The sequence below is a fragment of the Chionomys nivalis genome, chromosome 8 (genome assembly GCF_950005125.1).
Source record: "Chionomys nivalis chromosome 8, mChiNiv1.1, whole genome shotgun sequence".
Taxonomy (NCBI): domain Eukaryota; kingdom Metazoa; phylum Chordata; class Mammalia; order Rodentia; family Cricetidae; genus Chionomys; species Chionomys nivalis.
In genome coordinates this window covers 41,720,915-41,865,093 of record NC_080093.1, presented here as the reverse complement: position 1 = coordinate 41,865,093, position 144,179 = coordinate 41,720,915, and the positions used below count along the sequence as shown (strand labels likewise).

The 144,179-nt window shown below is 44.2% G+C and overlaps 2 protein-coding genes, 1 non-coding gene and 1 pseudogene across 4 annotated transcripts; 2 read left to right on the top strand and 2 right to left on the bottom strand.

Annotated features, from left to right (window-relative positions):
- Positions 1-15,305: 15,305 nt before the first annotated feature.
- LOC130879505 (glyceraldehyde-3-phosphate dehydrogenase-like) lies at positions 15,306-16,443 on the top strand (annotated as a pseudogene).
- A 35,363-nt stretch (positions 16,444-51,806) lies between these two features.
- Positions 51,807-75,856, bottom strand: Psat1 (phosphoserine aminotransferase 1). The gene is made up of 9 exons (XM_057779498.1): positions 75,561-75,856; positions 71,573-71,633; positions 70,723-70,792; positions 68,818-69,023; positions 67,644-67,816; positions 63,276-63,445; positions 58,307-58,435; positions 55,526-55,663; positions 51,807-54,740 (listed from the first exon to the last, which is right to left on the bottom strand). Exons 1-9 carry the CDS (start codon positions 75,618-75,620, stop codon positions 54,635-54,637), a joined length of 1,113 nt encoding a protein of 370 aa, XP_057635481.1. The 5' UTR covers positions 75,621-75,856; the 3' UTR covers positions 51,807-54,634.
- Positions 66,603-66,666, top strand: LOC130880893 (U7 small nuclear RNA). Its single transcript, XR_009057683.1, has one exon. It is a non-coding gene; the product is annotated as a U7 small nuclear RNA (small nuclear RNA).
- Positions 75,857-100,242: 24,386 nt separating the features above from the next.
- Cep78 (centrosomal protein 78) lies at positions 100,243-136,237 on the bottom strand. 2 transcript variants are annotated; one of them, XM_057778893.1, is made up of 16 exons: positions 135,874-136,237; positions 133,166-133,338; positions 133,002-133,074; positions 131,827-131,930; positions 127,107-127,281; positions 124,817-124,930; positions 122,352-122,416; positions 121,921-122,032; positions 117,455-117,590; positions 117,067-117,112; positions 115,648-115,776; positions 109,006-109,083; positions 103,748-103,914; positions 102,081-102,249; positions 101,597-101,650; positions 100,243-100,815 (listed from the first exon to the last, which is right to left on the bottom strand). In XM_057778893.1, the coding sequence occupies exons 1-16, from the start codon at positions 136,124-136,126 to the stop codon at positions 100,264-100,266; spliced, it is 2,400 nt and encodes a 799-aa protein (XP_057634876.1). In that variant the 5' UTR covers positions 136,127-136,237; the 3' UTR covers positions 100,243-100,263. The 2 variants fall into 2 exon arrangements, with proteins under 2 accessions (XP_057634876.1, XP_057634877.1); XM_057778894.1 differs by lacking the exon at positions 101,597-101,650.
- Positions 136,238-144,179: the final 7,942 nt, after the last annotated feature.

Sequence of the window (144,179 nt, the reverse complement as noted above, 5' to 3'; positions counted from 1 at the left end):
TTACTGGAATACGAGGGACCCTTTCTAGTCACTGTGGACCGTCAGTATGGAGAATGAATTCCTTACTGCAACAGGAGGGACCCTTTCTAGGCATGGGAAAGAGACACATTTTAGACTAGTTTCAAATCTTTATCAGATCACCTCACCTCCTGTAAGTACCCCACTCACCCTTCACTTTTGTGACCACTGGCTCCTCGCTAGAGGAAGTTCTTCGTTGGCAATGACATCCACGAAGCTTTAGAGGAGTCTTTACCATGGAGCTAACAAGTCTCTTCCCCTGATCTACCTTTCTTTGAAACCGAGGAAGTACCATTAAGAATCGAGTTATCTCCCCCAAGTCGCTGCACAGAATGTTCACTGCACATAATGAAATAGTATGTAGCTTACTGTAGAAGGTTAGTCAGTATCTGTTGCTGAGACAGAAAAAAAAAAAGACCTGGAAAGAGCGACTTAGAAGAGGAAAGGTTTATGTTAGTTCATAATCCTGGGTTACAGTCCATCGCTGGCCACAGGCCAACCCAATCTAAACAATCCCTGTTTCTAAAATTCCTTCGCTGCAAGAGATATGAAATACACCCATCCCTCTAACCCCCTTCCAAGGCTTAACAGACCAGAGTTCACACTGAGAAATCAACGACTTTATTAGGCTTGCTTATAAAGCACGGATTCGGGGTTACCGACAGGAGTGTAGATGACTTCAAAGCAGCCACTCTGGAAAGCCATCACCGAACTTCCCCTTAGCTGCACAGATAGAGGTCCCTTCTCCTCATCTTCCCCATCCCATACACTACTGGAGGACAACTGTAATTAGGACAGAATTACACACAAATGTCAGAGAAGTGACTGAACCCTTGGATGAGGGGGGTCAATGACCTCCCTACCCATTCCTTCAGGGAGAGAATGCCAACAGACAACAGGTTCTGCTGTGGTCTTTTTCTCATCCAATGAAGACAGTAGCAGTTTAGCTCAGGGGACATCACCTATGACAACCCCTTATTGAGGTCCCCTTCCCAGGTGATTTTTCCGTTGTGTCAAGATGACAATTAAAGCTAACCATCCCAGTAACGCGTAAAATTTCAATTTAATACATTACAAATATTTGCCCCATTTCACACCAGGGTCTCTAGATGTTGATTTTACTACAGTAAGATTGGGACTTTACGTGGAAGATTAGGAAGCAGACCACCGAGGTAACTCACTGGGAAAGGGTTAGCTGTGCAAGCATGAGGACCCGAATTTGATCCCCACACCCATGTAAAAGTCTGCACATGGAGCCAGGCGGTGGTGGCGCACGCCTTTAATTCCAGCACTCAGGAGGCAGAGGCAGGCAGATCTCTGTGAGTTCAAAGCCAGCCTGATCTACAAGAGCTAGTTCCAGGACAAGTTCCAAAGCTATAGAGAAACCCTGTCTCAAAAAAAAAAAAAGTTTGCACATGGTAGCATGTGCTTGTGATCCTAGTTCTGGGAATGCAGAGACAGGAGGACCACTGTCACTAGGACTTACTAACCTGCTACCTCAGCCAAATCCAAAAATCCCAGGTCCCCATGAGAAACTGTCTCAAAAACCAAGGTGGATGGATCCTGGAGAATGACACCCAATGTTGATCTCTAGTCCTGCACACATGCACACAATAACAGAAAGCATTATACTTCTTGGGCCTCTGGATTTTGTGGTATTAACTCTTAGTGTCTTCTCCAGCACTGTGTCTGCCTGTGTGCTCTTGTGCCTCCTGCCATTCTGGTAATGGACTAAACCTCTGAAACTGTAAGCTAGCCCCAATTAAACGCTTTCTTTTAAGAGAGTTGTCATGACCATGGTGTCTCTTCACAGCAATAGAACATTGAATAAGACACACTTCTTGATGCTTGGAGCTTTCAAGCTCCCCTTTACAATTCTTCACAAATAGAAAACAGGTTACAGTGAGGTCTCCTCACACACTGGACTGTGGACCTTAGAACCTGTTCTTCGGCTTAAGAAAATACCTGCATAACAGAGGTCAGGAATGTAGCTCTAGACTTCAACCTGAGGCCAGTGCTGGCTCGGACAATTTTTACTGATATGACCATATGGTAGTTACTAACACTCTGAATTTGTTTTCTTGGTGGAAACTGGGTTATTAATACTTAAGTCCTAAAGTGTTGAGAAAAAAATTGTGGTCTCCTGAGCAGCCTTATCACAGTGTCAGACAAGGCACACAGACATGGACCACTTTCCAAACTGGCCCAAAAGCACCCTCAACACATGAGTTAAGTCACTCACTAAAGAGCACTCGGGTTCCTATTATGTTTCCAGAAACATCTTGAATTTAGGAGCTAGTGTGTGACAAAAAGAAAATCTGTGCCTTGACAAAGTTCGTTCTGACCAACGAGATACAGATAACCAACCAGCCAGCTAACAACAACAAGTGTATCCCAACTCAGATGGCAATATGAACTATTACACATCAAAGAAAACTGATTTGGGGCACAATGCAACTCAACGAGTCAGAATCATGATGCTAAATCCTCACAACTTTGCCAACTCCCAGCAAATCAAAGACAGGAAGTAGGAAAACCTGTATTTAGACACACGTTCTTGGTGCTTGCCATAGAGAAAGCAACCAGCATGATGCAATGACTGGGCAGGAAAATGGATGGTGGGGGCATGGAACTGGAAAAGGCACAGCCAACAAGAGAAGCCAGTCAACTAGCATAACAGTTTCCATTTTATTCTGCTGCACCCCTAAGGCCCTCAGAGTTCTCACTGCTGGTGCTATTTAAGCAAGTCATGCTTAGTTAGAGCCTAGAGACGTCTAAGTAATCATCACTGCTCTCAGAGCTGAGATCTATGGGTACTTTCCTGATTGATGAAGATGTCAGGGCAACAAGAGTCTGGATGGCATCCTACCCTACTGCCTCTGCATTTCCAGGGGCACAGGAGTGTTCTCCTCTATCTTTCCATGCCCTAATGTCCTGCCAGTTCCGCCCATTTGCAGAACGTGTGTAGAAGCTATCTGGCAAGAGGATTTCAGAATGTTGTTTGTAGACTTCTACACACTCCCTTCCCAGGAATATACAGAAGGGCATTGCTGAAGCCAAGAGCCAAGTAAAACACTCTTCCCCTCAAATTTCTACTGTTATAAATCTTAGGAAACCAAAATAAACAATAGATTCCTAGATGTGTTCTCAAAAATGTTTGGGGCTAAAGGGGTGGGGCAGAATTAAAACATCCCAGAAATGATGGGGGACAACATGAGTACCTCTTTTGCACCCCATTTCTTTCTAATATCAAGGACAAGAACTCATCCAACCTCATTCACTCTAAATTGTAAATGACTGATAATAGTTTCACAAACATCCAGTATGGTATAAACAAGAGTAATTAAGGAGTAATAAATATCAACTAAAGTTTTCAAGTAACTGATTCTTAAGATGCTGTACAGTCAGGACAGAAAAGCCTGCCCTCTGGTTCAAACAATATAAGCAAATCAATACAGTCAAAATCAAAAACATGCAGAAGAAAATAAAAAGAAGAACCCCCCCCCAAAAAATATATATAATAGCATGGAAACTAATAGAAAGCAGAGTGTCGAAGCTCAGCACTTGGGTCCTCCAGCCTCACGTAGAAGAGGATTGTTACTGTGCTCTGTAGGATGTGCCATGCTTGGCAGCATCCTTAAGCAGGAGCTCCCCAACCTAAAATAAACAAAACATCCTCCAGACATTGCCAAATATCTCCCAGGAAGCTATCTGTAACTTGAGCTGAGTTGACATGAATAAAAGAGCTGCCTAATGGAAGCAGAGAGAGAGATTAATCTCAGTAGATAAATCATGTGCAAAGACCTAAAGGTGCAAAGCAGCAGAAAATGTGGCAAAGAGAATGGAGGGGTGTGAATCTAGGCAGCAGAAAGTAGTTCACGTGCCGAACTGAAGGTTTGACATAACTAGGAAGTGGAAGGCCGCTGCCGGATGTTGAGTAGGCCAGTGGCTTATCTCTGTTTGCATTTTGGCCGCATTTCTCTGGTGACTGGATGGATAATGGGATAAAAGCAGAGGAGGTTAGAAGTGAAAACAGCTTTCCTGCGTGGTTGCCATGTTCTGACCAGATAACAAACAACATGAAGGCAAAAAAGACATTCTGAAGGAGTGGAACCCAACAGGATGTTTGTGTGATGACAGATGATGAAGAGAGATGAAGGAACCTGCAGGATAAAGGCGTGAAGCAAGGGATGGATAAAGAAGGTGAAAACTGGGTCCTTCTCAAACATGCAAAGGTGAATTGTACATGAGTCAAGGATGTCAAGATGTCCTGTGAGCAACCATAAGTGCATATGGTATAAGTGTGCCTTCTGTATGCACATGTATACTTGTTACTCAAGAACCGTTTGTGCTGGGTGTCTGGGTTTCCACAAGAAACCACAGCCACTGTGGAAGGAGAATAGGAAAGTCCTCATGGCAGACTTCAGAGGACACTTAATCTTGAGGGAAGAGAAGGTCAAGAAAGAAGGAAAATTTTTAAATGATTCTGGAAAGAGCCAGTAGAAATAAGTTGCCATGATCTGAATGCTTGTGTTCTCCCTAAATTCACAGCCCAAGGCCTTTTTGAAAGGCCTTATGGGAACTTGGTTGCCCCTCCTGGGTAATATCAGTTGGTCCAAGAATCCAGCCACAATGGCAAGGGAGCAGACAGACAGGGAGACCACAGACTCCTTGAGTGTAGACAGGGTTTTTAAAAATCGGTCCCAAAGTTGGGTATAGTGGTCCACACATTTAATTCCAGGACTCAGGAGGCAGAGGCAAATGGATCTCTGTGAGAATGGGGCCAACCTGATCTACATAGTGAGTTCCAGGCCAGCCAGGGTTGCATAGTGAGACCCTATCTCAGGAGGAAAAAAAAAATTGCAGCACTATTATGTTTGCATTGAGACCAAGCAGGTTTATAGACTGGGAGGAGAATGGGTCCAGAGGTGGCACAATCAGAAGGGACCAGTTCTTGAGAACAGTGGAAATGAAGGATGCAGCTGAAAGAAGGCATGAAGTCCAGTTCTCTGCGGGAGCAGCACTGGTCTCTTAACTGTCCAGCCATCTCTTCAGACTCACACTCCCACCTACATCCCTCCACCTGTCACAGAGAGGCACCCTCCACCCCCATCACCTCGTCAGTCTTTGTGACAGACAGCACTGTCTCAAATGTGATGAAAATGAGATCTCCCGCATGCATCCACGGCCACAGGCAATTTCTACCTCCAGCCTTCAGAATTCTTGATGCTCCCAAGTAAGCTCCCGCATCCTACCAGCAAGGCTGCACACAGAGAGGGACCTGGAAGTCCAGCCGGACCATCAAAGTACCAGGCATTTGAGCAGAACCACTTCGAACCTTCGTGACCAGCCAAGCATCAGAGCCTAGTCTATAACATACTGGGCAACTGAGTTGCCCAAAATACAAGCCCACAAGATTTGGGGAGGGGGAGGTCATCTGACATTGTGTCACACCAGCCGAGAATTTAAAAGCAAGGTTTTCTGAGGTTTGAGGTGGCCCAGATCTATCACCCAGGAATGGGCTGCCAAGACTGAAGAATGAAAAGCCTCACAGGGCTAAGAACGTGTGGGAGAAAAATGACTATCGAGGGCTGGGGTGACCTACTATGTCTGTTGAAATGATCGCTAATCACTTGCTGTTTTTACTCTGAAAAAAAAAAGAATGGGGGAGAGCTACACATTATTCACTAGTGAGTCACCTCAGCTGCCACCGTGATGCCTGGTGACACATAATTAGAAAACAAATGACAGATTAGTTTAATAATATTCATTAGCAACTAATGAAACTGACAGTGTTTCCTATTGAAAGCAGGTTGGGCTGTTAGTTGATTTTAAGCAAATTATGCTCCTCCCTGTCCATGCTCCCTCTCCACCTCCCTCCTCCCTCAACACCTCCCTCCTCCCTCCTCCCCATCTGCCTTTCAGCTAAAGGAGAGGCTGGAGGTAAAGAGGGAGAGAGGATTGTAAGTGGGTCATAAAATAGGGCATAAAGGGTGAGGTGGTTGAGGGGAACAAAAGGAGGCAAGATCAGAAAGAGAGGGTAGGGGCTGGGCTTGGGGTTGGTGGGAGGGGGGTATCCAGAGAGTAGGGGAAGAGGAGAGAACCCTGCTTTCCCAGTGGTCTTCAGACAAGCAGCTGCTGTCAAAAAACAAACTTCCATTTGCCACAGCTAGGAAATGGTTAACAGAAAAATCAATGCTTCCTTTCAGGCATTGTTGTTCCTTTTCCCTTAAAAAAAAAAAATCTCCCCAGTAAGAATTTTAACGATATGCAGAAATCATAGCTGTCTTGCTGAATTGGTGTAGGACTGACCCCCCTTGACAGTTCTTAAATTATTCAGCTATCAAGGGCCTGCTAAACATTAAATTAAGCATCCTCTCTCCCCTGTCCTAAACCATTAAGTTATGCAAATGCACAGATAATGGGGCATATGACAGCTGGAGGCATTAATCACGCAGCTCTGTCTCTGGGCCGTTGTTATGTGGAAACTGCATCTGCCAACAGACGGAACAGCCACAATTAGATCTCTTAATGGAACAGGGAGCCACTACCTGGTCCTCCACGCAGCTCAGGTTGTAGACCCGGGAGTGAATGAGGCACTTGGGAGAGCTTGTGCGCTCATCTTTGCTCTGCCCCTCCCCCCTCCTTAATACCTGCTCCTCCAATTGAAATGAAAAATTACCTGTAATTGTTATCATTTGCAAACAAAACCTGTCAGAAGATGAACCTGCTGTTTACAGCGGATGTTTTTGTTGCTCCCTGGGAAGGTTCTTTGGGGAATTTCCTTCATTTGTTTTTTTGTTTTTTTTTTTAAACAAGTCTCTGTCTTTGAAGACAAAGATCTCATGCTGCCCAGTGCGAGTGCTAAGTAACCACTTTCCCCAGAGAGCTTCCAAAGGGCCCCCATCAAAACCAGGACAGACTACCCCGAAGATTGCCTGAAATACATCCCCACACACACCTATCTGCAGCTGCATGTCAAAGACGGCCCAAGGGCTCTACCAGGCCCCCCACAGGAAGTCATGAATGAGGAGATAAAGGAGACAACTCATTATCTGCCATGGAACTTTCACCTCCTTTGAGATTTATGACTTAACACACTCAATTTACAGCTGGTGGGGGTGGTAAGTCCAGGTTGTTAAGCAGGTAGGTAGGAGCCAGCCCATTGTTTTGTCTTCTATCTTTTGCTACCTTACAGGAGCAGAAGTTTGTGAGACCTTCCTGAGCAGCTGACCCTTGTCATGCACACAGGACTTCAGTTGGCCCAGCATCACTTCCCTAATGACCTCCTCAGAAGAGGACCTGGATTCCTCAGGGTATATTTACACTGGAAGCTAAGTTCGGAGGCCACACAAGTCGATCATCCTCCCCGCACCTCTCCACAGATTCACATCCTGACACCTTTGTTGTGGTGGTTGTTGTTATGAAGTCACCTTTCCCGAAACAGTTGTGGAAACTAATAGACTCTTCCCGCGGAGCCCCTGGCAACACAGCTGTTTCGTCTCCCATCTGCCCTCCGATTCTTAAAATCGGGAGCAACTGAAGAGCTAACAACCAACCGAACCATGTTTTCTCCTTCGCTTGAAAGTACTCCAGCCCTTTCGGAAAGTCTGCTTATATTTATGAGCAAGAAACCAGGCCTGCCAAGGAGGCTGTGACGGTAGCCAATAGCAGAAGCCGGCCGTCTTCCTTCCCCCAGTGCTTGTGCTAACCACCCTTTCAGGACAATTACCTCGAAGCTGGGTCAGCACTGCTCCAGTGATGGCCTCACCTCTGATCTTGAAAATGCCTGTCTTGTGCAGAGAGGGAGGAAGTAGGCCAGCTCTTGGGAATCCTTGACTGTCGCTGAGGAGGGAACTCACCCACAGAGTTACCTGGGCAGCCTTGTCAGCTTCAGCATCTACAGGACAGTGTTCCTCTGCTAGGCCTTCCTGCCTGGCATGCTTCCTTCTCCCAATTTTCCAGGCAACTCTTCTTAAGAACCTTCTGGAAACTGGGGGGAAAAAAATGTAATCACAAACAGGGCTGAGTTCCAGATTCTCATCCCATGAGGAATGAGGACCCAGTGACTACAGGACTGACTCCGGAGTTCTGTTTCAGTCTCCTAAACAAAATAGGAATGACCCAAATCAAGTGTGTATAGCATTTCTGCACTTGACAGCTGTCAGACCAATGAGCCTCACGGGTACGAAGCTATGGACACACTATCAAAGTTTAACCTGGCAACGGCACACAGAAGTCCACTGATGTGTATACTTTAGATATGCGTTCTCTGTATTCTGACACCCTGAGAATGGCAGTTCATATAGAAGGAACCTTGGCCAGGTGTCAGTGGTACAGACCTTTAATCCCAGCACTGGGGAGGCAGAAGTAGGTGGAACTCTGAGTTCAAGGTCAGCCTGACCTATAGAGCAAGTTTCAGGACAGTCAGGCCTGCTTGTCTTGGCGGGGAGGGGAGGATAGAGAGATATGAGTAGCAGTTTTTATGTAACATCTTCAAAAAGAATGGTAATTTTTAAAAAGAGATAAGGTTTTTAAAAAAGACATCAAGTCTCATGGTGAACTTGGAAAGACGTGAGTGCTATATGAAGAGTAATTAGTTAAATTTGCTAAAAGAAGCTCCTCTGGCATCTTCTCCATGCCAGTGAGGGTCTAGAGCTCTCTTCAGTGGCTAGCCTGTGTTCTCCCTGGAAGAGATGGAGACAGGAAACCTTTGCTCTTTGCAAGTCCGGCTTGCAAAAGTGCAGAGAAGGCAGAGTTCTTCTGCGCTGCTTCTCAATTGCCTCTGGCCCCACAATCTTCCCCTTTGAGGGAGGCATCGTCTGACAACCCACATCTTGCCCAGTAATCTATGACCTAATTCCACAGGGCAGCTTGTTTGTTTGTTCTTCTTTGCTTGTTTTGACAATCTCATGTAGCCCAGGCTAGCCTCTGCCTCAAATTCCTCACCCTTCTACCTCCACCTCCTTAGTGCTGGGATTAAAGACATAGGCCCCCACGTCCAGTCTTCTGTGGTGCTTGGCATCAAGCCCAAGGATTCAGAGTGCTAGGTCAGCACTCTGCCGGCTGAACTACATCCCCTTGTTTTGTTTGTTTGTTGGTTTGGTTTGGTTTTCCGAGATAGGGTTTTTCTGTAGCTTTGGAGCCTGTCCTGGAACTAGCTCTTGTAGACCATGCTGGCCTTGAAGTCACAGAGATCAGCCTGCCTTTGCCTCCCGAGTGACCACTACCACCCGACAAAAGACCTTGTTTAAAAAGCAGGATGCTTCAACACATGTGGAGTAGGGCCTTGAGAGTCTTCCAACACTGGGTTCCAGAGAGGGAGCCAATAACCACACTTCAGGTGCTAGGCCATGACCAACACTGTGATTGTTGTTTTGGGTTTTGGAAATAAGACCTTGCTATGTAGCCCAGGCTGGCTCGCAATTCACAGTCTTGTTTCCACCTCCCAAGTGCTGAGACCATAAGGATACGTCAATACAGTCTGTTTCTGAACAACCTTTGAACAGGGCCTGTCCATCACATTGGTGCTTGGTCCCCATTTCCCCTGCTCCCAATCCACAGTTGACTGCCTGGCTGCTAAGACTGTTATAATTCCTGTGTTCCAGAACCCAACAACGGGGCCTTTTGTCATGAGAAACACCAGGTGAACTCATGGAAAAGTTTTACCCAGCATTGTGCTCTTCCAACATACAACATGTTCTGTACTCATTCCCCATTTGAAGTCATTCTGTTCATGCATGACATCCCGCACTTGCATAACACCCTCAATTGTTTGTTCCTCTTTCCATTAGAAACCAAAGTCCACAAATGTGTTTCTGTCTCGTGGTCCATCCCCTCATCAGTGCAGAGCCAGAGAGCCTTACGCAAGGATCAATGGGTCCCTGCAACTTCCAATGGCCCTACACTATGCAAAAGCCATGCAACCACTCTTGTCCTTTTCCTATCAGAACACTGACTAACTCAAATAACCAAAATGATGGAAAACACTGAGATTCTGCACCACAGCAACCATGATTGGTAAGGCAAACATCCCTGCTACTTTTTTTTTAATATTTATTTATTATGTATACAATATTCTGTCTGTGTGTATTCCTGCAGGCCAGAAGAGGGCACCAGGCCCCATTACAGATGGTTGTGAGCCACCACGTGGTTGCTGGGAATTGAACTCAGGACCTTTGGAAGAGCAGGCAATGCTCTTAACCTCTGAGCCATCTCTCCAGCCCCCCATCCCTGCTACTTTTAACACCTCAATGCCTTCTAAAACAGTGGAGTCTTCTGGAAATGATGGTTTGAAAACAAACAAATACCCTTTTGCGATCATCTTTGTGTTTTTGAGATCTTAGTACCTGTGTTAATCCCACCACGAAATCAGACCACTACCACAGTTTAAAGCCAAATTTGAAGTGAGTTTTAATTAAATATTGACTACGTTGATGAGCTCTGGCCAGGTCCATCTCTGGTTTCCCAGGGGGAAAAAACTAGCCCTGAATCAAGTTTTGTAGCTGCTTAAGTATTTCCCATCAGGTCCAATCAGGGGCAAGCGTGCATCCTGACCTATTTCCTGCCTGTGAATCTCCCGCCCTCATGTGATCAAGTGCAGATGGGTGTAGATGGGTCAAACAAACTTGTTTAGGGGAGTGAAAACATGTGGCTTCTTATCTCCCATAATCAACAGCTTTCAGCATTTCAGGAACTCTCTGTCCTTGGGCAAGGGGCTTGCCGATCCGCGGCATTTTTGTTTCATGGATCTCGACGGCATAGTAATTAAAACTTAAAATGTAACTTTGGTTCTCACACCTGCTGGACTGGTAGCATATGTTTTGAGGCTAAAGCTTCCCACTTTTGTCACTAGACATTGGTGTAAGATCAAAATATATTGTTTGAAAAAAATTAAATACAAGGAAAAAAATGACTTGTGTAAAACTATATGCAGTTTCTGCATTGTGATGTCCTTCACAGAGCACTCTCGGGTTTTCTGTTTGCAGTTTCTGCACTATGATATCCTTCACAGAGCACTCTCGGGTTTTCTGATGCACAATAAATTCTGATATAAACCTGAAGAAAGCTGGAACAGCATTTCATGGAAGCACGGAGAACTTTAGAGCAACCCTTACTAGCAGCCCATGTGGTTCGCATTTCCTAGCCGGAAAGGCTAAGGCTAGATTAACAGGCCAAAGGCAGTCACACCATTTTCCTTAAAACACATGACTCATGGGGTAAAGGGGGGGGAGGGCCTGCTGACCCTCCCCTCTACATTTCTAGCTCTTTTTGTTCAGAAATAGCATAGGAGTGGCTGGCCAAGTTTGATACTACCTTTGGTGGAAATGAAAGGAACTGCTTGGCTCATAACCGATAGCCCAGAAACAGCACATCAAATATGGGGTTGTTAGAATTAAGTTTAGGGGACACACACACAAAAAAAAGCCATCGCTCCAATGAAAGTGTCTCAACAAGGCAAGGTTTTACTTTTGATCAAGAGGGCCTGCTCCAAGGGGCAAGCGATCAGAGACAGGAAGCTTACTGGGTTTTCATTCCAACACACATACTGTCTTGTCCCCACTGCCTTTTGAGACTGGTTAGATTTAAAAGACTCAGCACAAAGAAAATGAAGAAGGAAGTTGTAGGAGGGGTCACTGCTTCTGGACATCAATGGGGCCTTTGTGTGAACAAAGGGTTTTAGTGTGGGGGGGGGTGTGAATCTTAAAATATTTGATAAAAGTCTTACAAGGCAGGAGATAAAAAGACTTTAATTCCTTGTCATGAACACAAGTTTTATAGTGTCTGCTAGAAGAGAATCGTATTTAATGTTTCTTAAAGTAAAATCTGGGTTCTCTACAGAGGCCAGACATTTCGAGACTCCGAATTTTCAAACGTTTCACTGTGGACAGTGTTATGCAAAGTGCAGCAAGCTCCTACCGGCAAATGTGTCCTGGTCCACCTTTACGTTCCTCCCGCTGCTGTCCCATGTGTTTCCCTGAACTCTGGATAAACCAGACAACTCAGCGATTATCCAGGGGCTCCACACGCCCCTCAGAGGTCACGTGGATCTCATCTTTAAGGCACTGCAGGGGATTTAAATCTAGTTAGGAGTCTAGAAGCAGGGAGGTAGAGAGGGTCTTGAGAATCTGCGCTTTCCTGAAGATCACCTGCCGTTCTTTTTGAATAAAGGAAAGAAATAAAAGGAGGACGTGACCGCTCCTAAGGGGTTGAGATTTTTATTATAGATACGAGGAATGTGCACAGGCAGAGGCTGCTGGAATATTCCAGACTAAACATGACTGGCAGACTGGACTGAGCCTCGTGAGGAGAGGTGGAAAGAGGAGGAGTGAGCCAGGAGCCCAGGAGACCAAGAGATTCATTCAGTATAGCCAAAATGGCTGTGTTATACAGAAGAGAAAGGGTGGAAGAAGGAAAAGCCCAAGTGAGTCCTTGCACTGGAGAGTTCAGGGTAGGGAGCGGGGCATGCCAGGCACTAGATGTTAAGAGATTGGTGGACAGCATCCATGCTGATATGTTAATGGGCACCTTAGCCATTTGTTTAAGATTTGAGACCTAAGAGCTTTTCCAGGTAAACAGGTTGATCCCACAAGGTGATCACAGGTAAGAAGTGGCTGCTGGGAAGGTCACTGTCTCCCAGTGGCTGCTGGGAAGGACACTATGCCCCACTTTCATCCGTGTCTCCCTGAAGCCATCCCACCTACAGGATCCTATGACCTCGCATAGCATAACATGCTGTAACAGAAAGCGCTGCTAGTCCAGGTCTTCCCTGCGTGTTACTGGGGTTCACTCACGGGGTGAGATCCTGGGTGGGATTTTCCACGGATTCCATCCTGCCGCTCAGGCAAACGAGGCCCTCCCTTGGAGCACACTCACTCTCAGACCACTTGCTTGGCACCGAGCTGGGAATTAATTCTTGGACATGTTCTTTCCTTATATCACCGTGCCCAGAACTGTAGGAGCCACTGACAGATGTCACTACACTCTGCATGGAACTCTACACCAGCACTTTCCAAAGACCACCAGTGCCCCAGCTGGCTGGGAGTACCAACTGATGTGACAGGACTGTGTCCTGGGCAGAACTGCTAAGACCTCTGTTCCTTTATGCCATGCCAGCTCACAGGTAGGTTTTCTGAAAGCAGGCACCCCAGCACCCCAGCACCCCAGCCAGAAAGTAGAAGTTTTGGTCACATGCCTGAACTAGAACCAATCTTCTGAAGGGTTGTACCAGGCCCACTTGCTCTACCCGAGAATCAAGTTTTACACACACACACACACACACACACACACAAATCATCTGGTATCCAAGCAAAGCAAAGGGCACGCAAAGACAACAGCTGTCTGCATATCTTCCCCAAGCCCTAAATGTAATGTGACATATCATACAATGCATTACTAAGCCACGGAAAGTGAAATGCTGATGATACCGAAACACCAATAAATGCCAATTCGTTGCATTAAATGAAGAAACCAAGCAGACAAATCCAGAAACAAACATGAAAGGGACTGGTGGTTGCCAACATGGCAAGGTAAAGGGAATAGGAAGGATTTTAAGTGTGAGGCTTCTCTGGGGATGAAAAAATGCTCTGCTCTAGCATGAATGTACTTGAGGTCACTAGCATGTACTGTAGAGGGATGAATATTATAGTCTGTGAATTAGAAATTATAGCAATATTTTTCAAGACAGCAAATGACCTTCTAGATCAGTGGCTCTCAACCTGGGGGTCGAGACTTCTTTGGGGATCGAATGGTCCTTTTACAGGGTCTCATATCAGATATATTGTATATCAGATATTTATATTATGATTCATAACAGTAGCAAAATTATAGTCATGAAGTAGCCGCTACAGTAATTTTATAGTTGGGGGGTCATCACAATGTGAGGAACTGTATTAAAGGGTTGCAGCATTAGGAAGGTTGAGAAGCTCTGTTCCAGATGGAATCAGGTCTCCAATGAGTTTATCTGCCAACTGAGCCCATGGAAGTTCAAGCTCCATGAATGTTTGTTAAGAGGTAGGTCACCCCAATTCCTCAAGTTTTGTTCTTTAGCCAGTATTCTGTTGCTTTCCAGTCCTCAGGGAATTTGAAAACTTCTAGCAGGATCAAGAGACGGGCAGAAAACTTTCTGTAGAATTCAGAGGTCTCAGGCCACAGAGTTGTGAATTACTAAGAAAAAATAGAAGACTAACTTCTCAAGTTATCAACTTGGTATCAACTACAGTTATACCAGTGTGTCTGAGTGTTCAACAAACTGTCAACTGAAATCATGACAAGTGCACGACATGTGTGCATTATGATGTTTGTATTGCACTGGGTATTATAAGAAGGCTACAGGTGAAATGACATATATAGGCTGATAGACATAGGTCTATGTCATCTTATATAAGCCATTTGAGCATTTTGCATATAGAAAGGACTCTAGAACCAACCCTTCTATAGACATGGAGAGAACTATGCATCCAGTCTCCCATCCCTTCAAACAATGCCTTCTAGAATGTGGAAAGTAGTTGAAAGCTCACAGCTCTTCATTTCTGTGGATTCTGCGAGATCTATCAGAATAAACAAGTCTCACCACACTTGACTCTTCTCCTCTGTCACGTACTCAAGGATTTGACGGCTAGTTCTGCCTTCTGTTGGCTGAGGAACCAACAGCGAGTTCCTCTGAAGTTCAGTATCCGTCTCTCAAATAGAGGCAGCTGGACGAATGAGAAGACTCAATGATACCACGTGAAATGCCAAGCACACTGCTTGGTACACAGCTGGTGCTTCACAACTAAACATTCTGTTGTTACCAAATATATTCAAAACAATCACAGACAGGTAGGTAAACGTCTTTCTGGTTGGCAAAATGTTGGTGTGGTACCATAGCAATCAGGGACTTTCAATATTTGAAAAATGTATAACTGAATGAATGTCCCCTTTTCTTTTTTTTTTTTTTTTTTTTTTTTTGATTTTTCGAGACAGGGTTTCTCCATGCCTTTTGGTTCCTGTCCTGGAACTAGCTCTTGTAGACCAGGCTGGCCTCGAACTCACAGAGATCCGCCTGCCTCTGCCTCCCGAGTGCTGGGATTAAAGGCGTGCGCCACCACCGCCCGGCTGAATGTCCCCTTTAACTCCCATTTCAGCCACACAAATATTGGGTGAACAGTCCGTGACAACGTAATGAGCAGAAATGACCACTAATAGAAGACTTTCCACAAAAACCCCATGAACTGGCTCTCTGCTCCTCGCTGCTCTAGAGACAGCCGCTTCTTTTCGTGCAGTGCCAGACTCATTCCAGAGACACGATGGTGAAGGTCGGAGTGAACGCATTTGGCCGTATTGGACGCCTGGTTACCAGGGCTGCCTTCACTTCTGGCAAAGTGGACGTTGTTGCCATCAATGACCCTTTCATCGACCTCAACTACATGGTCTACATGTTCCAGTATGACTCCACCCATGAAAGTTCAAAGGCACAGTTAAGGCTGAGAATGGGAAGCTTGTCATCAACGGGAAGGCCATCACCATCTTCCAGGAACAAGATCCCGCCAACATCAAATGGGGGGATGCCGGCACCAAGTATGTTGTGGAGTCAACTGGTGTCTTCACCACCATGGAGAAGGCTGGGGCCCACTTGAAGGGTGGGGCCAAAAGGGTCATCATCTCCGCCCCTTCTGCCGATGCCCCCATGTTTGTGATGGGTGTGAATCATGACAAGTATGACAATTCCCTCAAGATTGTCAGCAACACTTCCTGCACCACCAACTGCTTAGCCCCCTTGGCCAAGGTCATCCATGACAACTTTGGCATCGTGGTAGCACTCATGACCACAGTCCATGCCATCACGGCCACCCAGAAGACTGTGGATGGCCCCTCTGGGAAGCTGTGGTGAGACGGCCGTGGCGCTGCCCAGAACATCATCCCTGCGTCCACTGGCGCTGCCAAGGCTGTGGGCAAAGTCATCCCAGAGCTGAACGGGAAGCTCACGGGCATGGCCTTCTGTGTTCCTACCCCCAATGTGTCCGTTGTCGATCTGACATGCCGCCTGGAGAAAGCTGCCAAGTATGACGACATCAAGAAGGTGGTGAAGCAGGCATCCGAGGGCCCACTAAAGGGCATCCTGGGCTACACTGAGGACCAGGTTGTCTCCTGTGACTTTAACAGTGACTCCCATTCTTCCACCTTCGATGCTGGGGCTGGCATTGCTCTCAATGACAACTTTGTAAAGCTCATTTCCTGGTATGACAATGAATTTGGCTACAGCAACAGAGTGGTGGACCTCATGGCCTACATGGCCTCCAAGGAGTAAGAAGCCCGCCCTGGACCACCCATCCCAGCAAGGACACAGCAAGAGAGAGGCCCTCGGCTGCTGAGCAGTCCCTGTCCTAACTAACCCTTGACACTGAGCATCTCCCTCACAGTTTCCATCCCAGACCTCCAGAATAGCGGGAGGGGCTTAGGGAGCCCTACTCTCTTGAATACCATCAATAAAGTTCATTGCACCCCAAAAAAAAAAAAAAAAAAAAAAAAAACAACCATGAACTGAAAATCATTGCGGTTATAAAATGCCTTACTTTTTTCTTTTCATTTTGAAACACACAGCCCAGGCTGGCCCTCAAACTCACTATGTAGCCAAGGATGACTGTGAATTCATGATCCTCCTTCTCCCTCCAAAATCCTTGGATTAAGGAATGTGCTATTGTACCTACTTTGTTTAAAATATCAAATTCAGGGCTTGGTGGTTGAGAGGCAAGTACTCACCAACTGAGCTACATCCCAGTCTAATCCTTGCAATCCTTGCTTTTAAAGAACTACATGTTCCAAATCTTTGCTTTGGGACACTGATGACAAGATGTTTTTTTAATGCAAGCAGATGGATGATCATCACATAGAAAACATTAAAGCAGAGAGAACAATCAGGTTAGAGGCCAGAAAACAGCCTGGAGTAAAGAAAGACAATTCTCAGGAAGCATACTAGTTAGGAGTTGGGACTGTGGGAGCAGATGCCCTGGGTTTGACACAAACTCAGTGGAGTATGATCTAGAGCAGGCACTTAACCTCCTTGGGCCTCGCTTTCCACGTATTCATAATGTAGCAAGGATTAGAGTTAATAAATAAGAAATGTTCCAAGCAATGCTTAGATCTTAAGTTCTAATAAATACTATTACTCCATTTATACTGATTATTATTATAATTCTCATGATTTTTCAGACCCGTTTAGCCCTTCTCTTATTTAACAGTCCTCTAAAGTATCATGTAAAATGGGAGATGAGGGGAAAATAATCCAAGAAACTTAAGCAATACAGGAAAGAATTACTGAGGATGCTTGATTCACAGAACAAGTATGAAAGTCTCTTTCTGTTGGTATAAAAAGGGAATTTCGAGGCCCCGAGGCCAGTTCTTTATTCCTCTAAGGAGGCAGTTACTATAATGATGTTCTCTGAGCCATGTGGCTAGTTAGCACCTTCCCTCGCCATTAAAGCCATGAAATTTATTATGTTCCCCTCAGAGGGCAGTTTAAGGAGAAATTGATACATTTGTACAGAACATATTGGCCATGCTGGAAAGATTTTTCCCACATCTACACAATGATGAGAAAATTGGACACGACTAAAGACTGGGCAACCCAGTTCTTGCGACAAAACCTAGCAACAGGTGTGACGATACTCTGAAAATGCCTGATGTGTGGCAGGACACCAGTGTTGGCCCTTAAGTCACGTTCCGAGGTAAGGGACTTTGTGGTGTTTCTGATCATCAGTTTAGGTGTTTTAATAGATGACTCCTTTCTTAAGATCTTACATGACACCTAAATATATCAAGAAAATAATGCTGAGCCACACTGAGTTTTAAAGTAAAATGGGGGAGAGGGGAGGAGACAGTGATTTCATCTTCCTGCAGTGGCTCCAGAGTATTTCCAAGAAATCTGTATATGCCATGATGTTATATAAGGTCTTCAGATCCCCTCCAGCCACAAGCTCAGGCATCAAGATGCTACGACGGAAGATCATGAGATTACTGCTTGAAGAACGGTTACTCTCTAGATGGTAGTTCTCAACCTTCCTACTGCTGGGACCCTCTAATACAGTTCCTCATAGTGTGGTAACTACCAACCATAAAATTATTTTTGTTTCTACTTCATAACTGTAAGTTTGTGACTGTTCTGAATCTTAAGATAAATATCTAATATGCAGAATGTCTGATACGTGGCCCTGTGAAAGGGCTATTTGTGGGGACCAAAGGGAGGTGACCCACAGGTTGAGAACCACTGATCTAAAGGGACATTTTATAATCACTAGCACAACCAAGTTCTAAACTACACTAAACTAAATATTGCTTTTTCTCTGCTAGCTAGTAAATGGGGTTTCTTATGGAATATCCACTGAGACCCAGGCACAGTAATGAAACTGCATTTTTCTCACTATATTGTATTGTCATTTAAGTCAGCTGGCCACCTCATATGCTTCTAAGGTCTTTCTCCTCACCATGGGAAACAACAAGGTTGCTCTGAACCCCATAAATAGCAAAGCAACACCTCTACAATGGTATGCAGGTAACAAACCCCACACTGTACCAGGTGCCAAATGCCCTTTGATGAGCCAGGTAATCATCTGAGAAGCATGTTCCATACTGGTCCCTTTCCATAAATGGCAGAGAAATCTAAGCTACACATCTAACCAGAGACCTCCTATGCTGAAGTATTTCACTCTTTCATTCATTCAGTCATATGATCAACATTTGTGAGAACTTCCCCAGACTTCACAGGGCTCCTAGGACCCAAGGTCTTGATGACGAGACTCAGCTCAGCACTGTGACCATTTGTATCCCTCTTAGATATTAGGTTGTGAAGGAGGAGGGTTATCTGTCTATGTGTTACTCTCATTGGTTAATAAAGAAACTGCCTTGGCTTTTTGATGGGGCAGATTTAGATAGGTGGAGTAGACAGAACAGAATGCTAGGAGGAAGAAGGCAGTGAGGCAGACGCAATGATTCTCCGCCTCGAGATGGACATAGGCTAGGATCCTTCCAGGTAAGCCACCACCCCATGGTGCTATACAGATTATTAGAAATGGGTTAAGCAAGATGTGAGAATTAGCCAGTAAGGGGCTAGAGCTAATGGGCCAGGTAGTGTTCAAATGAATACAATTTGTGTGTTGTTATTTCGAGTGTAAAGCTAGCCGTGCAGGAGCTGGGCAGGATGAAAAGCAGGCCTGCTCGCCTCATCACTACAAGGTTGTTCGTGTCACTGGGACTTGCCTTGCTTAGCCCTTCCATCAACTCTACTTAGGAATGCTCCCTCTCCCTCTTACCCTCCCCTTCCATGTGTGTGCATGTGTCATTTGTGTGTCTATTTGTCTGACTGCGTGTGTGTGTGTGTGTGTGTGTGAGAGAGAGAGAGAGAGAGAGAGAGAGAGAGAGAGAGAGAGAGTGTGGGAACCTTTTATTAACTACTCAAAGATCTGTCCATGTGCTAAGTCCTAATGACCAGTTTGAGCTCGCTTTCTGTGTCTGTGTTGTTTTGAATTCACGATAGCATGGATCGCTATAGTGGAGGTTATTCTCTCCCTAGTAGTTAGAGAGAAGAGAAACATCCCAAAGGCACTGTTCCAGTAACCTAACTCCTTCCTAATAAGCCACACATCTCCAAGATTCTCTCATTCCCAAAAACATCACAGGCTAGAAACCTAGTCCTTGGTGCATTGGCCTTCTGGGGACCCTCCAGATTTTAAAAACTACAGCACAATTAATAATCAAAACAGGCTTGCCTTGTCAAGTCGGCTGCCACTGTGTGTAATCAGACACCCTGCTTGCTACATCTTCACCGTGCTTCAATTATAGATTTACTCATCTGCCTCTCCCAAAAGATTCAAATCCCTTCTGTGCCCATCATGTCTGTTTAATAATAAATTTCGTAGGCTAATATTTTCCTGTACTTATTTGAATTCAAAATGCTGAGGGCTATAATGATAGCATTAAAAGTCACTGGGGAGATAATAAAATCATAAGGCACAAAAAAAATCCATGGAGAAAACATTAAAATGTATATATTATTCTTGGCAAAGACAGCAAAATGACAGTAGGTTGGGTTAGAGAAATGAGCAATCAACTAATTTTGGTTCTTCTGGCTTTAAGATTTCTGGGAAAATATAACTGGTGTTGAAGCTCATTTTGAGCCGTCTCTTCAAAACTTAGTACGAGCCAAAAGCTACATATTAGGGTAAGTCTCTCCTGGCTTCTCTAAATTTGCGTCCAGACAAATTGCAGCCATCACACTATCCAGTGGTCACTGTGAGCTGGCCTTGAACAGGCTGATTGATTTTTATAATGTCCCAGGCAATTTCGAGTTGTCAGTAAGAACTAATTCTGTCTCGTTAGTGCCTTCACTCTTGGCAGCTCCGTGACCACTTATTGGCTTTTGTCTTTGTGTTCATTTTCTTCTGCTAATTCTAAAGCTTTTTCCCCCGATCTCCAGCCACATTCAAAGGTCTGAAGCTATAATCAGAGGTGCCCTACCTCCAGCCCAATTACAGGTAAAAATATCAGCTCTTTTCACGGGCTCCAAAGTTGAACCCTAAAGTCCCATGGCCTATGAAACCTTCCTCCCGACCAAACCCCATTAGAGCCTGTAATGCTGTATTACTTAATCAATCCCGCAACTCTGTATCTGAAGTCCTCACTGAAGTTGATATTAAACCAACTTGTCAATCTGTAATTGCCGAGTGCCACACTCCACTCCTCATGCTGTGCAGCTGGAAAACTGAAGCTGGCACTGACTCAGCCTCTCCAGATGTATCTCCACATCATCCAAACTTAGAAGATGGTGAACCTCTGCTCAACAGCTCAGGGGCAGGTGAGCCTTGGTCCTGTGAGATGCCAACTTGTACCTTATTTGTGGAACCTATTCCTTGAACTTACACGCTCAGAATTAAATCCTTGTTGTTCAACAGACAAAAACAGTTACCCCATTTGTATATCACACATGCTTCTCAGACAGTAGACACTGCTGTGAGACGCATGCTCCGTATAAAGACTAATATATATATCTTGCTAAATTGGATAAGTAAAATGTTCTTTTTTCCCCTCACTGAGATCTGTGTTGTAGGAGGCCGGAATGGCAGATCAGCTGAATTACCAAGGTTGTACAGGGGACCCACCCCCCACATGATCACAAGCAGCCGGGTGTTACTCTTCAGATGAACTGCAGAGGTGAGTATGATGTGCTCCTGCCCATGAGGAACTGAGAGATCAACCGAGGTTATAAAATCTGAGACAGTGACATAAAAGAAACTTGATCTCGAAGAGTTCACAGAAGAGGCATCCACAGATTCTCCTGGAGGTCACTGTCAGGGTCCCACAGAGGAGACAGGAAAGAGCTGAGGAGAGAGGCATTCCCAGATAGCGGAGGAGCCTGAAGGGTCAGCTGGAAAAAGGGAAGCACTAGGAACGCATGCTGCAGCACCCTCGCAAGCAGCATCACACAGCCAGTGGTGGACCTGGGGTCGGGGGAGGGGGAGAAGGCAGGCAGAGAAAGGAGTCTATTGTTATGTTGGTATCTGTGTTGATTTTCTCATCTCTGGCAGGAAGCAGCTTAAAGGGACTGATCCATTTGGGCACCAGTGTGAGAGGATCCAGTCCATCGTGGCAGAAAAGACACGTTTCCTGCAGCTCCATGGTAGGGAATATATGCAGTTTGCTTGCATCCAGCTTGGCAGAGAACCAAGACAGGACCAAGGCTGGGCACATCTCCTGATCCCCAGTAACTCACCTCCTGAAGCCAGGCCCCACTTCCTAGGGGTTACACAAGCCATGCCACCAGCTGGGGACCAAACATTGAAATCCATGAGTATGCAAAGAGACATTCCCTGTTCAAGCCACAGCATTGCTTTCAGAACTTAATCAAGATGGCCAGCACATTGTATCCTGCTGGACTCAACTCTGAACAAGCTTCTTTCCACCTGGCCTCCTGATCTTGCTTCATTTTTAGAGAATTTGCTCAAGCAAAGTTCTTTCCCATCCCATTAAATTGTGCCTACCCCAGAGACACTTGCTCAAACACGTCCATTGCTCAAACATGTTCTCCTGGGATGGAGGTAGCTCTCCTAGTGAGCAGCCTGCAAGGATTCTATGGTTCCCAGGCTACTGGAGTCAGCTCTGCCGTGGCCCCTGGTGATAAAACTCACAGACATCAACACAGATCACAGCTGTCGTAGGATCACGGACCAAGACATGGCCCTCTGCTGCAACTCAAGCCCAGATATCATTATGGCCTTGGGTAGCAGTGCAGGCCACTCAGTATGGCCCTCAGTATTGCTCTATGCATACTAGCCCGAAACTGGAAACAACCTAGTTTCTGTCAATGGATGAATGCATAAAGAATAGGTGGTACATTTATACTCTAAATTAAAGCCGTTAACAATAAAATCACCTCAGAGAAACCCTGCCCCGAAATAAAAAAAAAAAAAAAAAAAAAAAACACCTGAGGCTATTTTGATGTCTGAGGCTTATGCTGCTGCTGGGGACATACTAATTTGAGTGGCTGCCACCTGAGGCCACAGTGATGTCTGAAACCAAGTTGCAACCAAGGGCCGTGTCTGGATCCATGGTCCAACTGCAGCGGAGGTCTGTGATGATGTCCTTGGCCTGTGTTACCACCAAACGCTGTGCAGATGGCTTTTTTTGTTCCACTCCAACTTCTGCCCCCACCACTCTACAAAAACGGCTTCCAAACCGCATAAATGATCTCCCAATAGCAAACTCGGAGAGTCTATTTTAACAGGCCCCCAGACCTTACCACATCCACACCATGCTAAAACCTATCAAATCGGCACCAAAACCTGCCAAAACAGAAACAAAGGCTTAGTCAATACTTACAGGAAAGTCCATAAGTGACTAACCTTGTTGTTGTTGTTGTTGTATGTGGGTTTTTTGTTTGTTTGTTTGTTTTTGTAGTTCTGCTTCATACTAACTGAAGTGTGCCAACCAGGATATGGTTTGGTTTTTTGGTTTTGCTTTGTTTTGTCTTGTTTCCATAAAAGGCAAAGAGTTGCAAGGCTTGGGGCTGCCTGATTTGGGCTAGTTCCCCATGCACTTGTGACTGGCAATAAAGCCTTTTCTTTCATGCTAAGACTATCTGGATGGTAGTCTCTGGCTGGCTTATCTCACAACCCTGTCTTTGCCCTCCTGTTCATGCAATCTGAAACACACAGCATGGTAAGATGTTCTGTCTTCCTGGGAAACCTTCACCAGCTAGTGCTTCTTATCCTTCCTCTAACTTTGAGCTACTCCCTCCCTCCCAGGTTCTCCTCCTTCCTGACCTGTAGGCTTGAGGGCATCTCAGAACTCAGTCCTCACCCTTCTCTCCTCCCCACCCATCTGCACCAAGCATGTTGTATCTGGTGACTATCTGTGTTTCAACCTCATTATGGCCAAGCCAAGGCTCAGGCTAACATTGCCACAGAACACATACGATTGTTCAACACACTTCAGCTTTCACAGTTAACAGGCAATGTGATGAAGACACCTACAGGAATTCTTAGAGTAGGTAGTTTTGTTTTGGTGACAACCGATTTTCTTTTTTAAACTCAAGGCTATACACTAACGGCTCTCATCATAGACAGCCTACTGCCTCAGCACTGAAGGGAGGGTAAGCAGGAAAGCTTTCTCATGTGATTCTGTCTTATCTGGGAATTTCTTTTAAATCTTACCTAGAAATTATCAAACTGCATAGAGCTGTAAGAAAGGTTTGAAAGGATAGCAGGGTGGTTGTTAAAATTGGCCCAGGCCTTCACAATCCATTTTCAAGGGCCAGAGCCTCTGATTCGCTCAGATTAAGTGCTTTCTACATGCACCTGAACAAAATAAGGGTCTCATTATAAGAGGCAGGAATAATGGTAGACAGTGTTAGCAACAATCATTTGGCTACAGACTCCCAGCGCCTTTAAAGGCCATCAAAGTTCAGGATGGCACATGAGGTTCAGATCATCTGTCAGCCGTGGCTTGCTGGCTATGGTATCCACAAGCGCCATGCTAGGGACTGTCTATGAGTAATGAGCTTGTTGGGTCCAATGAAAGAAGGGCTATGCTTTATAGCGATGGCTGCAACACATGACATGGAGAGGGAGGAGACGGCACCAGAGCCCTGACTTAGATTCTTTTCTCACTTTCACAATCCTTGTGATGGTAAATCTTGTTCATTTGGATTGGAATCACCTAGGTTATTAGAAAAGCACAGCCTGCATCAATGAAGGCATTTTCTGCAAGGAAAATCACCCGATTGTAAGTGGTACCATCCAGTAGTCTGGGACCCTGGAAAACAGTATCAGGAGGAGGAAGTCGGCAGTGCAGACCTTCTCTGTCCTTCCTGGATACCCTTCAGAGAGCTGCTATGACTGCTATGCCCTCCCCACCGCGATTACCAGAAACAAAAAACTAACTTCCACCTTCCCCACCTCTTGTTTTGCTCAGATGTTTCATCAGAACAGTGAAAACCTAACCCCAACCTGTGAGGGGTGTGCTTCTGTGCATCTGAGTCTAACGGTGCATCCCATTTTCTTCCCCGACAAAACCATCCCCACGCCATTATAGACACCTTGTCGTGTCTACATGTCACCTGCTCATACTGAACAGGAATAGAAAGTCCAAGGCAAGTGGCGGCAGGTGAGATCCCACCTTCCTCCAGACGTCTGACTGAAGCTTGCGTAAAAAAGCTTTGCACCATCCTCAGCAAGCTCTGAGCGCATGTGCCAAATGCAAGCTCCTTCAATAAGAACCGGAGATAACTTTTCAGATACCGAGTCTCAAGATATATTTATTCTACCTGAGAACACCAATATTTCCACACCATTTTTAGCAACTATCTTTATAACCCATTTTTCAAAGGTACTGCCAATATTAAGTCTAGAGTGTTCCATTTCCAAACCTGAGCACTTTTTAGGAAAACTTTGCATCCTCCCGGGCTGTACCGAGGCCAATAAATAAAAAAAAATCATTAGGTCTCCTTGCCAAGGCGTGTGCTGCTACAACACAGGCTCCCCGGCAGCAGGACCCTGGCTTGATTGTCACTCATCATACAGCACGTCCTCATAGAAATGGCCCGTCCTTGGTGACTCAGTGTCGCAGGCACCTGGCCTTCATGTGTTACATAACACACACTGTAATCCATTTTCCCCTTGAGCAGCAAGGTCTCGAAACATCTCCAGAACAGTGGCATGCCCCAGGTGAGGAAGATCAGTAAGAAGACAGCCCAAGTTAAAGTCACCTATTTGGTCTTATGTGAGAAACCCCTACGGGTCCAGCAGTAGGGCGCTGGGTGCAGGCAGACAGGGGAAATTTCCCTTTAGGGAGCTGGCTCTTTGTAAGGGTTAACAGTGACAGCAGTGGGGATTATGTAAGTGGTAACCCTGTTCAAGCTATTTATCCATCCGACCTCACACAGTCCTTACAAGGTCATAACCCAGAAGATCTTAATACCTGATCCCCATCACGGGCAAGGAAACTGAGGCCCTGAATTAAACCAGTGCCTCATACCGCACTGCAAGCCCAGCACCTCGCTTGTGTGTGTGTAGACTACCACACTACTTTGCTTTCCAGCACCTCGGTCCCCAGTGTGTCACAGTGGGGGTGGTGAGGGAAGGTGACAGCCATCTTGGTGGTAAGCCTATATCCCCCCTCAAAATAAGTCTTTCTGAACAGCGGGAATTATCGAGTGGTTGGGCACGGGCAAAGGGTAGAAAGGGATGGGAAGTCAATATGCTTAGGTCTTAGCCTGTTTCCCACACGAAGTGAACATGCTTTATGGAACTACACGATTCAAATTACTAAGATGGTAGGGTTTACATCTTTTGATTTTTACAAGAAAGAGGAGATCTTACGTAGCAGCTCTCCAAGTAAATACTCCAGTTGGGGCCACCTGGCTCAGCAGGAGTTGGCCCAAAATTCCAGACCCTTCCATGCCCACCCTCTCCCCAGCAGCTGACAAGGGCTTTCCCTTAACGCCTGACCTCCAGAGTCTAGAATGACTCTGGGAAAAGCTTCGACACAAGTCACACTCTCAAATCTCCCTCAGAAGGCATATGGCCTATCTCTGTCATCAAGTCAAATGCCTGGCCATGGTTCCGCTTGCAGCCCATGTACCAGAGAGCTGCAGAAAGAAAGTAAATTGGAGTCACTTTCACCCTTCACTACTAATCCCTCACTAGGACAGAGCCATGAGTGTCTTGGCCTGTGAGGCTGCTCACATCTCCTCGGCTCCTCAAGTGATCTGCTCCCAGCTATCACACAGATGTTCCACCCACACCAGTACTGCCCATCACTCACTTCGGTACCCCTGACCCAGTTCACATGAAGTTGGTGGAAAGAAGGTAGAATAGGTAAATAAGGCATTTGAAAGGGAAAGCCAGACTTCCTAGCTTAGATCTGTATCAGCTCCTCTGCCGACAACAGGAAATTATTTGGCTACCCAAACAGAGAAGCCCGTTTCTCTTCCTTGGGAACACGGTGATTATACACACGAGAGGGAGTAAATAAGATAAAAGACATAATGCTCGGTGGATTTTTCACTGGGTGAGCAGAATGAAAATCATTTGAACGTATTCCTGTGGAAAAAATAATCAATTTTTCATAGACTTGTTATAGGTTTCATAAAATATATTGCACACATATTTTTAAAGTAAGAAAATGGCTTTTTAATGATACTTAAAATATATGGCATGGCAAAAATTATCTAAAATGTGTTTCTGAGGCCTGAAGTTTGGCACTGCCTGCTGAAATATAGATGATTTGGGTAAGCCTGTCTTCTTGGGATAAATGTGGAACCCAGCACATCTTATTATAAAGCTAATATGAAGAACTCGGTACTCAGGCAGTTAAGTAATTGGCATAAATCCTCCCAAGATATTAAATCCCCTAAACTTCTACTATTTACCAGTTGCCCAGTGGCCTGTATACTTTAAATAACTGCTTTTAACCCAGAGGCCAGGGGGGAAACAAAGTTCACGTAGAAAAAGCCAGCCCAACACAGAACGCAAGTACAGGCACCATCAAGAGAAGTCAGCTAACAGACATTCCAGGACAAGCCCCAGAGCTAAAAACACAGGACTACACCATCAGCAAGACCTGGGCCTCTACCCCTGCTGCAGACACACTAGCTTGGTCATCTGAGCAACTGGCTTGATTTCCATATTGGTTAGTAGGCTTCTAGAAGGAATGCTATTCATTATTAGGAAAATCCCGCTCCAAATCCTTGTCTACCTCCTGTAAACACTGAATGGTGGTCCATAGGGTGCATGCAGAAACAGAGAGGGCAAACTCTGGGGACAAGAGTACAGAGAACAAACACAATCCAGCATCTTTAAAGCCATCGCCAGCAAACATGAGGGTCATTTCTCCAGAGAATGGGCTTATTTGTCACTGCCTAAAAACTAAAGTTTTTCTTCCCTTTGCCAAGTAGGAATGTGCATGGCACATAGCAAGTATATCATACACAGCCATCCTTTGCTACCCAAAGGATTGATTTCAGGACGCACAAGGGAGAGCAAAATCTAAAGGGTGTTTACATCCCTTATTAAAAAGTTGTAGTGTCAAAAAAAAAAAAAAAAAGTTGTAGTGTCTGCATAGACCTCCCAAACACTCTCCCATCTACCTTATCCTTCTAGATGATATGTAATGTCCAGCCGCATGCAAATGCTATGCAAATAGCCCCTGAATTGTTCTATTTAAGAATATGGACAAGAAAAGACTGTATATATTTAATTCAGGCATTTTTCAGATCACTTTAAACCATAGTTTGTGGATAGACGTGAGAACCAAATATATAGGGATGATTGAGCTGATAGATAAGAGAACCTTTGAAATTACTTGTAGAATATCCAGTATATGAAAGTTACTACCACCACCCCTGGCCATGCATACATAACTAAGCTGCCCCTCTCTTTATTTTTCCTATTATGCAGCCAGTATTATGTGGTTACACTGCAGCTCATCTGGCACCTTTCTCTAAGAAGTTCTAAGCATGACCCATGTCAGAAAATTTAGGTTTTACCTTAGAAGACAGTAACAAACCCAAAACAAGGAACTGGACAACTTTGTGACCCCAAGAGGCAGATGCCAAAAGTCTACAGAAGGAAAGGTCACCTTGGGCGCCTCCAGTTGGCTGAAAGGACTCTGGGAGCTTGCGGAAGGGCACAGAAATAGGAACAGATGCTGAATTTCCTAGAGATGAGAAAACAGACAGAGATTTAGAGGCAGAAATAAGCATAGTGTTTGCTGCTAGGGATGAGAGCGCCTGTTGGACACAGGGCTCATTACAGGGTGGGACTTCCTGGGGATCAGGGGTAATAAGCGGTCTGAGAAGTCCATCTTTTATATAGAGGAGTCATTCTGGCTCATGAGTGGGAATGGCAGAAGTGTCTTCAGTGTGGCAAGAATTCACCCCAGGATTCTGTTAAAGAGCACGCTCTCCCTGACATTGAGTTAATGATTTCATTTGCACTCAGCTTTCCAATATCCCATCTCAGTGGTTCCCAACTTATGGACCACAGAGTTATGGCAGAGGTCCCCAAAGTCATATAAGCACTGCCTAGAGAACAGCGAATGGCTTGCTCCCAGTATATTGCCACTATTTTGTCCTAATATGTGGAGGTGCTATAAGACATAAAATGCAAATTCGTTCGAAAGTTTAACAGTAACCTGAGTCGCCCCAGGCATCAGCCTGCGGCGACAGGCAGAGTCACTTTAACAATAACCGAAATGTCACTGACTCGGATTTCCCCTGCACAGGGATTCTGCCTACAGTGAACTGCCCCCTCCAGGATTCCTGGAGATTTTGCAGTCCTTCCTGGAAACAAATCCATCCTCCCTAGAGAGCCACTGGGTGGCGCTATACCCGCATAGTCCTGACATCACCGTGGTGTGATCGCTCAGGAGCAGAAAAAAAAATGCCTGTTGGTTACATGGCATAGTGAGGGGCAGACACCTCATTATTCCCCAAACAGAAATGCTTCTGCTGTTATGTCTGCTGAAGATTGTTTTCTAAATAGCTTTTCCAGTTTTTACTTCACAGCTCTTAAACTTTAAGTGGGCAAAGTAGTATTCATACATTGGTGGTTCAAGAATAGCAGAGACGTATTTCCTCCTACCCGGTACCCAAAATTCCCTCTCACGCACGATTCTGTTTGACCAGCAATTAAGCTTTTAAGTACATGAAGAAATCATGCAAAGTGTAGAGAGACGAGACCTGTAGATGCTTTGCAAGAGCAAATGGAGAAAAGACTAGTGAAGAAATAGCCCATCACGCCATTCATTACAGACGATAGGCAGACATTAAAAGCAGTGAGGTTAGCATCCAGATTTTGTTACTGGAGCTCCCTGGGGCACACTGGTAAGTCAAATTCGCCAGTTAACATACATCAGCTATATCGTGCTCCCTTCTTAGAAGTAGAAGGCGTGAGTTAACCATATGGGTATGCATATATTCAAAGTGAAGCCCCCTGGGGTGGTGATAGCCTCCCTCTCCCATCCCTAATGAAGACAGCTTTCTCACCACCACTCAGTCTTTTCACGGAACTAACTAGAGGTAGGTGTGCATGCTTGCTGTGCCCCGCCCCCAGTCCCCACCCCGTGCCAGGGATGGGACCCGGAGTACTGTGCACACCAGACAAGCACTCTGCTCCTTAGCTACACACCAGCCCTGCACTGGGAGATCCTAAGAGAGGGGGTTAGTGTCCAAACTGCCTTACTAAATGAAACAAGAAATCGTAGATAAACACGGACAGGCAGAAATGGGAAAAATCAAAACTCTAGTTTTTAAAAGAAACGGAGTTTGCAACAAATGCCTCCAGGCTTGGACCATGGGAGAGAAGGCTGGCAAAGCAGGGGCAGCCTGCTCCTGTGCCTCAGCCACCCCGCCTGCTTCACTCCAGTCCTGGCCTGCCTTGGTTCTTCCTGTCTCAGTCAAAATGCATTTCAACTCACGTGCAGACACTATTTGCCGCATACATGGTTTAGAGTTCTTGGCCATTTCAAAAATATATTTCACTGGGTGCTCATAACAGTCTCTGGGGAAACATAAGCATTACACCCCATTCTGTAGAGAATGGGGAAGGTCAGAAATCTTGTCCAAGGTCAGTGGCAGGCAAGCTCCACCCAGTTCAGTCACCCAGCGGCTGCTCCAAAAACATTGGCGTTGCATCTTCCATCTGTAGGTTCCGTGTCTCTTCCTTTGCCCCCACCTCAAATCCACACAGTATAGACCAGCTAGAGTCTAGCCAAGGCCGCTGGCTACTTAGAATAAATGCCTCTAAATTCTCCACTCTCTGCAACTTTCCACAAAGGCCACAAGTTTTAGTCCTTAGTCCTCTACTTCCAGCTGTGAGGATGGGCAGTTAGGGAAGACACTTGCCCAGAAGGTCTTGGAGTCAGTCCCAGCTAGGATCCATGCTGCCTCTAGCTTTCAGTGTCTCTGGCCTTTCTCTTAATGAAGAGGAAAAAATACCATCAGGTGTGGGGCCATTGCCTGGAGCTCAGTCAAGGGGGATGAAAGTCTGATTTGGGTGTTAATTCAACCAGGTGATGACACACCCGGTATACCTAAGGTACCACCAAAACCCCAACAACAAATTTCATCAAAATGAAAATCCTCCCCCGTAGCCTGTACACATTTCTTTTTCTTGGTTCTCAACTGGTACATTTAATGAACTCATTTTCAAATTGTGATTTTGTGTTTGTGCATGTGTACGTGTGTGCGTGCGTGTGTGTGTGCGCACAGATCTATATCGCACTTGTCGGAATTTATTCCATTATCAGAGGCCCTTCCGACGGCCTAGGCATTATTAGATAAAGCTTTGCCTCCCTCTGCTGTTGAGAAGAAGAATTGTGGCAAAAACAAAATTTACATTGGAGAAAACATTCCAAGGAAACGCTACCTAAGAACATTTGTATAAGTTGTGTAAAGTGGCGGTAGAGAGGGTTAGTATTACAGCACTGTCCATAGAACACTTGAACTGATACTTCTCAGAAGAATTCACCTTCAAACCCGGTAACATCAGATCGGGATAGATGGCATGCTCACCTGTGTAGCGGAACAAAATCAATCAAGTGATTCTTTGGTCACTGGACTGAAAGATTCAAGATTGATTTTTTTCCCCTTTTAGTAAAATATGAAACTCCCTGGAAACTGTAAGCATTACTGGGGTCCTGTACCTTATGAGGATTTATGTGTCAAAGGCATAGCCATTTGTCTGAAAACTTGCCTTCGACAGCTGTACAGATGGTTGAATTTGCATGAGCTCATCAGGCAATGATTTTTAAAAGCATTAACCTCAGAAATGGGGGGGGGATAGAGGTTTGCTGCTAAGTACCAGGGTTCTCAATCATAAAATTAAATATTCCCTTGCAAACTTGGCTGTATGATAATCAGCTATGACCTCTTGCGATAGTTGGTGATCTGCGGGAAATTCTGGATTTCTAAGAGCTGGATTTTGTCCTCAATGCCACAGAATGGAAATCTGTTTACAGGAAGTCTCTCCTCCAGAGGAAGACGCCTGCGTACTACAGACAGCAGCAAAGCCCTACCAGGCCCATCTCACTGAACAGCTGAGTCCCTAGCGTACATGAGGGCCCCTCTTCAATGCGTGTTCCCACACGAGCATGCAGCTGTCCTAAGAGGGCTCCGTATCTAGATAGCCTCAACCAAGGTCAAAGAAACAAATGGGGGAGGGGGGAGCGGTGGGATGTTTTAAGAGTAAGGTCCATGCCTGACAGCCAAGGCTCCCTTAGGGACTCCCCCTTTGGCCTGTGGAGGAAGGCACACCTGAGAGCCGAGCTTCTGTGGAACTGAAAAGAGCCCGGAAAGCTTCTCTACACAGCCGGACTCCCCTCCCCAGAATTCGGACTTAGGCCAGACCAGAAGTTGTCTTTCTTTTTATTTGGGTAAGGGGGTGCAGGTATGAGGGGGGCGGAGGCATGAATATGCCACAATACACACATGGGGAGGTCAGAGGATGAAAACTGGCCCTCTCCTTCCGCTCTGCGAGTAAAGGGATAGAAATCAGGATGTTAGACTTGCCTGTGGGAGGTTTTACCTGCTGAACCATCTTGCTAGCCCCAGACGTTGTTTTTTAAACAAATGACTCAAGTAATTTTTTTCCCCCAGTTTGAGGGATTGACCTTAGGGCAGCATGCTAACTTTGCCACTGATCTACAACCCCAGCCCTCCAGGCGATTCTATCACCTGAGGAGAAAAGCATTAGCCCGGTGACAGCAGGGTGGAGAGACAGATGGCACTTTGGGCTGTTGACCAAAAGGTCACCGTCCTGATGATTCACGTGCAGCCAAGCCATCTTGCAGGCAAGTGAGAGAAACTGCCATCCCATGCTTTAGTCATAAAGAGGTGTGACTGGCCATCATCTGGGGTTTCCTACCTGAACATGAGAATGCCATTTGAAAAAGACACAGCTGCTTGCTGCCACCCTGTGGAGGTGGTGTCTGTCAGGCAGCTGACCTACAGGAGATTCTCCCAAACACCATGAAGCCTCCCTCCCAGCAGGAAACAAAGTCAGTGTTATACTTTTCCCTCCTCTCCACAGGAAGCAGCACCTCCAAAGCCAGATCCAGGTTTGTAGCATCCCCTGACTACAGCACCGAACGATAGAGAGGAGGACACCAGAAGGTCAAGCACAGACAGAAGCGAAGCTTCAAGCCGAGCACATTGACTGTGGCAGCAGAATTCCAAGATGGCTCTAAGACTGTCCTCTCCAGTGTCACACCCTCTTCCCAATCATCCAGTCACATAGGTCTGATTCGATGAGATGGGCTCTTTCAATCTGGTCTAGAAGTCAGAGACAGGCCAATGAGAGAGAATCTCAGTATAAGAAAGATGACATGGGAGTAACCGGGCTAGCAGGAATGAAGGTATCCCGCATAGACACTTGGACCTCTGTATTGGCCGGTCAAACTCTTAAAACAGTGATCCCCAACAACTTGGACTATTATCTCATGGAATCTCACATTGGGAGAAGGAAAAGGCTGGAGCTTAGTGCCAACCAGAGGAGGGGTTTGTCTCCCAGGAAGTTTCCACACAGTCCTGACGGTTCATCAGATCGTCTCCTGGGAGAGACTGGAGCTGCGCTGGTGACAATCAGTGACGGGCAGGACCACACCTTGACCAGGACTGCTCCACCATACGCACTCCTCTCTCCTTCTAGTCAAGCCTATGCTTCATGCCAGGGCCCTGAAGATGGGGCTGGGGAATCCCTTCTCAGAGTTGCTGTAGCGAATAAATCCCCTTGCTCTGCTTTTCAATATGACTTGTTTAACTGTTCGTTCGAGGACAGACAGCCAAGCCTCGCTAATCGAAGCTTCCAGGGTGCTCAAGCTCTGACCCTAATAACTCCAGTAACTGGAAGAATCCATGACTGGTTTTAAAGCAAAGAGGCCATGAGATACAGAATTTGAAAGGACTCAGAGCTGAGCACTCTCAGGGGACATTGTCAAGGTAAGGGGCCCTTTCCCTGCATCCATCGGGAATGGGTTCTGCCAGCAGTGAGTGTCTGTGTGTGACTGAGTGTGTGAATGACTGTATGACTGAGTGAATGAGTGTGAGTGAGTATGAGTGTGTGACTGAGTGAGTGAATGAATGAGTGTGAGTGTGTGTGACGAGTGAGTGAGTATATTAGTTAGAAGACACAGCTTCCATTGAGAGCCACAGCCTTGGCCAACACCACACATGCACAGCAAGGACCATACCCATATCTATGATATGCCCAGTTTTTACCCACAGTGCCATAGAGATAATAAATTAACATCTGATCAACTGCTAAGTATGTGATGACCCGGGACATGGAAGTAGAAAATGATGCAGAGAAGTCTCGGGCTCTGATGTCTGACTCACTACTGGGAAGGGTGGAATCCAACAATATCTTGTTTTAAACGCAAACAGATTAGAGTCACGGACACTCACTCTACCTGGATTCGCTCAGGAAAGATAAATAAGAGTGCCCGTCATGAGAGACCAACATTTGAAACCCAGTCATGGAGCAAGAGCTCTAAGAAGACCGCACCAAGGGCTTGGAAAGCAGAGCAACTGACTCTGCATCAAGAAAGGATGGAACCGCACGTGAAGGACAGAGGATAAGCCAGGAACAGAAGCACATTGCTTAGAACTAGAAGAGCCTTCCAGTGGCAAGGGCTGCTGAGGGTGTACTGGGCTTCGGGCTGTGGTCTCTATCCTACGACACCCCTGGAGAATCCGATACATCCTGTAGGACCTTCCTGCATCCTGGGAAATCATAGCTCACACTGCCAAGCTCGCTGTTGGGGTGGCTGTGCTCATTCATTCTTTGTGCCCTGCTTGAAGACAGTGCTATTCATTTGCACCCAGAGTGGTGCATGAATTGTGTGCTGTCCCTAACACTGGCCTTGCCAACTGCATGCAGGCACCACCATCAAGTGCCATAGAGTCACAGATTGGAGAGCCACCATTACCTTTCAGTGCTTAGGCTACCCGGAGTCCCTTAAAATCTTCCTCAGAGTGAGGGATGGACAAGAGGAGGCAGAGGGAACACCAGCACAAGGGTAGAACTTACTGGAATTCTGATTGGCCCCACTCCCAAACAGCCTTTTAACAGAGATGTCTAATTGATCTTTATTGAGCAGAACCTTCCCTTCTGCTTACAAACGAAATGACCGTTCTCCCCTCTGGTTCTGTCTAGAGAAGTTAATAGTCTCGGTTTTCTCTTACAGCAGAGCAACTTAATGACCGGAGACTATCATAAATAGAGTTTATTGTCCAAAATACAAGCCACAGTCTCATCGGCCTGCCCCATTGAGAATGCCTTGTTCATATATGTTGATTTTTACATCTCTCCCAGCCAACATGCTCACTGCTCCTATGGACGAGGGTCTGCAGGCTGCTTAACAAAAAAAAAAAAAATGGCCTCAACAATCTGCAGTTTTTATTTTTTTCCCACAGCTGCTGTACTAAGCACCAGTGTGAACCTCTCTAGCACCATGGGTTGCACTCACACAGTCTGCGTGTACAGGGCATCGTTCCTTGCTTCCAAGACTCATGCCCACCACTGCCCGTGAGACCCAAAGAGTGGCTGAGCGGAAGAAGGGTTCCAAGCGCCCTGAACACATTTATAGAGGACTTTATTGAATTTAGCGTTACTTCCTGCAAGAGTCTTCAAACATGACCGGGGTGGGGGGGAGCAAAAGTTCCATGGTAGTGCTAGGAAACTCGGGGTTCATACCTTGACTGACACACTGTAGGGGGTGGGTATTCCTGACATCTAGAGGATGGTACTTGAGCAATCCCTGCCTAGGGATGTGTCCTTGTCATGGATGAGGCTCCTGCTTCTACTTGTTGATCTTGCCCCTACCTGCTTCTCCAGTTTACCATGTTAAGAATGGTAGGCACAATAGCTATAATTAGTAGAAGTTAGTATAAGCCAACACTGGAACCTGTGTGTGGTGGAACACACCTTTAATTCCAGCACTTGAGAGGCAAAGGCAGGTGAATCTACATGAGTTCAAGGCCAGTCTGATCTACAGAATGAGTTCCAGTACAGCCAGGGTTACATAGAGAAACCCTGTCTCGAAACACACACACACAGACAAAGATTTAAGTGTTCTCAAACAAGACAAATTTTTGATATCAGGGTTGTCCAGAAAAAAACAAAAACCAAACACTAGTATATGATCACACCACATGTAGTTCTAACAAATCCCCAACTGGCCAACAAAAGACTGAGGGAGGGTCAAACCTGGTGTGTGCTGCAAAATACAGTTGAGACAGGTGTAAGGTGTGGCCGGAGGCTGGAGGGCTTACCTGGGATGGGGCTTTCCTTCTATTTCTCATCACAGATAAACCCTTAGAACTATGTTCTTAGCAGGTCCTTGTCAGGTATATGGACTGAACGTCATCCCCTAAAATAATCTATGTGGAAACCATAACCCCTGGGGCCTCAGAATGGAACTGAATGGAAATGGGACTTTTGATGAATTTTTGGTTGAGGTAAAAAGAGGCCATTAGGATCCTCCTCGGCCAATCTGATTGGTGTCCTTAGAGGAAGAGATGCCAAAAATTCATGGCCACAGTGGACAGACCATACGTAAATTCCTGAAGAGGGCATCATCTGCCGGCCTCAGAGACCCTGTGAGAGGGCCCCACCCACCTGGGTCCTAGCTTCCAACCTCCAGAAGTCCAGAAAGCATCAGGTAATGGATGCGCTAGGAGTGGACAGGTGTATGTATAACGGCAAGGAACACTTCCCAAGGATAGGCAGTGCTGTCTCCAGGTAGAAGTTTCTATGACCTTGAATACCTTTTGGCTTTTCCAGAGGGTATTTGAGGTGCTACACTCCAAAGCATCAGGTCATTGGTCAGCCCAGATGCAAACCTTCGGCCTGTTGCCTACTAGCTTCTTTTCAACTGCCACGGCACCACCCTGACAATGTAAAGCTTCCCTTGAGGTCAGAAACAAGTCCGGGACACCCAGTCTCTTCACTGCTCTTAACACATTACTTAGCTAACACAGCACTCAGTTAGCGGAGTACTCAGCAAGGTACTCGGTTAACAGAGTACTCAGTTAACACAGCGCTCACTCAGTTAACACAGCGCTCACTCAGTTAACACAGCGCTCACTCGGTTAACACAGCGCTCACTCGGTTAACCCAGTACTCCCTCAGTTAACCCAATACTCACTCAGTTAACACAGTAGTCAAAGCCCTAGACAGAGCAGTTGGACCTGACAAAGCTTTAAGGAGCTTTCCCACCTCCATCCAATCCCTGTAAAACCACAACCAAAGTTGTACTTGACAGGGCCAGTGCTACGGTCCCAGTTTCTTAGGGAGAGTCGCTTGATCCCACGAGTTCAACATGTAGTCCCCCCGCCCAGCCTGTGCAACATAACATTACAAAACACATTTGCAAACATCTCAAATGAACATTCCAGAGAAGACAAACAGACAAACAGTGTATGGAAAGGTGCCCAGTGCCGTCCATAGCCAGGGAAATTCAAATCAATAGCACAGTTCCGAGAGGACGGGGTAAAACTGGAATACTCGTGCACAAGCAGTGAAATGTAAAACTGCCCTGTAGGCTCCATGAAAAAACAAAATGGTGCGCTCGAGAGAATAAAAACAGTCTTACCATCGGATCTACTGTTCTAGCTCGTTTTCTGTGACTTGGATAAACGTGGCCAAAAGCAACGTAGGGAAGGATTTCTCTGACTTCCACTTCCAGGTCACGCTCCCTCGGGAAGAGGAAGACTGTCTGCCAACTTACTTCCAGACTCACCATGAGATAGATTCCTTACACAACCCAGACCTACCTGCTGTGGACGGCACTGCCTACAGTGGGCTGGGCCTTCATGCATCAGTTACCAATTAAGACAACGAAACACAGATGCTGGGTAAGTCAAGGAAACATCCACGTGATTAGCCGCCATCTCCACAAACCCACATCCAATTCAGAAGAACTGGAAGCAGTCTCAAAGAGGCATGCTGATAGCCACTCTGTTCTCAGGTAGATTTGACCAGACATCTGTGGATGAATGAAAGGATCCACACATGGAATATGGGCTACGCATACAGTGCAATATTGCTCACCCTTTAAAAACATATGCCACATGCTAAAACATGGGCGGGTCTTAAGGACACCATGGTAAATGAAAGGAGTCAGTCACACAGTAACCAAGTCTGTGTGACTCCGCTTATCTGAAGCCACTAAACTCAGACAGGAAGAGAGTGAGAAGGTGGCAGACCGTGAGTTTAACAACATGGAAAAGTACTGTGATCTCTGAGCAGCCGTGCACGTCCAGCCAGCCCTCTGCCCTGTATGCCTTAAAACAGTTAACCGATTAAAAAAACAAAACCATGAAAGAAAAACACCAGGCAAATGGGAGAAGTTAACTCATGTTTTGAAGTTTTGGACTTTCGTGATTGAGAGGGAAAATTCTGTTTTTCTGGGCTGGTGAAAGCACAGCACTCCCAGGAGGAGGCGGACTGGAGAGAGGGCGTCTCAAGGTCCCTTCCAGACTCAGGATTTAATGCCTGTTTATTGAGAACCTCTTGGTGCGCGCATTCTCTGTACTACATCGGAATGGAGTTTCCTGCGCGCCCTAAAAGCTTATGAGCTAAGGAGGCCAGAGAACAGGCAAGACATAAAAGCCTGTCAGAACACTGCGACAGCCTTAATCAGACTGTCTTTGCTTTTCTCTGCTTATAAGTCACTGGCTTTAAATTTAATATAGTGTCACGTCTTTATTTTTCTTAAAGTTTTCTTAAAAGATCATATAAAGATTTTCTTCCATGGTAAGACTTTTATATTATATTTTTCTTAAAATGGAGTATGGTACATTTACCCTCCATCAGACAAGTGCGTATAACTCACCTTGCTTTATTAACAACACTGCTCGAGGCTTCTATGCCCCTAGCAATAAAAATGTGTTTTCAGACCCATCAAACCAATGAAATCTGAGTCTTCAGAGCACAAGATAATGAAAATCTCTAGGCCGGTGTCTTTTACTACTTTTAATCTGTTAACAGACCCCGAGTGACTCAGACGAAAGGCATTCTGGCGTGAATCCCTGTCGTTAATAGCATTCCATACAGGTAAGTCTTGATTATTCCAATTTCTCACAAATTTGGACACTTTTACTGCCTGTAACATCTCTAGGGGAGAAAAAGGAAAGAGACCCATGCAATTGATTTCTCCAAACATACACAGAAATGTAGTATGCGGACGAGCAAGTCGATCTTACAAATGCTGGATGTGGAATCTGGGGTTTCCAGCCACGATGTCCTCTAACCTAGAGGACAAGCTATCACCAAAGCCCTCTCCAAATGGACTGAGTGATATAGAGGCCACCAGACTGAAGACAGGACTGTAGAGGCGCTTTTTAAAGATGCAGCTGCACGAAGAGCATTCTAGGGCTGGAGCACAACTGGGTCACAGAGCCCGGCATCTGCAAGGCCTTGGGTCCATCCGTAGCACTTGAAAAGCACCAAACAAAAATAAATGTCATCCCATCTTTCCCCTTCTTCCTCAAAAGAGAAGGCTACAGTACCCATGTGGAAGATGTCTGCCCTAGGAAAGGGAAAAGAAACACTCTTTTATGGTCTCCACAGACGAGAGATTGTACACAAACAGATCCTGAGTCCCCACCTTCTTCCTTTAGCCTCCCATATAACCCAGTTATCCTTTCTGTCTCTCTGTTTGGCCTAACACAAATACCTTTGGGCTTTGCCATCCCTTTGTTCTTCATCCTCCTTCCTTCCTTTTCTTGTGAGCTGTCCCCTTGTCACACACTGCTGAGAGGTGCTTTTCTCTTGCTAACCTGTCTTCTGTACATTGACTTCTCAGACCCAGTCAACATCCTCCCCTCCCCTGGAAGAATAACATCCTTCTTAAGGACAAGTCAATTCCTTATTGCTTTTCAAGAAAGTTAGTCACCTTGCATTATGATATGCATGTGAAATGTCTCCCACAGGCTGCTGTGTTGAAGGTTGGTACCTAGCTGTTTGGGGCTCTTTGGGAATTATAGGACCTAGGTCCTAGCAAGAGTAAGGGAGCCACTGGAAATATACAGTTGGTTTTGGCTCACAGTCTGATGAGACAGTCCGTTGTCATGGAGAACTCACGGCAGAAGGAGTGGCTGATCACATACTGCATTCACAATCAGGAAGCTCTCTTCCCTTTTTATTCAGTTCAGGACTCCAGCACATGGATAATGTTGCCCACCTTCAAGGTGAAGTCTCCCCTCCTTAGCTAAAGTTTTTCTTAAAACATACTCATCGTCACCCAAGGTGCCATACAATGACACTAAATGTAGTCAAGTTTACCATTAGGGTTAATCATCACAGGAGCATGTCCTTAAAGGTGCTACCTGGCCTTCATCCCTGTCTCCTTTCTCTGCTTCCTCCGGGAGGCGAACAAACTCCTCTGTCATCTGCTCCTGCCCTTGCTCAAGCATCCAGAGAGGGCCACTCACCCATGAGCTAAAACACAGCATTCCTCTGTTAGTGTACCCTCTCAATTTTGATAAAATTGACAAGAAAGCCAACTAACATGCCAGCTTTTTGAGAAACAGCATGTAGCTACCAAAAAGGGTATGAACTAGGGACTTGTTTGAGAAAACCCAACATCGTGAATGGGTTTTTGTGGCCTGATGTACCAAGAACTTGACCTGCACAAGGCTTGGGTGCACAGGAGGTGTGAGGGAAAGGGGGAAATCTCCAGGAGGTCAGGGTGTACGGTTAGAAATGAATATTGTCTAGCTAGCAGGATGCTAGGGGATATAGGAGCCCAGGATGCCCCTCCCCCTGCCTTCTCTTGCTGGAGCTCCCTCTGTAAACTCCACCAATGTTCAGCCAATCAAAAGCACCATCAAAAGGTTGGACGTCGGGAGGAAAAGAGAAGCCAGGGTGTTTCTCTGTCTTCAGGGTGGTCTCTCTGGGGAGCAGGTAGGCACATGGGCTGTTGTGGAGCTATGTTTACTTCCTTGTTTGCTCCTCCTGCCAGTGGGTGGCTGCTGTGACTTCCCAGCTGTCTCACCATCCTGGGGCCTTCTAGCTTCTTCAACACCAGATGAAACTGGCCTGAGGGGGACATTTCATATTCAAGCCATAACAGGTTGTTTCCCTATATGTACATGAGGGGATGTAGAGGAGGGGATGGTGCAGAGAGATGGTTAGGGACATATGGGTTGGGCATGCATATGCAAACTGATCGGTTTCCCTTTCTTTGTCTAGATTATCCAACCCTCTACAATGGCAGAAGAAAAGGCAAACTCATTCCACCTCCAAACGTGTAAGTCTTGTCTCTGCCAGACAGACTTGGATGCACTCTTGGGTCCCCTCTCTGTGGAGTCTGTCTCTTTGTGCTTTGTCATGTGCACCTCTACTTTCACAGAAACTTGGCTGCTGCATACCTAGGTCTTGTTTTTCCTGCCTTTTTGGTCTTTACATCAACATAGAAAAATGGTCCATTCTTTCAATACTGGATAACCTCACCATGGCAGCATCAATATTGCATTGCTAATTTAAGATAAAAATAAAAAGAGAATGTGCCTGGTCTGCCAAATAATATTACTATTTTGCGAGCACATAATTGTAACACTGCACTATTTCTTATGGAGGTATTATTGTGAAATACAGAGACTGTTTCCAGACAATCAATATGAATGTAAGTCAGGACGGCCATTAGATGTGATTATATAATAATCCTAGATCTACAAACCCATGATGAGAAACCAGAACATCAACCCATGGATTCTACCTATTCATGTTTAAATTTTTTCAATTTTATCATTATTATTATTATTATATTTATTGTATATGTATGAGCAAGATCACATGCTGTGGTGTGCATGTGGAGGTCAGAGAATAACTTACCGGTGTTGGGCCCCTCCTTCCAATAAGTAGGTCCTTGAACCAAGCTCAGGTCATTCTTACATGACAGTAAGAACCTTTTACTAGGGGGCTGGAGAGATGGCTCAGTGGTTAAGAGCACTGACTGCTCTTCCAGAGGTCCTGAGTTCAATTCCCAGCAACCACATGATGGCTCACAACCATCCATAATGAGATCTGGTGCCCTCTTCTGGCCTGCAGGCATACATGTAGACAGAACACTGTATACTAAATAAATAAATAAACTTTAAAAAAAAAAAAGAAAAAAGAACCTTTTACTGACTGAGCCATCTCTCTGGTTCTCAAGACACATCTGACTCTAAGCCTTAAAATCTTCTCGCTCGAGCTTAGCTCCTGTTGTGGTAAACACCATGACCAAAGGCAACTTGGAGAAGAAAGGGTTTACTTTAGACTACAGGTTTCCAGCATCGAGGGAAGCCAAGGCAGAAGCAGAGAGCACGGAACACCGCTCTTTACTCAAGCGCTTATGGGCTCGCATTCAGCTACCTTTCTTACACAGCCCAGATCCACCTGCCCAGGAACGGCACAACCCACAACAGGCTGGGTCCGCCTACATAGATTAGCAAACAAGAAAATGTCCCCACTGACTTCTGCACAAGCCTAGCCGCTAGAGGGACTTCCTCCACTGAGGTTCACTCTTCCCAGGTGTGTCAAGACGACAGTCAAGACTAGGCATCTGTAGAGTGTGTACACCTCATTCACACAGAGGGCTCTGGACACTGAACTTCCGGCAGGGAAGAGGTCTCCCCAGGAGCAGCGCACTTCTACTTAATATGGAGAGTAGCATGGCATGTGAGCTGTACCAGATCCGGCAGCTCTGCCATATCTCCTGCGTGGGCACACACAAGCTAGACACTCAGCCTCTGCACTATAGGCCCAGCCTTTGTGCCCACGTTTTGTTGGTTTTTATTTTTAAGACAAGATGTCATATTTCTAAGGCTTGCCTGGAACTTGCTAGGCAGTTGAAGATGATCTGAAACTTCTGATATTTCTGTCTTCACTTTTCCAGTGCTGGGATTTCAGGCATGTACCGTCACTCCCAGTTTTTAAAAGTACCTTGACTAAGACAGACTATTAGTAAAATGGCAATTTGTCACCTAATTGAGCCTCATACACATCTAGCGAGAAGCAGGCACCAATGGTGTATGGAAAGCAGCAGTTTCTATAAGTGCAAGAAGCTATTAAAGCCCTTCAAGTCAGGAAGCAGCTGAAAGATGGTTCCCTTGTGGAGACAAAAGAACTCAGTGACCAGCCTGCCCTACTCAGAATTTTAGACAAGGAGGAGAAACAGAAAACTCACCTCCATTGTAAGACATACCATGGAAAAAAGTGAAGCCAAAAAAAAAAAAAAGATTCCAGAAATATCCAATGTTCTCATAAATTGTGGCCAACTGAGAATCAGAACCTGGTGAAATGGAGGCGAAGATGGCTGACAACACAGTTGGAGAAGACAAAGGCACTGAAACAATGGCACAAGGGTTTCTGCCATGCAATCTGCAAAGCCCACGTAGAATGCAGGACTCTAATGAGCCCACTGTTGGCTTTCTTGCCTGTACTGTCAAGCTGAAAGGAAAGACAGGTTAGTGATGCATGCCTCTGACCCCATAAGCAAACAGGAACACAGGATATCCCCCTCCGCTGAGAGTTCCATGTGTGAAATATACAATAAAGCCTTCCTTCTTTGAGCAAGTGCATGGAGATGATGCCTAAATCATTATGTCAGGAAGAAGCAAAGAACTGGGGGAGAAGTTTGTATGTATTCGTATTGAGGGAAAGTCAGACCAGCCTAGAAATTTTGAAGAGCACCTGCGGAAAACTTTTGAATGTTCAAATTGTCCTGAATTTACTAGAAATAGCACTCTCAAATGTCACCTCACTACATGCCAAACTAGAGTGGGGGCCAAAGAAAAAGGGAAGAAGCTTTATATGTGCCACATCTGTAAGAGTGTCCTTAAGAGCCGAGGCCAGTCCAAAGACCACTTGGTAATAATACACATTAGAGATACCCAACCATTGTTCTCGATGACTTGTGGTTTATGCAAGGAATTGAATTAAGGAGGTATCTTAGTGATGCTCACCATATTTCAGAGGGTCTGATAACTACTAAAGAAGTCCTTTCAGTAGAAACATGTGTACAGACTGAACCATGACATCAATAACTATTTCAGAACAAGAGGGAAAGTGCATGTATTACTGTTACATCCAGTTCGTGAGCCAAGAGGAGAGAGAGCGCGCCTTAGCCAGGCCAACACTGCTGTGGCTGCCACAGAAATCAGGAAGATAGTGAGTGTCTAGAGATCAAGTCATGAGTGTGTTCCCAAGCTGGAAAGCCCGAGAAGGACAGAACAGCTGTGCCAGTATCAGGATGAAATAACAAGTGTTCTTGAATTTACATGTGGGGTAAACTGTAGACAGTGTCCTTAAGCTAGCAGATAGGTGGACCAAAGTTAAATTATTTCCTGTTGCACTGAACTGTTTCTATGGAAACAAACCAATGCCTGTCCTCCCAGACAATGCCACAGAATGGAGATATTTCTCCTAAGTGGCAGCTTTGAGGTGTATATTTCTGGTAACTTTAATAGATTATATTCTGATGTGGTAAAATCCTTTTGTACACTGTGAAAATGTGCTGCTCTCACTGGTTTAATAAAAAAGCTGAATGGCCAATGGTGAGGCAAGAAGAGGTTAGGTAGGAAAGACAAACTAAAAGAATTCTGGGAAGAAGGAGGGCAGAGCCACCAAGAGATGTGGAGAAAAGGAAGATGAAAATGCCGTGTTGAAGAAAGGTACAGGGCCATGTGGTAACCCATAAGAAATATGGGTTATTTAACTTGTAAGAGCTAACTAGTAACAAATCTAAGCTATCAGACAAGTATTTCAAATTAATAATAAGTCTCTATGTGGTTATTTGGGAACTGGCTGGCAGAACAAAAAGTCAGCCTGCAGTATTCTGATTGCATAATTGGGTACACATGTATCTACTTTCATCATTTCGATGAGAGTCTCCTTTTTATTTTTTCTAAGTCATATCCTTTATCAAATTCTTTGCATACTATAAAGATATGCATAAAATTATTAGTGGCAGGCATGGTGGCATATGCCTTTAATCCCAGCGCTCAGGAGGCAGAAGCAGGTGAATCTCCATGAGTTCCAGGCCAGCCTGGTCTACACAGGGAGTTCCAGGACAGCCAGCACTAGTAGACAGACCTTACCTCAAAGTGCAAACAATAAAAAAAAAGCATTAAAATACATACTTATGTATTGTAATGCGTATGAGAGACACGAGTGTTTAGGAAACACAAGGCTGCATGAAGACGTGCAGTGCTACTGTGTGGCTAACGTTTGGGGTCTGGCTGACTTGTTTTGGGACACTATTCTCATCTATACAGTGGTTACTGATGCTGTCTCTTCAGGATGGTGGCAGCAAACTTCTTAAAATGTTTAAAAAATAAAAACAAACAAAGAAAAAGTCCTATGCTTGTTCCTTTTGCATACCAACTAAGCCTTTTTAAAGAATTTCTGGTTCTTTCAAAGTTTTTGTTTTTAGGAACAATGTAGACTGTGTTCGTAGTTGCTGTTTTTACTTACAAGTACCAATTCTTTTCCATTTAAGTTGAATTTTTTTTTCTTTTAACAGCAACTGACTGGCCATTTTTAATTGGAAAATTGACACATGTGGCAAACTTTATTTTGAAGAGATGTTGCCCTAGTCTTTTTTTATCACAGATGAAAAAAAAAATAGACAAACATTTTTAAATTAACAAATTTAAAGTAAAGCACAGAGAAGTAGATGTATATAAATATATCAGACTTTGTTTTGGTTAGTATCTTTTTTCCCCAGTCATGTTTGCACTAAGTAGAATTGGCTGATCTTGTGTAAACCAGGCTGCCTCTGCCTCCTGAGTGTCAGGATTAAAGGTGAGCACAACCATGCCTGGCACCAATCCTTAATGTAAAAAAACATTGTGCTATAGCTTTCAAAGAAATACAAATAAAAATGATAATTTGTGGACTTAAAATAGGTATGTAGGGTGCTGGAGAGATGGCTCACAGGTTAAGAGCACTGGCTGCTATTCCAGAGGACCCTGGTTTGATGATAGCTCACAACTGTCTATAACTCTGGGTCCAGGGGATCTGATGCCCAATTCTGACCTCTGTTGGTACCAGAGTGCACAGGCATACATATAAGCAAACTTTCATACACATAAAAATAAAAAATTGTCAGAAGCCATGGTAATATACAGCAAGTGTCAACTAGTATTCAAATGTCAATCCACCAGAGAAATGATTCTATGATGGATGAGAATCCCAACCAGGAAGGGCCTATGGGGCCACCGACTCTGGAAACTGTAGCTCCTGTCTGTAATTTCACATTTGCTAAACCAGCTGTGTGTAAATGGGGTTTTTTTTGTCCCTCCTGGTCCTGTAGCTGCTTTTAAAATAAACACTCAGAGGTTTAATATTAATTATAAATGTTTAGCCAATAGCTCAGGCTTATTACTAGCTAGCTCTTACATTTAAATTAACCCATTTCTATTCATCTGTGTATGGCCACATACATGGCCTGTGACTTACCTGTGTTCTGGTATCTTGCTCCTTTGGAAGCTTCTGGTTCCTTTCCCACCATGCCCTTCTTTTCATGTCTCTCTACTTGGATTTCCTACCTGACTCTATCCTGCCTTGACACAGACCAAAGAAACTTTATTCATCAACCAATAAACACAACACATATTCAGAGTACAGAAGGACACCCACATCAGCTATGGTGTCTCCCAACACCTGCACTGTAGTATATAATTTCATATTAATTACATATGTATATGTAATCTCATGATTGCATCTCAATCTTATGGCCACATATACATATGGGTGATCAGGAAGATGACTTCTCATTAAATTTTATCATTTTAACATATAGAAAATATTCTAGGATATGCTTTATACCTAGATATATCATTCCATGAGAACTGGAACACTCAAAAGCCTGCTTTGTTGCTTTTCAAACTATATAACAATTAGCTCCTTTCTACCTCAAAGCAAGTTTAAATTAGACTAAATGTTTCTGTAAATGGATCATAAGTAAAAACTCTACAGTTATACACAAGATCAGAGTCACAGATGCCTAACCAAGGTTACTAACACAAAGCATCCTAAAATGTCATGCCAATTTTTCTAACCAAACTTGACCAGCAGCCACTCCTTACTAAATTCCTTAGCAATTAACACTCTATATAAACTTCTTCTGATCTCAGTTTATGATACCAAACTCAAGCTAACTAACTGTTTATTGTTAAGTTTTTCCGAATAAAAATTAATCAATTAACCAAGCCCAGAGAAAACAGTGTCCAGTTACTGTGGGTAAAGTTTCACAATTAGCCAGGGCTGTAGAGGATGGTCTGGCCTTGCAGTCTAATTTACAAGGAGTTTCCCCCATCCCCTTTTTGTGTTCTACCATCTCAAACGGGGTAAGAGAATATATTTTTAGAACTGGAGTGTTTTCAGTGCGACTGCCCAGGAAAGTGCCAAGCACCATGTCCCTGCCTATGCTTTGCCGTAGTAAATGGCTCAGCTCCTTATCACTTCCCAATGAGATGTAACTCTTGTAACTTTTTTTCTTATTGCCTCAAGCCTCCTGTAAAAATATATTTCAGCTAGGTGAACAAAGAAGCAGGAGAGAATTGAAACAAAGGAGAGCTAGAAAGAATTGGAGCTTAGAAGAAAATTAGAGGACAGAAAAATAAAGAACATGACCCAAACAGCACATGTGTGATTTATTCTGAACACCTCAGACAGGGAAGCATTAAGTGCGCTTTCACCATGCTGTGGAGATTTTCTTAGAACCCCGGATGTAGCCTTGAGAACTGGTCTCTAAGTCTACTAATAATAAATCTTTTTTTAAAGTAGGCACATAGGTATTTTTTTTAATCAGTATTATTTATAAAATAAAATGTAGTAACTACATGTTTAAAATCAGAATTTGTTGTTTTTGCTTGAGACAGGATCTCACTATGTATTCCAGGCTGGCATCCAACTTGAGCTCTTTCTGCCGCAACCTCTAGAGTGCTGGGATTAAAGTTATGCACCACCACATCTGACTCAAACTACCAGGTTTTCATAAGGCTTAGTCGTTGTCTTACTTTGGGTTTTACTGCTATGAGGAGACATCATGACCATGGCAATGCTTATAGAGGAAAACATTCAACTGGGGCTGGCTTACAGTTCAGAGGTTTAGTCCCTTATCATCACAGCCGGAAGCTGGCAGTGTGCAGACAGACATGGTGCTGGAGAAGGAGCTGAGGGGTCTACATCTGGATCCACGGGCAGCAGGAAGTAAAAGTGACACACTTGCCAGGCTTGAGCTTCTGAGACCTCAAAACCCATCCCCTAGCGACATACATTCTCCAGCAAAGCTACACCTACTCCAATAAGGCCACAGCTCCAAACAGTGCCCCTCCCTATGGGGGCCATTTTTATTCAGACTACCACAGCTGAGGTTGGCCTTGCTCTTCAGCTCAACAGAAGCTAGACTTGATGTAGCCAATTGGCTGATGATTTCCTCTAGTTGGCTCAGGGTGAGACCTAGCTAAGACAGCCCAGTTGGAATGTACATCAGGAAAGGCCAAAGTGGCCATGTCCTCACTCAAGCATCCTTCAATGACAATGTCTAAACTGCTGCTGCCATGTGGGGATCAGGAAGCAGTGTGAGTCAGGAAGGCAGGCTCCCAGGGAAGGCTGGTGTCCTTGCCTGTAGCCTTTCCAGCTTCCTTACCTATTTGTTTTATAGCTTAATGTTTTATCCAATTTGTATTCAATATTCTATTTATTGTAACTAACAAAATCTTAACTGGTTCAAAACCTGGACCTTGCTCTCACAACTGACTATACCCACAAGAATCTTGTTCACGGACAGCACTGCCTTCCGTTCCTTGAATGGCTGCCACATGAGGGGCTGCTGGGGAAATTGAGAGGAGGCGGTGTTGAATGGGTAAGAGCTGAAGCTTCTATTTGAACCCACTTTCTTGAAAATGTAATTTGTTCTAGATTGAAATGTATTCCAAATGCAAAAGTATTTCTCCCCGGCACATTTTAGAGCAGGTTTGTTATTTGGGGTGTTACCAACTATCCGTGGGTCACATTTCACTTCCCAATAACTCCTGAAAATTTCTGCTTCCATTAAAGACTTTCACCCTCAAGAAACTATGTTTTTCACTCAAAGAAGCAGCAGCAGAAAAGAATGATTCCTCTTCCGGCTGCCTTTTATATCCTAGACAAAACAGCTTTCATTCCTGATCAACTATACCTTTCTTTTGAGTCTCATATAGTACAGACTGGCTCAAACTCACTACATAGCTAAGGATGACACAGAACTTTGGTTTCCCTTGTCTCTCCCTCGCACAGGTTTGTGTGGTGCTGGGAATCGAACCCAGAGCCTTGGGCACAGCACCGTACCCACTGAGTTATATCCCCAGCCTTACCTTTACATTTCTTATACTTGAACTGAGCTTCATTTCTCAGGCATTTACAATGTCTTCAACCTTTTACCTGGCTCGATGGAGGCCAAGGTCTTATCCTCCTCATGGGGACAATTCCACTGAGCAACTGTTATTGGCATTGACTTTAACTTTGGGTTATTATATGACATCTTTCAAAGCTGAGGAAGGCTGCGTGGCTCATAATCTGGCTATTAGATTAGAGCCCCATATTGCTGGAGGGCTGCACTTCTAAAAATAGTGAAACCTAATAAGCTTGACTAGATAAAAGGAAAGTCGAATCCTCAATCTCGAGCAGAGAATTCTTTTCCTGGTTCAACAAAAGCACACTTGCCCCGAGTAGTTCATCACTGTGACAGCACTTCTTAGAGGGTCTTCTGGCTCTGGTGCTCGGGGCCCTTGGTTTCAGAGTTTGTAGTCTGTGGTCACTTTAGCGCCATTGTTTCTATGCTCGTGGTGAAGCAGATGTGTGGAGAAGAAACCTACTCACCTCACGTGGAAACAATGTGAGAGGCAGAGGACAGGCCGTGGAGACAGTGGTCCATGCAATCTATCCAGACGCGGGCCACCCACTGATGGGATAACAGTCCTCATGACACAGACACTTCCCAGAGTCCCATCTTCCACCACACTGAAAATGAGACGGGGCTACCTTCCCAAGCTAAGCAAGAACACACATGCTTCATTGCCTTCTCAAGTTTATTTTCAGGGCCTATGCAATAGAAATCTCCTAATTGCTGGTACGGGCTTCCAAAATGTACTTTTACATACCTCAACTTACATTCTTGAGTGTTGTAACAGAAAGGAGGTAAACACTGACAGTATATCACTTTGCCTCCTTAGATTTTATTTCCTTTCTGTGGAACCTGTCACTTATTCAGTGAAGAAAAGGAAATTTATTCGTAACGTATTTCTCTATAAATAACTTGCTTGTCCCAAAGGGCCAAGTAGTAAGCTGACATCAGGGAAGTCTGGGACCCCGGCATCACGAGTCTGCCAAGCAGGATGGCAAGCACCTTTTGTCACTGACCCATTTCGCCAAACTATAAATTTCATATTCTTCCCCAAGTCAGGTCCAAGACTAGTTAACAAACAGGGCTAATCTCTGTTAGAGAACTTCTCTGTGTGTAAACTTTCTCTGATATGCTTAGTTCCCTATATTCTTAGGATGTCTGACTTTTATCTCTAGGATTTTAAATACACATCAAATTAATTTGTCCTTTAGCTTTAAAATGTTTGCAGCAAATCTTTGCCTACTGTCAGTCCCCCCTCCCCTCAACATCTCTTTGATCTAGATTGTCTATCCACTCTGGAATAATCCAGGGATAATTAGAATTTCTTACCTGTTCTGTCCAAAAGGAGACAATTTATCACAAACTGTCAGGGATCCCAGTTTTAAATTACCAGGAGCCCAATAAGAGAGCTAAGGAATCTTCTTTCCAATTAAAGTGATTGATTTCTCAGCAGCTGAGTAGCATAGCTCTTTTTAATTATGTTCACTCCGATCAAATGTGAGAAACTTCATTTTATTTTCCTTCCCAGGAACAAGATACGACAGCTATTAACCCCAGTGGTAAGAGGCCAGACCCTGCAGTGCCTGTGGCAGAAGCGGCCATAGCACCTGTCAGTGGGGCTTGTCTGCTTTTATGGTCTCGGTGGCTGTTTCAGCACTAAAGAGGGGAAGAAAAATCACTCCCTCAGATAGCTCACCCAAGGACATGCCAAGTCTTCCAGACCCGGGGGCCACGACTGTGACAAGATGCTGGGAATGTCTCCCAGTGAACAGGTGTGGGAGTCCCCTCTGTGTGCTGTGATTATTAGTGAATAAAGAACCTGCCTTGGCCTGTTGATAGGGCAGAACTTAGGTAGGCGGGGAGGACTGGACTGAATGCTGGGAGAAAGAAGGGTAGAGTCAGGGGGATGTCATGAAGCCACCGCAGGAGATAGATGTGCTAAAACTCTGCTGGTGGCCACGACCTCGTGGTAATATACAGATTAATAGAAATGGGTTAAATTAAGATGTAAGAGTTAGTCAATAAGAAACTAGAGCTAATGGGCCAAGCAGTGTTTTAATTAATATAGTTTCTGGGTGGTTATTTTGGTTCTGGGCAGGTGAGACAAAGAAGCAGCCTCTCCTCCTACAGACAGGAATCTAACAGGGGAATGAAGAGTTGGGAACAGATCTCAATTCTTTCTTGTGCAAAGAACAGAGCCACAGTATTGGAGACAACCCAGTGTGTAGGGTATACAGGTGTCTAAAAGTTTGGGGTCACAAAGACAGAGACCACCACTCCAATTGAAGTAGCTGGATCAAGCATAAGGTGACACCTACCAAGAGGGTGTATGCAAAGGGCAAGCACACAGAGAATGTGCCCTTGGTCTTTACTTTTTAACTCTTTCCTAAAGATGTATTTTTATTTTATGTGCATTGGTGTTTTGCCCGCATGTATATGAGCTGCCATGTGGGTGCTGGAAATTGACCCAGATCCTCTAGAAGAGCAGTCAGTGCTCTTACGGGTTGAGCCAGCTCTCCAACCTGGTTTGATTTATACTCAGGCAGTGACTGTGTCTTTTCCTCATTGACTAGAGTTGAACCTCATTCAGCATTATTCAGTTGGCCAGTCCCTAAAGAATGGGTAGAGAAGTGGAAGAGGAGGGGCCAGCCACTTTAAGCTGAGAATATAGCTGGGCTTTTGTGTAAACAAAGGTTTGGGGGCTGGAGAGATGGCTCAGTGGTTAAGAGCATTGCCTGCTCTTCCAAAGGTCCTGAGTTCAATTCCCAGCAACCACATGGTGGCTCACAACCATCTGTAATGAGGTCTGGTGCCCTCTTCTGGCCTGCAGGCAAACAAGCAGACAGAATATTGTATACATAATAAATAAATATTAAAAGATGTTTTTAAAAAAAGCCTTTACTGGGTTGCAGTGGGTGAATGAAACATTTGCATAAAAGTCTTCTGAGGTGGGGGACATGAAAAGATTTTAATTTCTTGTCATTGTCACAGATTTTATAGCACTTAACAGAAAAGACTCATTTAATGTTGCTTAAATGGAATACACGAAGGTTCTTCCCCACAGGGATGACATCAGGACACGTCATGTGTCATAAAGAACTTTGAGAGAAAAAAAAAATAAGCTTCAGAAGCAATTTAGAAAATGCCACAAGCCAGGCAGTGGTGGCACGCGCCTTTAACCCCAGCACTTGGGAGAAAGAGGCAGGTGGATCTCTGTGAGTTCGAGGCCAGCCTGGTCTACAAGAGCTGGTTCCAGGACAGGCACCAAAACCTACAGAGAAACCCTGTCTCAAAAATCAAAAGAAAGAAAGAGAGAGAGAGAGAGAGAGAGAGAGAGAGAGAGAGAGAGAGAAAGAAAGAAAGAAAGAACACGAGTCAGTCTTTCAGCAAGGCTCATGGGGGCCCCTAAGGCTCCCCTGTTGTCATGTTCCTAACCTTCAGTGACAGGCCAGCGGGTTCTCATCCCAAAGTCCCAGAGATGTTGCACCCCCAGTATCTCCTTCCACCCTCCATGTGATCAGTAGACTGGCATCAGCTCATGTCTCGTGGCATACAAAGGTCACATTTTATGCTCTGGCTATTTTCTATGATCTGTCCTCCAAAGTCTACCATGGCCAGACAACTGGCTTTCTCCAAAAGCTTTCAAATAGTAAAGATAATTCTAGAAACTTCTCAAAGTTTTAAACTCCCCCACTCTACCATAGGATCCTAGTCAAACCGTTAATAGAAAATGAACACTAAGCTTTTGATATTTTATAAAATCCATGGGCTGAGATGGCATTTTGCCTGTACTACCCCAAGCTGTTTGCAATACACCACGCACTATGCTCTGCGTTCGTTAGGCAGTCTAAACATCTACATGCAAGACAGACAAGCAGCCACCTCATCATCACAAAGAGGAGAAGTAAAATGTCACCTCCATGACAACAAAGAAAATAACAGGAAGTAAAGAAGCACCAGAAGTCATAAAGAGAGTCTGATCTTACTGAGTTGGGCAGAACTCTGAGCTTAGCGTGGCATGGGCAAACCTGTAATAGAAACACGCTAAGAACCATTAGCACAGGAGACAGGAAGCAGGCAGATGTTAGGAAGCTCTGACTGCCACACTACAAAGCCCTGATCATTCATGCATCCATACACACAGAGCACAGTCTGTCCGAGTGGCTGCACTGGGAGGGGTGGATGAAGCAGAGATGGGTGCTGAAATAATCCAAGGGTTGTCACAGCAGGGTTGGCTGGGACATGAAGGGTTGAAGAGGAGGAGACAATTGGGGCTCACAAACACATGGAAAACGGGGGTTGTCTCTGAGTTGTTTGTGGACCCTTAAGTTGACTCCACAGACAGGCTCTTGGTGTTTACAGAATGCTGTGGCGGTTTGTCACATTCCTAAACAAGACCTTGTTTTCAATACAAGCATCCTGCAAGGCTGGGCATTAATTCCATCCCTCGCAAATGAGAAGCTGACACCCGACCAAGAGAACCAGTTAATCAGTGTCTTCTCCTTGTCCAACCAAATGAATCAGGAAGCACTGTTCTGCTGGCTTTTTCTGGGCTAACAGGGACAGAGTTCACAAAAGTGCACTCTGGGAGCTGTGCTGGAAGGACTCTGCTGACTGTGTCTGCTCCAAAAGTAAAAGGCAAACAACCACACTGAGTTGCATAAGCGCTAAGCCTGACAACTGACTAAACTGCTCTATCACAAGCTACTTTTAGACCCTGGGCTTCCTATCGGAACGTCTAAAAGGCAAGCAGAAGAATTCACAGGCAATGGTTTAGATACTTCAGGACTTTAATGTTCTTCACATAGTCAACAGAAAACACTAACAACATATGAACGATGGGGAAAGACCTCAGCAAAGATCTGGAATGTACGGTATTGCCCTGGTCAAACTACAAAACAGCTATGTGAACACAATTCATGGGGATGGGAGGGTAACTGAGTTTTGTTTAACAGCCTAACCAGAAAGCAAACAAGCAACCATTTCTTCTACTTGTGGCCAGGATAAGAAGAGTGAATCGTGGAACTTCTAGATCTTTCTTAGAAAGCGGCTTTAGAAGGGAGTCGGTAAGAGGGTGCAACTGCCCACAGCAGGAAAGAGTCATGCACAAAGTCATGGGCTGAACACACTAAAAGCATCGACAGAACTGTCTCATTAGATATATAAAGGCATAGATATAAATCGTACGGTATTAAAATCAGACCCACTATATAAGCACTCATAGCGTATGTCACTTTTATCTTGTTACGAGAATAGCAGTATACAGATTCAAAATGCTCACTGTTGACTTTAACCAAGAGTTGCAGAACCCAGAAAACTCACTGCTGTCAGATCCAGCACATGCACTCCAACCTCCTTGGGGTATGCTCCTGTGAACCCAAAAATAACTAATCAATTCTGCAGAACAAAGTCCGAGGCTAGGACTGCGATCTGCCTAGGGAATGAAGCAGCAGAGGTGCCAGGCTGCATTCATTAGAAAAACAACAGGAAAGCTTTGAAAGTGCCTCCAGGTCAAGTCAAAATGAAGGTGGCCATCAGCTGGGAGTCCCATCAGCTCTGCAGAGCCCTGGATGGTTAGGTGTTATTCTTTGAAGAAGAGTCTGTGTTAAGCATGTATTGGGGGAAATCCACATCTGTTAAGTTACTGTAGCCTATCTGAAGGTACTCTGAACGCCGCATGGTGCTCACAGACAGCATGGAGCCAGTCATGTCACAGCTGATGCATCTCCAAGAAGTTCTTCATGAAGGCAGCCAGCTTCTCAACATCTTCAATGGTGACAGCATTATACAGAGAGGCACGGATGCCTCCTACTGACCTACAACAACAGACCCAACCATGAAGACCGAGAAAATCAGGAGAAGACATACCAGTGTCAAAGCCCTTGCCTACCATACATAAGGTTCAAGTTTGAACCACAACGACACAGAAAAAAAGTATACTTTAAAAGGCATTTATTTCAGCATAACCCAACTTTCACTAACTACCCTGCCTGAGTTGCAACTCTGAGCCCAGAACTCAACTCCCTGCCTGTAAACCATCCCCCGCAGGGAGCATGAAGCTTCTGAGCCATTAAGGAAACCCCCTGTACAGTAAAGGTCATCCACCATGCTCACACTGGATTTTCTCAAACTAGTCACATTTTTAGAGTAATTATCAACATTATTTGGACAAGTGAATGGGTTTAGCTCTGACATTTCCATACATGCATACACTGGACTTTTATCATACCCATACTATTCACCTTTGATAAAGAAAAACTAAAGGAGGGGAGAAAAAAGCCCGATGACGGTGGATTTGGGGTCACATCACTTGCTAGACTTTGCAACAGTTCCAAGAAGATAGACTGAGCAAGCACTCTAGGGTCTCCTGAGTGAGGACAGTTACTGCGCAGGATGTCTGATGTGCAGCTGAGCCCAGTGATGGTCAAACTCCAGAGTAGAGCAGGCAGGCCCTACCCGAGGCACTTTCAGTGCCGACGCAATCCTAGGCAGGATGCACCACAACCCAGTCGGCAGGTCTGTCACCACGACTCCAGGCTTTGCAAAGTCCTGGATTTGTTTCAGTCTGCCTCTGACACACCTGGGCATGAGGAAGGCTTACCTGTGCCCCTTCAAGGAGATCATGTTGAGTTCCACTGCCTTATCAAGAAACCGCTTCTCTAAAGCTTCATCTCCTTTGGCATTGCCAATGCGAAATGGAATATTCATCCTGCTTCTATTCTGGCGCTCCACTGGACATCTGAAAGGCATGTTTATTATTCCAGCTACATTTCTAACAGGTGTAATGTCATAAACAAATCCACAGGTTTTTAAACAGTATCGGGGCTGGAGCTGGCATTCAGTAGACAGAATGCTTAACGTGTAGAAGGTTCTAGGTTCTGGTGGTACAAGCCTATAATCACTTTAGGGGAAATGGAATGGCTGCACGCTTTATTAGCCTTGTTTTCCAAGAATGCACTCACACCCTTCACCACACAAATTCAGCAAGTCTTGGGTAAAAACTGCAATTTTAAGTAAGGATTGCAGCATGCTGCTTTTCTATTCCATGTGGCCCACAAAATACTCAAAGGGAGAGCAAGTTACTGTTAGGCAGATATATCTATTACAAAAGACTAAGCCTCATGACCATTAAAAATGGAGGCCCTGGCTTGTGAATATAAACGTTATGTATATATGTGGAATTGGATATATAACAACACATTCACATACCAGATGACATATGGCCAGTGGACATCTGTGCCCACCTTGAGGGCTAGGGAAGATCAAATACCATTACTATCCATGATGTTTCTAAGTCCCAGGCACTACCTTAGGGGTATCTACTATTATGGCGAGAAGCTTGTTATGGCAGGTTGGATAGTGGACACATGTCCATCTCACCACCCAGAACCCATGAATATGACCTATTTGGAAAATTTGTCTTTTGCAGACAAAGTGATGACAATGATCTTGACATTAGGCTACCATGCACAGGTGAGTGTATCGGCCCATGCCTACAAGCACAGCCTTTGGGGGTGGGGGAGAGAAAGCAGGACAAATCCAAGGCCAGTGTGAGTTACATAGAAAGTTCAAGGCCAGGCTGGGATACATAATGCAAACCTGTCTCAAAATAAAATCATCCTGAAGTATTGGGGATACCTAAATCCAATGGTTCACTCTCATGAAACAAAAACAGGAAAGGAATATAGTTGAGCATATACTTTTGTTGTATGATAGGGCATCTCTTGGGTATATTCCCAAGAGAGGTATTGCTGGGTCCAGGGGTAGGTTGATCCCGAATTTCCTGAGAAACCACCACACTGCTTTCCAAAGTGGTTGCACAAGTTTGTATTCCCACCAGCAATGGATGAGTGTACCCCTTACTCCACAACCTCTCCAGCAAAGGCTATCATTGGTGTTATTTATTTTAGCCATTCTGACAGGTGTTAAGATGGTATCTTAAAGTTGTCTTAATTTGCATTTCCCTGATCGCTAAGGAAGTTGAGCATGACCTTAAGTGTCTTTTGGCCATCTGAACTTCTTCTGTTGAGAATTCTCTGTTCAGCTCAGAAGTCAAGAACAGTGGCACTGGGTTTTGATCCTACTGCACGTACTGGCTTTGTGGGAGCCTAGGCTGTTTGGATGCTCAGACCTGGAAGGAGGTGGGAGGTCCTTAGACTTCCCACAGGGCAGGGAACCCTGACTGCTCTTCGGGCTGCTGAGGGAGGGGGAGTTGATTGGAGGAGGGGGAGGGAAATGGGAGGTGGTGGCGGGGGGGAGGCAGAAATCTTTAATAAATAAATAAATAAATACATAAATAAATAAACAGGAAAGGAAAAGGCCACTAAAGACAAGAGACTATGACAATGCAGCTGAAGTCAGGGACAATCTGGAGAAGAAAAGATCCTTCCCTAAAGTCCTGGAGGGAGCCAACCCAAGAATACCTTGATCTTGAATTCTGAGCTTCTGAAATTGACAATTTCTGTTGTTTTAAGCTCCCAAGTTTATGGGTGGTTTATTACAGCAGCCCCAGGAGACATTTTCACGATCAATGCATCATCTGTAGACCTCACAAATGCAGCCAGTGATCAACACATGATCCCCCATCCCTTTGTCATGAAAGTATGTAACTAGATACAAGTCAACCCTGCCATAGCCAATATCATTCAGACTGCAGGCCAGGAATGGGGACACCTGTCCTAGAATAAGGGAGGCAGTGAACTCTGAGAAAAGGGGGAAGGAGGTAAGGGAGTTGGCCAAGTGGGAAAACTGTTTATAGTGGATGAGGACCTGAGTTCAGATTCCCAGAGCCCACATAAAGCCTGATGGGGCAGAATGCACCTGCAATCCTAGAATGCACCTGTAATCCCAGAATACACCTGCAATCCCAGAATGCACCTGTAATCCCAGTGCTTCTAATGTAAAATAGGATGAGGACCCCTGAAGTTCAAGGGATTGTTAGCCTGGCAAAGGAAAAACAAAGAAACCCTGTTTCAAAGAAGATGGAAAGTGAGGACTGATAAGGAGGCTCTCCTCTGAGCTACACAAGCAAAATGTCCATGTATGTCTGCACACAAGCCCATGGGGGAGGGGGGTCAGGAGGAGGGGTTTACAGCACAAGGGACTAACAGAAAGATTTCAGCAAAGCTGACAGCCTACTACAACTGCTTTCCAGTGTCCCAGAGAGGGAGAAGAGAGGGGGTCCTACCCCAGCATGTCACTCTTCCCTGATCAGAGTATTTGGTGACATGACCCAAAAGACTGGGATTTACCAAGAGCAAAGAATTTCACCACCTCCAATCCCAGCTCGTGAGGCATGGGAGCAGCATGCCAGTGTCCTGGGAAAATATAAGTTCCAAGGAATATAGTTCCAATTCACAAGAGATACAGTGCATTGACTTACACATAAAATCCTTGAGAATTGTCAATTATCTCATAAATCATTTGGGATTTGATGGAGCTGAGTTTCTCCATGGCTGTGGCTCCACCATTGTTCTTGATCCATTCCAGGACCATGCCCATGACGTAGATGCTAAAGCAGGGATAAAAGACAACACCATTAAGATCAACTCTGCAAAAGTCAAAACAACATGTAAACAAACTGGTATTGGGAGTCAGTGACACTTTCAGCATCATTACAAATGAACAGGTCGCTTGAAGAGTACAGCAGGGACTAGGCCAAAGCAACTGTAGCCCATGAAGCATTCTAAAGAGGCGACATAGTGCACCTTAGTAATGCCACACCAGCCCTCTAGGCTCTGCTGCAAATGCTCCACAACACCCAGATCACACATCCCCAGCTCTTTAGACCTGTGGGTCACGACCCCTGGGGTGTTAAACGAACCTTTCACAGAGGTTATCTAAGACCATCAGAAAACACAGATAGTAACACTATGATTTATAACAGAAGAAAAATTACAGGTACGAAGTATCATTGAAATAACTTTAGGTGTTGGGGTCACCACATGAGGAGCTGTATTAAAGGGTTGCAGCCTCAGGAAGGTTGAGAGCCACTGCTTTAAGCTGTCTCTCCAACCCCACCCTAAGCTCATGCTTCACCTCCTGAATCCTGAGTCCCTTGCTCATATGATCCATATAAAGTTGTAGGGGTTGGTTTGGCTTGGCTTCCCACTCGCTCCTTTATTTTAAACTTCTGTGAGTATATCTATGCCTTAGATCCTAATGCTAGAAGGCTAGAAGCCCACACTGTTATTCTTTTCTATCCTAGGGTCCCAAGTCAGCACCTCCTAGCTGACAGAGGTGATGTGGCCGTGGCAGACACCACAGGTTCCACACAGGGCTGGTCGCCATGAAAATGTGAGCCTTGCCGGGCGGTGGTGGCACACGCCTTTAATCCCAGCACTCGGGAGGCAGAGACAGGCGGATCTCTGTGAGTTCGAGACCAGCCTGGTCTACAAGAGCTAGTTCCAGGACAGGCTCCAAAACCACAGAGAAACCCTGTCTCAAAAAACCAAAAAAAAAAAAATGTAAGCCTTGTCTTTACCACTGAGAACAAGGAGTCATTACTACCTGAGGTAGACACCTCTCCTGCTCTTCTTAACTCAACCCCCATACCAACATACAGATCCAGCAGCAAGATTTGCTTCCTTGTCTCAAGAGGTGGGCATGAGACTTAACTAGAACAATCAGCAATCCCTGGGATGTTCTCAGCTGGCAGTAGGGAAAGGCGGACCTGGACAGCTCATTCCAAGAAGAAGGGAAGTCCTAGCAGATCTCGTTTCTACCTAAACAGAGAAGCCAACATCCTGGCTAGAGAAGCAAGGATCAGAAACGGAGAACTACCGACCTGTAAACCTCAGAGCATGGGAGACCAAGGCAGGAAGATGGTTTAGCCTGGGCTACATAGAGAATTCCAGGCCAACCTGAACTACATAGCAAGGCCCTGTTCTCAAAAAAAAAACCAAAAAAGAAGTGGAGAAGAGATGGTACAAGATTTGTGTTCCTGGTTCTCGGAGGACCAGCCACAACACAGCATCATTCCTTTCCGAGCCAGTGTCCAAACTTCTCTTCCACAAGATCCACATTAGCACAGGGCCTGGCAAGAGCAGCCCACACAAACAGTAGCTGGTGGGTACCCAAACGAAACTGAAGTTACAGGGAATTTGAGGATGGCAGGTGGTTTCCCCATCAGTCTTCTCACTGCCTTTAAGAAGGTCCCATGCATCCCTAACTGAAAGCCCACAGAGCAGAAGCAGGTCTTCCATCCTCCATGAGCTTGGAGTCCACAGGTGGTCAGCTCCCAGCTCCAGTCTCCTCGGAGTGTGGCTGTGCCCAGGTGTGGGATAAAGGGGATCTACGGGAACTGCAAAAGGTCTGATGGGAAAAGAGGCTGAGCCAAAACCTGGGATAGGGATGCCCCAGCTAGGCTGCTTCCTGTTCCGGAACACGTTACCCTACGCCAGGATAGAAGATCACCAGGTGTGCAGAGCTCTGACAGGCAAAGGGCTGTCACTCAGAAACCCCTAACACTGACCAGTTGTTCAGTTCACTGTCTCAACCAGGTGAGCCAAGAATGCAGGAGTTTCTTCCCAGAAGACAAGAAAAGGCAACACCAGACACACAGGCTCTTTACAAAAAGTCAGCAGTATGCAAAAGCACACTAGAACCTCTCCAGAGGCTTCCTTGGCCTAGTACTCCAGGCTGGTGACGGAGGAAGGGAGGAGATGCAGAAAACAGCCTTGACTAGTTAGACAGAGGAAGCAGGGGAGAGGGACGAGCGGGGAAGAAAAGGGAATGAGTCTTACAGAAGTCTACAGTGCCTCAGCCTACTGTTACAGATCACAGTAGCCTGATTCAGGGGCTCCACTCTCCCATTTTACAGATAGGAAAGCAGACTCAGCTTCACTTAGCTAAAGCCATCCATCCCCAGTAGCTTCTAAAAGCTAAGATTCTACCCCAATGTCTGCCTGACTTCAAAGCCAAGGTGCTTTTCCCTTATGCCAGGGCTATCCGTTCTGTCTGAGACTGTAGGCCTTAAGCACCAGCTTACCTGTGGGACAGAAGGAGTGCCACCTAACCTGTCGGAAAGGCCACCTGTGCGTGTGTCATGTATGTATGTGCCTGTGTGAAAAGATGCTCTCAAAATCTATGCAACCCCGAACCGCTCCTCCCCGCATCCACGTCTGCTCGCCCAGGCTCATCCCATCAGATTATCAGAGCCAAGGGGAGTCCTGACAGTTCCAGGAAACCACGCTCACTTTCACCTGGTGCTTCGTAATCCCTGCGTTTCAAAACTGCGGATTCTCTAAGAAATCTAATGCAACAAAAGCCCGTGCCTCAGCGACACCTCAGGAACAACACCGTGTTCAGGCTTGCTACCAATATTCTCTGGCTGCCTTGGGATCTGAGCAGGTCAAAGCAGCAGAAAGCCAACACACTTCCATAGGCCAGCCCCCTTAGTCTGGGTCTCCAATGCCTCAGCAAGCAGCAAGTAGATCTGAAGAAAGCAGACTGCCCAGAAAGCAGAAAGGCGACCCTGGGGAGAGAAAGCCCTGCCTGCTTTTCCACCCAGCTCCCAGGTATGCACTGATGCTGGGCCCCTGTGATCGACCTCTGCCCTCTAAAGCTCTTAAAGCTGTCGGAGCCTTGCAATGCTATGCGGATTCACAACTTGGGCTCCATTCTTTCCCTCATTAGTACACACTTTTACCTAACTGATGCTTTCGGTATGAAACTGGCTACCTACAAACACCAAATAGGCTTGCCATCTAAGCCTGCCTAACTTTATTAAACCACAGAAAGCCTGTTCCTGGAATAGCTGTTCATAATGAAAAGCGGTGGGCATTTAAGCTAACATGATAGAAGGCCCATGGTACACTGCTGGGTTGAAAGGGGACTCCCACAGGTCTGAACAGCACTGTGCACAGCTCAGACACAGAGCAATGTATGAGAGTATACAGCTGATCCCCCAATTCATGAGTTTGGCAGCCATGGATTCTGTCAACCTTGTACAGACCAAGTTTCAAAATCAGTGTCTGGAAGGAATATAAACAAATCTTTTCTTTGTCATTACTTCTTACCCAATACAGCACAGAAATTATATTCTTTATTAGGTACTATAAATAATCTAGAGATGACTTAAAGCATACAGAGGAATGTGTATAGTTATATACTTTGCCATTTTTAAAAAGAGATTTGACCACCTAAGAATTCTGGCCTCCTTGGGGCCCTGGAATGAGGCTTTGAGGATTAGGCAGGCACAGTGTTTCCCTGATCACGGTTCACACAGAAACTTTGGCTCAGAGCGGGTGTTATTTTTATATAATTTTTAAAACAATATCAATTATACCCTGCATGTCAGAGTTCAGAAAAGGTCACCAGAAGTCTCCAGGCTGCAGATGAGCTCCCGGGCTAGGGATGAGGTGTCATGACTCTTTCAGAAGCTTGTGCAAGCCTACAAGTAGTTAGCCTTCCCTGACGTCAACTTCCCCACCCCCTGGGGGTTCCAGCTTCGCCCAGCCCCTCAAGGGCCTTTGTACAGGCCATATGCTACCCCTGCAATTGCTAAGTAGCCGAAAGATGACATTCTGTCTCCTAAGTCCTGAGACTACAGGTATATGTCACCATGCCTCTATCTTATCCTTTCTCCAACTGAAATAAGGTAATTGGATAAAAGACATTTTTCCTCACAACTGAAGATAAAAACAATCTACACTTAGCAGCTCGATATGCACAAATAGGAAATGTTTCGTGAAGTTATAAGGATTATTTAGTGTCTTCTCCTCTACCCGCTAATCGGGTTGAACGTTACTAATGGGCTAAAAAGAAGGTTACCAAAGCCCTTCATTCCAGCCCAGTTCCTGCCTAAGGCTACTGAGCAACAATCCAAGGCCCAGTTTATCCAGAAGAGTCAAACAGTTCTCAGGGCCCACAACCTTTTGGCTCTGACCAAACAAAACAAAGACCATCATCAGGACATGCTTGCATCCTTATCTGCCTACAGGACTTTCAACCTAATTTGAAGTCCAGACTCTTCCCTTTCTGTGCGTGGGAGGCGTCTTCTGCAGGAGGGAAAGACAGACGAGAACCCTGGCACCCTTGCCCCTAGCCTGACCCTGCTCCTCTGGAAAGCCGCTCTGTTTGTCTGAGACACAAACCAGGGCACTTTATCCACAGAGAGCTTGTGGGTTAATGGTCAACAGTCGGCGCCTGGATTATCAAGATCGAGCAAAAGCTAAGACTGTCATCCCCACAGAAAGGGCAACAAGAAAAACTGACCAAACAGTACCTGGGGGTCAGGAGGCGAGCTATACAGGGAATGCTGAGTGTGCTTGGGGCTCCGGGGTCACTGGCTAACGAAGCGTGTTCTGCTCTACCTCCACTCTGCCAGAAGACTACAGCACCCCAGTTACCTGAAACACGGAGGTGTGTTATACAAAGAGTTGTTGCCAGCCTGCACTTTGTATTCAAGGACTGAAGGACACTCTCTGAGGGCGAACCCCAGCAGGTCATCACGGACGATCACCACCGTCACCCCAGCAGAGCCAACATTCTTTTGAGCACCAGCAAAAATCACACCAAACTTTAAAAAAAAAGAGAGAGAAAGAAACATGGGCTATTTTTGAGGGAATTTGTGGCCACCACTGAGTGATATAATGGTGATATCTAGCTCCCCTCAGCACACTTCTTTAAAGCAAGAACTGTTTAACTCTGGCCTAGAAGCACTCCACTATAAGAATCTCTACCCAAAGTAAGTCAGCACTTGGAGTGGGGAGACCCACGGCCTGGCCTTTGCCAGGAAGAGACTTCCCACACCCAGCACTGTGAAGTCCCGGAACGTTCATGCTCTCACAACCCTTGTTTACTTCAGTACTTAGGACAGGCCCTCTCGGGACTGGGATGGCTCAGTAGTTAACAGCACTTGCTGCTCTTACAGAGGACCCGGGTTTGTTTTCTTACACCCAGATGTGGCTCACAACCATCTGCAACTCCAGTTCCAGGGGATCTGACACCTGATTCTGACCTCTGAGGGTTCCAATCGTACACAAAAAAATATATATGAAGGAAAAATACTAATACACATATAATAAAAAATAAATAAATCTTAAAAATTTGTATTAACACTGGGCAGTGGCAGCACACGCCTTTAATCCCAGCACTCAGGAAGCAGAGACAGGGGGATCTCTGTGAGTTCGAGGCCAGCCTGGTCTACAAAGCAAGTTCCAGGACAGGCTCCAAAGAGCTTCCTGTCTCGAAGGAAAAAAAAAATTGTTTTAACTAAATATCCAGGCTTGGTGGTACACACCTGTAATCCTAGCAGTTGGGAGACGGAAGCAGAAGGTTCGGGAGTTCAAAGTCACCCTTGCCTTCACAGTGAGTTAAAATCTAGCCTGGAATGCAGGCCCTCTGGACCGAGGTAAGTGCACTAGACAGCAGGCTCGCCATGCATCAAGCCTGGGCTTCATACTCAACACCGCAAAACAATAAAAAGAAAATGGGGCCTCCAACTCTTTGGTAACCCAAATGAAATTCTATCATTTAATCTAGAAAATGTATTTGTACAACTGTTAAAATTTCATAATTAAATGACAAAGATTTTAGTTAAATATTTTTAATTAAAAATTGAAATGGTTAAAATATAAATTTTTTTAATCAATGGGCTATAGAGATGGCTCAGTGGTTTAGAGTGCTTATTGCTTTTGCAGAGGACCAGGGTTCAGTTCCTGGGACTCACATTGTGTTTGACAACCATCTCTACCTCTGGTTTCAGGAGAGCCAATGCCCACTTCTGACATATCTGGTGCACACATTTGCACATAGGTCAAACATTCATACATGTAAAATAAAATTACTAAATCTAAAGATAAATTAAGTCAATAGTAATTAATACAAATTTCCACTTAGACACAGCTGGAAGCTGCCATGAAGGGGGGCTGCCGCAACCCAGCCTGGGTGGGTGAGACACCTGAGGGAGAATTTTAAAACACATCAATAGCTAATGGTTCTTGAGGTCATTTCATTGTACAAGCTACAGGTTCTATGTCACCCCAGAAAATCAAGTGCAATTGTATTACAAGGGAGAGTGACAGGAGGATTTCAAGTTCAAGGTCAGGCTGGGTTGAGCTATTCAGTGAGGCCCTTCTTTAAAAACATAAAGTGTGGTTATAAACCAAATACTGTAGATCTATATAACAGAACAGTCGTCTAAAACTGAACTTCTGATATATGCACCAGCATGAACCTCGAAGACATTAGGGAATTAAGCCTAGCACTAAAGAATAAATATGATCCCATTTACAGAAGGTCCCTTGAGTACAAATTCATGAAGTTGGATAGTGGTTGGTAAAGATCGGGGTGTGGCCTTTAACCAGTTTCAGTACAAAATCTGAGGGTTCTTGGGGTTGGACAGAGGTGAGGGCTACACAGCAAAGTTAATGTGCTTAATGCCCCTGAGTTATGCACCTAAAAGTGGTTAAAATGGGGCCAGTAAAGTGGTCCAGCAGGTGAGGAACCTGCCAAGCGCATGCACACCACGGCAAGTGTGCATCCATACACATACGATAATAATAGGTAATTATATGTGTGTATGTACATGTAATGTATATATGTACAATACGATAATAATAGGTAATTATATGTATGTACATGTAATGTGTATATGTACACATACGATAATAACAGGTAATTATATGTGTGTATGTACATGTAATGTGTAAGTGTACACATACGATAATAATAGGTAATTATATGTGTGTATGTACATGTAATGTATATATGTACAATACGATAATAATAGGTAATTATATGTATGTACATGTAATGTGTATATGTACACATACGATAATAACAGGTAATTATATGTGTGTATGTACATGTAATGTGTAAGTGTACACATACGATAATAATAGGTAATTATATGTGTGTATGTACATGTAATGTGTAAGTGTACACATACGATAATAATAGGTAATTATATGTGTGTATGTACATGTAATGTGTATATGTACAATACGATAATAATAGGTAATTATATGTGTGTATGTACATGTAATGTGTATATGTACAATACGATAATAATAGGTAATTATATGTGTGTATGTACATGTAATGTGTATATGTACGTGTACCACACACACTTAAAAAACTAACAAATATAACGACAACAAAAACACAGGGTCTCACTATATACCTTTGGCTGGTCTGGAATTCAAAATGTAAACCAGGTTACCATTAAATTCAGGAATTCACCTGCCTCTGCCTCCTGAATGCCAGGATTAAAGGTTTGTGCCACCACACTTAGACTTAATTTTGTTGTTGTTGTTTCAAGACAGGGTTTCTCTGTGTAGCACTGGCTTTCCTAGAACTCACTATGTAGATCAGGTTAACCTTGAACTCAGAGATCCACCTGCCTCAGTCTCCTGAGAGCTGGGATTAAAGGCATGTGCCACCACCATCACCTGACTAGCTTAAATTTTTAAAAAAAAAAAAACATGACTAAAATAATAAATTTATATTTTATCACATTAAAAAAGAGGCATAGTTGGGCATGGTGGCCCACCATAGGAAAGAGGATCTCTAAATTCAAGCTCTAAGTTCAAGGCCATCTTGGTCTACACAATGAGTTCCAGGAAAACCAGGGCTATATAGAGGCCCAGGTCTCAAAAACAAAATAAAACAAAACAATAACAAAAAAAAAAGCCCCCAAACAAACAAATAATAAAAAAAAAAAATGAGGGCAGAACTGTTATGGCTCTTTTTAGAATTTGTCCAGCAGGATTTCTGACCTTCATCTGAAACACCATCACCACCACCACCACCACCACAAAAAAAGGGGCGGAGGGGCAAGAAGATGGCTCAGTTGGTAAAGGTACTTCCTACACAAACCTGGCAACCTGAATGCCATATCTGGAACCACATACAGGTGGACCAAGAGCACTGACTCCATAAAGTTGCCCTCTGACCTCTGTACATGCATCCGTCTCCCTTCACTCAGGCTCACACATACACAAACTTGTGCATATGTGCACACACACACACACATGTGCACCCCAAATAATAAATTTTTAAACATTATTTTAAAGGCAGACTACCATTTGGCTAGCTTGGATGCTGTTTTTAAATTCTTTACAGATTGCTCTTACGACACGTTCCTGGTACAATGCCCCTCACCCCTCCGCTGCCCACCCTTGGCAGATCACTCATGTCTGAGTGTGCTGTTGGTGTACTTTCGGAGTTAGGGCTGACAAAAGGCACAGGATGTTCTTCACCGTCCCCAGGGCGTGGTGGTATCTTGCTCTTGACTTTGGAGTGAGCATGCCATTCCCAGCATCCTTGCCAACAAGTTTGCAAGAACCACTGCCACCCCCCCAGCCTCCCAGTTTTTTCAGTCAGGGTTTCTCTGTGTTACAGCCCTAGCTGGAACTCACTTTGTAGACCGGGCTAGCCTCGAACTCAGAGACTCACCTGCCTCTGCCTCCTGAGTGCTGGGATTAAAGGCGTGCATGAGCCACCATGCCAAGCTCCAGAGACACTCTTAAAAAGGCAGGCAAGTTCCTCAAGGCCTGACTTGTAGGTCGTGAGCAACCATTCCCACAGTCTTGGATATTCAGACAGTCAGTGATGGAACAAACAGTTGTCACCCCGCTCACCAATGTCTATCTACCCTGGCTTCAGGGGCTCTGCCAGTCCCAGACTCCGCAGGGTCTTTTCTATGGGCATACATATCAAAACACTTCAGAGAAACATTTACTGGTTCCCTGACCCAACCTCCCATACTCTACCTTGGAAACATCCACTGGCCTGGATAAGAAGTTTGAGGACATGTCACAGACCATCACGGCTCCCTTGACATCAGGTATGAAGTCAAACTCCACCCCGTGCACAGTCTCGTTTGCACAGAAGTACACGTAGGAGGCGTCCGGGTTGAGGTTCCAGGTGCTTGGGTCTGGAATTTCTGACATAGAGGACAAAATTGGAGGCTCTGCATACTTCCTTCCGTTCTCCATAAGTAGATGACACCCCCCACCCCGGGGACTGGTTACTTTCCGGAGGGGATTACTGACGCCAAAGCATTGGCGAGTACGAGCACCTGTCTGCTCCTGCCATCATCACCACCAACAGCGGAAGATGAGCCGTCAAACTCTGAATTTTTCAAATGCAGCCAGGCAGAAAGAGCATTCAAATGCAGTCCAGAGGGGCCGAGCGTACTGGTGTCCATGCGTAATACCACACGTGGGAGGCCAAGGCAGGAGGACAGCTCTGAGTTCAAGGCCAGCCTGAGCTCCATCAAGACCAAGTCGGTCTGGAGAGATGGCTCAGCTCTTAAAAAGGTTAGGCTCACAACCAAAAATAGAAGACTACCTACCAGGTCATCCAGGAGTACACAGACGCTTTGTCAAAAAACCCAAACAAATGAACCAACAAAGGAGATGGAGTTCTGGGTGCTCATCTGAAAGCTTTCCTGTCATGAGCTACCCATCTACGCTCTACCTGTTGGCCTACCAGCTTCTTCTCAGGAGCCCAGTGCTGACCCACTCTGGGCCCATGTGGTTCCAGCAAAGCCAATCAAGCCCACTCCCTCGGGGTAAAATATGACTCAGGCAGAATTAGTGACTAAGTCACAGCAGGGCATGTGATACTATTATTGGGGTGCTCCAGCAAGGGCCGTGAAATGTGGGAGACTATAGTGAGCTGGAGAGCAGCTGCGGACATCTTCCCAGACAGGGGCTCTTTTCTGGACTACAGTCTACTAGAAAGGGGACAAAGAGCCCCCGCTGTCCCCACACCAAATGCCAACCTGGCTTAGCAGGGCTCTCATCACTCTACAGCAGGTAGACCCCACAGCCACACAACCTAAATGAGCTTGCGAACCACTGGCGGAAGGACGGTAGCAAAAGGACAGCAAAGGGAATGGCAGCCACCCCCTTACCGCCCAGCTCACTTCCCAGAACTCACTCGTGTAACTTCCGAGTTTAGGGTGGACGACATTCACAGTCCCAAACTTCTTGGCTTCTTCTGCAGCCTTAGCGGACCAAGCTCCGGTCACCACATAGTCAGCACACCTTCCAGCTTTCAGGCCAATCAGATTTAAGGGGACGGCGCTGAACTGGCCAGACCCACCTCCTTGCACAAAGATCACCTTGTAGTTGTTGGGAACATCTCTGGACATAAAAAGGAGTGCAGTAAATACAGAAGCTCACACATCAAGGACAGAGAATGAGGGGCGCTATACCAAGTGCATACTTTTGGTCTCACTCTGCAGAGGCTGGGAAGATGGCTGGCTCCGTGCTAAGTGTGTGCACTGCCCTCGCAGAGGACTTGGGCTCGGTACCCAGCACCCACATCAGGCAGCTGGCAACTGCCTATAACTCTAGCTTCAAAGTATCCTCTTCTGGCCTCCATGAACACACACACATGAACACACATACACACGACATATACCTTAAAAGAAAAAGAAATACAGTCTCACTATCACTCTCTGTTACCCAATTTAGTCATTTATTTACTAGTTTCTTTGACATTTACTGGTGACAACCAATGGTGACGTTTTACTTTTTCTAGTGATGCCCTGCTTTCTTTTCAGGAATCATACTTTTCTGTTTCTCAACCCTCAGATCTCAACTCTGGCCACCCTGACCCAGAAAGCGTGCAATGAACAAAACTACCATGGGATCTGGCTGAGATCTTTGCTAAAATCACAGAGAAGTGTTAATCTGCAAACACCGGTGACTCCTGGCAACGCTGGCACACAGGTGAGGAGGGTGTTTTTGGGAAGATTCTCTGGTGACAACAGGGCTCCTGTGTCCTCCTTTGGCTACACAAGACAGATATTCCTATTTTCACTTAACTCAGTGAATCAGGTCCATCACCTGTAACCGTACTGAACCACCACTGAGAGGTGTCTGTCTTTGGCACCTCTAGATCTAGCTGAGTAAGCAAAACCCAAACACACGTCAGGACTAAGTGCAAACTGCTTTGACTTCAGGATGGAAAAGGTGATCAGACTGCAGACATCCCAAGCTTTATAACAGTCAGAGCCTAGGAATAAGTGGTCAAAGGGCAGAATTCCAGCATCAGTTCAAAACAGAAGTGACCAGCAAGGTGGCAGGAAGGTGGACAACAGGTTGTGTAAGAATCTTGTACCTAGACTACAGTCAGCTCGATAAGCTGGCAAGTAGCCTAGTTGACACATGCTAGCATCATCAGAAAGGGGGGTGCCTCAGTTGAGAGAATGCCTCCTAAGATCAGGCTGTAGGCAAGCCTGTAAGGCATTTTCTTAATTAGTGATTGTTGTAGGAGGGCCCAACCCACTGTGGGTGACGCTATCCCTGGGCTGGTGGTTCTAGGTTCTAGAAGAAAGCGGGTTGGGTAAACCATGGAGATCAAGCCAGTAAGCAGCACTCCTCCATGATATCTGCATCAGGTCCTGCCCTATGAGCGTCTTTCCTGACTTCCTTCAATGGACTGCAATGTGAAGTGTAAGCCAAATAAACCCTTTCCTCCCCACGTTGTTTCCTGATCACGGTGTCCATCGCATCAATATGAACTCTAAGACAGCGGTGCAAGGCCATGCCAAGCATGACGCTATTAGCACCCAGTAGCACTGGCAGAAGCCAGGGCTCCAGGCTTATGTTATCCACGTGCAGGGGCGTGGGACAGAAAAATACTAGGATAGAACTGAGTTAAACGAGGGTTCCGGTCAGAAGAGGCTCTTAGCCGTGTGGCCAATGCTAAAGTTCTAACTAACCCCTCCATCAAGGACAGAAAACAGCGAGGCACACAGGAGTGGGACACGCCAAGCATACAGGCATACACACACACAAAATAAATATTCTTAAAAAAAAACTTGTATAAACTTACAGCAATTCCCTCACAAGAGTCTCTGTGTTGTTGATAATCTTGGCAAAATCTGATGACCTGTGACTCATTTCTGTGGAAGCAAAGAAACAATGAAGTACAATACCAGACAGACATGCTTGTGAAATTTATGGAAAAATAAGAACGCTCTGAGTTCAGACGGTGGGCACAGGTACACTTAATGGAAAGAACAGTGCACACTGATATAAAGGCTGAACATTTCAGACCTGAAGTCACAGCGCAGTGATGGTTCAAGTGCCACACTAGCTGATTCCTTAGGTCCTTTTCAGACCCTGCTCTATCCCTTTCTCCCAAACTAGGGACACAGACAACCAGCCCTGAAGTCCCTTCGCACAGTGTAACCCGGAGAAACAGCAAGAAAAATAAACAAAAAAAATAAATGTAAAGCATAGAGCTTGGAGGTTCTCTTCCTAAACAACACAGGAGCGAAAGTTTAATAAAGAAATTATTAATGAGCAAGATATTCACAGAGGCTTGTGAACGTTTTCACTTCTGCAAGCTCTTATTTAAGTATAATAAAAGCTTTATGTTGAATGTGAAGCAATAGTACAGACCCTTGGTAGCATCCTTACACAAATGTATAGTATCTGCTGATCTCACAGCTTGTGACCACTAACAACCAATTAAAAAACAGTGAGCTATGTTGAAACTTCTCTCACTAGCACTTGAGATGTGTTCAGTCTGGACTCCAGCAAATATGTGACCCAGGACATAAAAGATAAATGTATTTATAACAGCCTATGGGAAGACCATTCAGAGTAACGCCTGGGTTTGCGCCATTTTTGTTCCCTGTTAAGCCAGGATGGTAACAGAAGCCAAAAGTAAATCTTACCAAGCACACTGATGCCGAGTCCTTTGTAGTCCAGTAGCTGCTTCTGTATCTCTAACAACACCTAGAAAGAGAAAAAGAAGACTGCAACATGCTGTATACACTTTTCAGACACCTGGGAGGTGAGGGCATCAGCGAAGCAGAAACCCAGAAGGTGCCCAGGCTTCTGTTCCCACCCACAGCCAAGCCCCTCCCCTCATCTCCACAGAGCCTCACTGACATAGCTTGCACAAGCAGGACCTGAAATTAAGCAACATGATTGGTCCCAGAGACCGCGTCCCCTACAAATCTCATCTGCCTCTCTCTTAAAGCTCATTTAATAAACATATATAGTTCTCAGTTCAGGAGCCCACAGGAACAAAAACCAGTTGTGTCCAAACCATACAGACAGGCCAATTTCTCACGGGGAGCGGTGGTGCTAGCTTAAGTCGTAGATTCTGATAGGCAGCATGGGCAAGAACCTGCTATGAACTAAAATAAACTCCGGGACCTGGGGCTGTACTACATGAAGCTCAATGACAGTGCAGTTGCCTAGCACATAGGAAGCCCTGGGTTTAATTTGCAGCAAAGCTGGGGGGAGGCAGAGGAAAGAAGGAGGAGAAAAGAGAAATTATATCCAGATGAGGCTGAAAAAAAAGATTTTTCTCTGAGTTGTGGGCTACATCTTGACTTTGAATACTATTATTCCATTCTGGCAAGGCAGCCCTTGAAAGGTCATGGGGATTTATTGATATGACATTAATTGGGAAACCCATCATTCACAAAAATGTCTCTTATCAAATCAAATAAGCAATATCAATTCCCCTATAATGAAATGGAAGCTAGGGGTGCAGCTCAATGGTATAACGTGTTGGGCATGCTGGGGGCCCTGGAGTCAATTCCCAGCACCAAAAGAAAGGAAATCAGGAAAGGGGAAGGAAAGGAAAAAAGGAATCAGAAGTGGGGGAGAAAGGATGGAGAAACAGAAAATAGGATATATGTTCTCTTCAGCTAAAACAGGAAATTTTAAAAATCAGTATTAAGCTATGAAAGAGAATCTCAATTTGCTTAAATAAGGTTGTCGATATGTTGAATGTTGCTGAGACAAGAGATGGATCCTTGCAGGTGAATAAAGGATAACCATAATAAAGAAAGGCTCAGGCCAGGTGTGATGGCACAGGCCTTTAATCCCAGAGCAGAGGAGGCAGAGGTGGGTGGATCTCAGTGAGTTCAAGGCCAGCCTGATCTACAGAGTGAGTTCCAGGACAGCCAGAGCTCTGTAAAGAGATTCTGTTTAAAAGAAAAAAAAAAAAAAAAAAAAAAAAAAAAGCAAGGAAACAAACAAACAAAAGTAAACAAAATAAATGCTCTATAATTAAACACAAAGTGCAAAAGAAGAATCCAAATGGGAGATGGTTAAGACATTAGCTAAGGCCCAGTGTAGTGGAGCAAACCTTTAATCCCAACACTTGCGAAGCAGAAGCAAGCGGATCTCTGAGAATTCGAAGCCAGCCTGGTCTAAATTATTAGCTACTGGTCAGCCAGGGTTCTATATTGAAGCCTTGTCTCAAACAAGCAAAAAGAAATATTAGCTAAGAACTGGGCTAGATAAGAGTTCTGTAATCCGAATTAGTGGAAGACTGAAGGTCAAAACCCCACTCAGGCAATGAAGCTTAAAGAAAATAAGGTACCAAGACATCACATAAATTATGTGTTGAAATACTGTACTGTGCCATATATATATATTATATATATATATATATATTGTACATATCTATAAGACTATCACACCACTTAAAAACATTTTGGTGAATACACATAGTAAAAGAAACATTAGCCTGCAATAGAATCTTGGTTTATGTGTGGACTGGGGACCAAAGAGGACCTGCCTTTGCAAATGACAAGCAGGAGCTCTACCAGATCCCTTTACCACCCACCTGGAACCATCCTTGAATGATTATTTTTGGTTTTTTTTTTTTTTAGATTTACTTCATTGTTCATTTATTTGTGTGTGTACCCTCCGAAGCCAGAAGGCATCCAATACCCAGGAGCTGGAGTTACAAGTGGCTGTGAACCATCTAAAGTGGGTGCTGGGAACTGGACTTGGTCCTCCACTCTTACCTTCTGAGCCATCTCTCCAGTCCTGTATTTTTTTCCTATATACATTTCTTGAAAAACACATGTTTATAACCAGGACTGAAGAGATGGCTCAGCTGTTAAGAACACAAACTGCTCTTCCAGAACACAAACTGGAATTTGATCCCCAATACTCCTATCAATTGGCTCACAACTGCCTTTAACTCTTCTGGTTTCCACAGACCTTAACTCACGTGAACATACAACACACAGACACACATGCATACACACGTGAATATACCACACACAGACACACATGCGTATACATAATTTTAAAAAATAAAAGTGAGTTCCTCGAAAAAAATCAAAAAAATATTTTATAACAAAAATCCCTATTTTTTTTACTTCTAGACGAAAGCTAGACCATTGCACATCTCTCCAGCCTCACGTACAGAAGTTTATAAATTTCATTTTTCTTTACAAGTGACAGAACATTTTTTGAAAGCTTCTCTAATCTTCATAACTCAACTAAACCAAGAAAATTCCTAAACTGAAGTTAACAGCACGAACTGTAATCCCCATGTTTTATGTCAACCAGACACCAGCTAGAGTTTATATGAAAAGAGGGAGCCTCTGCTGAGAAATTTCCTCCATAAGATTAGGCCTTCGGCAAGTCTGTAGGGCAATTTCTTAATCAGTGATTGATGAGGGAGAGTCCAGCCCATTATGGGTGGGGCCACCCCTGAGCTGATGGTCCTGGGTTCAGAAAGACTGAGAAAATCATGGAGAGTAAGCCAATAAGCAGCACCCTCCATGGCCTCTGCTCAGTTCCTGTCCTCATATAATGAGCAGTTATATGTAACTGTGAGCTAAATAAACCTTTTCCTCCACGAGTTGCTTCTGGTCGTGGTGTTTCAACACAGTCATAGTAACCTTAACTGAGACACCCTCTCTTGGGAGGTGGAGGCAGGAAGACCACCAGCCCTGCAGTACAAAGTAAATTCTGGACTAGCTTGTACTGAGACATTGCCTTACCATACCCGGCAAAACAAAAACAAACGAACAGCCCACTCCTAAAGAAGGGCTTGGGGTAGGGGGTGGGGGTCCCTGCACAGATGTTCCCACAGTTCCAGCAAAGAACGCCACGGAAGATGAACTGCAGTGGTCGCAGAATAAGCCCTGTTCTCAGCTTGTGCGGTTGTCCCCACAAAACTAAGGCATCCTTTCCCCTCTCACACAGCAAAATCCTGTTCCTACCCCCACAGAGGCCGCGGTGTCCCAGGGAGATCGCCAGGATTCAACAATAGAGAATTGTACAATCCTTGGCCATGCCAGAGCGCTGTGGCAACCGGTTATCAGATAGCAGTTTCGGCAGCTGGTTCATGGGCTCCAAGCCATGAGAGGCATCTCATTCCGAACAGCTGGGGTGCGAGAGGAACCGGCGCGGAACGGGATGGCACCGGGATCTAGCGAATGGAACTTGGCCAAACAGCCCAAAGCTTTTCAGAGTCAGAACCCCGGACACACTGAGGGGAAAAGTGGGTTTCCAGGAGAAAGCCTTGGGGGCTGAGCGGGTTCGGTGTGAGTGAGGAGGGAGAAGCCGGCAGCTTTCCGAGTTTTGAGGACTGCATTCCCAGCGCCCAGAGCTTAGCCTGCCACCACGGATACAGACGTGCTCGCTCCTGGCCCGCCCGCCATCGACCATTCTTTCACACACGCACGCCCGTGCACGCCTGAGCCGGCGCGGCCACACCGCGGGGAGGTACAGCCTGTGTTTACGCCGGTCTCTCTGCACAGGATAGCACTTCGGGGTCAGCAGCTGCATCTCGATGGCGGCATCCCTGCGCCTTGTACACCGATGTCTGTATCTCGACAGCTGCATCCCAACGCCCTGCATCCCGATGCCCGCGCTCCGACCGAACCCCGGCCATCTTACCGAGTGTGGCAGCTTGGCAGGCCCGGGCCCAAAGTTAACCACTTGCTTGGCGGCGTCCATGGTGCTGAGGCGAGAACCGGGGAAGTGGCAACAGCAGAAACCACGCGAACTGCCCGCGTCTCCGGATGCTGAGGAGGGGCGGGCCCCAACCCGCAGAATCGGCGCCCCATTGGTCTTCTGTGTCAGGCCGCGTACTGATTGGCTCTCTCCCAGAAACTCGCATCCCCATTGGCTGAGCTCACCATCCGAGCCTGTGATCAGTTGCTCCTCCTGTAGTTTAGAATTTCAACCAGTCTTGGCGGTCAACGCAAGAGAGCAGGGGATTGCACCAGCCGCCCGCGTGGCCGGGAGCCTACTGCCTTTGAGTACCTCTGGGCGCTGAGTCCCCGCTCCTGGCCTCTGGCCAACTGCGAGATGGTGCCCAAGTCCATTGCTCCTGCTCCATTTGGCTCTGGACTAGGCTTTGCTACACTTGCTCCAGGGGCCAGTCCGTATTAACTCACCAGCAGACGTTCCTAAGACCCACACAGACACTCCGGTGTAGACAGGGCACTCACAGAAGAACGTGCAGGGTGAAGAAGGACCTAGAAGAGTGAGACCATGAGACTGTGACCCGATGCACCGGATAATCACAGCCCTTGGAAGGCTGAAGCAATCGGATAGTTACTTGGAGGCCAGCCAGGGATTACTCAGAGGGACCCTGTCCCAAAAATAACATAAAACAAAAAGGCTTTGTGCTTGCACATGGACTCTAACGCACTGCACCACGAAAGGACAGAAGTGGCTAAGAACTTTGGGGGAGAACCTCCCTCCTCCCGCAGCTACCCCTACCCTCCTCCAGGATAGCCTCTTTCAAGTTGCTGACTCTCCATTCTCAATCATTATTTCTTTCATGAACAAGAACCTGAATCTCAGCTCTCTCTTTCACTGGACCGCCTCAGCTGTGAGGAGGTATTAACAGGAGCATAAAAAGCAAGCTGAATTCAGTCCGGACCAGAGGAATGTGGCCCTGAGCCAAGCTGGGCACATGGCCAAATCTGTTTATACTTTTCCGCACAAGTTCTCATTTCAAAAGAGTTGCTCTGGGGGCTCATGTGAGATTCTGGAACAAGAAGGCCCTTCTCCGCAAGGGCAGTTCCTTTGAAGTTCAGAACATTTCTAAAGCGAATTATTTTTTTTCTACTTTGCAGTTTAACCCAGATTCCTTTACTAGAAAAACATTTTCCCAAGTTCATCATCATGCAATGGATGCCAGGAGTAGGCACAAGTGCCTACTGAGTGTTAATAACCAACCACAGCATCTATGACCTCAATTCTTTCTTTGGGAATTTGGACTCTGTTTTCTGTAGCTTGTTGAAGGGATGTGGCTGAGAACAGAAACACTGCTTCGAGTAAAGAAAAAAAGAAAACACTGAATAGACTAATGTCACTGCCTACTTCAGCACCTTAATTTAGAAAAATTGCACAATTGGAACTGGACATGGTTCTCATGCCTTTTATCTCAGCACTCTGGGGATAGAGGTAGGCTGATCTTGAGTTCAAGGCCAGCCTGGTTTACAGAACAAGTTCCAGGACACAACAGCCAGGGCTACACAGAGAAACCCTGTCTGAAAAAAACAAAAACAGCTAACAAAAACAAAGAAAGAAAATTGCATAACTGAATAGTTTCAGTCCCAGCCCTTAAACTCAGATAAGATTTGCAACAAACCCACTGTTTTATGTAATACAGTGGTTTTACACAACAACCACACATATCACACACACACACACACACACACTCCTGCAGTTACTCTGCTACACCAGTGTTTGCCTTTGGTCTTCTTGGAACTCTAAACACAGGTCCCAGAGAGTGAGTAGAGATGAGGCAAGATAGAAGGACAGAAAAAATTAAAAGTCCTCAACACTTTGGTACGTTGAATGAGCACCAAGAAACTCAATGCAGAGCTGGAGTGATGGCTCAGTGATTGAGACGGCTCTTCCCATGGCCCTCTGTTTGATTCCCAGTCACCCACATAATGATTCATAACCATTTCTTAACTCCAATCTCAGGAGACTTGATGCCCAATACCACCTCTGACCTTCATACAAACAAAACACCTATATGCAAAAAAAATTAAAAATTCAACACAACTGACAAAGGCCCAAATTGCCAACAGAGATAATGTGTGTTTTCCTAAAGACACCCCAAATAAACATGCTAAAAACAAACAACTAGGACTGGAAATATAGCTCAACCCTGGGTTCAAGTCTCAGCATGAGCTTGCTTAGAGACAGAATGCTTGTCAGCAGGGCCATCGAGATGGCTCAGTGGGTGAAAGGGCTAGCCACCAAACCTGAACCATGACCTGAGCCATGGCAAGTGTGTGCCTCCCTACAAAATAAGTAAACAAATATGTAAAAGCAGAATGTGTGTGACCCTCTCATCCCTAAATATCAACCATGCACCTCACAAAACCATCTCACAACTCCATTGTCCAAAGGAACTTCTTTAAGAGAAATAAGTAAACTAGCTCATACATTTACTTAATTTCTAATGAAAGTTGTAAGCTGTCCTTAATCTTTAAACTCTTGTAAATTACAGCCTGTGGACATGTAATTTAAAGCCACAGGATGACACATTTAACCACTGCAAAGACACCCACGTGTGACACCCATGTCTTCAGTGTGTATTACCCTCCTCAAATGTGTCTACGTCTAAATATTTAATGAACGCACTCACCACTTCACGCTGACTTGTCCTGAAATTGTTTTCTGCTGCACAGTCGGCGATCTGGCTTTGTCTGAGCAGAGGTCACTAAGGGAGAGAGGATTCTACAGGCTGCTGGTGCAATGCTGGGTCTGTCTCCCTACCCACTGACAGGGGAAAAGGAACACACATTCATTTTGCCCTCTCTCCCCAGGAAACATGACTGTTATCTCTACCATCCAATTTTCTATGTCTGTTCGTCTCTTAGTTTCCGATTACTCCTGAACCCCATATGTGACACAGGTGGTTATCATTCCACATGCTAAGACATGCCACGGAGCCATTCTTCCCTGGTGGCCTGCAGTTTCCAGTACCATGTGTCGTGGAAACTGATCACATGCACGCTCTGGCTTGGACCACCACTGGTCTGTGCTTCTTCCTTCCAACCCAGGAAAATCTCTCTCAGTCCCCCATCCACACATCTTAAACTTTAAACGCCTTCCTGTACAACATGAATCTCTATTTTGTTGTAACTAAAGTTTGTCTCTTTCTATGCTTCCTTAAGCTTAGGGCAGGGGAATAGAGCCACAAATACAGGCCTCTAGGAACCACCCAGAAGTAAGAATGAGAGGACTGTGGTAAACTGAGAATACATGCCTGAACCAGGCTTTTTCTTTTAAGCCACAGACCAGCTCCCAAATCATGACACAGAGACTTAATAGTTTTGAATACTCGGCCTTAGCTTAGCTCTTTCCTTGCTGGCTCTTATAACTTAACCTGTTTCTCTTCATCTTCATTCTGCCTCAGGGCTTTTTACCTTTTTTCTTTCTGTATATCTTACTGTTCTGCTGTCTCTGGCTGCCTGCCTGAGTGTGTCTTCTGGCCCCGGGTATGTACTACCTTTCTCCTTGACCTCTCCTCTCTTCTCTCTCAGTCTTCTCAAGCTTAGATTTCTCAGTTTTTTCTCTCTGCTCACCAGTCGTGCTTATTACTCTCCTGCCTAGCTGCTGGCTGTTCAGCTTTTTATCAAACCAATCTAATAAACATTAGGCAGGCAAGGTGAAACAGCAACATATCTTTTCATAATGAAGTGGTGTGGGAGGGCCTTCTGTCTATGTGTTACTTTTATTGGTTAATGAATAAAGAACTGCTTTGCGCCTACAGCAAGGGCAGAACAGAACTAGGAAGAAAAAGCTAGGCTGTATGCTGGGAGAAAGAGGGCAGAGTCAGGAAGACGCCAGGGAGCCACCATAGATAGACTGCTGAAACTTTGCTGGTAGACCACAACCTCGTGGTGATACACAGATTAAGGGATATATATGGGTTAAACTAAGATGTAAGAGTTTGCCAATAAGAAGCTAGAGCTAATGGGCCAAACGGTGATTTAAGTAATACAGTTCCTGTATAATTATTTCAGGTCTAAGCTAGCCAGGTGGCCAGGAACCAACAAGCAGGCCTCCCTCCTACAATAAAGCACACATCCTTACATTATTAAACAAATGCAGCATAAACAAATATAACACACCTTTACCTGTTTAAATACTCCACAGAACTTGCCCATCTGTGGCAGAATTCATAATGGCCACCACATGTCTATACTCACCATGCACAGACTAGAGTCATCATCAGGAAGTGGCTGCCCTGAACTGTCTGGTACACTGCAGCTCCCTGCTATCCAAGCAGTCATGTGGTGGGGAATCCACCAATGGGATGTGTGTGAAGGGTAAGTTTGTCATTTACAGAGCAATGCAATTAAAAAATGGATGTATCTTTGCTTTCCCTTTCCCTTATGAAAACAGACTAGCAGGCTGTCCAGGATGGTTGAAGGAATCTCCTAGGCTACCAATGGTCTGAGTTGGTCTGCTAACTAAAGAATTGAAAACAAGGGCTCAAATAAAATTGAAAAGAATTGAGATAACTTTATTCAGGGCAAACAGACAGTGCAGATTGCAGAGGGACCTAGCAGGACTGACAGTGGGCCATAGGGGTAAGAGCACTCAAGGACTCTGTGGGGTCCAAGAGAACAATATGGGTATTAAGGGCTATAGTTTGTGTGGTCCTCTGCTTTGATGGATAGATTTGGTCATATATTTGTTTTTCCTAATTGCACCTGTCCTTTCCCATGATGCATCTGATTTGGTTGTGTGTGTGTGTGTGTGTGTGTGTAGCCATGGCTGTCCTAGAATTAGTTCTTAGACCAGGCTGGCCTGGAAGTCACAGAGATCTGCCTGCCTCTGCTTCCCAAGTGCTGGGAGTAAGCTCCTATTTGATTTTTTTTTTATTTACTAAACTAGTACACATGAGACAGAAGACACCTGAGCACCAGTTTCTTTTGAATGATGCCTCTGATGTCTAAAGGGTTCTTTGAGACAGTAGCACCAGCTATCCCAGTGAACAGACTGATACATTCCTGAGAGTGAATTCTGACTCAGCTGGTAGACAAAGGAGATTGCTCAAACTACCTTCCAGGATGGAAGAAAAGCCAGTACTCTGGATTTTTATGTGAAGTCTCCTAACTTGTATTTTTTATTTTATTTTGGACAAAACTTTTCTATGTTGCCCAGGGTGCCTTCAAACTCATGATCCACAGCCTCCTGAGTTCTGGAAGTATGGGTGTGCACTATCATACCCAACTTCCCAATTTTTAAACAACTAAAACTTTAAATGTCTGTTATTATTCAGATTATCTGCAGGGCTGAGCCTACCAGTCATAAGTGTATAAAGCTCTACCTGGAGTTTTCCCCATAAGCAAGGATCATGGCCACCTAACTATAAATATGGAGCTGGGCAAAGAGATAACATGGAGGGAAGTATAATTTAATCTCCAACATTATGTTAAAATGCCTGTTTTGCAAAGCAGATGTAGAAAAGTCACCCAGGGTGCACTTGTATTCTGTCGGACCCTCCTGTCTTTGTGGACAATAGAGAAAAAAAGCTTCTTTACTGTGTGTGTGCTTTGTAAAGTGGCAGACCTTTAGTTACACACATACAGTACATTTCTTATTCTTGAGCTGTTCGTGCATATGAAAAATGTTAGGATCCGCTGACTTTTCTAGTCAGGTTTTCCTACCCTGTTGTGAGGGGACCAGGAGGAAGAAAAGACAGTGTAAGCAAGGAGAAAATGTTTAGAGATGAGATGGGATTATTTCCAGCACACTTTTTGTAGTTGGAGCTATGGGTTCTTTTCCTTTATGGATATTTGGGGGGAAATGAAGAAGGAAAAAGAAATGTCTTAGTTACTTTTCTGTTGCTGTAACACAACACCATGACCAAGGCAATTTAAAAAAAAAAAAAACAAACATTTACTTTGGCTTACAGTTTCAAAGGGATAGAGTCCATGGTGGTGGGGTGAATGAACAGAAAAGAGATCACATCTTGATACACAAACAGGAGAGAAGAGGGGAGGGAGGGAAGGGAGGGGAGAAAGAGAGGAAAAGAGAAGAGAGGTGAGGAGAATAGAGGAAAGGGGAAGAGAGGAAAGGAAAAGAGGGGACAGGAGTAGAGAGGAGAGGATAGAGACAGAGACAGAGGAGAGAGAGTGAAACACATCCTCCAACAAGGCCCCACCTCACACCTTCCCAGTCAGTTCCTCCAATCGGGGACCAAGTATTCAAAAATATGAGTCTAAGGAGACCATCCTCATTCAAGCCCCCACAGAGAGTAACCACAGTGAGTGTAGGAAAGAAAAATAAAATCAAATCTATTATCTTCTTTTACAACTTAATTCTGCCTCCACAGGAATAGTTGTCTGTCCATTCTACCTACTCATTCCACCATCTCTGTTCTCCCTACCCTACTTCTCTTCATTTTTTGTCACCGTAAGTATTTACCATTTTGACTGTTTCCAAATGCAATCCAGTGGCATCAAATGCATTCACATGATCGTGCGACCATCACCGCTGCCCTTCTCCAGAATGTTTTCATCCTCCTACAGTGAGCTCCATGCCCATTAGACAATAACTTCCCCATAACCTCAATCTCCACAACCTCCATTGCCCCGCCCATCTCTCCCTCCCTAGCAAGGACATTACAAGCTTGTGCTACCATGCCCAACTTTAATGCCATTTGGGTTTTCTTTTTTCTTTCTATTGTTAGCATTAGTATTTATTTTGAGTGTGTGTGTGTGTGTGTGTGTGTGTGCGCGCGCACACGCACGCAAGTGCCCACTGAGGCCTGAAGAGGGCATCAGATACCCGGGAGCTAAAGTTAAAGGTGGTTGTGAGCAACCCAACCAGGGTGCTGGGAACCAAACTGACAGAAAGTGTCAAGTGCTTGTAACTGCTGAGCCATCTCTTAAGCTCCAGCATTAGGATCTTTTAAAAAAAAAAAAAATGAAAATGTGTTCTTACTTTACTCTTAACTTTTAGGCATTCTCATATGTAACATAAGTTCACTTCAAACTTGTGATCATCAGCTTTGCACAGAAAGTGTTTTATTCACTGAGCCAGCCTTGATATATTTTCTTTCTTTCTTTCTTTCTTTCTTTCTTTCTTTCTTTCTTTCTTTCTTTTTTTGTTTTGCTTTGTTTTTCGAGACAGGGTTTCTATGTTGCTTTGGAACCTGTCCCGGAACTAGTTCTTGTAGCCCCCAGGCTGGTCTCAAACTCACAGAGATCCACCTGCCTCTGCCTCTTGAGTGCTGGGATTAAAGGCGTGCACCACCACTGCCCTTGATACATTTTCATTGTGTGCGATAAATAACTATGAGCATTTGATGTTAAACTATCTAATTCAAGTCACAAATCTTGGCAATTTAGACCAACTCCTTTACTTTATAAAGTGGCCCAAAAGGATAATTTGGTGCTGCAAAAAAGACAGGCCTTTTATCTGTGGCCTCTCCAGTCTATCTCTTGTTACTGGTACCTATCTTCCCATTTCACAGAGGGAAAAGGTGAACTCAAATTAAATGTGGTTTTGTTTTGTTTTGTTTCCAGTGCTGAGGATTAAACCAGGAACTCGTGCTTGCTTGGCAAGCTCTCTACCACTGAGCAACACCTCTAGCTCCCAAATTGAGGATACGTCCAGGGTCGACAAGCCTCTAGTCATTGGAAAAGAAAAAGGACAAAAAAATCACTGCGCTTCTGTTCTAGCAAAAGCAGCCCTTTGTTATGCACACTGCCTTGTTTTCAAAAGTGACTTAAAGCTGTCACTAAAACCATTTCATTTCTCCCAGGAAGGAAGCTAGCTCAGCAGAACACAGCTGAGCCTGCAAGATCAGATAAGATCTAGAGAATGAAGGCATGAGCAGTGGAAACAGTCGAGCCAGCACACGATGGCAGCACCATGCCTCGCTCTGCTGCCTGCTCATGGCTGGTCCCTCAGTGCATCTTTTCCGACAGGACCTTGGAAAATCCAAGGCTGCAAAAGAGGGTTCCCGAGGTCTCCCTCTGCCTCCTACAAAGCCCTGCAGTCTGAACAGCCATGGACTGATCTGTTGGGCCTTCCATAGCCTTTGCTAAAGTTTCCCATTTCTCTGTATAGATCCGACATCTCTATGTTACAAGCTGATTCCCACTACTGTTCATCCGGTTATCACCAAGTTGGATACTGGCATTGTGCTTGGTCTCCAGTCTTTCTGCAATTGCTGACAATGGAAAACTTCCCTAAGGGTATGGCAGGCAACCCATTTTCTTGGGAAACCTATTTCCAGAACTCCTCCCTGCTGTGAATAAATTGCTTACCCTTAAAAAGATGGGGCGAGCAGGACAATTTCTCAATACTCTTTCTTATTTTATATCTCTTTATTCACTGAGTATGCTGGCTGGTCTGTGCTCAGTGTCTTGAGCTGCACTCCTAGACTCTTCTAATGGAAGTAATAGAAACACAACTGGAGCAAGCATAGGTGAAAGAAAGATGATGGGCACAATACCAAACCTCAGGCTCGGTGGACTAAGGCACTCTGCCCATTGGGGACTAACTAAGTGATCAGAGATATGGCCCTTTTTACTTCTGTCTTCATGTCGTTCCATTCACGCAGTCTGGCAGCTGCCCAAGGGCAAACCAGTGCTGGTGATTGCACCATCTCTGCCATCAAGAAGGCACTCCCCGTCCTTGTTTCTGGATTGAAAATCATCTTGGAGGGACTCCAGTGCCTTCAGGTCACACGCCTCCTCCACACCCAGCAGGGCAGAGAGACAGGGTTGACAGTGCTCACTAAACCACAGTCTCAGAATGAGGTGGGAGCAGTCTAGCCCCCACGAAAGGTATAACTTGCTTTTCCTCCTCCTTTCCACAGCTCTGACCAAGATCTCATCTCCAAACCCCGAGGACTTTTAGTGATTTACCACCATCTCTGAGAAATTTCCATTCATTACCCACGTGAAGAGGCTACGCTACCTAAACTGAGTAACATGTCTCAACAGAAAACTAGCACTTAACGTCTTTTCCTGAGCCAAGGTGTGAGGTGATGTTACAAAAGAAAAAATGGGGGGGGGCTTTATTTTAAATATTTATGACTCTAGATTGTATATAACCTTACACGGTTGAGTTCGGAGTACCACGCATTACTGGAAACCATAAATCATGCAAGAACGTTCTTATCCATTCTAACGCTTTAAGCAACACATCTTCGCTGAGAGTGCTGGTGCACACCTGTGTTCTCAGCTCTCGGGAGACGGAGGGCGGAAGATCAGAAGTTTAAGACCAGGGCTGCTGGAACTACATGAGACCCTGTCTCAAATATAAATAAATAATTAATGGAGGGGTGAGGTAGCCCAGAGGGTAAAGGCGTTTGCCTCAGAGCCTGGCAACCTAAGTATTTGTCTCCACAACCCACAACATGGAAGGAGACAACCAGCTGGCGCAAGTTGCTCTCTGATCCCTACATGAGCCCTGCAGCACCCAGCTTCCCCATCTGCACAAACTAAATAAATAAAGGTTTGAGAATTATCTCTCAAAATCGAGATTTATTTATCAGTTTTATTTTTCTGGCTTGAAAAACTCAAAAAGAATAACCATTTCACCTCCCCCTTTGTAATGAAACTACAGAAATGGTTCTGTTTGCCAGCACTCGCAGGACAAACAACTGTCTGTAACCTGTGCTATATCCTGGCCTCCATGGGCACTGCGTGCATGTGGTACACAGACTTGTGTGTAGGCATAGCATCTATACCCAAAATAAAAAGAAAGAAATCTGTAAAAAAAAATTTATATATTTTCAAAATACAATAGCACAGAGTAACCGTATTCCAAAGTGGAATCATGGGAACACAACAAAGAAAGATAGGACTAAAACAACATTGCTCAGCCGAGCAGACACCAGACTGTACAGTTCCGAGTCCAGCATCTGAGACTCTCAACATCATGTGTCCTCCAACAGATCCGGCATCCTCACACCTCCAGTCCTATTGTCTGCGGCCCACAAAGTTCTCTCACTGGCCAGCTCTCTTCAGTGCCTGCATCTTTCCTTGGAAGAAGTTCCATGTTCCACGTTCTTGGGATCTCTGCTGCAATTCTGGCTTCACCTTCACAGCTTCATGCAGTAATGCAGCAATGCAACAATGGCCTCGGAGGGCTCCCTGCAAGGAATCTGTGTCTGTGCTACATTTCCTGGTCTTTGTGGCTTTCTGGAATCTTGGAGCAAGCTTCTATTAACTATTACATACAGCATGCATCTTGAGATCTTGAGATATGTCTTTTTTTTTTAAAGGGTCTCATAATCCAAGTGGCCTCAAATTCGCTAATTTGCCAAGGATGACTTGGACCTTCTGAACCTCTTGCTTCCACCTCCCTAGTACTTGGATTACAGACATGCATACACCACACTGTGCTAGTGATACCGGCGTCTTGAGTTGCAGACTGGCCCCCTCTCCACAGCTCCAGCGGCTTCTGTGTTGCTGGGGAGCTGCTGTCTATCCTGGTAAAGCCATGGCAGCAGGAATGTGAGGCAGCATCCTTGCACCCCCACAGGCCAGGACACAGAGAAAGAAGAGTGCCAAACTCCAAGGCCTCGATTTCAATTCTTTTGGATATTCAGAGGTGGAGGACAGATCATATGATGGTTCTGATTTAACTCCTTGACACAAGTGCCCTACTGTTGAACAACATCCCCAGCCCTCTTCTTAACTTCTGTACTTTGAAACAAGGTCTCACTGAGTTACCAAGGCTGGCTTTGAATTCACTCCATAGTCTAGGCTAGTGTCCAGTTTGCTATCCTCCTACCTCGGCCTCCTGAGAAGCTGGGATTACAGACTGCGCTACGGGGCCAGCATGATTTGCTGCTTTTGACAGCAACTGTCTTAATGGATGTGAGACCATTTCCTCAGAATTTTTAACTGGAACTGCCAAAGTCTATCTCTTTGGACTTTGTGTTTGACAGGGCAACAATATGGCAGTGGAATCCTGAAGCTCGTTGCTGTGTTCCTCAATATTTAAGGAAGGCCATCTGTGTTGGGTTTTTACAATACTAATGAAGCCTACTCTTTTCCCTCCAAGGTTTTGAACATAAATGAAATTTATCCTCCGAAGTATAATAAGCACCTATAGAAGTGGAATATTAGCCTCTGCTCCTCTTTCTACCCTTATTTATTTTTTATATTTAGATGAATTTTGACTGGAATATGCGGTGCATCGTTATCTGGAGTCGCCCTGTATCTCAGCAGGATTCCAGATCCTGCCTCACCTCTGCACTTTGAAGGTAGATTGTCAACTAAACTGGAAACCACATCCAAATAGTCTTCCCTTTCTTCCCCAACAAAGTGGAGTTGCCTCAGGTGGCAACGGCAGATCTGCCACACCCTGCCTTGCAACAGAGGCAGAAGAAGCATTGGTGAATCTGCTAGAGGAAAAAGGCCAAAGGAGGAAGATTGTAGGTGGCCCGAAGATAGGCAAAACCCAGAAGTGGAGAGGCCTTAAGCTTAAGACCTTTGCCTCTCCTACACCAGGCTGGGTGAATCACCCCATCGGGGGAGGCAAAACTGTAGCCTGCAAAGAAGAGGGGAAACTTAGCTCCCCAAACCTGAGGAAGCAGACACTCACCTGCAGATTGATGCTGACTGTGTGAGACAGTCCTCTGAGAGGCTGTTCCCCATACCCATTCCTTCAGGGATCCTCGTGAAGTCAGTGACCAGATACTCCAGGCTCTGAAGTGGCTCTGAAGAGAGCATGAGTGGAATTTACTCATGGCTATTCCTGCACTAATTTAAAAGCTCTTCCACCAAATCAGTGTTCCACCCTAAGTTTTCCTGAGTAGAGCAGTCCATCAAGCTCCCCAGAGATTATGCAAACCACTTGGATGAAGGCATAAAACTTCTCCAACTAATGCATGCCAGCAACATCATATTGCCCTATCTGAGCAGATGAAATACCACACACCTTATTGCATTCTCCGGGAATTATTAAAATCATTAAAATGCCCTGTAGCTTGGAGACTGAGGTGAAGAAAGTAAAATCTAGGAACTTGAGAGATAGTAGTTAAGAATACTAACTGCAGGCTGGAGAGATGCTCAGCGGTTAAGAGCACTGGCCGCTCTTCCACAGGTCCTGAGTTCAAATCCCAGCAACCACAAGGTGGCTCACAACCATCTATAGTGAGATCTGGTGCCCTCTTCTGGCCTGTAGGCACACAGACAGACAGAACACTGTATACATAATAAGTAAATAAGTAAATAAATAAGTAAATAAATAAATAAATAAAACTTTTTTTAAAAAAAAAACACTAAGTGCTCTTGCTGAGGACCCAGGTTCGAGTCCCAGTGCCCGCACCTGTACTGTACCTCACAACTGCCTATAACACCAGTTCCAAGGGTTCTAATACTCTCCTTAGGCTTCTGCTGGTAGAAGGCACTCATAATGTGCATAGACTTAAATGCCCATACAAATAAAAATAATAATGAATAGGAAATTAAAGTCTAAATCAATTTCCTGCCCATGCTCTTTGAGTTGGTTAAAGCTCGGCAGTAGTGGTGGATCGTGACACCCCTGAGGGTTCCTGTTTATGGAAGGAGCTGGAAGCAACCCCCTCCTGTGAGGCAGTCAGCAGTCTGCTGTCTCATTCTGGCTACAGCCTGTCTTGCTATTCGTTGACTCTCTTCTAAGCTGCTGGCCCCTTAAAACCAAACTAAAGCCCTCTAAGAGGTGTCTCTTTGCCTATCTGGAGATAAGACTCCTAGGAACCACCCTGGTTCCTCCCACATGGGATTATGAAGTCTCTGAAGAAACGAAGCAGTTCCTCTGTTGCCTGAGTGTTTCTCGACAGGAGGCTTAAGCCCACAGAACCACATCATTCAGAAGGAAAAGCACCTGCGAGGCTGATACTCTCCAGGCTAGGCCGGAGGCACGGAATTTCTCTCTTAGAGAGACAGGGGAGATGGGATGGTGAGCTGGAGAAGAAACTTTTCGTTAATTGATTAACTTTACTTTATTTGTGTGTGTGTGTGTGTGTGTGTGTGTGTGATGTATGGTGTATATGTGAGTAGTACTGAAAGCCCCCCGGAGTGGGGAGACTCTCATGCAAGTCTCGGGAAAACGCGACTCCCCAGGAACTCACGAGAGATCGTCCTTGCTGCAATCACACGAAGTTTACTGACAGGAACCAGCGTGCTGGGACCAAAACTCATTTCCCACACAGGGGCAGAGGAGTTCTACCCCGAGTAGCTGGAAGAGGGGGTATTTAGGGGAAAAAACCACAGCCCAAAGGGGGTAGGGAGGGCATCATTGGAAAATTCCAAAAATACCAGTGATAATCACAAAGGGGTAACTCCCCATTTCTCAAGATTATTCCCAAGATTATAATCTAACTTTATGGTCAACTAGTTCCTGGAACAGAGTCACTGAACCGGCTAACCTAGATTTTTGGTTCTTCTCTCCCTGCTAGATTTTTGGCTCTATTTTTCCTGCTAGATTTTTGGCTCTATTCTTTCTGCTAGAGGGGTCCGGATTTATCCGGGTCTTTCAGTATATGCGGGATATGTGCATCAGGATGTCAGAGAAGGACTAGGAGTTTCTTCTTCTTCTTTGAGGCAGGATCTCTCACTGAAACATAAGCTAGGTTGGCTGATGTTACAAGCTGGGGGGCTTCAGCTCCAAGTTCTTTTGCAAGTATGACTATGAGGACCCTGTGCCCTCCTCCCCAGAGAGTGATGAGTAACCAGACCAAGTAAGAGAATTGTCTTCTTTACTAGAAACTTCAATATCCAATGTATCATTGGGGTTTACAATCTTAATAGGCATGGGGGATTGATGATGGGCAACACACAGGCAATTCAATGTCATAATTATTAACCCTACTAATCCTAATACGTAAAACCAATTCATAACCTTAATTTTGACTTATCACTTATCTATAAAACACTTCTTAACCTTAATACAACTTATCCATTACCTATGAAACACTTTTTAACCTAAATACAACTTACCCATTACCTATAAAACACTTCTTAACCTTAATGCAACTTATCCATTACCTATAAAACACTTCTTAACCTTAATACAACTTATCCATTAACATTTCCTTATCTTATCAATTATCCACTAGATATCTCTTAACATTTCACACACTAAACATATGTATTGACACATCTATGCACTTCTCTTAACATCTCATACGCACATTAAATAGCATCATATGACGTGGTATTCTTCAGCTTAAAAAGGATTTTTTGGATTTCTTCAGGCTGGATGCCTGACAGCACTGGGGTCTTGACAGTGAGGCTCAACTCTTGACCCCTTAGTTTGCGTTCGGGAGATAAGGTTTCAATGTCCTGTTCGTGGCTGGTATCGGGTGCTGGATCAATTCTTGACCACGTAGTATGTGGCCTGGTGCTAGTCTGTCTCGGAATGCAGGGCCTTTGGACTCTGCTTTTCGGGTGACCAAGTCTCAGGAAACACAAGGCTTTTAGTTCTCTGCTCTCAAGATGGCAAAGCGTTCTGTCTGCTTCTCGAATCAGGAGGCGAAGCTCTGCTCTTGGGATGGCAAAGCATTAAATGTTTAGATAAGGCATTAAATATTTCTGCTTTTCGGGAGGCAGGCCTGGAGGATCTCTCTCTACAAGACTCAATGCCAGAGTCATCATAAGAAGTGAGGTGACTGCCCTGCTTCTGCCCTCTCTTTTTATGCCAGTTTGAAACTGCCTCTCATTTGATCCTTCTGATAACCAGATGTCCTAGGTTATCAGAATCAACTGGCCACAGAAGGGTGGGGATCCATCTCATGTGGCAAGATTACTTCGTTACCACGGCTGCTGGGTGCAGCCCCCCACATCTGGCAGGGCCAGATGGGTGTGGCACCCTTCAAGTGGGCAAAATGTTCTCTTAATCTTTCACCTTAGTAATTTTCCACACCACACACAAGAAGAAATGCTTTTACACTACACCAAGTTGCATTCATTCTTATTCTATAAATTTCCTGCTCTATCTACACTACAGATTCCCCTTTATTTATTCATTCAGAGGAATCTGCTTCCATGCTCATTACAGCAGCCCTCCAGCCTCAGCTTCCCACACAGCTAAGACTTTAGGCTTCTGTTTGGTTGGAGCCTCTAGGTCACCCTTTCGTGATCCAGAAAGCCCCATTCCCATTCCTGTTTTTCTCTCCAAACCCCGACCACTCAGCCTCCGAAGAAAGGAAAGGCGCCAAAAACTCCATATTCTTGGCGGCTACTGCAGCTTCCTCCCCTGAAGCTGCCAGCTGCCCAACTCCCACCTAAAGTGCTCAGCTTTTTGTTTTGTTTTGGTTTTTGGTTTTTCAAGACAGGGTTTCTCTGTAGCTTGGGCACCTGTCCTGGAACTAGCTCTTGTAGACCAGGTTGGCCTGGAACTCCCAGAGATCCGCCTGTCTCTGCCTCCTGAGTGCTGGGATTAAAAACATGTGGCACCATCACCCGGCTAAAATGCTCAGTTTTTGACCATACTTGAGCACAAGGCCAGCCTATGGCAGCCATCATCACCACTCACCTACAACCTATAAAATCTCCCTGCTATTGTTTGTGGGTGCAGCTTCTCCGGCCTCGATCTCTGGGAGTAGAGAACCAGCCTGGAGTTGCTTTGCTTAAGTAAACCTGCTGGTATACTTTTTCAATTTGGCTTGGTCTGGCTTACTGCATCAGTGTAGAAACCTACTGGGGGGCGGGGAAGTGGGGCAGGCAGAAAACCTACTGGGGTGTGCCACTGTACAGAGCTTAGAGAATATTTTTATTTTATAGAAAAAGTATGGCTCTCAAGCTGACCAAGCATTGAAATAAAAAGATAGTAAAAGCTCAGGATCTTTGTAAATTGTAGAACAACTTGTCTCAGGTTTGTGGAAAGAACTAACTGGGTCACTTGATAGGCACAGAAAAATCACAGGCAGATGAGGGGCTTAGACCTGAAGTTCCTGTTAAACATAAAAGGTCTAAATGTCAGCCCCTAGTAAAGCATCCCCAGTATACCTACTACTACTATGGAGAGAAGGAGACCCAAGTGTCCATCTGCTCAACAGACTTCCCAGGTCGGCCGTTCTAGCCCCTTGGTCGGAAGCAGCAGCTGAGGCTAGGGTGTCACTCACAGCCTTGGCCTCTGATCACAACTTGGTTACTGGGAAATACACACTGTGGATAAGAAAGTGCATAAGGCCCACCGGGAAGAAAGAAAGTGGGAAGAAAATCCTGCTTTTGCCTCTGTTACTTCCTTGAAACTTCCTAAGAGCCCTGTTCTACTTCATTCTTTCTTCAAAAGCAAGAGAACACTTTCCTCTCATAGGTTAGTGAGACAGGACATTAGTGAGGTCTCTCCTGTCTGTTGTTCAAGGACTCAGGCCATCTCCGGGAGAGTTGGGGATAAAGAACTTTGGCAAAGGTATCAGAGCTCACTGGTAGGTAAACTGATTTTTAATATTTTCAGGCCCTACTCAGATTTTATCATTTCAGATCCTTAGCTAGGATGATCTATTGCTAAGCTGTCATAGAGGTGTTTGCTTTGTTTTGTTTTTAAAGAGATTAGCGCCTCCCCTGAATGCCCAGGATTGTGAGGACTATCTTTCTGAAACACTGAACAAACACTCCATCTCTGCAGGCCTCCCTGAACAAAGTTAATGATTATGCCATCCAGGGGGAGGGGGCCTTATCTATTTCTAAAAGTACCTGTTTCTTTTTTGTAAGTTTACACCAGTTTGAAATTTGCGTTCTGTATTGAGAAATGAGCCTTCATCAGAGGCTTTCCCTCCCAGGCAGTCAGTGCCTGTGGGGATGAGGCATGCCCGGTCAGTGTCCTCCACCACAGTCTTCTTCTGCTTCTTCATTTTGTCCAAACAGAATTTGAAAGCGCTCAGAAACGTGGGTCACTTTGAAAGGTTTTAGTCCACAAGACAATTTTTCCAGACGTTAATGAAAATGGCCTGTTGAAAAACACAGAGCTCAAGAGAACGAGGCTCCGGAGGTGAGACAGCCGTGTGGTAACACCTTTGCTCACAGAATGGAACCGAGTTGTGCGCGAGAAACAGCTTTGTCAGGGTCCAGAGAGTAAACTCTTCAAACAGCAGGATGTGACCTGTGGCAGACTGTGAAACAGTAAGCCGTGGACACAAACTAAACAGCCCCTATCTGTGAGTCATGGGATGTACAGCCTTGCTTGATGGAATTTTCCATTCCTGTGCGCACAGGCAGGTGGGACGGGAGCAACGGCAGGGTTTCAGTGCAGGCAAGCGCTCCCAGTTTCACCGCAGAAAACGCACGCCTTTAATCCCAGCACTCGGGAGGCAGAGGCAGGAGGATCTCTGTGAGTTCGAGGCCAGCCTGGTCTACAAAGGGAGTTCCAGGACAGGCTCCAAAGCTACAGAGAAACCCTGTCTCGAAAAACCAAAAAAAGAAAGAAAAGAAAAGAAAAAAGAAAAAAAGAAAACATTATTTTTTGACTGTGGGTGACAGTTAGAAAATACATTAACACTGTGGACCCCAAGTTCTTAAAGGGTTTTGTTGTTGTTGTTGTTGTTGATGATGATGATGATGAGGTTTCTTTCTCTGTAGCCCTGGCTGTTCTGGAACTCTCTCAGTAGACCAGGCTGGCCTTGAACTCAGTGATCCCCCTGCCTCTCTGACCCTTGAGTGCTAAGATCACAACCTGGTTGTTCTTAAAGGTTTTAAACTTTTACGTTCATGTAGATAAGGAACTCAAAGAAAGGGTGGACACAGGGAAAAAAAGAATAACAGGTTATTCGTTTGCATTTTGCTAATTGTCTCTGGGGGGAAATTACAAATTTACCTGTTACATAAAAACACGCTTATTTAAAAAAAAAAATCAAGTAACCCTTAAGTGAGTCAAATGTAAAGTCACCTGTCATTCCCACCCCTTAACACAGCTACCTTTGGCCAAAGAAACTCCTGTATATTTTGTTGCTATTTTCTGGGCTCACAGACAAAAGTATACAGCAGACAGACGTGAACATGCTTGAACCACAGGAGCACAAGGCAAAGGATACGGTTGACTATGGTGCCGTCAGTTTGGTGTGTTTAGGGACATGTTTATGCCATGCTTTACTTGCTGCAGAATATTACACGGCAGAGGCTGGTATTCACTGGTTCAACAGTTCCTGCATCCGTGTGCGATTACGTTTCCTTTACGTTTCCTAAGTTTTAGGAATGCTTCTGCATACACTCTCGCACCTGGCTCCTTGGACATTTGCATGACTATCTCTTTATGCTGCATGGCTACAGTTAGAACAAGGAAGACACATCTTAAATGCTACATATCTACCAAATTGTCCACATAAAAAAATTATCACCCGGGCGGCAGTGGTGCACGCTTTTAATCCCAGGACTTGGAAGGCAGAGACAGGAAAATCTCTGCAAATTCAAGGGAGAGTTCCAGGACAGGCTCCAAAGCTACAGAGAAACCCTATTTCGGAAAAAAAAAAAAAAAATTTTTATATATATATATATATATATATATACATATATATATATCAACTAATACTTCCAACAGTGACTGAAAATGACCATATTATCTCCAGAACTATCACTAATTCTTTAATATATGTCACTTAAACATTTTAATAAACCTTCCTGATTTCATAATGTTTCCCCTAGATATTTCTTATAGCTACTACAAACCAGGACCTGTTATCTCCACACATTCTAATTGGTCTGTTTCTACATTCAGAACCATTCCATGGTGGTGCACCGGCTTGCACAGCTTCCCTACTGGCTTTCCTCGTGGTTGAACAGCCTGCCAGCAGAACAGCTTGTTGCTAGCCTACCATCCAACAAATACAGTCTTTAAACTAAAAGTAAGAGAGAGGGGCATTTTATTCTAATAAAGGGAACAATTAATCAAGAAAAATTATTATCCTGAACATTTATGCACAAAACTCTGATGCAAACAATTTCATAAAAAGCATACTTCTGGAATTAAAGCACAGATTAACACCCACCCAATAATAGCCAGTGATTTAAATGCCCCACTCTCTCCAATAGGCAAGTCATCCACACAAAAAGCAAACAGAAACATCAAAATTAATTGACACCAGACATCAAATAGATATAACAGATATCTACAGAACATTCTACCCAAACACCAAAGAGTACACATTCTATTCAACAACCCACGAAAGCCTCTCTAAAATAGGCCACGTGTTGGGACACAAACCAAGCCATAACAAATTCGGAAAAAGTGAAACAATTCCATAACTACTACCTGAGCATTATGTGATAAAACAAATCTCTAGTAAGTGCATAAACTCATTACTGCATGATGACTAGATCCAAGAAGAAACCGAGAAAGAAGCTAAAATATCCCTGGAACTAAAGAAAAATCAACACAGTAACACAGCAAAACCTCTGCTACAGGGGCTAGAGAGATGGCTAAGGAGTTAAAAGTACTCCTCCAGAGGACCCAGGATCAGTTCCCATCACCCACATGGAGGTTTACAAACATCCGTATCTCCAGTTCTAGAGGATTTGGTACCCTCTTCTGGCCTCTGCGAGCACTGCATGCATGCTGTGTACAGACATATGCAGGCAAAACTCTCATACAGATAAAATAAAAATAAATCTAGAAATTAAAGTAATCCTCTAGAACATACTGAAAGCACTTCTAAGAGGGAAATTTATATCCTTACTTGCCTACAATTAAAAAAAAACAAAGCACAAATAAGTGATTTAATGATATAACTCAAATATTTGGAAGAAGAACAAACCAAACCCAAACCCAGTAAATGGCAAGAAATAACAAAAGTCAAAGCAGAGAACTGGAGAGATGGTTCAGAGGTTAAGAGCACTGGTTGCTCTTCCAGAGGTCCTGAGTTTAATTCCCAACAACCACAAAATGACTCACAGCTATCTATAATGAGATTTGGTGCCCTCTTCTGGCAAGCAGACATACGTGCAAGCAGAAAACTATACAAAATAAATAAGTCTTTAAAAAAAAGTCAGAGCAGAATTAACAAATTAGAAACAAAGAAAACAATAAAGAAAATCAGTGAATCTAAGAGCTGGTTCTTTGAGAAGATAAACAAATTGACAGAGTAACCAAAAGAAAGAAAGGAGACAGAATCAGAAATGAGCAAAAAAACACACATTACAGCTGTTACTAAAGAAAGTCAGGTTGGGTGGTGGTGGCACACGCCTTTAATTCCAGGAGTCAGGAGACAAAGGGAGGCAGATCTTTGTTAGTTCAAGGCCAGCCTGCTCTACAAAAGCTAGTTCCAGAACAGCAAGGCAGCTAGGGCTAATACACAGAGAAACCCTGTCTTGAAAAACAAACAAAAAAAGAAAAAGGAAAAAAAAAAAAAGAAAAGAGAAAGAAAGAAAAGGGATATTGTAAAGACTGTATCTATTAAGTTGGGAAACTTAAGAAGAAGTAGATGAATTTCTAGAGTCACCCAAACCTCCAAAGTTAAACCAAGAAGAGATCAACACCCTCAATAGACCCATAACATATGAGGAGATTTAAGCAGCAATAAAACCATTCTGACTAAAAAAAAAAAAAAAAAAAAAAAAAATCCCAGGCCCAGATGGATTCACGGCAAAATCCTAGACTTTGGAAGAAGATCTACAGCCAAACTTTAAATTATTAAAAAACAAACCAGAACAAAAAGAGCGCCCCAAACTCATTCTATGAAGCCAATATTACTCTAATACCAAATAAGAAAAACCTACGGATGCAATAAAATGCTAGCAAACCAAATACAGACACGTATCAAGACCATCCACCATGGTCAGGATGGCTTTGTCCTGGAAATGCAGGATGGTTCAGCACATGGGAGTCAGCAAGTGTACAAGTCATATAAATGGACTTGGAGATCATATGACCATCTCATGATGAAAGTCCTAGAGAACAGGCCTGGAGGGAAGAGACCCTGATGCAATAAAGGCTGCATGTGACAGACCCACAGCCAGCATCCTTCTAAATGAAGAAGAGCCCAAAGCAGTCCTACTAGAATCAGGAACGAGACATGGCTGTGCACCATCCCCTCTTCTTCAGTATAATGCCGGAAGCACTGGCTGGAGCAATAAGGCAAAAGAAGGAAATTAAAGGGAAACAAATAGAGATCAAAGTCTCATTATTCATAATTGCAGACATGATTTCCCACGTAAAAGTTTCCAGGTGATTTCAAGGCCGGCCTGGTCTATAAGAACTAGTTCCAGGACAGGCTCTAAAGCAACACGGAGAAACCCTGTCTCAAAAAACAAACAAACAAAAAAGTTTCCAGGTGAACAGGCCTTTTGTTGTCTGCTTTCACTATTTGGCAAGGAAAGAACTTGCCTGGACTTTTGAATTCATTTAAATCTATTTTTTATTAGTTTAAAAAGGATTAGATTTTTATTGTGGTTTTTTTTTCCAACGAAATTTGCTTTTTAGGGTCTTTGCAACCTAAAAGTACCTTTTCTTTGCCTTCAATCACTTTTTACAAGGTCCTATGGGTTTTCCAAAAGAATAGGCTCAGTGTTATGATGGATAGGTTAGATGATATCATCGTCTTGCCTTCTTGGATTATGTAAGCTGTTTTCCCCCTCCCACCTCAGCTCCCAGCACTGGACTACAAGAATTCATGGCCATCCCAACACGTAAATAAAAGGTCAGAGGGTCTGACTGTAAGTTTTAAATTGTTATACAGTAAAACTTGTTTCTGTGGTATAGCATTATCTCCATTTTAACACATGTAAGTGGATCCGTGCTCCCAGCAACCAATCAGGACATAGAACAATTCACTGGTACCCTCCCTCCCCAGCAAAACCAGGGCCTCTCCTTTGAGGAACCCACACCCATGTTCTCAGATGTCTTCCTTTCTTCCTGGATGCCTTTCTCATAGCCCTTGTGCTTAAAATCTGTGTTAAATCTCTTCACAGACATGTGCCCGTGCGTGCACAATATATATTAAAAAATGCAACAAAATTATTTTTTAAAGTAAGGGGGCAGGATAGCTCAGTAAGTTAAGACCTTGCTGCCAAGCCTAATGCCCTGGAACTCCCATGCTGCAGGAGAGAACTCGTACAAGTTGTCCTCTGACCTCTATACATGTGCCACGGCACACACGCCCATATATTAAATATATGTAATGATTAAAAAGTAACAAAGTTCAGCTCGCTTTGAAAACAAACAGCACCCCCCCCCCCAAAAAAAAAAAAACACAAAGCCCTCCTTTGCATTGATGGACATTTTTAAGGGAAGCAGCTCAAGCCTGCTAGGCTGGGACTCTGCTCGGTTCGGCTTGTGCACACAGCACTGGATTAATAATGCATTTGGTATCCTGACAGCCTGACCTGAATGCACAATCCGTTCGTACCCATCCCTGAGTAAGGTGCCCAGAAACCTGTCAGCAACAGTGTTGTTTCTGCAATGAGCAGCACACCCACCCAAACAATGGAGTTTCTCTTCTTAATGCCAACAAAGCCGGCACACTTTCAAGAATTGGTTTACTTAAGATTTATTTTTGAGTGTTTTGCCTGTCTGTATATATGTGCACCACATACATGAAGTGTACCCAGAGACTGGAAGAGGGTGTCAGAGCCCCTGGTACTGGAGTTACAGAAGATTATAACCTATTATATGCATGCTAAGAACTAAACCAGATCCCTCTCCAAGAGCAGCAAGTAATCTAAACTGCTGAGGGGCACCCTCGCTTGCAGGGATTCCTACCTCCCACCATGTGGGTTCTAGAGATGGAATCAGATCACCAGAGTTGGGAGCACGTGCCTTTACGATCATTGAGTCATCTCAGCAGCCCAGTCTTGGACAGTTACAATCCAAATTTATCCCCAATACATCCTGGTCCAGGATATGAGGGTCAGTTCAGCCAGTACTGGGTATATGCAAAGCTATGTCTCCAAATGAACTTTTAGGGAGAATCCCTTATTTGCTACCTTATGCCTGTAAATAATTGGAGCATGCGTATATGATTAAAAGCAGATGCATTATGGGAAGGGACATATGGGTGAACAAAGAATGTCAATCAAAATAAGAGAACTATTCAAACTATGCTTCTAATAACCAAACTCCTCCCTTTTAAACCCTACCAAACAAAGCCCCAAGCAGTAGACGGAGCCCTTTAGCATCTTCACCCCCATGTCTTCTTGTAATGTATTTGGACTGTTCCATGGCTTTACTATTTTGCAGACCATGTAGGCCTTTATTTATTTTGTTTTATTCTTGAATAAGAGGCCAAGGACCTGAAAACATCCAGGCCAGAGTCTAGCCAGTGGTAGCCAGGAGGTAAGAAAATAACATTCTTTCCTATCTCAAGGCTAAAAGGTTTCCCTCTCTACTTGTCCTTTCCACTCCAAGGTCTGTGGCTAACAGTGGGTTGAACCAGCAAGTCTGGATGGAAACCTCACTAATAGCATTTAGCTGTCTAACCTGAGCTCCTTGCTCTCAGTAAGTAGACAACAGATGTTTGGAAGACAGGAACTGCCAAGCAGAGGTAGTAGAGAGGGGTTCTCATTTAAGGAAGGAGTTTACTTCCTGTCCAAATAAAAGTTTAATGTTCCCACCTTTTTTCTGTGTCTCCTTCCCTTTAAATCACCTGCATGCTCCACACACAAGCTTGGCAACTATTAGAGTAAAACCACAGCACAAGAATAAATCATGTGCTTAATGTCTGAATTTCAGCAACAGACACTCTGTAATTTAGACACATATGAAATTAAAGGGAAAGCCAGAGAAATGGAAAAAGGAAAAAACAAAACAAAAATCTAAGCTGCACATTAGGCTCCACTTCAAAGAGCAGACACAATCTCAAAGGAAAGCAGGGGACTTCGGCGTTTTTAGCTTCAGGGACAGTAAAACCTAGTACAATGATTGCAGATCCAGGTAAGACCAAAGGCAGAAGCAGAATGAAAGGGAAAGAGAAGAAAAAAATGACAAGTGGCTGCAGTTGGGCTTTGTGGCAGTCTCTCATCCCCTGGCCAGGACACAGCAGGGACTACAAGAAGATGGACAAAATGCCAGAATCTGGTCCTGGGGCAAAGTGGGTGCCCAGTGGCTTCTCTGGCATCTCCCTTGTGCTATCCTGCTCCTAGATGGGAGACAGGATAATTCAATGATTCAGGGCACTGGACCCAGTCCAAACTTCAACTGGACCAGCTCCTTCCAAGCTGTTACAACCCTGGGCCGCTCACGGGCTGCTTCCTCCAACTCATTTATAAAAAGGCCTGGCAAACCTTACTAAAGCTGTTGCGAACTTAGCCATAGTGAAGGACCTAGAAAGATGCCTGAAGCTCTGCTTAGGAGTTAGGATATGGAAGCGGGTTCTGGCCATGTGACTCCTGCTTCTACACTTAACCAAATGCTGCAACCATTCAGCTAAACCAGCCTCGTTCCTTTCTAGCAGCAGGATTTAGGGTTTTGTCCTCCAGTAGCATTTCCATGAAGGTAAAATCTTATTGCTGGGAGCCACCACACCCAGAAAGTGTCTTATAAACTAGGCCTTCCATAACTATGTGCCAAATGAATTATGTGAGGGAAAAGAAAAAATATAGATTTTAAATAACAGCATAGATAAATTGCCTTATAGTGTTTCCGACTCTGTATTTTAAGGTATCACACATTATAGTAAAAACGTAAGAAAATTTATTAAAATTTGAAGGTAAAATCATAATTTAAAAGGTTAGACCTACGTCAGGTGTGCCGATGAATGGATGCTTTCCTGAAATTCAAAATCAGACCCAACAGTATCACTCTCAGAATGTTCTAGAGGATTGGATTTACTTTTGATTGTCTTGGATGAGACAGTCACTATTCTGCTTTCCTTCTTGACAGAAACGTGTTTTTTCAAAGATTCACTTTTAGTTGGCTCATTAAGCAAAGACCTTTTGTCCCCGATTCCTTTGCTTTTTGAGTTCACAGGGGAGTCAGGGTTGGAAAGCAGGTCCTTCCCAGAGTGTTTCTCAGTGGAGCGCTTGCTCGCCACACTGCCTTTCTCTGAAGAAGATCTGCTATGTCTAGACGACACAACTTCTTCCCTTTGACTCTCGCTTCCAGAGGTGCCATCTGCTAAAGGAGAGCCTGTTCTGGCAGCAAGGCCTGCTGCAGGGCCCTCCTGCTGCTCAGGGGCTGGGACTCCTAGGCTGTCTCTGGAGGCCACCGCTGCCTCTCGTGCAGAAACAGGAACGTGGAAAGCGTCAAGAGGCAAAGGAATCCTAGCATCACTTCTAATCTTCTGAAACTGCAGGGGAAACAAAGTTTGAATGAACAAAGCGAGCCGCTAAAGAGCTGGAAACTTCGCTGTTCCTGAGCTTTCCAGATTTACTTTTTATGATTGTCAGTGAGGGGTGTGTATGTGTGATGTGTACATGACTGCAGAGGCTCCCATGTTGTTATATGTATGTGTGTGATGTGTACATGACTGCAGAGGCTCCCAAGGTGCTATAGTTACAGGTGCTGGGGAGCCACCCAACATGAGTGCTGATGAGTCTACTCAAGTCCTAGGGATGAGCAGCAGCTCTCGTAAGCCAGGCTACCTCTCTGGTCCTGTAAGTGTGATCTTATTCAGCAGTCAGCCCACCACTCAGAAGATTTTATGGTCATTCATTTTCCTAATTATACAAAGCCATGTGACTGGCAACTCAAAATTCATTCACACACACACACACACACACACACACACACACACCCCTCCAGAGTTAGCTGTGCAGTATTTTTAGAATTTTGTGCTTTATATCATTAGCTTCCATTTTCCACACTTAAAAAACAAAATAAAATCATTTGTAAGAAACCAAGTTTCTAGCCTCTATGTATATGTGAGAAGTATCCAATGTGTGCCATGATCGAGTTCTCAAGCCGGCAGCTCTGCAAATGAGTCTTAGACTGGTTAATGGGGTTCGTGGTGAAACACATCAGAGGGCCCTGTGATGGCCAGCCCACCCCATCCAGTAAGCGAGCATCTGTGAGAGACTGCTTGCTAGGTCTGTCTAGACCACTGTGTTTAGAGCTCTCTGCACCAGTACCTGTGCCTTCACCAGTGTGCCCTCATTGTAAGCTGACTGCATACAGATAGAGACCTAGACGAGACATGAATATAACAGACATTTAAAAAACTTTAATCGCTATTATTTTACACTTTGATTTCTTTCTTTACTAAAGATAATTTATTCTAAGTACAAATTATCAAAAACCTTCCAGTTTTGTCCTTTTTTTTTTTTTTTTTTTTAATTTTGAGATAAGGTTTCATCATGTAGCCTTGGCTGATCTGAAATTCACTATGTAGACCAGGCTGGCCTCAAACTCACAGACACCTGCCTGTCCCTAACTCCCAAGAGCTGGGATGAAAAGTATGCGCCACCATGCTTGGCCCCATTTTTTAATTGACAGTGGTGTAATTTCAGGAAATGGACACAAACTTAACTCCGCTAGAGACAGAACAACATTCCTTTCTCTGCCCTGGGGAACTCTTGCTAATGACTTGAGCCAAGGTCTGTTGGGTCCACTTACTTGGATATTCTGCACCTGTCCCCCAGGAGTCTGTTTCGGGTCTAGCTTTTCTTCCTCCAGGGCTCTCTGGTCTTCCACAGCTGCACTAACAGTAGAATTCATCTGCGGACGACCTATTAGGTGGAAATCGGACTGATCTATACCAGCCATAGTGGCAAGCTGCCCAAGTCTGCAGAGAGGAAGAAAGGAGGAAAAGGCAATCACTTAGGAACAACGAAATTCACCCACACCTACAAGCATGAAATACATGTATAAACGAACACCAAGACTTAAAACCTCAGAAGCCAAGAACCTACTTCAGACAACAGCCCCACGCCAACTGCCGCCTTTTGCTCATGCTGAGACCACTGGATCAGATCATCCAATGCTCTCGGCACTCCTATTCACCACTGGATCAGATCATCCAATGCTCTCGGCACTCCTATTCACCACTGGATCAGATCATCCAATGCTCTCGGCACTCCTATACACCACTGGATCAGATCGTCCAATGCTCTCGGCACTCCTATTCACCTCAACAACACACTCATTTCACTTGATTTTCATAGCGACCACCATTCCTTCATCTAAACAGTTTCAGTAGCTTCAGCCTCTACCATCTCCATGTATGTGCCCTCTTTCCTAGCCCTGGCCTACTCCCCTCAAACACTGCTCCATCAACTATCTTCAGCTTTCTTTTTGATTTGATTTTGAGACTCATAAAGCACAAGCTGGACTCAAATGTTTATGTAGTTAAGGGTTACTCTGAACTCTTGATCCTCGTTCCTCCACCACACCGGTGCCTGACTGGCATCTTCCTTTGACCCTCCTATTCTCAGGTGAGAACCACTGACCTGCCCCTGTGTCTACAGCACCCCTGGAGATTAACTACCATCCCAAAGCCTAGAGACAAGAACAACTTGACTAAGGCTGGAGAGATGGCTCAGAGGTTAAGAGCACTGGCTGCTCTTCCAGAGGTCCTGAGTTCAATTCCCAGCAACCACATGGTGGCTCACAGCCATCTATAATAAGACCTGGTGCCCTCTACTGGCCTTCAGGCATATGTGCAGATAAAACACTGTACACATAATAAATAAATCTTAAAGGAAAAAAAAAAAACTTGACTCAAACTTACTTAACAAGCAAAATGAATAAAAGGCAGGAAGTCTATATATTCTAAATACTTTTAATAAAATTATCCTTAGCCGGGCAGTGGTGGTACACGCCTTTAATCCCAGCACTTGGGAGGCAGAGGCAGGAGGATCTCTGGGAGTTCGAGGTTAGCCTGGTCTACAAGAGCTAGTTCCGGGATGGGCACCAAAGCTACAGAGAAACCCTGTCTCGAAAAATTAAAAAAAAAAAAATTATCCTTAACTTAGTCTTTTTTTTTTTAACCATGTCAAGGGGTATATTTATAGCAGACAAAATTATAGAATTCATATGCCCAATGACATTAATTTAGTCTTCATCGAGACCAATTACTTTTCAATACTCTTTATGATGGATTTCTAATGAGAAAGTTTATCACTTTGTATTTCTTTTAAAACAAATTCTCTATTAAAAAACAAATCAAACACATTGTTGATAAACACATAGTAACATGCGTCATGGAAGCTAAGAAATGCCGAGTTCCTTAGCAAGCTACCATTAAAACCACTGAAGAAAGAATGCCCACCCTACAGATATACCCAGCATCTTTAAGGAGGTCCAGGAAAGCGTGAAACTTCTGAAAAGAATTCTCAATGCTGCCCAAGACGCCTTCATCATCCAGGATCATGTTTGTCAACGACTGTGCGTGAAGGGCTTCAGACAAGGAGAAATTTATATTTCTTAGCTGGGCATTTTCATGTTCTAGCTACAAAACAAGGTTGAGAATGCAGTGTTATTTCTCTCAGTCATCTACAGAAAACTTTTCAGCACCTAAACAAAAACATTTAGCAATGTAATTAACTGATAATTAATCTAACCCTCAATGAAGACAATAATCATGACACAGTAATCTTCAACTGGAGACACCTGCTGACATTTCCTATGTAACAAGTAGTTGAAAATAAACTTACTGTCTTACTGGTAACTTTCCAACAGTCAAATGCCCAACTGCTTAAATTCAGACTGGATCATTCTGTATCAGAGAAACAGTCACCTAAGGGCCACCTTTCATTAGAAAATACAACAGTCTGATCAAGCAAAATTATGATCCTCCTACAATTAATTAAGGATTGATTTTAACAAGCTGTGGTGGTTTGAAAGAAAATGGCCCCCATAGGGAGTGGCACTACTAGGAAGTGTGGCTTTGTTAGATAAGTGTGTCACTGTGAGGGTGAGCTTTAAGGTCTCCTATGCTCAAGCTACGCCCAATGTCACAGTTGCTTCCTGTTGCCTGTAGATCAAGATGTAGCTCTCCCAGCTCCTTCTCCAGTACCACATCTACCTGCACGCTGTCACGCTTCCCACCATGACAATGGACTAAACCTCTGAAACTGTAAGCCAGCTCCAATTAAATGTTTTCCTTTATAAGAGTTGCCATGGTCACAGTGTCTCTTCACAGCAATAAACCCTAACCAAGACACAAGCTAAACAATGTTCCTACATGTATGTACATGTGTTCATGCATAGGCATGCACATGTGCCGCAGTATACATGTGGAAGTCAAGAGGAAAACTCTTGAGAGTTACTTCTCTCCTTCCATTGTGTAAGGACCAGAGATCACACTCAGGCTGTTGGGCTTGGAGGCAAGTGCCTTTACCCACTGAGCCATCTTGCCAGCCTACTGTGCTTATGTTAAAGTCTTTAATGCGGGCTGGAGAGATGGCTCAGGGGTTAACAGCACTGACTGTTCTTCCAGAGGTCCTGAGTTCAATTCCCAGCAACCGTATGGTGGCTCACAACCATCTGTAATGAGTTCTGATGTACTCTTCCGACCTATGGACATACATGCAGACAGAACACTGTATGCATAGTAAATAGAGAAATGTTAAAAAACACGAAGCCTCTAATGTACAGCTACCACTCTGCACTTTCTTGAGCAATTCTCTATGGCTTCTTGCTTTCTTCATCTACTCATGCAACCTCAAATCGGACCCGACCCTGGCATTTCTCAGAAAGGCAAAATGTTCTTGGTGTACCCTTGCCTACTATCACACAGTGCTCAATACTTAAAAATAAACACATGTCCTATAAAAGATACATTTTGAAGAGTCTTATTACACTCACTTTTTTTTTTTTTTTAAAGATTTTATTTATATATTATGTATACAACATTCCTTCCGTGTATGCTTGTATGCCAGAAGAGGGCACCAGATCTCATTATAGATGGCTGTGAGCCACCATGTGGTTGCTGGGAATTGAACTCAGGACCTCTGGAAGAACAGTCAGTGTTCTTAACCTCTGAGCCATCTCTCCAGCCCTACACTCACTTTGTAGTTAAAAAAAAAAAAAAGGAAAGAAAAAGAAATCTACTTGTAAAAGTCGTTAGTTTAATGTAAATTCCTCTAATGGGGTAGTTCAGTGCTCATGGTATAGACTTTTATTTCCCATGGCACTCTTAGGAGCCTTTTCACTATCTCAGACTTCTAATTTTTATTTGTCTATAAAAACAAACAACCAAACAACTGAGCCTGGCCAGACACAATCCTCTAGCCTTCGCCTTCCAAGTACAAGCTCTAAAGCCATGAATCACAAGCCCATCCTCTTAAGATTTTTAGATTATTTCCGTTCTTAACAGCCTCACCAGCTCTGTTCTTAGACACACAGTTAAGTCTTATAAATACGTTGCATATGTGGCAGTCTAAGGAGGGGTAAGCTTCTTCTTACATTTTTTAGAATATACTTTTTGGAATATATTCACATGACACTAAATAAATGCAAGGTTAAGATGGTGCAACTCAGTTCACAATACACTATACCTGACCATTTTGAAGTATTTTAAAGTTTATTATCATTATTTTTCCATGCCACGATTTTTTAATTCATCATTTTTTAAATTTATTTTAAATACCAACCACAGTTTCCCTTCCCTCCTCTCCTCCCACTCCCTCCCCACCTCCACTCCTCCTCCATCTCCTTTCTGATGGGGTCAGGCCTCCCATGGGAATCAACAAAACATGGCATATGAAGCTGAGGCAGGACCAAGTTCCTCCCCCCTGCATCAAGGCTGAACAAGGCATCCTACCATAGGGAACAGGTTCCAAAGAGTCAGCTCATGTATCAGGGACAGGTCCTGGTCCCACTGCTAGGGGTCCAACTAAAGACCAAGCTACATATCTGTCACCTAGATGCAGAGGGTCTAGGTGGGTCCCATGCCAGCTCCCTAGCTGTCCATTCAGAGTCCATGAGCTCCCACAAGCTCAGGTCAGTTGTCTCTGCGGGTTTCCCAGTCATGATCTTGACCCCTATCCCCTCCCCTGCCTTGCTCACATAATCAATCCCTCCATCCTCTCTTCACATAGAGCTCGGCCCAGGTACTGGATAAAGGCTCCATGATGACAATTAGGGTAATTACCAGTCTGATTACAGGGAAGGCCAGTTCAGGCACCCTCTCTGCTACTGCTAGGAGTCTTAGCTGGGGTCATCCTTGTGGATTCCAGGGAGTTTCCTGGAGCCAGGTTTCTCCCTAACCCCATAATGGCCCCCTCTATCAAAGTATCTCTTTTATTACTCTCTCCCTTCTTCCCATCCTCAACTCGACTATCCCTTTCCCTCATGTTCCCATCCCCCCAATCAATTCCCCCAGACCCCAGTTTACCCAGGACACCTCATCTACTTCCATTCCCAGGGTGATCCATGAGCTTCTCTGGGGCTGAAGATTGTAGGCTGGGTACCTTGGCTTTATATCTAATATCCACATATGAGTGAGTTATATACTGTGTTTGTCACTAATTTTTTCTAGTTCTATCCATTTGCCTGCAAATTTCATGATATCATTTTTTTCTGCTTAGTAATACTCCATTGTGTAGAAAGACCACATTTTCTTTATCCATTCTTCAACTGAGGGGCATCTAGGTTGTTTCCAGGTTCTGACTATTACAAACAATGCTGCTATGAACACAGCTGAGCAAGTGTCCTTGTAGCATGGTTGAACATCCTTCGGGTATATGCCCAAAAGTGGTATCGCTGGGTGTTGTCCTCTTTTTTAATGGTTGCTGCCTTTTACTCTACGGATATCCTAGTGAGCAACTGCAACTCTGCCGCTACAAGCAGCACCTAGGCTGCATGAGCCGCAGCCTGAGGAAATTCTGTTCCCTCAGGCACCGACTCTTTCAAAGCTACTAAAAAGAGTATCTAAATCTCTGTACTGCTAAAGAACTCAAGAGTCAAAGGCTGAGGTCGAACCCTACTCCCAGAGAGGCTGAATAACCGAGTAGTAGCTCACCCAGCTCACCTCCCTGCGTCTCCCGAGAAGTCCTTGTGCTTTTCCTCGCCCCTTCTTATAAACCCTTCTCCACATGACTCCCACCTACAATTTCCTGTCAGCTAGTTTGATGGAGGTTGCTTTCATTGGTTAATTAATAAAGAAACTGCCTAGGCCCATTTGATAGGCCAACCCTTAGGTGGGTGGAGTAAACAGAAGAGAATGCTGGGAGAAAGAAGCCGAGTCAGGAGTCGCCATGATTCTCCCACTCCAGACAGACGCAGGTTAAGATCTTCCCTGGTAAGCCAGCTCATGGTGCTACATAGAATATTAAAAATGGGTTAGATCAATATGTAAGAGCTAGCCAATAAGAGGCTGGAACTAATGGGCCAGGCAGTGATTAAAAGAATACAGTTTCCGTGTAATTATTTCGGGGCATAAGCTAGCCATGCGGGCGGCCGGGTGCCAGAGATGCAGCCCTGCCGCTCATATTACAACACTAGTTGGCGACTCAGTCTCTGGACTGCAGCTGAAATTTATATAATCAAACATATCTTTGCATCATCAAACAGATGTTTCAGACCATAAAATAGTAACATGCCTTAAAACAATACTCTACAACAGTTGGGTCTTGAGGTAGATTGATTCCCAATATTTGGAGAAACCGCCATACTGATTTTCAAAATGGCTGTACAAGTTTGCACTTCCATTAGTAGCGGAGGAGTGTTTACCTTACTCCACATCCTCTTCAACATAGGTTGTGATTAGCATTTTTTTATCTTGGCCATTCTGACAAGTGTAAGATGGTATCTCAGAGTCATTTTGATTTGCCTTTCCCTGATAGCTAAGGATGTTGAACACTTCTCAGCCATTCAAGATTCTTCTGTTGAGAATTCTCTATTTTAAGTCTATACATCATTTTTTAATGGGGTTATTTGGTATTTGAAGGTCTACATTCTTGAGTTCTTTTTATATTTTAGATATCAGTCCTCTGGTTGGTGAAAATCTTTTCCCATTCTGTAGGCTGCCATTCTATCTACTGACAGTGTCTTTTACCTTACAGAAGCTTTTCTGTTTCAGGAGTTCCCATTTAATGTCGATCTCAGTGTCTGTGCTACTGGTGTTAGATTAAGAAAGTTGTCTCCTGCAGCAATGTGTTCAAGGTTACTTCCCACTTTCTTTTCTATCAGGTTCAATGTAACTGGATTTATGTTGAGAATTTAATCCACTTGGTCTTGAGTTTTGTGCAGGGCAATAGATATGGATCTATGTGCATTCCTCTACATGTCACCATCCAGTTATGAAGATTTTTTTTGGCAAAAATCAGGTGTTCATAGGTGTGTGGGTTTTTGTCAGGGTCTTTGATTCAATTCCATTGATCCACTTGACTGTTTTTATGCCAATACTGAACTGGTTTTTTTATTACTATAGCTCTATAGAACAGCTTGAAGTCAGGGATGGTGATACTTCCAGAAGTTCCTTTATTGTACTGGGCAGTTTTAGCTATCTTGGGTTTTTTGTTTTTCCATATGAAGTTTAGAACTTAAAAAAAAAAAAAAAAAAGCAAATAACTCAAAATATGAGAAAAAGACATACCTCACTGACTCGCTTGTCAGCCTTAAGCCGGATGACTCTCTCCTCCTTCAGCTGCTTTAGGCATTCCTCCAGTTTCTCCTAGCACGAAGAGATGGAGTAAATATGGTAAGTAAGGTACTCTGAGGCCTCACCAGCTACACAGTGAAATTATCTGGCATGAGTGAGAACGAACCATAAAGTACGCAACACACAACAAACCCACTTAGGAGTTTATTAGAGAAGACACGTGAACAGGACTGGGTAGCCGGTGTGCAGAGAGGGCTGAAGATGGTGCATCCAGCTTTTAAAGGTTGCTTAGCGCATGCGCACAGAGGGTTGAGTAGCTACGTTATATGCACAGGATGGAGCTCACACATGCGCACCAGGACTTATGTAGCTGCATCATACGTAGGTGATGCAACCATGCCACACATAGGTCATGCAGGGCCTTTATTTTTTTTTTTTTACTTATTTATTTATTTTTATTCTTTTTTAATTAAAATTTCCACCTGCTCCCCATTTCCCATTTCCCTCCCCTCCTCCCAAATATTGCCCTCCCCCCACTTCCCTCCCCCTATCCCCACTCCTCTTCTCCTCCCCCCACTCCATTCCCCCTCCCTCTCGATACTGAAGAGCAGTCCAAATTCCCTGCCCTGCGGGAAGACCAAGGTCCTTCTATCTACGTCCAGAAAGGTGAGCGTCCAAACAGGCTAAGCTCCCACAAAGCCAGTTCATGTATTAGGATCGAAACCTAGTGCCATTGTCCTTGGCTTCTCATCAGTCTTCATTGACCGCCATGCTCAGAGAGTCCGGAATCAACCCATGCTTATTCAGTCCCAGACCAGCTGGCCTTGGTGGGCTCCCAATAAATCAGTTCCACTGTCACAGTGGGTGGGTGCATCCCTCGTGGTCCTGATTTTTTGCTCATGTTCTCCCTCCTTCCATGCAGGGCCTTTAAAGGCTCCTTGGGCGGCTTAGTATTTTGCCTGAGCGCTTATGCGCACATGCATGGCCCTGGAACCTGGAAGTGCCAGCACGCTGTGTGGCTGGAATCAAAACACACAGTCCACAAAAGACTTAGTGGCAGAGCCGGAAGTAACCTCAGACAGTAGGATGACATAGTCACTACTTGTACATACCAGCCAGTGCAGTTAATTACTAGAATGGATCAAATCAGCACATTGCAGACTCACGTAAGTCCCACTCTAACTTGAGCTGCAGCTTTTACCATAAAAAGCATATATATAAAAGAGTTAGTCAATCCCCAATATTTAATTAAAGCCATGGGAGGAAATTTTCTTACTTATGGGTTTCTGGGTTCCTCAGAATAATAGAAAACTCTGTAACACCCTGTTTTGTTTTGTTTTGTTTTTTGTTTTTCAAGACAGGGTTTCTGTGTAGCTTTAGTTGTCCTGGAACTTGCTAGTCTCGAACAGGCTGGTCTCGAACTCACAGAGATCCACCTGCCTCTGCCTCCCCAAGTGCTAGGGTTAAATGCATGCACGAACACCAACTGGCTCTATAACTTTTTTTTTTTTTTTAAACAGGGTTTCTGTGTAGCTATGGAGCCTGTCCTGGAACTAGCTCTTGTAGACCAGGTTGGCCTGCCTCCGCTTTCCGTGTGCTGGGATTAAAGATGTGAGCCACCATCCCCTGGCCTCTGTAACACTCTTAACATACCCGAATCTTGTAAGTGCAACAAAAAAAATCCGTAGAAGTGCAAACACCCACATCTGAGGCTGGAGTCACAGGTGGGCCATCACACACACCTGACATTTACGCTGTTTCTGGGACCCAAACTCCAGTCTTTCAGCTTTCATGGCAAGGGCTTTAACCGCCAAGTCTCTCTCCAGGCCCCGGGTTTACATTTTAGAGGCTTCTAAACATTTACTTAATCACAGAATTTTAATTTAAAAGTTTAGTTTGAGGCCGTTGAGATGGCTCAGTAGCACAACAAGGCAGCTCACAACTGTAACTCCAGTTCCAAGGGGTTGATGCCCTTTTCTGGTCTTGCTGGGCACTAGACACACATGTGGTACACATATATACATGAATGCAAAGCATTCATACACATAAAATAAAAAATCTTTTAAAAAAAGTAATGTTATAGTTTTAAAAAGAGATATAAAATATCCAAAAGTGTGTGCACACAGTTGTTTTCCTTTCAACAGATTGTTTTAAAATAGTCCTTCAATAATAATGTCCAACTCTTTATCTCTTTAAAGACTCATCTTTAAAAAACATTTACTCTGTATGTGTGCAGGGGTGGATTCCTGCATGTGTGTACAGGACTGTGGAGGCAGAAGAGCACACTGGATCCCCTGGCACTGGAGTTCGGGGGACTGGGAACCAGTGACAAGGGTGACAGAAACTGAACTCAGCCCTCTGTAAGAGCAATACACACTCTTAACTTCTCGGCCCTCTTTCCAAAGACAAGATTAACATTCTCTAAAAGTAAAATTTTCAGTATATTTTATGGCATGCTGTGTGTGTGTGTGTGTGTGTGTGTGTGTGTGTGTGTGTCACACACAGTGCATACGTGGAGGTCAGAAACCACTTCTCCACCATGGGGCTCCTGGGCACTGAACCCAGGCCATGAGGCCTAGCAGTAGGCACCTTTACCTTCTGAGACATCCAACTAGCACAATCCCATTCCTTCATGTTAAACTAACTTAGCTCTTATGGTGAAGGGGGAAAGACATCGTAAACTCCTGTATTTAGGATTCACAAAACGGCTTTAACACACCGCAGCTAAAGAAAGGAAACTGTTGGGGCTGGAGAGATGGCTCAGAGGTTAAGAGCATTGCCTGCTCTTCCAAAGGTCCTGAGTTCAATTCCCAGCAACCACATGGTGGCTCACAACCATCTGTAATGCCCTCTTCCGGCCTTCAGGCATACACACAGACAGAAAATTGTATACATAATACATATTTAAAAAAAAAAAAAAAGGAAACTGCCCTTTGCCTTTGATTTGCAAGCCAATGCTTTCACCAGGCTCGCTTACAGGACACAAACAAGGGGTTAAAGGGACATGGGTGACTGCACAATAGTGGCAGCACCCCAAAGTCCCACCCAATCATGGACAACAGTCTCCACATCTCCATTTCTGACCGGCTCTCCACAGCACAGCCACGTGCAATGACATGAAACAGCTTCTCCCCCTAGTGGGCGAATCAGACTCAATGTCACATTTGGATGAAGTGCTCCTTCTCTCAGCACTCCTCTTGAGATAAGGCTCATTATGTAGCTATGACTCCCCAACCTGCTGCCTCAGCCTCCCGAGATTTAGAGGTGTGCATCAACAGATTTTTCTAAGGCCCTGAAATACCTGTATCCCAAAGCTTTCTGATACTGTCCTAGGACTTGGCACGGCTACCAGCAACAGGGCCTATCACTATGATAGGGCACGTCTACTGTGACTACTGGCTCCCTTTCCCCTATATGCTGCAAGATGTGTGAAGGAGAGAAACTATTTCATTAAACATTTATCCTATTGCCTCATGTGCCTAGAACAAAGCAAGCAGGCAATAAAGAACAAAGAAGCCCTGGTCACATAAGATGTGTTTAGATCGTAGATTTCTTCAAATAAACAGGTGGCAGCATGCTCTTTTCTTCAGTCTCCATTTCTTTACTACTAGTTAGTAGTTAAGGTTTGGTTTTTCATTATTTTTTTCCTAAAAACTGAACACTCTGGTGCAAAGTCCTAGCCCATTAGCTGGAAAACCCTATAACTCTGGGTCCTGACTTCTTCATATATAGATTAGAGATAAATACAAGATGGCTAAGTGAATTAACCCAGACACAAACTCAGAAGAGTGCTTGGAATATATAGTTGATCAATGCAAAATGAATGAACATGTGAATTTAATTAAGATAGACAGCTCATAATCAGATAGTCTGTTCCCACTCACCCATTCGGAACTCCAGGGCAGCCACACCTAAGACGGGCTTTTAGCCACAAAATACTGATATACCAAAATGTGCACAGAACAAGACCATCAGACAATACTCCCACGATAACCACCTAAAACCACCACTGCCCAGTACCACCTAAGACCACACTGCCCAGTACCACCTCAGACCATCACTGCCCAGTACCACCTCAGACCATCACTGCCCAGTACAGGGAGCAAATCCTACTTTGTCGCATTTCTAACTGCACAATGGAGTTAGGCTCCCTCCAGGCTGCAGGCTACCCCGGCATTTATTCCAAGAGATAGCTTTCCATGTGTACAGGCTCAGTTACATTTCTTTCTACCCACTGTCTCCTTTTAGTTAAGTAAGAATCCCTTCTATTGTCTTTATTGTGGGCGTACGTATTCTCAAAATGAAGAAACGCCGAGAGTCCTCAATACACCTGGAGTAAGAAGCTGTGTAGTTGCAGTTCCTAACCTCTGTTGTCCTCACTGACTAGAGAAACTTTTACCACATTATCCCCTGGGTTGGGCCACAGCAGTAGAAAGCTTGCCTAGAGCATGCATAAGTGTGATCTGTAGCATTTCAAATAAACAGAGGAAAGCAATACAGAACAACTCCACAGAACAAATCACCCTCTCTTAGACCCCTGGTGAAGGAAACCAACATAACACATGGAAACAATGGGGAGGGCTCGATGCTCGAGAACTTTTACTTCTCTGTGCATCTTAGCAATAAACCACTCAGGCACAAACTGTACGTGCTGAACTCACAAGATGAAATGTGTTCCCAAATGGTCCACAAATCTATAATTTTCTAAGAGATTACTTTAAGAATTCCCTATATAAGTAAATTTGAAGTTGTGGCGTTCATCATTGGGGTGGGTAACGCTTTGGACTGAACCTAGGGCATTATGTGCTCGCCAGGGAAGGGGTTTACGATTCAGCTGTATCCCTAGGCTGGCTTTCATGTCTCTAAATCAAATACCGATTGCCGCCATCATATTAAAAAAAATTAGGTAAGTGCCATTCAATCATGTAATGACATTTTGAGAGGGTACCATCCATGAACTAGAAATCTGGGCCCTCACCACAACATACATGCTGGACCTTGATTTGGATGTCTGGGCTCTCAGAAATGTGAAACTCAACCTCTGCTGTTTTAAGCCAATGAATAAGTGAGTAACAGATGGAGAGCCATGTCTAGGTTTTGAACTTCTATACTGAGACAGGACTAGTTTTACGCAGTCACTGTTGGGCTGGGGGCATGGCTCAGTGGTAGTATGTAAGCTGAACAGCATGAGGCTCTGAATTCAAACCTCCCCTAATTACACATGAATCACATAACATACGGGAAAAGCCAAGTCCTTCCTGAAGACAAGGTCTCCCACAACTAAGTACAAATCAGCACATAAACAGTGTGCGTAAGGTGCAAAAATTTGCTATGTAAGTTAACTTACCGACGGCCTACCCAAACAGAAAAATGGAATAAAAGCCAAGTTTTAGCTGGATGAAGGTAGTGCATGCCTTTAATCCCAATCCTTGGGAGGTAGACAGAGCTTAGTGAGTTTGAAGCCAGCCTGGTCTACAAAGTGAGTTCCAAGACAGCTAGGACTGTTACATAGAGAAACCCTGTCTCAGAAAACAAACAAACAGGGCTGGAGAGATGGCTCAGTGGTTAAGAGCATTGCCCGCTCTTCCAAAGGTCCTGAGTTCAATTCCCAGCAACCACATGGTGGCTCACAACCATCTATAATGAGGTCTGGTGCCCTCTTCTGGCCTGCATACATACACACAGACAGAATATTGTATACATAATAAATAAATAAATATTCTTTAAAAAAAAGAAAACAAACAAATAAACAAAAAACCCACATAGTTTTTACTGTGAAAGGGGAATATCAGCATCGGTAGCAAAAATTTTTCCAAAGCCAGGGACTGCTTACAAGGGAGGCTAACAGAAGACCAGGAATCCAAGGCCAGTTTGAGGTACAGTGACTTCAAGAACAGCTTGAGCTACGTAAGACTCTATCTCAAAACAAAAGAACTCCTTTTTAATTTCACTTCTACTAAAAACAAAGTCATATTTCCCACATGATAAGCAAGCTCAGCTGGCACTATCAACTTTCTCAGCGCTGGGCTGAGGAGACAGCCCTGTCCAAGTCCGGTCACACACACATAAGGACCTAAGTGTGGACCTCAGAACAGAAAAAGGGGGGGTGTGGTGGTGCACGTTAAAGCCCAGCACCCAGGAGGCAAGCGGGCGACCTCTGGGGCTCACAGACCAGGCAGCCAAGCTTAATCGGCAAATTCCGGGCCAGTGAAAGACTTAGTCTCAAAACCAAACCACCCAATGTGGACGCCAAGTGAGGAGCGACGCTAAGGCTGTGTATGCTCTCCTCCACATGCATGCATGCATGCACGTACGGACGCACGTACATATGTATGCATGCGTGCACATATACTTACACACACATAGCACTGAATCGGCTGACTATATGTCAGTACTCAATTTCCTTAAGATTATTTTTTGATCATTAGAGTTCTCCTTACAGCTAACATTTTGATTCTAAGAAGAGGAAAAATTGATGCCATGTTTCTATTTTTATTTTTTGGAGTATACGCACTGTCATCTTCCCTTATTCCTCTTCACCACTGAGTACACTAGAGTCCAACGAGCTGCCTGAGCCTGTTTGACAATCGTTACTTTGCAATGGTCTCCTGTACCTTGAACGGAAGAGCTGCGTACCTGTAACGTTTCTTGTCTTGTGCTGGCTTTCTGAGATGTTTCATGGACACTGTCTGAAGAATCCTCAGCCTCGTCAGTTTCAGAGGAGGAAGGACTCTCTACTGTCACAGTCACAGGGAAATCTGATTGCTTAAATAAATAGGACATGACTTATTAATGCTGTTAGCTGAATACCAAACACCAGAGGCCACCTAATTATATCGACCTGTCTGAAATATCAAGCTATTACCTATAAATGGATCTCACTGCTCCTTAACCTAACACAATAACAACAGAAAACTGCCACTAACTTTTTTTTTTCTTTTTGGTTTTTCAGGATGCGTTTCTCTATGTAGCTCTGGCTGTCCTGGAACTTGCTTTGCAGACCAAGCTGGCCTTGAACTCAGGAATCTACCTGACTTTGTCTCTGCTTTCCAAGTGCTGGGATTAAAGGTGTGGGCCACCACCTCCCGACCACTAACTTATTCTTGCTGTTACTACAGAATCCTGTATCACATATGGCTGATTACTGTTTGGCATTGCCCATATTACTTTGCTAAATTCCTCCTAGAAAAATGAAGAGCCAGGATAAACACTTCTTTTCAGGTCAATTCTTGCACTGTGGACGACAAATTTACTCTCTGATGTGAAACATGAAGAGTATGGAAGTATAATTTTAGGAGGAAGAGAATGAACAAAATATAAAGGCAATGAACTTACCTGTAATTGGTAAATACTAGAATGGTTTTAAAAATTAAATCACACACATATCTACAACCACCAGAAAACCTCATCTGCACTTCTCCGCACCCCAAACTAGTGCAGTAACAGTATGACGTTCCTGTCGAGCTTCAGGGAGGCTTCCCTCTAGCTGACAACCTACTGAAGTGTACAGACTGACAGTGCGGGGACAAACCTTCGGTGACAGAATGAGAAGACATTTTAACGTCTCGGTGTGTACAGAGTAGAGCTGACACACAGGGTGATACGCTTGATGTCCCCCTCTCCTTTTTTGAGAATCTGTGACCTCCATGAGCGACTGCAGGAGGATGCATCACTATGACAGAATTAGCCTGATCCAGAACTGAGGCAACGGGACAGGGAATGTTTGTGACCTAATGTTAACATGTGGAGTGTGTGTATAAAATGCATGCACACACCCCAAAGCAACATTTCTTGAAAACGGGAACATTTTTGAGTGGCCATCCCATGACAGTAAGAAACAGTATTCAAACCTATTGTGAGCGCCAGCTCATTCGGTGCCTGGAGAAATAGTATCTACAGAGAAGGCCTCCCAACATGTGGCGCTGGGACAGGAATCCGGAGAGCTTTAAATACATTTCTTTCAGGGAGGAAAACCATTTTACAATGCTCTATTCACTTGACCCTGCACGTCTCCTACTCTAATCCCCTATCGTTAGAAACATGACAAATACATACCTTCAGATGATTAGACAGATCGCGAGTTTTGATTAACGGAAAACCCCTAAAAGGATACCAACAAGTTAAGTTATATTTTGATGTATACACACTACATGATTACACTTATTTGTATTATGTACACTAGCCATATAGAACCAGAGTACTAAATACCTCAAAATAACCTATGGAAAAAACCTGAGCAGACTGAGCAGCATGCCTCAGTGACAGGTTACTTAGACATGTTGGTTCCCAGGGAATGGCAGATATAGTCTGCTTTGCGGTCTTTCCTTAGGGCACTCCTTGGCAGAGGCTATGTTTGAGTCATCCTTTCCACTCACGAAATCAGCAGGAGAAGCTCCCACGTGACGGCTGTCAGGGCTAAGGCACAGGACAGAGAACACCTTACCTGTTTCTTTTTGCACGTTCTGCAGTGCGCCACGGCAGGAAACCAGACACACCCGGCGGCAGAGGATCCGGAGCATAGCCATCTTTACTGAGCCCGTGCTTTCTCCCACTACTCACAGGTTTCTTTGTAGCTAACCCTATGTCCAAGGAAGCGATAAAAGCAAATCAGGATGCACTGGAATCTACGGCTTGCCACTTACACGCTCCCCGAAGGGAACACAGATGAGGCCAAGGCTATTACACTGGGAGTGACTATGTTTGCCCTGTGTAGTTCAGGCTACACTTCCAACTCATAAGTGTGTGCATTACAGGGACGCCTGCCTAGAAGAGCTGAAGAAACCGAGTGGGTGTTGTCCTTATTTTGATGACCTTCAGGCCTCACAAGTGTAGTGATATATCTTTTTTTTCTACTTCAAAATACATACATAATATTTTATTATGAACACCCCAGTACCAAGCATGAGAAACTTCACTGTGAGTTGTTGGTCAGGGTAGTCCAGCAAACTCTCAAAAGGCTGCTGCCATTGCCTTTGGTTGCCTCCAAAGACATCATGTAACTCAGACACGGGATGTGGAAGAATCAAGTGACCACTGGTCTGGAAGCCTCCTCCCTGAGGACTAGCCCTCATAGTACCCAGTGTGGTGATACTGTGTTTGTATAAATAAAGCTTGACTGAAGATCAGAGGGTGGAGCTAGCCACTACCTAACCATAGAGGTCTGGATGTCTGTACAGATAGATAGGAAGTGATATGGCTGGGTAGAGAGAGGAAGTGATGAGCCAGTAGATATGGAGTATTTTCTCTGAATTTGTCAATTGTTAATGAACTAGACATTGTTAATGTATTTATTGCCTATATATAACATATATATAATTATTGTACTTAGTATATATAGTTTTTCTTATATTAGTTATAACATTCTTTTTTTAATTTTTAGATAAAGAGGGGAAATCTTATTTGTACATATAAAGCTTGCCTGAAGATCAGAGTGCAGAGCTAGCTACTAGCTAACCACAGAGGTCTGGAGGTCTGTATAAACAGATAGGAAGTGATATGGCTGGGTGGAGAGAGGAACTGATAAGGTGGGAGGAAACAGGAACTCAGTCTCCCAGTCTCTTTCGCTGGGAGGTTGAGTAGGTAAGGTGGCTGTGGTTTTGTTCCTTTGTCTCTGATCTCTCAGCATTTTCCCCAATATATGACTCTGGGCTTTTATTATTAAGGCCTATTAGAACTCATGACACACATGAGTTTAGAGAACACACACACAATCAGATAGAAGGATGAAATGAGGGGCTTACCTTAAAGTTAACGCTAAGAGTTAAACATGAAATACTTGCAGCAGCTAAAACCCATATATTAACACATTGTTAGAACAAATCATATACTAAAGTTCACATTTAGGTTTTTGTCTCTGATATCACTGAGAACAAATAGCAAAGGTTTAACTAAAACAGTTGTATTTAATCTTATCCCTGGAGAACAAGAGTTCTAAACCAGTCTTAGTATGATCCTGTTTCTAAAAGAATAAAAAATAATAAAAGTAAAATAAAACAGAACAATGGTGCTTATCCCTCTGACCTGTTATACTATCTAAGAACTCCTTCAGCAGTACTGGGATGTCATCTAAAGGAAGCATATACCGTTATACAGGTATAAAGTTAGGTGGCGATCAGAAGACGACTTGTAATAGTAATAGTAATCTCCTTCCACCATGCAAGTCCTGAGAATGGAGCCCAGGTCATGAGGCTGGCTGGCGACTGCCTTCACTCGCACCCTCTCAGTGCCTAAGACAGATATGTCATACATGTAACTCACTGACAATCACCACACAGTCCTGTGCCATTTTCTGCATGCATTAATGTAACTGTTAAATTACAGGAACTCTGTTCATCCTGTGCTACTGCTCATTTTATTACTATTATTTTATAAGGCAGAGTCTCATGTAGCCCAGGTTAACCTCAAACTTGCTATGTAGCTGAAGATCCCCTTGATCTTCTGATTCTCCTGCCTCTACCCCCCAAGTGCTTCCATTTTTGTCTTTAAGTTAATTACCTTTACAGAACAAACACTCCAGTCTACAGCAGTACACTGATATTATTTCTTTGATTTTCAGAAAAATGTTACCACATTTTAATTAAAACTAAAAAAAAATCTGTATGTATCTTGTTAGCTGAAAAACACTATAGTAAAAGTTCTTACCGACTCCTTGAACATACACTCCCAACGTAACTATGATACAACTAACATACAAGCTCTGTCCTCACCAAACCCTACACAGTCAGGTCAGCTCACATCCATGTCTTCAGGTATCTAAGGTAAATAGCAAGAAAGCCAAGAAACTGCAGCCACAGCTCCCTCTCTCCAGCGCAACTTTTTTCCTGCTACGGCTGAAAACCCAAAAGCATGCGTTCAACTTTTTATCAACACCGTTTAAGTGTTTCGTGGCAGGACCTCTTAAAAGAGCTGCAGGATTTTGCAGCTAAAGTAGAGTCAGGAAGCCTCTCTTAGATGAGAGCGCTTGCTTGCCTCTGGCAAGCAGAGCAGACCCAAGAAATTGCTGCTACCAAGAAAACATGCTTTACTCTATTCTTTCCCAAGCTTTCTCAGACTTTCTGTGGACTAAGTTATCCACGTCTGGGTGCCATTCTGTAGGCGTTAAGTCACAAACAATCCCACACCAGTTTGGAATTAGATTATTAGAGAGGTTATTTATTTTAAGGGGGAAAAACTTACAGATCACCGTCCCAGACAACAACAGCCCTCTGCGCAATCAGGAATGGAGCCTACTCGACGGGAGCGGAGCGAGTGCAGAGGGAAGTGGCCGCTTTTTTAAAGGGAGAGAGACCACGCCCCAGTGGGCTGGTATCTCAGCGGCTATTGGCTGAAGGAGCGGAAGGAGCTCCCGCAACACCTCCCCCTTTTGTTTAAGTAAGAGAGTTCTAAACCTACTATGAAATTATATACAATAAGTACAAATATCCTATTCTAACTAGGATTAAAGACGTGGGCCACCACCACCTAGCTTCATTAGCAATCCATATACAAGTGTGATGCTACTATGTCAAGCATCCATTTTTTAGATTTCAAGTAAAAGGAATAAATAAAATATTATTTGTTATTATTGTCCAGTTATCTTGATATATGTGGCATACAAAGTCACCACAAACATCATTTTGGAAGTGAACAACAGAAAACATAAAACTTATTTGTTGCTCCTATTGTAGACTTTATGGTTCTCCTCTGAAGATTCTAGAGAACACATATAAAAAGCCCTTCTTATAGACCTGGATTCTTACCACAAAAGTGTTAGGTGTGCTACAGGTAATGTGTTCCAGCTGGAGTGTAGCTCAGCTGCTGCACTGCTGCCCAGCATGTACGAGGCTCTAAGCTGCATCCTTACTCATCACCACGGAGGACTGGGCATCGTGGTACGCCTGTCTGCAAGGCCAGCACTCAGGCCACCATGGCTACACAGAGAATTCCAAACTATCCTGGGCCGAGACAAGGCAAGTGCTCTAGAATATAAATCACCGCCACATTTATGCCTGTAATCCCAGCATTTAGGAGGTAGGGATGGAAAAGTCACTGCAAATTCAAAGCCAGTCGGAGAAATAGCCTGTCTCAAAACAAGTAAAGGACTTTCAGGTCCAGAACAATTTGTAGGAGCTGGTTCTCTCCTACCTTGTGGGTTCTAAGGGTGAACACAGGTTGTCCTGCCTGAAGGCAGTGCCCTTATCTACATGCTAGTCCCTGAATGTTACTTTTATAATAAGAACTTTTCAGTTTGTACTCAATTACAGAACTAATAGTTTGAATTTTAGATTAACTAATACTTAGAAGTTTATGTATATACTATAACATATATATATATATATTTTATACTATATATACTATATATGTTATATATAAATATAGCATATTTATATACTAGAGAATGGTGCTGGCTAGTTCTATGTCAATTAAACACAAGCCAGAGTCATTTGGGAAGAAGAAACATCAACTCATCAATTATTGATTGATGGGGCAGAGTTATCCTCATTGTGGGTGGTGTCCACCCCTGAGAAGGTGGTCCTGGAGCATCTAAGAAAGCAGGCTGAGCAAGCCATGAGGAGCAAGCCAGTAAGCAGCATTCCCCCATGGCCTGTGCCACCAGCTCCTGCCTCCAAGTTCCTGTCTTGAGTTGCTGCCCTGACTTCCCTAGATAATGGACTATGATGTTGTAGTATGAACTAAAATAAACCCTTTCCTGCCTAAGCTGCTATTGGTCATGGCGTCTTGTCACACAATAGAAACCCTAAGACAAAAATGTTTTCCTAGTTGGGATGGTGATGTTTATCTGTAATCCCCTCAGAATATGCTGCAGTCAATACCGGTTACTACACAAGAGATGAGACTTTAACATTAGTGCCCTAACCACACGCTAGGTCTAAGTTTTCGTGACGCTAAAAAGCCAGGACAAACACATACCAATTCTAATGGTAGCTTTTCCTTTCCGACTGCTTCCTAGGACGATCGTTCTCCTTTTCTGCTTAGTAGTTTTGGGCGGCTCCTTCACTGAGGGGGACGTTATCCACTGGTACTAGAAGAGAGAGTCAGGAGACATCAGACACAAGTCACAAGAGGACTCCACTTTAACTGGACATGAGGAAGATATTCTACACTAATAAAGTTTTGTAATTTTCAGTTCTCAGATTCCAAATTAATTAATGATACAATATTTAACAAAACAGAAAAGCCACCTGATCTGGAGGCAGCTGTGCTCACCACTATGCCACCAATGTTCCAAAGCCACTTGATTTTACTTCAGATAGCAGAAAAGGACCGTGACACTTTACTAGAAACAGAAGAAACTTGTAATTACAGAGAAATTCTTTTCAAAGGACTGAAACGAGTTATACCTCTGACTTAGCACTCCTTCCATTCTGGAGGACCTTTCTGATCACCGCTTTCATCACAGAGTGATCTAAAGTGAAAGGAAAGGAGACGGTTCAGGTGTTTTCCAGTGACCAAGTGCACCCATGAGAAAAGAAGCCCACTCGCCACTGCTTTCCCATAAATCTAAAGCACACACTCACCTCTGCTTCTGAGCATTCCTGTCCCTCACTAACTTAGTTCACTGTAACACTTTGCCTACATCCACCAGCACTTAATGTCTGAAGTGGCTTTGGAAACCTCTGCACAGAAAACCAAGGGCTGTACTAAAGACAACTAATATAGTCAAACCGAAGTCATAAATGTCCTCAAAGATGATCCTCTCCAGCTTCCCTTTCTCAGTAAAAGGTGGCACCACCTTGTCAAGGACATCTGAAAACAGCTATTTCCTTCATAGCCAACACCTAATCTATCTGCAAATCTTCTCGCTCCCTGTTTCAACTTTCTGTCACCATGAGCCAACCACAATCCCTGTCTTGGATTTCTCTGCTAGGCTCCTATCTACTCCCCTTCCTTCTCCCTGGCCCCACTACTATCCTCCACACCAAGGCCCCTGACTGAAATACTATTCAGAGTATGCCCTTTTCTATCTCTACTCCTCGTAGGGCTGTCAGCTCACTTAGAACAGCCATGCCCTTATCTTTGCACCGAAGACCTACAGTATAAGTCCCTGAGCCATCTGAGCACACGGCACATCAGGTTCTCCCTCAGGTTTCCTTCTTTTTCTTTCTTAAAGGTTCATTTACTAATTATTCGTATGTTTGTCTGTCTGCTTGTTTGTGTATGCAGGTGGCCATGGAGGCCAGAAGAAGGCATTGGATCTCTTGGAACTGGAGTTACAGTGTTATGAGCAGCTTGACATGGGAGCTGGGAACCAAACTTTGGTCATCGGCAACTTCAGTAAGTGCTCTTACTAAAGCCATCTCTACAGCCACGGCCTTGCTTATTCTAATACTTTTAATACATAAAATAAAATAATTTACAGATCAATTTTCCTCAAATCATCCATCCATCCATGTAACACGAATTCTAATTGTTCTTAATAATAAAATCACGGAGTCAGTTATCGGGGGTAAAATCTGAAGTAACAGAGTTCTTACCTCTACCAATGCTCAGACCAAAGGGGCCATCCTGTCCTCAGACTGCCTGCTTAGACTGCAGCCTTAGATTGACTATTAACATCTAGAGGAACAAGGCCTCTCCCCTTGAAGACCTGACAGAGCACATCATGCCCTGCATGCCTGTGTAAAGGGGGGCAGTAATACCCTGCCTCTTTAAACAGGGAAACTTCACATACTTCACTCTTCCTCCTCTCTCCCTCTCTCTTCATCCCTCTGTCTCTCTCTCTTCTCTTTCACCGCGCCTGCCCCCAACGGCCAGTCTCTTCCCTTCCCCTTCTCTCAATAAACTCCTCACCTAAGCTCTGTCTGTATAGCGTATTTGTCCCCCACCTGCCGCCAAGGTACCTTTCACGCAGAATCACAACACTGACTGTTGCTCAGACTGCTGCCTCAGACTGCACTGAGCTCCTGTCTCCTCCCACCTTATATTCTTCCCTCCACCCAGACATATCGCTCCTGTCTCCACCTCCCTAGTGCTGGGATTAAAGGTGTGGGATCCCAAGTTCTGGGATCACCTCTGTGTGAGCTCTGTTTCTCTTTTAGACTGAATCAATTTCTGTGTAGCCCAAGGTGGCCTTGAACTAACAGAGATCCCTCTGCCTCTGTCTTCCAAGTCCTGAAATTAAAGGTTTGTGCCACCACTGCCGAGCCTCTATGGCTAACTAGTGGCTTAGCTCTGCACTCCGACCTTTAGGCAAGCTTTATTTATCTGTTAAAACACAAACAAAATATCACTACACATCCCGCCGTCTTGTACCTATACAATGACTGCATCCTTGTTCTGCAACGCACCTCCCTCAGAGCATCCACATCAGGTTCTTCTCTTCACTCAGCCAGCCACTTAAGCATCAGTTCCCCATCTGTCTTCTTAAACTCTCTTTGCATTTCCTAGTATTCAAAATTCCTTATCTACTTACACATTTACATTTGAACTCCCTTACTGATGGAGAGCAAGACTTTGTCTAGCTGGTACACTGTAATATGCTTAGTATCTGAACCAATGTTGAGACACATACAAAAATCAAAATTTCTTTACAAATTAGCAAACAAATGAAATGTTCTTCCCAAGAATTCAGAGACTCACGGGATGTGAGGACAGTGCTTTTGACAGGATCAGTTTTATTATCTAGGCTCACTTAGAATAAGTAGCCACCAAAACAATTGTGAAATACAACTCATTTAAAACAATGCATTATCTGCTAAAAGCACAAAATTACAAAACTAGAAAATAAATATGTTAAGCTTAAAAAACTTTCAATATGCAAATTCATTTTGTTAGAGCATTTGCTAATTTTAAAGAGATGACCTACCGATAAGTGGGTTTTTTCTTATATCCAGAACGACCAGGGTTCTGTTGGTTTCTAGGGCTTCCAGCAGAGCCTTGGCTCCTTCACTGGTGAGGCCGCACTGTTGCAGGTCAAGAGCTTTGGATGAGAGACAACGGGTCACTTGCCGACTGCACACGGTCTAACACACACACAGTTCTCATTCATGCTTAGGACATTCCTGAACAAGACTACTCACAGCAGATTCTAAATCTTGGGCATTTAAAAAAAAGAAAAAGAAAGAAAATCAGAAAAGCATATGAAAACATATAATTAAAAAAACTCTTCTATGATATGCTACAGTGATGTTACCTCACCCCTACATAAAAACAAAAAAAAAAAACAAAAAAACAAAAAAACCCCTCCCTACAACATGAGAGAAAATATCACCCAGTGAGAATCATTTCATAATTAGCAAGGATGGCAGTGGAAGTGTAAACACTGCACTTAATTCCTGGACTCATAATCCTGAATTCCAAAGGAATCTCAGAAAACCACACCTTTAAAAAGAGAGGGGCTGGAGAGATGGTTAAGAGTATTGCTGCTCACTGGACGGTGAGCACACCTTTAATCCCAGCAGAGGCAGGCAGATTTCCGTGAGTTCGAGGCCATTCGAGGCCAGCCTGGTATACAGAGCTAGTTCCATGACAGCTAGGGCTGTTACACAGAAAAACCTTGTCGCAAAAAAACAAAGAAAAAGAGAGAAAAGAAAAAAGGGTATTGCTGCTCTTCCAGAGGACCAAGGTTCCATTCCCAACACACACAAGCAGTTCACAACTGTCTGCAACTCCAGCCCCTGGAGATCCAGTGCTCTTTTCTGGCCTCTGTGGGCGGTAGGTATGGCTGTGGTACACAGACAAAGCACCACATACAATAAATAAAAAGAAAGAGTTCCTGCCTTGACTTCCCTCTACAAAGGAGGTAAGCTATAAGGTGGGAAAACACCTTTCCTTCCCAAGTTGTTTTGGTAAATGTGGTGGTTTAAACAAGAATAGCCCCCATAGGCTCATATATCTGAATGCTTAGTCATCAGGGAGTGGAACTGTTCAGAAGAATTAGGAGGTGTAGCCTTGTTGGGTGAAGCGTGTCACTAGGGGTGGACTGTGAGGATTTAAAAGCCCATTCCAGGCCCAGTGTCTCTCTCTACCCCTGCTGCCTGCAGATCAGGATGGAGAACTCTCAACTACTTCTTCAGCATCACGTCTGCCTGTGTGCTGCCATGCTCCCCCACCCCCAATGCTGACAATGCACTAAGCCTCTGAACCCATAAGCCACCCCCAACTAAATGTTTCTTTTGTAAGAGTGGCCTTGGTCATGGTGTCTCTTCACAGCAACAGTGACTAAGATAGTGAGTCTTTTATCACAGCAACAAAAAGCAGAGTAAACTAAGAAAAAGGAAGAAAGGCAGCCTTGCACAAGCAGGAGAGAGCTGACTCTAAAACTGGTCTGTTGGTGCCTGACCCAGAACTTTCCAGGCCCCAGAACTAGCAGAAATAAACTCTGCAGTTTAAAATACCAGTTCAGAGCGCCCCATAATAGCCCAAACTAACACCCTCGACACAGAAGATAAAACCAACTAACCAAACAATTAATTTCACTAAGAACATCAAATGAACCACAGCAATGAAACCTGGGGCAGCCAGGATGGCTCAGCAAGTAAAGCACCTGCTGACAAGTGGACCCCTCAGGTCTCATCCTTGGAACCCACATGGTGGAAAAAGAGAACTAACTTCGGCAAGTTGTCCTCTGACCTCCACATGTGCACCGTGGCTGGGCATGTACTTGGAACTACATCCTAAGTAAATAATATGGTTTGTTTTAGTTGTGTGGGTTTTTTTTTTTTTTTAAATAGCAGCCAGCACTCAGGAGGCAGAGACAGGTAGATACCTGGGAATTTGAGGGCAGTCTGTTATACACAGCAAGCTCCAAGTTAGCCAGGGCTACCTAGTGAGACTTTGTCTAAAATAAACACTCCACACAGATACATATCATCTATTATATACTAGATCACACACACACTCCCACACACACCTGTAAACAAAGACAGTAGGGTTAGAAAACAGCAAGTTTGCTATAACTATTACTATAATCTCTAGGTGGACAAACACATCTATTTTTTTAAAGGCTGAAAATATGCCTAAATGAACAGCAGTTACTTCTGGTTATTTTGATTACAGGCAACACCGTTTTCTGTGGAGAATATATGTGGCTTTAGATTAAAAGTACAATAAAAGCTACTAGAGGACTTTCAATTTCTGAAGCACATCTAACTTACCTCTAAGCCACAAATCCTCACTAAGAGAGTCCGCAAAAGCACTTGCACCCTGGTCACCAACTAGTGTGTTGCAGTTCAGCGTGATGCGCCGTAACCCAGCCATGCCATCAAAATCGGGTCTCCTGTAGCGAAGACTCTCAGCCCAGGTTTCTTCATGCCTTCTCATGGTCTGGTACTTCAAAGATAACAGTAGGGAGTCAGGTGCTGGAAGGAAATAGGAAACCTAAAGGGAAACCAGCCAGGGCGGATTGCATGCACCACACCCCCTAAGTACAAATACGCCGGCAGTCTGCCCTTAGACGGTCCCAGCACAGGGTTCCAGTTGTGAGAACAGCCAACGGGTGGCTGATACTCAACAGTTATGTAAACTGACAATTTACTAAACTCTCAAAAATTTTATTTTCCTTTTCTGCCACATTAAAGAACTAGTTTAACACTGCTACCCTTCTAAACTCTATTCTGTCCTCTTGGGGCTTCCAATACAATTTAAGCCCTTAACGTGTCTCATGGTTATTCATAGGCTACATAAAACTATAAAAATATCTTACGTATGTTTTATGTACACAGTAACAACAGGACCATGTGTGCACATGCATGGTGATGGGGATTAAATCCAAGCCTCCGACACGCCCAGCAAAATGCTCTACTGCTGAACAGCCAGGTCAACAGGTACAAGGTTCAGATGATAAAAAGATACATTCGGAAGCTGCAACATCATCTTTTAACCCAATGGCTCTTGGGTACTTCTTAGGGCACACATACTATCTTTAGAGTCCTAGAATAAGCAAGGAGAGTCTGACAGGCATTAGGAAAAAATGGTTTGATTTTTAGTCACAGTTGTAGCCTTTAAGACTATAACCAATTCTCTATATTCACCAGGTGAATTTTGTCAATATGGGCCATTGATGTTAAAAGAAAAAATGCCTCCCTGCTTGAACACCAAAAGAGCAAAGTATCTGTGACATGACACTAAAAGGAGTCATGTTAATGCCATTTTCCTATTAAGAATAACCCATAAAAGCATGGAGCCACAGCAGACACTACTGAGCACACGAGACCCTCAGAGTGAACTGTGACTTTACAGAGGTGAAGCAACTCATGCATGTTCACACGATACTAAATGAGTCAGAGCTTTCCTTTAGGCCATCTTGCTTCAGCATCCACATACTTAGTTAGGCTAGTGGTTAGGTAGGGCTAAAATCTGAGCTACTCAGTAGGTTGAGGCAGGTACATCACAGGTCCAGTGAGGGCTAAAGAGTGAGTTCAAGGCCAGTCTAGGCAACTTAATGAGAGCCAGTCTCAAAATAAAGTCAAAAAATGCTGGGATGTACTTCAGTGGTAGAGCACTTGCCTGAAGTATAAGATCTCAGTTCAATGCCCAGCATAAAAACAAATATCATTCCCCCAAAACCAAAACAACAACAAAAACCTTACAAAATTCAATCATTACACCAGAAAACAGAATGCATACTCTTGATCACTATTTATCACAGGGGTCTAAAAGTAAAGGTCTAAAAGTAAACATTCCCAGCTCCGTGGGTCTCAAACCAACTACTCTACTCTCCTGATCTAAGGCAGAAGTAGCCAGCTACCATGCAGACAACTAGACAGGGCTGTGTTCCTTAGCATCCTTACTTGCAAAAACTATGTGATGGGCTAGATTCATTCCATAGTCCTTAGTTCTAGTCTTTATCCTTGCTACCAAACTACACAAACAAGCCAGCCAAGGTGACATACACCTCTAATCTAGCACCCAGGAGGCTGAAGGAAGGGGACTAAAGCAAGCTCCTGGCCAGCATGGACAGCACAAGCCCAACCTGGCTAGACCACATAGCAACCCCCACTAGACCCAAACAAGCAAGCAAACAACAACAAAAAAAGCCTACAAAAAAAGCTTCATATCAAATTGTTAAGTAACTTTAGTCCTAATAGTAGCTATAAGAACTATAAAGAATGTATGCACTGTTTCTTATTAGTTTATAAATTACAGTAGTTAGAGTGACATCAATGATTGGAAACTGTAATAGTATAAAGTTTCTTTGGAGGCTACAACATCTTCAACAATTAAAATAACAAAGGAGTATTATTTATAAAATATTGTACTGCAGCACAAACAATAAAAACGCAGAGACAGATATGGGGGTTCAACTCGAAAACCAGAAAAGCAAAGCAGCCAAGCCACTAGAGAAATCTTACCTCTGCTAAGGCTGGGCAACCACAGACTAAGCAGATTAAGCAGCCTAAGAAGACTAAGCCTTCCTCTCCTCCCATTTTATAATCCTTCTAGTCCTGGAATTAAAGGCATGACTCCCTAGTACTGGAATTAAAAGTGTAAGCTGCTACCACCTGGATTTATTTCTACATTGATCTTGTGTAGCCCAGGGTAGCCTTAAACTCACAGAGACCCATCTGCCTCTATCTCCCAAGTCCTGGGATTAAAGGTGTGTGCCACCACTGCCTGACTTTTAGTGGCTTAGATTTGCCCTTCTGATCTTTAGGCAAGCTTTATTTATTAAAATATAAATCAAACTCACTATATTTCCCCTTTTATTTTTAAAATAAAAAAGAAGTCTATAACTAATATAAGAAAAACTATATATAGTAAGTACAATAACTATATACAATATATACAGGCAATAAATACATCAACAATGTCTAGTCCATTTGTATTTGATAAATTCAGAAAAAATATTCCATATCTATCCTATCTTGGTAAGTCCAAAGATACTTTGGACTTACCAAGATAGGATACTTTCTATCATAACTTGCTTTCTGCAGAGGTAAACAAAGAACACTAGTCTTCATCTCCCTCAGAGACCCAAGAAGGAAATAATATTAACTGAGTAAGCAGAGAGTGTAATCAAGCAACTTCCAAAAAATGAGAGAAATGACAGAAACAGCTGGCTGCCTGAACAGTCACCCAAAGTTCCTCTGCAACACTGGGGCATATCAGACTTTTCTGTGAAGCAGGATCGTCTAAAGGTCTGTCCTTCCTTGTCTTGACAATGTTTGGCAGTCACTTTCTTTTGTGTCCTACTTGCCCAACTAGAACAGCATACTGTCAGCAATAGAGACAAGGGCATTTTCTGGCCCAGTGGTTTACTTTTGCCACAAAGAAAGCTAAATCCATGTGGAGTTTCTTTGATGTCCATTATCTTCTCTGAAGTAGATTGATGCTGCCAGGAGCAGGCATGTCTCATTGTCATAAAAAAAAAAAAAAAAAAAAAAAAAGAGTCTATGTTACTAAAACATCGTAAATGCCATATTCTGTAGATCTCTGAAGTGTTTGAAGATGACCTGTCTATCTAAAATATCTCTGCTTGCCCTTGAAAACATACCTACTGTAACTACAAGTTCAATTGTAATAGGTGACTAATTACTAACCTGCATTTCCATATTATTCTAAACAGTTGGTAATAATAACTTTCAAAGACTAGAAATTTGCATTACATTGTTAAATGAGCTATACAGGTACAATACCTTGAACAAGATTAGAAATGTATGTACAGTATGTTCTAATAAAAATCTCAATTTATATCAATATACAAAATTTGTATGTAATATATAAAAGTCCAATCTAATGCAAAATATTTAAAACTAGTAGTTGCTTTTTAAAAGTATATTCAATAATCTACCTTTTTATCTTATCTATATTCTCCCCCTTTTCAGAGTCAATTCAATAATCTACCCTTTTATCCTATTGTATCTATAGCCCCCCCCCTTTTTTTGTCTAAAATAAAAAAAAAAAAAAAAAAACCCACGTTGGGCACCCTTTTAGATGGAAGTCCCACAGTCATTCAGTGCCAAATAAACACAGAGAGGCTTTTATTAATTATAAACTGTTTGGCCTAGTGCTCAGGCTTATTACCAACTATCTGTTACTAATGTGGGATTCCCCTCTGCATGTTGTGAATATGTTTTATTACTATTGGTTAATAAAGAATCTGCTTTGGGCCTATGGCAGGGTAGAGTATGTCAAGGCAGGAATTCCTAGCAGAAATGAAGGAGAAAAGAAGGCAGAGTCAGAGAGAGATCATATAGCTGCCGAAGGAGATAGACACCCCAGAACCTTACCGGTAAACCACGAGCCTTGTGGTAAAATATAAAATAATAGGAATGGGTTAATTTAAGATTAAGAAGATTAATTTTAGCTAATAAGAAGTCTAAGATAATAGGCCAAGTAGTGTTTTAATTAATAGTTTCTGTGTGATTATTTTGGGTCTGCTCAGCTGGGAACAAACGAGCAGCCTCTGCTAACATCTTACAACTGAGATTAACCCATACTTCTCATCTACGTTTAGCCATGTGGCTTGGTACTTTTTCTCAATAAGGTATTCTCATCTTGCTTCTTCTGCTTCTGAATGACAAATGCATCTCTCCTTTCCTATTCCCAGAATTCTCCTAGTCTGGTTGTCCTGCCTAAACTTCCTGCCTAACTACTGGCCAATCAGTGCTTTATTAAACCAATATGAGTGATAGATCTTTACATGTACAAGAACATTATCCCATAGTATTATACTTAAAAGTCTTATTTCTAAGATTAAATGAGTATCTTTTAAGTGTCAGAATGCCAAGCTAAACAACACTTTACATATCATGCAATGAAACTAAAACTACAATCTCTGTGTGGATAAGAAAAAGAAAAAAATCACTACAATCCCATACCAAGGTATCGATGTGCTTCAACACATTAGCCATTCAAGGCTGAATGTACAGTCACCTTTAAGATCTTGGCCATATGATCAGCTCCTTGCCATGTCAGATTACATCCTGTGAAGTTGACGGTCTTGAGAGTGACAGAATTCTTTATGCCTTGACAAATAACTAAAGGGAAAAAACGACATACAAGTAAGACCAAGAGCCTATCAATTTGGTCAATCTTGGTTTATTCACGATCTTCAGTCTATGCTAGTTTAGACACGTGTTCCTAAAATCATTTTACAACTCTCCCAGACACTAACAGACTGGCTGCAATTTATCAATAACAAAGCACTGATCTATATTACAGCAAAGGCTTAATTCTACTAACCTGCCAAAACTGAAGACTACTGATATACAGACACTACAATCATATTATAAAGCTGAGCATAGTGGCACATGCCTTTAATTCCAGTACTTGGGAAGCAGAGGCAGGTGGATCTGAGTTTGAGGTTAGCCTGGTCTATATAATGAATTCCAGGCCTTGTCTCAAAAATAAATAAATAAATAAACTGGGGCTGGAGAGATGGCTCAGTGGTTAAGAGCACTGGCTGTTCTTCTAGGATTCCTGAGTTCAATTCCCAACAACCACATGGTGACTCACAACCATCTAAACTGAGACCTGATGCCCTCTTACGGCATGCAGGCACACATACAGACAGAATATTGTAAGCAAATAAATAAAACTTAAAAAACAAAAAAACTAAAACAAACAATTGCATTACAGCTGTTTTACTTGGAGGTGGTCATGACTTTCAATTCTATTTACCCTACTATTGCCTCCTCACAACAGTTTTTGATTTTTTTGAGACAGGGTTTCTCTGTGTAGCCCAGGCTGTCCTGGAACTTGCCTTATAGACCTGGCTGGCAGAGATCTGCCTACCTCTACCTCCCAAGTGCTAGGCACTACCTTGCTCAGCTCCCACAAATATTTCTTAAGGAAAATCATAAACTACGAGCAAACACAGACAACAGAATACAAAAGACGACAAAAATGCCTGTTTTATGGCATTTCACAACCTTAAATAAAGTTCAGACAGTCTTAGGCATGATAAGCTTTCCTGGCAGAAGTGAGAACAGATCAGAATCTGAGCAGGCATAGGAGGCAGCTTAGGATGAAGGAGCTCAAAAGGTAGACAGAGGTCATCACACAGCACACAGCAAACATGACAACTGCAGTTAAGTGGCATGACTCACTTTCTAAACCTCCATCTCCAATTGGACAATTGGCAAGAGACAGGTGCACCAAAGATGTCGATTTACTCAATCCCTTAATAGAGGAAAAAAATAAAATATGAATTGAGTATTTTCCCACCAAAATCAGTAATCAAATGTCTGCAGGTCACATGAACAAGGCTTACCTTTGTTAGACTAGCCAGATCTCTCTCTCTCAGAGTCAGCCCATTCAGCTCCAGATTTCTGAGCACACTGGATGTGCTTAAGCAGCCTTTCAGAGCCTTACACAACTGGAAGCTCACATCCTTGGATCTTATCGCAGGAACACGATTTCTGCAAGCTCTGTGTGTATCAGAACCTAAGACAAATTCATTGTAAGATCAGTGATGTCAACCACACAATTTTAGTATTAAACTCTTCAGTGCTAAGGTACAGAAATGAACCATGCCCTTAAAGAGGAAATTCAAAACCACATGAGATACAGAAACATAAACGGTGCATAGTATGGTTTCTCATGGAGGCAAAGAATTTGCACCTAAGGGATGTCTAAAAAAAAAACCTCAATTTGTATATAGAATAAAGAGGGAGTGGGAGAGAACTGTGCAAAGGGACCCAAGCCTGACACCTGCTGGAAAGTATAAATACTGCAGGTGTGAGAGCTAGACCCTTCAGGATAGAAAAATGAGGGAAATTTACAGCCTAAGGCAAGTTGGCTTTTACAACACTAGTGAGGACCAAGGCTGCCACTGGCTTAGAGAATGGTTAGAAAAACATGCCCCACTGTTGGGTCAATTACACAAAGGGAACCAGGGAGAGGCACCTAAACCCCACAGATTAGAAAAAGACCCCTCCCAGCAGGCTTTGGCTAGAGTGCAGCTCATATTCCAGTGCCTTTGTAAAGGACACACTGCAGCCAGTAGGTACTGGATCTGTGTGAGTGAGGTCGGCTACACAGAGGGAAACCGAGTCCAGGAACAGCAAAGCCAGTCAGGAGCTTCTTCAACAGCACAGACTGACACAACTGAGAGATAAACAAGTGGCATCTAAAAAGTTAAAATCTACAGCCTAGACCCACTGCACACAAGACTGGAAAAGCTGCAAAGGATGTCTGAAGGGAAACGGTCCAGACAGTCTCCTTATATTCAACATAGAATAGTGGGCAAGATTAGGTATGCCTGCCTCAATTTTACGATACCACTCGTCTTTCCTTTAATTTGGGTTATTACAATGGTAATCAAAGGATTCCTCAGAAGTACCATGCTGTCCTTGAAGAAGGATCACAAACGGTGTTATCTCAGACCTGGAAAAGGGCCAGGCTTCTCCACACCTCCCCTTTCAGTGGGTAACCTGCAGACACCTGACATGCGCAACGCACTTTAGTCCTAAGAATTCTCGACAGGCTTGTTTCACTGCTTTTCAGATGTGTGAGTATTAAGAGCTTAAAATATGAAATTCAAACTCTATGTTACCACTAACACCTTACATGATACTATTCTTTAAAAAAAAATGGGGCTGAGATGACCAAATGGATAAAAGCGCAAGCAAGGAAAATGTGTGAGGACCCAAATCTGCACCACCTGCAAGGGAAAAGCCAGTAATCCCTGGGAAGCGACAAGAGATGGTCCCAGGGGCAAACTAGCTAGCCAGACAATGGAAGCAGCAAGTCCCCTGAGTTCAGAAAACAAAAACAACCCTGTCTCAGTACATAAATTGGAAAGCAATAAAGATATCCAATGTCAATTTCTAGCCTCCATGCACATGAGAACATGTGTCTAGATACAAAAACATACACACGTAAGCACACACATGCCACATACATATACATACACAAAATTATTTGCAAATCTAAAAATAAAAGAGTATGTGAAAAACTGTTAAAAATAAAAGAGTATGTGAAAAGCTGCTGTGAGGCCGGCCCAACAGTGAAGGGCATTTGCTGTACAATCTGGAGGTCTGGAGTTTGAGATCCCAGTACCCACGGAAGCTAGACCTCAGGGCAGGGCTTGTAACTCCAGTTTGGCAAGGGGTGGAGAAAAGTGGACGGTTAGGGTTTGCTGGTTTCTAGCCAAGCCAAGTCCAAGAGAGACACTCAAAATAATGGGTGGAAAGTGAACAGAGTATACCCAACACCTCTTCTGCTTTTTCTGTGTGCATATGTGGCGATACTAAGATTCACAAATACTTTAAGAAAAAAATTAGTACAGACCCATATACAAAGGATGATAAAACTTTTTGGCTTCTGGGCAAGTGTTCATGAATGACCACTGAAGCACCAGAAAGGCTAAATAACAGTCAGTCCCTTGGGCTGGATAGATGGCTCGGCCTTAGACTAACTGCTGTTCTTGCAAAGGATACAAGTTCGATTCCCAGCACCCATATGGAGGCTCACAATCATGTGTAATTCTACTTCCAGTAATCCAATGCCTTTTCCGGACTCCGCAGACACATACATGCATGAAAGCAGCACACTCATACAAAATTTCCTAAAAATCGTAAAACACATCCCTGAAGGGTTTTTGGTTTGTTTTGTTATACATTTTTCTTTCCATTTTTTTTTAACTCTCTTCTTTTTCCGTATTAGGCTTACAATGAAGAGATTGTAAATTTAAAACCCTAAAGCAAAGAAGACGGGGGGGGGGAGGGGGGACAAAAGCATTAATGGTTAAGTCATTAAATTATCCTGCATATTCCCCTCGGGGAACATAGTTGGTAATCCTCGCTGCGATAAGGGCCAATCTCGAGCCCTATTATTGTTTCTTTAGCTACTACTCTCCCAGCCAACTGCCTGAAAAGGAGGCGGCGGCAAAAACTCCTTTGTGGATGGGTGAGGCCGGCTTCGCAGGCTCCGTTGCACCGGACTCCCTCCGAACCCTCGCATCTCACGGCTGCAGACCTGTCTCCCCGAGCCACGGCTGGAAGGAACTCTTGATGGCCACCAGCGGCAAGTCGCGGTTCACCCTGAGCGTGCTGAGCAGCGGCGCCCAGTCCACCACGCGCAGCCGGTCGGCATTGAAGTCCAGCACGCCGTCCCGCAGGCAGGAGCGCACGGCGGGCAGCGGCACCGAGTCCTGCAGCGCGCACAGGTACTCGTAGTGCGAGAAGAAGTCAGCCGCGCTATCGCGCCGCAGCTTCACCGAGTCGATCATGACACCGCCGCGGCCCGGGAGACACCACCAGCCGCCCCGCGCCTCCTCCCGCCGACCCCCGGGCGGTTGGCGCCCGCTCCGCCCGCTCCGCCCGCTCTGCGCGCCACAGCCGCCGTTCCAGCCACCCGCGAACTCCCGCGGGCGGCGCGCGCACACCGCGCTGTGCGTCGGCGCGCTTACTGTGCGTCAGAGCGCAGGTCACGCCCACCGGGGTGTGCGTCATCGTCTGTGCGACCCTCCGGCAGAGATGCAGTGAAGACGCAATAACTGTGGGTACCACAAATGAGTTGCGGATGGCGTGATGCATCTGAGAACGGGGGTTTGGCCTCGAGGAGATTCTTAGAAGCACTCCACTGCTTATGCTTCGCCACCGGGAGAATTCACAAGAGAAATTTCCCAACTCCGTATGCAAACCAGAAGACTTCCGTCGTTTCTTCTCAACTTTGGGTTAGACAAAACTGGAGTTTAGCTTAGTATTTTCCATTGATACTGGTTTTCAATGTTAGTTCTGTAAATGTACTTGAAGGTGACTTCTGTATCACAGGGAGACCATTTAATGATTTTGTAGAGTTGGTAATGTTCAGCCTTGTAACTATTGAAAGTGAATTTAGAATTCACTCAGCCGTGGTTAAGTTCAGAGTTATGCCTAGCATTGCCATGTTATTTAATTGTACATTAAAATAAATAACTTTGGGTAATAAATTCAACAGTTTGTTTAAGTCCTTTTAAGGATTTATTTATGGGTATGTGCCTGTATGCTGTCTGTGTCCAAGCGCCCTAAGAGGCCAGAAGACGGCATCAGATTCCCCCAGAGCTGGTGTTCCAGGTGGTGGTGAACTGTCCAGTGTGGGTGCTGTGAACCAGACTCAGGGACTCTGGAAGAAAAGCAAGTGAACTTAAGGGCTGAGCTGTCTCTCCAGCCCCCATTTCCATTACTTTTAAAAAAGATTTTTTTAAAAAAAAATGTTCATATTCTATGTCTGTATGCTTGTGTGAATGTATGCTATGTGTGCGCAAGTGGTTGGGGAGGCGAGAAGAGGGAGTCCAGTTCCCTGGAGCTGGAGTTATAGGTAGTTTGTGGATGTGCTGGGAATGGAACCCGGGTCCTCTGGAAAAGCAGTAAGTGCTCTTAAGTGCTAAACCATTTCTCTGGAACATTTTTAAACAAGATGATAAATTGTTGAGGTTTGAGCATGATTTGCTGTTTATAGGCAAGAGGTGACTGGCTAAATGTTCTGTATTTGTAAACTCTTGTGTCCATGTTCATTTCTTTAAAACTCAATGTTGTCGGGTTTTTGTAGTGCCTTTTCAATTGTATTTTAATAAATAAAGCTTACCTGTAGATCTGAGAGTAAAACAGCCCCCACTGACCAGCCTTACAGACCAGGTAATAGTAATACACACTTTTAATCCCAGTATCCACATGTACCTTTAATCCTGGTAGCCACACTAGCTGCCATAGAAACCGGGTGGTGCATGCCTCTAATCCTAGTGATGCATGCCTTTAATCCCAGCCCTAGAGCGGATTATAAAACGGGAGATAACAGCTCTCAGTCACAGTCTCATTCTGAGATTCCTGAAGGCAGGATCCCCATTTTGGATTGAGGTTGAGGTAAGAGCCAGTGGCTGGTTGTTTTGCTTTTCTGACCTTCAGGTTGAACCCCAATTTCTCTCTCTGAGTATTAATCATGCTTCAGGATTTTTTTTCTGTTGGTAAATTGTGAAGTGTTCCATAAATGCAGGACTTTATTTCTGCTTTTGTTCTTATTGCACGAACGATGAAGATGATAGCTAACAGAGGTAACTAGGACTGTCTATGTCTGTGACCTTATTTTCTAGCTTGTTTGAACTTTTGATACAATGTCTTGCTGTGTAGCCTAGTCTGGACTTTGTCATCCTCTTTCAGCCCCCTGGGTTCCAGGAACATAGGAAGGTACCACTACACTCAGTTAATTAGTTTAAATACAGAGGGTTTCACTTTTCCCCTACAAGGAATATACTGTTACATATCTGCTTTACAGATATGGAAAATGAAGAATTGTGAGGTTAACCTAAATCCTAAGAACTGGCCTGACGTATCCAGTCTCTAGAATAATGATAGTCCTCCATCAAACCTTAGACACTATGTTCACAACATTCCTCTCCCACCAGCTGAGTTCTCCAGCCTTTGCCAGCACCACACACACCACATAGGCACCCACTCCCCTAAAATTCCCTATCAATGGCCAACTGCTTTTCTGTACAACATTTAAGTTAAAATAGATAGTGACTTCATTTATCCACCAACTAGCTTGGAATGAAACATCACCATTTCTATGGGGGAGCCCATGTAACAGTTCTCATCACTAGACTTCTAGGCTGAGACAGTGTGTCTCTGAGCTTGCTGTGCCTCCCTGCAATGCATGTCCTAATATCGCTGCCATTTAGACACAAATTTTATCAAGTTTTCTCCTGTGTGGTGTTTTCTTTGCTAGGCTCATCCATGTTGATGTGTGGTACTCTACTCCAGTTCCCTTGCCATGTAGGGTTTTGTATATGAGCATAAAATAGTTCATCTTTTTCCTAATGTCCATCACTCTCTTAAGGCTCCCTCTCCCTGTTCTTGAAGTTAATTTTTTATACCATGTCAGTCCCTTCTCAGTCTCTCTTCTCTTCTTACTTGCCCTATCCTAAGTAGAAAACCAGAGATTTCTCATTGCACTTGGGGTCATTTCTGTGTTCTTTAGCTTGGCAGTTGGATGCTTTCATCATTGGAGTTCTTTGTTTTGTGTCTTGCTACATTCCTCCCAGTATGTCTTCTCTGAACACAAAGCATTGCTGGGAGTTTCCAGTATTCTTTCCTTCCTGCTGGGCCTATCCATACACTGCTCTTCTGTTTAGTGGGACAACTTCATTCCCCATACTCCAGCACTAGCATGGTGATACCATTCCTGGGGGCTTTTCCCTTAATCTTTCCCTCACTTCCCCTCTTGTTTAGTGTCCCTTGCTCTGCTCCCAGGCATACTGGAGTCATAGCACTTTGTACATGCAATCATTTGACTATTAAGATGTAATTCCTCTGTAGTTTGTAGCCCTTCCAAGGCCAGGTCCACATCTCAGTCACGCCTAGCTGGCACAGAATTGGTACTGGGAATGATAAATACCCTAGTTATTAGAATGACTTCCTCTAGCTCTCTGCACATCATTACCAGACTCTGTGGTGGCCGCCAGTGGACATAGCTCAGGGAAGGCTTAGCTTTCTAATCAATGATCTAACGTTTTAATTTGAAATTAATTTTCACAAGCTTACCAGTTTTCAGTGTGACAAGATTTCTTTGAATGCTTTCTTGATTCTTTCCTTTGGTTAGATTATGGCTGTGCTGGCTAGTTTTATGTCAACTTTACACAGGAGTCATTTGAGGGAGGACCCCCAACTGTGAAAAGGCCTCTGTAAGATGGGGCTATAGGCAAGCTTTTCTTAACTAGTAAAGGGTCAAGCCTGTTGTGGGTGGGGCCACACCTGAGCTGGGGTCCTGGGTTCTAGGAGAAAGCAGGCTGAACAAGCCACAGAGAGCAACCATTAAACAGCACTCCTCCATGGCCTCTGCCTCAGCTCCTGTCTCCAAGTTCCTGCTCTGTTTGAGTTCTGGTCCTGACTTCCTTCAGCGATGATGTGGAAGTGTAAGCCAAATAAACCCTTTCCTCCCCGAGTTGCTTTTTAGTCATGGTGTTTCATCATCACAATAGTGACCCAAACGAAGACCATGGCTTTCTTAATAGTGATTTTACTTGTGTCAGTCTCCAGTGGGCTCACTCACCCCCATGCTTCTCTGTACTTGAGAGTGAAAGCTGCTTCTTTGTAGGGGCTAGTTGGGTTTTTTGTTTTGTTTTGTTTTGTGTGTGTGGTCTTTTTGTTGTTTTTGTTTTGTGGTCAACTTCAAACAATTTAGAGTCATCTTGGAAGAAGGAATCTGTGAGAAAATTCCTCAGATAAGCCTGTAGGCAAGTCTGCAGCAGTTTTCTAATTACTGATTGAAGGCGGGAGAGCCTAGCACGCCGTGGGGGTTGCTGCCCCTGTACATGTGATCCTGTGTGCTACAAGAAAGCAGGTGCAGGCCACCCATGATCTCTAGATCCTGGCACTCAAGAGACTAAAGCAACAGTTCTGTTACCGGAGCCTTTAAGGCTTCCGTTCAAGGTTCAATTAAAGACACAAAGATGAGCTAAAGGGGGCTAAAGATCTGAGGGGTAAGAATCTACTCACAACAGTTTCCGTCCATCCATGTTTCTATATTCTTGCTCTTCTGTCTCATTTCTATCCGTTCTCCCTTGGTCCCTCTTGTTCTACCTCTTGCAAACATTCACAGTCGTATATATCCTTAAAACAAGCAATTCCCCAGCCCGCACAGGTTCCAGGGATGGATTTCTTTTGCCCCATAAAAAGGTCAGATAAAGGTTTTCACACACACACACACACACACACACACACACACATCTGTGCACATCTGGTGAACTCCTTAATAGAAAAAGTTAAGAAAGGAATTAAATCATGAAAATCTAGAATGAAAGGTTAGTGTGCTACACTAACCTTTTAGGTGGCAGTTAAAAGAGCTAAAAGGTTTATTTTCAGCACAATCATGAATAGGGTGTGGATTGTTTAAATCAGAGTGCCACTTCTTTTCTCCCATCATACATAGAACCGGGTAACCAAGCAACCTATATAAATGGTCAGGGGGATGCTAATGGCTCCTGGATCTGATAGCACAGTTGCAGATTCTACTCGCCTAGCTCTGGAGTTTTGCTCTGCTGGTAGAAACAAAGAAGGCCTCTAAATTATCAGCTCCAGGGACCTGCTGTTATCAGCCTTTCTCCCCTGGGTGTTGAGGGTCTTTCTCTGGGTTGCAGTTAGTTATCTCTTCTGCAATCCTTCCTGAACTAAAATCATCAGTAAACTGAGGTGAAGGTGAGCACAAGGAGTTGGGAATCTTTTTATTTTCGAGACAGGGTTTCTCCGTAGTTTTTGGTTCTTGTCCTGGAACTAGCTCTTCTAGACCAGGCTGGCCTCGAACTCACAGAGATCCGCCTGCCTCTGCCTCCCTAGTGCTGGGATTAAAGGCGTGCGCCACCACCGCCCGGCCATTGGGAATCTTTTGAGTGAGGTAAAACCACATCCAATGATAATTTAGGTCTTATTCTACGGTCTGCTATACTCTTCCTTTTTTCAAAAACAGGTACTATGGTGGTTTGAAAGAAAAAAGCTCTCTAAAGGACACTATTGGTGTGGCTTTGCTGGAGTGGGTGTGGTCTTGTCAGAGGAAGTGTGTCACTGAGGAGGCGGGCTTTGAGGCCTTTTGTTTAAGCTTTACCCAGTGTCTCAGTCAACTTCCTGTTGCCTGCAAGATGTAGGACTCTCAGCTACTGCTCCAGCCCCATGTCTGCCTGCATGCTGCCATGCTCTCTGTCATGATGACAATGGACTGAACCTCTGAAACTGTAAGTGAGCCAACCCAATTAAATGTTTTCCTTATACGAGTTGCAGTGCTCATGTGTCTCTTCACAGCAATAGAAACCCTAACTAAGACAGATACTATCCAAGAATTACCTGATGTTCTTATTTTATCCAAAAAAAAAAAAAAAAAAAACAAACAAACTGTTGTGGCTTGCCAAGTCCAAGCAGGCTGATGGGGAAGTGAGCACACACAGGCTGCATCTCATAACGGGAGCCCAGTGTGAGAGTCTTGAGTATGTCCTGTACCTGACAGCAAATGGTGTCAAGGGACCAGTTCCTTTCCACTTCTCTACCATGTGTCAAGCCAGAAACTTTTTTTCTTTCTGAGGGGACTGAGCTCTACGTTGATGTAAGTGAAGCCCCCAGAGGAGCCTGAGGCACCTGGTCACGTTGAATCCGAAGCCAAGAAGTTCTGGGGCCTTTTACAACAACTGCATTCTCGTAAAGTGATGTCCACATTTCTAAAGAGTTGACAGTCTTATTGCCAAAGGATGTTTTCTTACAGTAGATGTGCTGGGGTGCAGGGGGGATCTGTGAGGCAAGCACGCCAGTGCTCTTAAGGTTGCCATCGAAGGCTTTCCAGGACTGACTTTGATGTGTTGTTGTTGTTGCTGCTGCTGCTGCTGTCTTAATCCCATAGCCTTAGTGTCACACTTTTGTTCTCTCTCAAGTCTGTCTATCATGACACACGTCATTCTCATCACCGTTCGGATTGCCTTTTTCTCTGGGGGGAAAAAACTTTTCCATGAATCCAACAAAATAAGTCTCCTCAACACTGAACTTGCAAACAGTTAAATTAGGATCCATAAGAAACTTCTGTGAGGTATCTGTCTTGCCTCTCTCTGGATCTGAACTCTCCAAGGCAGGTACCTCTGTTCTGTGCAGTCCTCGGCACTGTATCATGTACAATCGGCATGGTCGATCAGATCTGGTAACGTGGATGCGGGGGTCTCCATGAGAATGTGTACAATGTACATTCGGCATGGTCGATCAGATCTGGTAAAAGTGGATGAGGGGGTCTCCATGAGAATGTGTTCTCTGTCTCTTTTTTTCATTTTCCAGTTTCTATAGTTAGGGCTATGTTTAAATGGTGTAGTGCTTCATAGCAATACAATAAGCTCATAAGGGTTGCAGATAGCTGCTAAGAGCGTCTTTCTATCCCCACTAGATCAGTTTGTTCTGTCTTGAGTGGAGAGAGCAAGATGCAGTGTCTATTAAATGTCTTTGTTCCTTTGACTTTTTGAAGCATTGGGTGCGTAGGTGCTGAGCACTTGGGGAAATGTCCAAACTGATTGCAGTTTCCTCTGGGAATTGCTGCCACTCGCAATCACTGCCACTGTAGTTCCAGCCTTCCAGAGTCACAAAACACATCTTCAACACAGACAGGGAGAAAATGAACGGAGATAACTTTTAATCATACTGAAAGTTTTGGAAGATATTTTATGGCACACAAAATATGCAGAGAAACTTTTACCCAAGAGAAATGTGTTGGGGAATGCCAAGAGTTTTAGAAGTCTCAAATTTTCTAAGTTGCTTCGAAACAGGCACGGTGGCAGCCACCCATGTAACAGTGATTTGGAAGATGTTGCAACAATGATACAGACCACCTAAAAATTTCAGTGACATAAACAACAAACTGTATTTCTTCCCTGGGTCTACAGGTTAGCTATAGTGGATACTGGCCCTCAGGCAGGCTGGCTCTTGTTCCATGCTTTGGGTCATTTGCATGTCTATTTTACATATCTCACGCTGGGGCTTGTGAGGCAAGCTTTGGCTGCCATAGTTATATGTTAGCTGATCCATGTTCGTGAAGCACAGAAGTGAGTTTTTGTGTTGTAGTTACTGAAATGTAAGAAGTGGACAGATTCTTCCAAGACTGTAAAAGCAGCCGCTGGCTTTATATCTGTTCATATGCCAATGGCCCAGCTACACCACAGACTGTGTTAGTTACTTTCTTCGCTGCTGCAACAAAAATACCTGTTCAAACAGCTTAAGGAGGAAAGGGTTTATTTGGGCTCAGAGTTCAATGGTACTGTCAGTCATGGCGGGGAAGTCACCGTGGTAAGAATTTGAAACAGCTGGTCACATTTGGACCCACAATCTGGGGCAGAGTTGTACCCTTTTTATTCTGTCCAGGGCCCCAACCCATGGATCGCTGCAGCCTACAGTTAAGACGACTCTTCCTACTCCAATTATCCTAATCTAGATAACCCTTCCCTGACATGCCCAGAAACTAATGTAGTGTAGATGACACCTCAGGCACACACAGAGGCTCATCTCCTGGAGGAGTCTAGCACCTGCCAAGTTGCCAATCAATAATCCTTGCGCAGATCTAAGCTGTATCTACAGTATGTGCAGGTAGTTAACGTTGGGTGAACTCAGAGAAGACTACTGCATCTTGAATGTTCCCATGGTTTCAAAGCTATTTGTAAATGTGATAAATCCCATAAAGGCCTTTTCACCTTTTTGAGAATGCAAGCTGAATCCACAAGAAGAGATGAAGAAAAACAGGAATAAGTAGATAGGTCGACCAAACAAAGTCTGGTCATCATCTCTCCTTTCTTC

Coding starts and splice junctions, on each gene's coding strand:
- Psat1 (XM_057779498.1), bottom strand. CDS start 75,620: ATGGACGCCGCCAAGCAAGTGGTTAACTTTGGGCCCGGGCCTGCCAAG. Junction 69,024..70,722: donor ACTCTTGTGAGGGAATTGCT/GTAAGTTTATAC, acceptor TTTTATGTCCAG/AGATGTTCCCAACAACTACA. Junction 63,446..67,643: donor GGCCAGTGGATGTTTCCAAG/GTAGAGTATGGG, acceptor TTTTTTTTAAAG/TTTGGTGTGATTTTTGCTGG.
- Cep78 (XM_057778893.1), bottom strand. CDS start 136,126: ATGATCGACTCGGTGAAGCTGCGGCGCGATAGCGCGGCTGACTTCTTC. Junction 122,417..124,816: donor AAGAAAAAACCCACTTATCG/GTAGGTCATCTC, acceptor CTTTCACTTTAG/ATCACTCTGTGATGAAAGCG. Junction 102,250..103,747: donor GACCTCCTTAAAGATGCTGG/GTATATCTGTAG, acceptor TCCTCTCTGCAG/ACTTGGGCAGCTTGCCACTA.